This window comes from Lynx rufus, unplaced genomic scaffold, assembly GCF_022079265.1.
Source record: "Lynx rufus isolate CCGP_SWC_20201006 ecotype Redwood Valley unplaced genomic scaffold, mLynRuf1.p SCAF_6, whole genome shotgun sequence".
In the NCBI taxonomy this organism is placed as follows: domain Eukaryota; kingdom Metazoa; phylum Chordata; class Mammalia; order Carnivora; family Felidae; genus Lynx; species Lynx rufus.
In genome coordinates this window covers 2,538,073-2,682,251 of record NW_025814878.1, presented here as the reverse complement: position 1 = coordinate 2,682,251, position 144,179 = coordinate 2,538,073, and the positions used below count along the sequence as shown (strand labels likewise).

At 43.8% G+C, this 144,179-nt stretch overlaps 1 protein-coding gene across 1 annotated transcript; it reads left to right on the top strand.

Moving 5' to 3' along the window:
* The first annotated feature begins 32,336 nt into the window (after positions 1–32,336).
* On the top strand, positions 32,337–112,716 carry FNDC1 (fibronectin type III domain containing 1). The gene is made up of 20 exons (XM_047101970.1): positions 32,337–32,484; positions 51,364–51,570; positions 56,933–57,031; positions 58,585–58,702; positions 61,108–61,295; positions 62,157–62,264; positions 65,188–65,376; positions 66,762–69,350; positions 71,280–71,380; positions 73,810–73,921; positions 75,038–75,433; positions 89,909–89,977; positions 91,787–91,960; positions 94,041–94,271; positions 97,708–97,816; positions 103,370–103,449; positions 106,761–106,790; positions 107,742–107,903; positions 109,240–109,362; positions 111,945–112,716. The coding sequence occupies exons 1-20, from the start codon at positions 32,337–32,339 to the stop codon at positions 112,058–112,060; spliced, it is 5,349 nt and encodes a 1,782-aa protein (XP_046957926.1). The 3' UTR covers positions 112,061–112,716.
* Positions 112,717–144,179: the final 31,463 nt, after the last annotated feature.

Sequence of the window (144,179 nt, the reverse complement as noted above, 5' to 3'; positions counted from 1 at the left end):
TTGCAATTTTTTTGTTTGTTTCTGTCTTACTTCGAGGCAAGCACTGCCTGAGCCTCAGTCACATTTTATGTCCAGATTCTAACACATCACTTGGCAGAGAGACAGATGTTCAACAGAGGCTATAGACAGGAATAGATTAATGAATGATTCCTCTCGATCTAGCCCAAGTCCTGTGCCCATTGACAAATGGTAGGTGATAAACTGGAATATCTAGGTGCTTCCATTTGAGTATGTTTGTCTAATGGCCTGGGCCACTAGGCAGAAGCTTAGAATAAGGTCTGTGGGCTTTTCTCTCGTGACAATCGAAACATTCTCAATGAGAATCTTCAACAGTTCATAGGCTAGGTTGGGTATCTGACATCTTAATCCTTTCTGTTCCACCAATTCCCCATATATTTGCACAAAAGAGAGCTTGCCTTGGCAAGAGGAAACTTGTTTCAGGCAATGATGGATTTACAGAAATGTCACTACCACGTCTCTCCTCCTGCACCTTCCAAACCCTGAGAAGGTAAATGATGTAATATCGAGGTCTTGTGTAAGGATTGCTCGCCATTTAGATGATAAAGAAGTGTGTCTGATAAATCTGTACTGGGCGTGGGACATGTAAAATGTATTTGTCCTCTCTGCTTTGATCCTGATGCTTCTGATGAAAATATAATAGACAAGAGGCATTTGGAGGTACCACGGCATTGTGGAAAAGATGTGCCCCTGTAGTCAGATGGTGTGGGTGGGACTCTCACCCTCAGCAGTCACTAGTGTGGGTAGACAAACCCCACAAACTCTCGGAGACTTGGATTTCTCTCTGTAAAATCAGAGTAGTGGCTCTAAGATTATTGTGGGAATCAGAACAAAATAGATACCACTTAAGAAAAGTTGGGGGAAGGGGCGCCTGGGTGGCGCAGTCGGTTAAGCGTCCGACTTCAGCCAGGTCACGATCTCGCGGTCTGTGAGTTCGAGCCCCATGTCAGGCTCTGGGCTGATGGCTCAGAGCCTGGAGCCTGTTTCTGATTCTGTGTCTCCCTCTCTCTCTGCCCCTCCCCCGTTCATGCTCTGTCTCTCTCTGTCCCAAAAATAAATAAACGTTGAAAAAAAAAAAAAGAAAACTTGGGGGAAGCATTATGTTATTATTTTACTGCTGGTTAGAAGCAATCTCTATCTTTTTTCTCCCATGTCAAGGTGAAGTCTACTTGCTTACCTCTATTTTCTTTTTTCTTTGCCCCTTCGCCTCTGTTTATGGCATCCTAGAGACTGATGCTCTCCGGTTCTGTTGTGCCTGGACCAAGTGATCTCTCAGTCACTGCAAGTGCTGTGAGTACTCCCTTCCTTTCATTCTACGTGATGGAGAGTCTTCTAAAAGCTGTGTGCACATCACCATCATGGAATGGGGATTATACAGTTTCCTGATGCTGTCACAGCATACAGATATATTTAGGTGTGCTGCTTAAAAAGGAAATTAAAGAGCCATGTGAGCCAAACATGGATGAAAGATTGGATGAGACTGGATGTCAGATGATGGTATGAGACATGCGCTTTCTTTTGTTATTTTTTTATTAAAAATTTTTTTAACGTTTATTTATTATTGAGAGACAGAGAGACACAGAGCATGAGTAGGGGAGGGGTAGAGAGAGGGGGAGACACAGAATCCGAAGCAGGCTCCAGGCTCTGAGCTGTCAGCACAGAGCCCGACGCAGAGCTCGAACTCACAAACTGCGAGATCATGACCTGAGCTGAAGTCGGTCGCTTAACCAACTGAGCCACTCAGGTGCCCCTTTTATAATTTGAAAAAACATTAAAAAAAATTTTTTTTAACGTTTATTTATTTTTGAGACAGAGAGAGACAGAGCATGAACAGGGGAGGGGCAGAGAGAGAGGGAGACACAGAACCGGAAACAGGCTCCAGGCTCTGAGCTGTCAGCACAGAGCCCGACGCGGGGCTCGAACTCACGGACCGTGAGATCATGACCCGAGCCGAAGTCGGACGCTTAACCGACCAAGCCACCCAGGCGCCCCAAAACATTTTTTTTAACGTGAGACATGCACTCTCAAAACTATACTGGATGGGCATTGGAACTTGGTTTCCATTTACCCACATGAGAATAGCATTTTAATCTACCCACCACATTGGAACACCATGACAATGTGTATGGAGAGTGTTGAGATCTTTGAATGTATGGTTATTTAAAAAATAAATAGAACCAGACATAGTGATGTGGACACAGACAGATTCATAAATCTGGAAATAAACCATAGAAACAGCCTGGAGGCCGGCTAGGAAAGGGCCACAATTAAGTACTGATAATCTGTCTGGCCCAAGAGTGACATCTACTCTGTTTTTTTTTGTTTTTTGTTGTTTTTGATAAACAAAATAGAAGCAACAACCAGGAGCTTAAGAAATTATGTGAAAAAAATAGAAAAGTCTATCAGGACAATAGTGAAATAAAGTGGAAGAAAACTTCAGGGAGCTTATATTTTTCAGGTGGTCACATTGAGGAAAGGAGACTATGACCCTTAGATCATACTTTTTTGAGATGTTTTAAACCTCAAGTTTGAAGTCTCCTTTTAGGACTTTTTACGATGAAACACACTCTCAAATTTGCAATCAAATCAGAATCCTGACTCATAAATGTTGATAACTGCATTTCATATCTAAGTCCCTGACTGTTCTGATCCAGTGGGAGGCCATTTTGCTCGTACTTGATTGTGAGACGACCCCACAAGGAAGTTGCTCTAATAAGTAACACGCTGGGAGGCAGGCGCATGCGCACAAGCATTTCACATGGAAGGAAGGAAGCTACTGGTCAGGACTCAGTGGTCACATGGGATGGAAATCCCACTCTGATTTAGCAAAAGGGAATTTTTGTCTCCCGGACCTTAGGAAGCACAGGGCTGGAGCCCAGAACTTGACATCTGCCTGACTCTTTTTCCCTGTTCAGTTATTCTCTGTGTGTTGACTTCATTCCGTCTTGGATGGTGCCCGTCAAAGCTGGGGCCAGAGACATAGGCGCCTCTTGGCTGCTGTATCCGTTTCCTGTGGCTGCTGTCACAACTACCAACCCGTGGTTTTAAAACAACTGAAATGTCTGGGCGCCTGGTTGGCTCGGTCAGTTAAGTGTCCGACTTCAGCTCAGGGCCTGATCTTACGGTTCATAAGTTCAAACCCCAGGTCGGGCTCTGTGCTGACAGCTGGGAGCCTGGAGCCTGCTTTGGATTCTCTATCTCCCTCTCTCTCTGCCCCTCTCCCACTCACACTCTGACTCTCTCAAAGATAAACATTAAACAAACAAACAAACAAAACCTGATATGTATTCTCTCCCAGTTCTGGAGGCCAGAAGTCTGAAATTTGTTCCACTGGAGTCAAGGTGAGGGCCTCAAGGTGCGGGCAGGGTTGTGCTCCCTGCAGAGGCCCTCAGGGAGAATCTGTTCTTTGTCTCTTCCAGCTTCTTGTGACTGCCCCCTACCTCGGCTCATGGTGGCATTCCTCCCGTCTCTGCCTCTGTGTGCACACTGCCTTCTCTTCTGTGTGTGTCAACCCCCCCCCCTTGTAACGGTGCATGTGATGGCATTTAGGGCCCACCAGATAACCCAGGATAATCTCTCCATCCCAAAATGCTGAACTTATTCACATATGCAACCCCCACCCCCATAAGGTAACATTCATGGATTCCAGGGAATTAGGGTATGGATATCTTTTAAGGGGCCATATTTCAGCCTTCCACAGCTGCCATCCTTCAACATCCATGAATGACTGGAGAAAGACTTTACCACCAGCTCCAGTTAGAAAATTCTGACTTTGATCCTGCTTGGGCCACTGGGGATCCCGGACCAAATGGGCTGGGGATAGGTCCCACTGCAATCACTTGATTGGAGTGGGGGAAGGGGTTGCTATTCCCAAAAGAGCAGGAGGTGGGGGCTGCTGGGCAGACAAGAGCCACAGCTCCATTACATGGCTTATGGAGGAAACACTGCAATACTGTGGAGTAATGGAAGGAAGTGTGTATTTAAACATTAAAATGCTTGCAAACTCCAAGAGCTCTGGGAGCACACAGAGCTCGCAGGATGAATGAAGAAGGAACCCTCGCTGTGAACCAGGAGAAAGCTTTCCGGAAGGAAGGCCGAAGGAATTACGGATTTCATAGATGATCACTGGGCAAGAGGCACCAGCCAAGGTTAAGGGCATGGATGCATTGTCGCTTCGTTTCAGAAAAGAGATGTTGTATTTCTCTTTTTCATCGGTCTACAATTCATTTTATAATCTTTTCCACTCTGCGGAAGGACACAAATCTGGTCTTGGGTTGTCCCGATGAAGAGCTGACTCGATGTTAGGTTGTGAGCTTTGGCGGCATCAGGTCTGCGACGAAACTGGGGGAGGGGTGACGACAGCACCCTGCGCCCCAACCTGGGCCCGCCTGATGCAGGTGACCCTGTCGCCTCCAGGGGCGCTCCCAGCCCGCTTGCAGGCGCGGCGAGGCTTCCGAAGGGTGAGGGCTGACTACAGACAGGTGGGAGTCTAATAGGCCCAGGGGCACCCTAATAGATACTGGAGGAAGCAAGCCAGCCAAGTCCTCGGGCTGGATGCCCTCCTTTGAGACGAGTTGACGCGCTCCACAGAAACGACAGCCAGGGGCAGCAGTGTCTAGGGACATTAAAGCCCCCTCTCCTGGGCGCGCGGGCTGTGGGAAGGCCCGGGCGAGCCGCAGGCAAGACCGCAATGTGCAGATAGAGGTGAAGGGGCCTGGCTCCAGTCCCCAGCGTTGAAACCAGGGTGTTTGTTTAAGGGATCATCACAGGGCACACACTCTTGGGCTTGGCAAGCGATTGGACGCGATGAGTCATTTCCCGAGCCAGAAAACGAGACAGGTTAGACAATGGGAGGAACGTCCCAGGCCACTTCGCCCCGCACCGAAATCACCGAATTTTCAGAACCGCCAAGCGGGGTTCCGGGGCGCTCCGGCAGCCAGAGCCCAGGCGCGGCACCCAGTGCCCCGCCCGCCTGGCCCCGCCGCCCCGCCGCCCCGCCGCCCGTAGGGGGCGCCCGCTCGCGGCTAAAAGGCACGGCCGGCGGCCGGCGGCCTCAGTACGCGGCGCGGCGGCCGGTGCGCGGGCGGAGCGACCAGCGCCGGGCCAGGGCGCAGCGGACAGGGCGCCGCGGACACGGCGCAGAGCGCGCACTCCCATACGGACGGCGGGGACCCGACGGCTGCGCCCCCGCGCTCCCCGACTCCGGCCCAGCGCCCACCGGCCAGCCCGCCCGCCCAGCCCGCCGCGCACCCCGGGCTCCCGATGGCGCCCGAGGCCGGGGCGGCCCCGCGCGCGCGGTGCCCGCTGCCCTGGGCGGCGCTGCTGCTCCTGGCGGCGCTGCTGCCCGTCGTGTCCCCGGCGGGGGCTCCAGGTACGCGCAGTTCCGGGCTCGGCTGCCGGGCTCTCCGCGCCTCCTCGCCGCTTCTCTGTCCACCCTTCGCGCGTCACCCACTCTGCCTGTCGCTCCGGGGACCGCCGTCCCGCTCTGTGCTGTGCGTGTCAGTGTCACTAACCTGTGCGTCTTCATCGCTCGCGGATCGGGGAGCGGCGTCTGGGCACTTGGCGCCGCACGCGCGGGAGGTGGGCGCGGGGACACCGTTGGTACCCGGGGACCTCAGCGCTCTCGGTTTTGACTTTGCCGTCGAACGCGCAAAGTTCTGGAGACTCGAGTTCTGGAGGCTCGAGCAGTGTAACTTCCCGGAGAGATTCAGGCAAAGGGAAAAAAACAAAAAAGAAAAAGAGAGAGTGAAAAGCGACCCCTCGGTGGTGATGCTTTCCTTTGCCCAGAATTTCCCCGTGGGCATCTTTCTTTCCCCCAGTTCACCTGCCCCGAGGTAGGATTGCCCGTTGGAAGGTGGCATTCGACAGACCAGGGGGGAGGCAAGGAGAGGGAGGCAGGACTCTTCTAGAAGCGCACTCTTCTAAAAGCTGCGAGCTGTCCCGGGGCGGTCGGGTACCTCGGTGCCCAAGCGGCAGCCGCGCCCTGACGGAGGCCAGTACCTCCCGGTGAGAACTTTGGAGCTGGGAGAAGACATCGGTCTTGAGAGCGGAGAGAGAGGGAGAGTGGGGGAGCCGATTTGGGAGAAGCTCCCCCTTCCCCGAAGACTGAAGTTGGAGATGGGATGGTGATGTGAGCAGCGCTTTTGGGAAAATGCCCGCGGGCCGGTTGTCGGAGTTTCTGAACGTTTCCTGCAGAAAGAGATACGTTTGTGGTGGCGTTTTCACCCTTAAGCCTTTGGCGGCCCTTGTTCCCACCTCCTGTGCAGGCATTTTCACACTTAAAGCGTGTGGCTTTTATTTATGCCATCAGTTTGCAGGAATCCAAGAAGTCCACATTTTTGTTTGAGACTGTTCACTCCTGGCTGGGTTATAAAAATTCAGATGTGACTCCAATGAGGGCTACTTGCTTTATGATGCTATTTAGTGTCCCCATAGCCCTTTTGTACAAGGGGAATGGGAGAATGTTGGGGGAGGGATGTCGTGTTGTCGTCCAATTCTTTTTGGTGGGTCCATCCTGCGTAACGCTCGGGTTTATGTCACATGCTGGGATGCCAGAGGCACGTCTTCATAAAAGGCAGTGCTAGTGGTGGGTTTTGTTTTCCTCTCTGTTAGCAATCTCTAGGAAAGCATTCACGGAATATGTGGTACAGTGGTTCACAAGAATACAACTATTTTAAAGCCTTTCAAATTCCCCACCTACCACCCATGGCTTTTTTTTTTTCCTAAATTAAAATTTCTGAATGTTGAAAGAGTTTTTGTTTCAGAAAATGGGCTGGAGCTGGAAGTGATGCTGAACCGGCTTCGCGACGATTCCACCTTCATTCCTGTTAGATCCCGCTGCCACCTGCCCAATGGGTTACGTTTGAGTGCGTCTGGACTCGGGGTTGTTTGTGATAGCTTCAGAAATGCTTCTGTGTTCCGTGCTCTTCCTTCTCTCGCTTCTGCTCCGTAAATCCACTGAGCTGTGGAATGTGCAGCCTGGAATGCTTGCTGGCACTCTCTCTACTGTGTTGACGTGGGATTTGCAGTACAGTGATGATCAGACTAGAAGTGGACAAGCACATTTCGAAACGAATATTTACTGCATTGTAGGGAAATAGGAGAAGGAAAGAAACAGACATCATCTGCAGATAGCTCCCCAATGCTGTGAAAGAAATCATGGGGCACATAATTTATTTCATCTGCTCCTCCGGAAGGCTTCCTGTCTGTCCTGCTGGACATAGCTCCAGTCACTTGCAGACTTGTATTCTGGGTCTGACAGCAAGGCCACGGGCGCACTGCTCCTGCTCTGGCTGAATCAGTGCATGGGCCCAGCAAGCTGCTTGAGTCAAGCCTCCCCCTACTCTCCAACCTTTGGGGGCCAGAATCCCTGTAATGAAATCACCCAGAGCCACTTAAAAAAAATTTTTTTTTCAACGTTTATTTTATTTTTGGGACAGAGAGAGACAGAGCATGAACGGGGGAGGGGCAGAGAGAGAGGGAGACACAGAATCGGAAACAGGCTCCAGGCTCTGAGCCATCAGCCCAGAGCCAGACGCGGGGCTCGAACTCACGGACCGCGAGATCGTGACCTGGCTGAAGTCGGACGCTTAACCGACTGCGCCACCCAGGCGCCCCCAGAGCCACTTTAAACGGCAAAGCATCACAGCTCAGAGGGGGCTCTCCTTAAAACAGAGGTGATTTGCGGGGCATGCTGAGGATCTATATAAACTCTTTAAGTTGGTGGCCCATTAATGTAAAACAAAATAAGCAGGCAATGCCTCTACCATCCATCCCATCAATAAACTAACATGCAACCCTTAAAATTATGATGGCACTTGCCAGTCTGATAGGATGCATTTCTCTAAAAATGTGGGGACACACACACTCACATACATTTACAGCAGTTCCCTCAGGGTGGTTAAAACTTCTTTAAAACTTAAATATCCTTTCAGGGACTCTGCCAGGTCAAAACTATTTTCAAAGTAATACGAAGATACTCTTTGCCTTTTCTTTTCTTTTTTTTTTTTTTTTTTTTTTTTTTTTTTTTTTTTTTTTTTTTTTTACCGTGTTGACATTGACAGCAAGGGTGAGAAGCTTGGTGAATAAAACCGCTAGTGCTTTAGTGTGAATCAAGGCAGTGGCACCAAATTGTACTCGTAGTCACTGAATTTTTTTAGGCCTTTGAAGTGCAGTAAAGCTATGCCGGTTCCAATGAAGCATGTCCTGTGGCAGCAGTAAAAATGATTCATTTTGCCAACTCTCTACCCTTGAATGCATGTCTTTTTAATATTGTGTGTGGAGGGGACGGGAAAGGGACATAAAGCAGTTCTGCTAACTACCCAAGTTCAGTGGTAATCCTGAAGAAAAGTTCTTGTGCGGTAGCTTGAGTTGGGAACTGAACTAGATTCTTTTTTCATGGCACGCCATATTTACCAGAAAGAATGACCACAGACAAACTTGGGTATTTGGCAGACATCTTCTCAAAAATGAACAAAGGGGCCTGCCACTTCTAATAGGATAACTGATTGTATGTCTTGCTGGTGATAAAATTTCAACTTTCTAATGAAAGAATTTTGCCAAGTCATCTCTAACATTGATCGAAAGCTTCCTAATACTTAAAAGCTTTTCTAATAATATTGATGGTGATATACATGAGTGTGATGTTTTAAATATTATCTTATAAAAATGTCTCAGCATACTGGGTGCCTGGGTGGCTCAGTTGGTTAAGTGTCTGACTCTTGATTTTTGGCTCAGGTCATGATCTCATGATCTCACGATCATGGTGTGTGGGTTCGAGCCCTGCGTTGGGCTCTGCGCTGACAGTGCGAAGCCTGCTTGGGATTCTCTCTCTCTGCCCCTCCCCTGCTCTGTCTTTCTCTCTCTCTTTCTGTCAAAATAAATAAATAAACTTAAAAAAAAGTCTCAGGATATGACCTGCATAACCAGGTGAACCAGTAAATCTAAGTGACCAATGCCGAGTGTTACAAAATCTTGCCTGGCGAAAAGATCCATCCAAAGTGCAAGATAGCCCAATGGATTTTTCATGTAACAAAATGTGAAAAATTCTTGAGATGGTTTCAGATTCTGTATCACAACTAACCTTTAAGAAACTGCTACTTGATGAGTTTTGGTGTAGTATCAAAGATTTTCCAAACTTACTCATAAGGCTTTTAAAATACTTTTCCAACTATAGATCTGTGTGAGGCTGGGTTTTTTTCAGGTTCTCCATCCAAAACAACATATTTCCATAGACTGAAGGCATAAGCAGATAAAAGATCCTGCTGTTTTCTATTAAAGAGATATGCTGAAGTGCAAAACAATGCCATTCGTCAATTACTTTTTGTATTGGAAAATGGTGATTTTTCATAAAATCCAGTTTTTTAATGCCAATATGAAATGGTTTACTGCTGCTATTTTAAAATGATTTAATACATGCATAGTAACTTGTGCCTAGTTTTAATTTCTGGTCAGTAGATAGCATCAGATAAAACCCACATAAATATAAATCTCTGTGAGAACCTCATTAATTTAAGAGTAGAAAGGAATCCAGAGAACAGGAAGTTTGGCAACTGCTGGTGTAGACAAGGGGAGTAATTCCAAAATCAGGATGCTTGGGTCTGAGTCTCATGGTGTCATTCACATGCTGTGTGGCCTTGGGCCAGTTAGTCAGTCTCCACTAGTCCAACTGAATGGAAAGATACCTTCCATCTCCAGAAGCCCTCAGTGACTTTCTTGTGGCCCAACCTACACCCAGCTCTGTAGGGTTTCACTCCTTACTTCTGTCCTCTTTGAGAGGAGGAGGTGAAATACCCTTTCCTTTTATCTTGTGCATTGGAGCGCACCCAGATGAACTGTTTAATTCATCAACTGAACATGCAATTTGTTACTGTTGAATCAGAGGTTGTAAAAGAATTGCAGGGTGACAATTCCTGTCATTGGAAAATTATCCCTGGACAATTCCAGAGCATTGTCAATATGTCTAACCAAGGCTGTTCATATCTCTAGCTAAGTCATAAAGGCCCATTCCCTGAAAACAGGCAGGGGAGGGGGTGAGGAGTGTGTGTGTGTGGGGGGGGGGTAATTAGTTTCTTATTTGCTGTTGTAACAAAGTACCAGAAATTTAGTGGCATAAAAAAACACAAATTCATTATCTTCTAGTTCTAGAAGTCAGAAGTCCAAAGTGGGTTTCATTGGGGTAAGATGAAGGGCCATGTTCCTTCTGTAGGCTCTTGGGGAGAATCTGATCCTTGTCTTTACAGCTTCTAGAAGTGCCCACATTCTTCTAGGGGCCCCTCCCAGCAGTCCCGTGACTCTGCCCCCACCCACACATTGCAGTTTCTGACTCTGACCTTCCTGTCTCCTTCTTTCACTTATGAGGACCCTTGTGGTTATATTGGGCCCACCAGGATCATCCAGGATAATCTTGCCAGCACCAGGTCCTGTCCTTCATCACATCTGCAAGGCCCATTTTGCCACATGAGGTCACATATTCTCAGGCTCTGGGGGATTAGGACATACACATCTTTGGGGGCTGTTACTCTGCTACTGCAGGGGTAGGTGGGGTAGTGGGGGGGGAGGGGGGAGTCTGGAAGCAAACATTCCAGGAAAGACCCCATCAGCCTTCAGATAATTAGGGAGCAAACCTCTTTCCGTTGTTCCCTGTGGAACTTGGGGATTTCTTAAATTATCATTAAACTTCTTATCAGGGGATTTTATTTCAGTTTGGAAATACAGAGGCAAGTATCTAAAGCTATAAAAATAAAAGAGAGAAAAATATGTATCTATTTACTTGTTAATCCATAGATTGTTTATGTTAGAATACATTGGAACCTGAAACTCTGGGTGCCTTTGAGGAGAGCTGGGTAGCTGGGGCAGGGGCGGATATTGCTTATTTCCTTTACCGGTTTCAGTAAGCACATATTGGAGCATTTGGATCAGGGTATTGATGATACGTATGAGCTAACCTCTTCGCGTCTCTCCTAGAATTTAACCTTGTCTTAGTTACAAAGAATGTGAATTTCATTCTGTTTTTGGGAATTGTGTCCTTGTTGATTTTTCATTAAGGAAATTTCTCCAATATGGGCCAGATGGTTAAAATGTAGACATTTTGAACACAGTTATGTTTGTGCTGCTGAACATTTAGGGGATGTCCTGAGGAAGACAGTTTTCCTGTTCCTTTTCCTCGGCAGCGCTTGCGCTTCGCGGCCCTTAGGGGGCGCTGCTGGCCTGCTGGCGGCGTTTCCACCGCCCGCGGGCCCTTTGCATTGGCGCCCCGGCAGCTGTGGCTTTTTCAGAGTTCAGAAAATTAGGACAAACGTGCTCTGGGTTTCTCTTAGTGTTTGCCCTTGTTAAGTTTTGCTCCTCACTGAAGCTTCCTTCAGGCGTTAAGTCAGGAAGGACAAATCATTAAGAGTGGAATTGAGTGCTTCCTAGTAATTTTCAACTGACCATTGGTGAGGAGGAATTTGAAGCCTAAAGTTAAATCCGGGGGTGGGGGGGAGTGTCAGCAACCCTTTACCCCTGGGGGTCCCTGGTATTTCTGCTCTTCCTCCAGAGCTGCGGCAGCTGGAACACGGGGGACTGGAGGGTCACTGGAGGAGGACGCAGCCTCCTGAGTGCTGCGGGTCCGTTTCGAATGAGTTGATGAATCAGTTTCTCCCCTTTACCCTCCGTGGATTCTCTTTGTATCCGGGGAGTAATGCAAGTTCTAAGGCAGATTTGTAAGTCTAGCAAAATAGCTGGACAGCTGCTAGTGTCATTGCTCACAGTTTTCTGCCTCGGTCTCCTCTATGCGGAGGAAACGATTAACTTGTAATGTCATAATGGTATAACCGACACAATTCCATTTTCACTTTACGTGGCGTTCTTAGGTATGCATTTTAATTTCTTTTGAATAATAACCGGCAGTTAAAAGTGCCACAGAGTCTACCGTTTCTCCGTATGTTATTTCATTTGATTTTCACGGCGACCTCGTGAAGTTGGTAGCACCCTCACCTCACCACGAGGGAACTGCGTTCAGAGGAGTTAACTGATTTTCCCAAAGCCGGTCCTGTAGTCTGTGGCATCCCGGGATTTGGACCCCCGTCTTCTGGGTCCACATCCTCCGTGCTTCCCGCAGACTCTCCCAGCTCCCATTTGGATGTTTGCTTAATTTCCCTTGTTTTCTTTCTTCTTTAAGCCGGTGGTGGGAACTGGCACCAGCATTTCTGATTTGCTCAGAACGCCCTTGTAAGTCTACGCTCTGGTGACACTGCCGTTGGCTATTGGGAAATGACCCTGTCACACCCCAAAGCGTATTGAGCTCCAGTAGGGCTTAATTTCCGATGGGCCTATTCCCTATTACAAAATATATTTGGCATTTGGGTATAAGCATGATCTTCATTGCAGGAAGTGTCTTTTCTCAGTGGCTCCTGTTAAAACGTGCCCTTGAGATGAGTGTTCTGTGTCTGCTTTGTTACAGAAACACTTCGGTGTTTAGTACAGTGCTTCTCTGTGATGCCTGATCCTTATGGTGGAATCTGTCGGCCTTGTGTTGTCACTAGAAGGTTCCCAGAATTCAAGTTTGTTTACAGCAGACCACTTAAACCAGGGAACAGTGCTGACAGACGTTAGGTGTTAATCTCGGGGGTTGATGGATCCTCACCTCTCCTGGAGGTGGTAAGATTGTAACAGCATTATTGTTAAGGTGTTTGGAACTTCTCGGAAAAAAGTGTCCTCTAAATGCTGGGATTTGTGTTTTAGGGATTATTTTGCAGGATCACATCTCTTCACCCGCATCCGCACTCACTTCACCTGACCCACGTGCTGGCTGGTACTGTGTGAACTTGGGCAGGTCATGACCCTGTGCCTATTTCTCACGAAGTGACAGAATGGGACTGTAGACATGGCTAAGGGCTCCTTCTGGCTCTAACTTTGTGTGAGTCTCCATCTGAAGGCCATCCATCCATCCATCCATCCATCCATTCTTCCATTCATTCAGTCAGCAAGGGTCAGTGCCCAAGCGTCAGTGCCCAAGCATCAATGCCTGTCAGACACGGGGATACCAAGTCCAACACAGTCCGTCTGTCCAGAATGCACAGGCAGAGAGGGGGTGGGGAAGAGGGTACACACAGTGTGGTGTGTATGAGGGCAGTCCCTGGGGGGAATCAAACTGGAAGTCTCAGACAGCCGTTTTTGAGCTGGGTTTTGAAGACGGGTGTGGGCATTAGTTAGAGAAGGAGGGCAAGGAAGGACATTTCGGGTGGAGGACCACCATGCGGTGGGTGTGAAGGCTCAGAGGCAAGGGGCATCGTGACATGTGTGAAGAAATGTGAGTTTTCTGGTGGCCCCTGCAAAGTGACCCCTTGAGAGAATGGTGGCATTCAGGGCTGGAAAGGTCAGCAGTAGGCAGCTTAGGAAGGGCCTGGAGTTTGACCGTAGTCCAAAGCAGTCGTGGCCATTGAAAGAGCATCCACAGTGGGAGATTGCGTGGCCGCTGAGTGGAGGACAGTGCAGGAGTCGGGCCAGATGGGGGGGGGGTTCTCTTATATCTGCTTATGTTTTTGAGGCTTGGGGAGTTTCTTCATTACATGCTAGACCAAGCTGACAGCTCCTAACTACTGTCTTTACTTCCAGTCCTATCTGAAATGTTCTAGAACAATCCCATTTTAAAAAAATATTCATTTTTGGGAGAGCACAGCAGGGGAGGGAGAGAGAGGGGTCAGAGGATCTGAAGCGGGCTCTGCGTTGACAGGCTGACAGCAGTGGGCCCAGTGGGGGCTCAAACTCACGACCTCTGAGATCATGACCTGAGCCGAAGTCAGATGCTCAACTGACTGAGCCACCCAGGTGCCCCTAGAACATCCCATCTTGGAATGGGTTCCAGGTTACCATGAGTCTCATGCCTTCACGTGTGGGCAGGTTGGTAGACTTTATAGTTAAGATGGGAGTACTGAATGTCGGGTGTCTTTGGGGTTGAGGGTGGTTCTGTGGACAGAATTCAGTGTGGTTTCCAAGGAAAAAACCGTGGGCAATTTTAGGAGTTCGTGGCCGTGGCGGTGGTAGGTAACTTGGAACTGAAATCGATGGGCATAATCTATGCAGACTCTTGGAGCCTAAGTAGTGATGCTCCGCTCTGAAGGTCACCCAAGCATCCACTCGTTTCAGGGCCTGACAGCTGTCACGTCATGGACAGGTGGTTGGTTACAGCCAGCCGACACAGACTGGGGAGGAGCCCAGCTGTTCCTGGCAGAGGGGTGGACAGTGGGTCCCCTAAGCACGGCGCTGTGGCTGGACCAGCTGGCACCCCAGTGAGCAGTCCCGGCAGGGTGCACAGCGATGGCTAATTGGGGGTGACAGCACGGTTGTCTCCCGGTGACTGACAGTCACTGCAGTCAGAAACAGCAGTGCTGGCCGGGGGAAGAGGCCAGGGACCCTGAGTGTCTCCCCTCCGGAGCAGCGACCTCAGCCAGGCCAGGCGAGGGCGGCCGGGGCAGGCTGTCCTTGTGCGGGGTGGGGGAGTGGCTGCTGTTGGCAGGGCAGTGGCGGGGAGGACTGCCTTCCCAGGGGCACCACAGCCTCCATCGTCGTTTTGTAAAATGGTATAAAATCCCCTACAGAGGGGCGCCTGGGTGGCGCAGTCGGTTAAGCGTCCGACTTCAGCCAGGTCACGATCTCGCGGTCCGGGAGTTCGAGCCCCGCGTCAGGCTCTGGGCTGATGGCTCAGAGCCTGGAGCCTGTTTCCGATTCTGTGTCTCCCTCTCTCTCTGCCCCTCCCCCGTTCATGCTCTGTCTCTCTCTGTCCGAAAAATAAATAAACGTTGAAAAAAAAAATTAAAAAAAAAGATCCCCTACGGAGATTAGGGTCACACTGTGATGGTGCCACCTTGTAAGTCGCCACAGGGACACTTCTGCCTAGAGAACAGAAAGCTTAGGTGAGCCTTCCCCGCAGTGACACCAGTGTGGCCTGTTGCACTCGCTGGGGCTCAGAGTGCTTTACGTGTTCATTTATCACGAGTCTGCTGTGGCCTGCTCTTTCCCCAAGCACAGGGGTCAGGGGTTTGCACTCCACTGTAGGCCTAAAAGACTATTTCTTAACAGCTTTTTATTTTTTATTTCTTAAAAAAAATTTTTTTTAACGTTTGTTTATTTTTGAGAGAGAGAGAGACAGAGGGTGAGTGGGGGAGGGGCAGAGACAGAGAGGGAGACACAGAATCCGAAGCAGGCTCCGGGCTCTGAGCTGTCAGCACCCAGTCTGACTTGGGGCTCGAACCCACGAACTGTGAGATCATGACCTGAGCCGAAGTCGGACGCTTAACCGACTGAGCCACCCAGGTGCCCCTTAAAAATGGCTTTTTAAAATGTTTACTCTGAGGTAGTTGTAGTCATGTGCAGTTGTAAGAAATAATGCAGGGATCTCAGGTGTCCTTCACCCAGTGTCTCCCTAAGGTGACCTCTTGTGTAACTATAACACAGTGTCCAGCAGGAAGGTGACATTGATACAAGCCATTGACTCTTCCCATCTCATGAGTGTTACATGCTTGTGTGTGTGTTTCTACATAATTTCGTCACGTGTGTAGATTGTGTGACCGCCACAGTCATGATGCAGAACATTCCATCCCCGGACTACTCTTTTATAGTTCATCTTCCTTCTTCCCGTCCACCTCAGCCCTTGGCAACCACTAACCTGTTCTCCACTTCTATAATTTTGTCATGTCAAGGATGTCATATGAATGGGACTATACAATGTGTCACCTTTTGTATGGGTAAAGGCCTATTTTTAAGAAGTATGTTTGGGGTGCCTGGGTGGCCCAGTCGGTTAAGCATCTGACTTTGGCTCAGGTCATGATCTCACTGCCTGTGGGTTCAAGCCCCACATCGGGCCCTGTGCTGACAGCTCGGAGCCTGGAGCCTGCTTCAGAGTCCCTCTCCCTCTGCCCCTACCCCGCTTACCCCCCGCCCCCCCCCGCCTCTCTCTCTCTCTCTCTCTCAAAATAAATAAATATTTAAAAAAATAAGGAGTATTTTTGCCCATTCCGCTTGAGATCACTATAATTAGCTTGCAAGTATTTTTGCACACACTGAGATACCATGGTATATAATTTGGCATAGTGGCAAAATACTGCCACCGCCTGGTCCAAGCCACCTTACCTGAATTATTGCAATAACCTCTTTACCGGTGTCCCTGTTTCTGCCCTCTTTCCCTACATCCTATTCTCAAAACAGCAGCCACAGTGATTCTCATGACGTGTGAAGTCACAGAACCTTCTAGTAACTCCCCATCTCTCTTACATAAAAACCAAAATCCTAACAAGTTTTCAAGGCTACACATAATCATCTTCTATCCCATGCCCTCCCTCACTGTCAGGTCCAGCTACTTGGCTTCCTTGCGGGTCCTCTAATGTGCTAGGGACCTTCCAGCCCCAGTGCCTTTCCACTTACTGTTCCCTCTGCCCAAAAAACTTTCCATAAACATCTATGGGTACATTCGTCACTGTCTTCAGATTCTTTATGCAACATCTCACCAGGTCTTATGTGACCACTTCCTCCCCAATTGAACAGTGTAACCCTATCCCTACTCCCCAGTGCTTCTTACTCTGGCTCTATTTTTCTCCCCAGCTTATCCCTACCTGCTAGGTCATGTATTTTGCTTTTGGATTTGATAAGTGCCTGTTGTCCTCCACTGGAGTATAAGCTCCACAAGAGAAGGATATTTTGTTGGTTTTATTCACTGAAGTCTCTTCATTGCCTAGAATGCTGCCTGCACAGAGTGGGTGCTCCATAAATATTTGCTGAATGATTGGATGCGCTTTCTTTGGTATTGATTACATGTGCTATAAATATATTGATGTACACTGACTAACAACAGCAGGATACGTGGGGGCGGGGGGTGTGGGACAGTGTCCTGCCCACCTGTCTCCATAGTCCTGTGAGGTCAACCCTCAAGTTTTGAAGAGTGTTGGCTTGTGTTGGAAAGTCCCTCTGCGGCTGGAGCAGAGAATTACATTTACTAGTTTCCTAGGGCCACAAACTGGGTGGCTTTAAACAACAGAAAATTTATTCTCTCATACTTCTGGAGGCTGGAAGACTGAAATCTGTAGGTCAGGGTCACACCGTCTCTGAAGGCTCTAGAGAAGAATCTTTCCTTGCCTCTTCTTTGTGACATGATTTCCAGTACTCCTTGGTGTCCCTTGGCTTATAGATGTATCACTCCATTCTCTTGTCTCCACTGTCACATGGTCTTCTCCCTGTGTCTTCTTGTAAGGATACTGGTCATATTGGATTAAGACCAGCCCTAATCAAGCATAACATCATCCTAACTTGATTACGTCTGCAACAATCCTATTTCCAAGTCACATTCACAGGTCCTGGGTGTTAGCACTCAACATAGCTTTTGGGGAGACACAGTTAAACCCACAACACATGGTGTGCCTCTCAACACAATTCCTTTTCAGTAGGTGAAAGAATTCCTGCAGCTTCTAACAGTGGGGGCCATAGTTGAGCCATAGGAAGACATGAGGCACTGTGTTGTACCCTGTGTTGAATTGTCAACCCACATTCTGAAGACCTACGCACATTCAGTAGGCCTAATTCATAGGTCAAGCCTGACTCCATCCTTCATTCATAAAGTAAGTAATTAATTAATTAACTTGGATCTTCTATGGCCAGTGACTATGCTAGGCTCTGAGGCATGTGGTACAAAGAAGAAGTCAGGATTGATGTAGCAATAAATAATGGCATTGAGTGTGTGGTATAGCAATATAGGATCATCTAGTACTTTCTAATCAACTTTTACTTGCCAGGTATTGTGTTAAGTTCTGAATGTTTTTACATTAGCATACATAAAATCATAAGATTAGCAACAGAAATTAGCAAATTTGTGTGAGGACCTTGCCTGATGGGAGCAGTTTGATGTTGACTCGATCTACATTTTTTTTCCTATTCGATAAAATTTGGGATGCATCACTGTCTTTCTCTTACCTGGATTGCGGTCTGTTCGTCTCTCATCGAGATTTCTAGGTGATGAGGTGAGGCAGCCTTGCTCTCCTACGAATGTCCAACTTTCTGACATTCCATATGTTACAGAAAGCTGCCGTGTTCTTTTTCTGTTATAACACATGTCTGGGCTCTGCTCTGTTTTTTAACATTTCTCTACCCTACCCAACGATTTCCTTCTATTATTTTCTGATAGACTGGGAGAACTGAATCCTCTTCTTGTGGTTAATAACTCTCAGAATCCACATAGATACCTACAGATATCTGAGCAAACGACAGGCAAGGGGAAGAGAAAAGAGGGGCAGAGGGTACTATGCCCCCTGACCTCCCTGAAACCTGGGTTGATCTTATTTTAAAACTGTGCTATCACCATATTTTTATTCTAAATAGTAGGAAGGAAGAAGTCCTGGAGATGAAACACAGGATATTGTCTGAGCAGATTACATGTCTGTCTTGGGGAACATGAGGGTTTTGACTTAGAGTCTCTGGGATGAGTTTAATGGGGTCCACTGATGCTCTGGAATTGTAATACATTTTGATTACAGGAAGCAATTCAGAGCATTCTCAGAGGTAAAGGGTAGGCTGGGTTGGAGTCACAGATTAAATGTCCTCTTAGAATCAAAAGTACTGACCAGTGCTCACACACATGGGGGAAATCTCTGGCAAAGGCCCTTCTTGAATGCCACCAATGTCATACTTTGTTCTCTTATCATCCTTACTTGAGAAAGACTTCCTTCCCTTGCCCTTCGGAGCCCTGATAATGCGTATTGTTAGTAGCACGCAGGTGATATTAAATGTCTGATACCCTTACTCTTTTACTCATGTGCGAGTAGAGTGCTTCCCTCAGAAGACTGAAGACACTGCCTTTCTTACATACTTGTGAATTTATTCACTGGTATTCCCAGGGCAGCACTTGCATAGTAACTCTGCATCATTGCCCAGCTGAGGAACACATTCATAGAAATTTACCTTTGAAGGTGGGGGAATGTGTTGGGATTTGAGTTAGGTAGATATGACTAGTTACAGAAACTACTCACGACCATTTTAGGCACAGAATGGATAGGCAGATTGAAGAGGGAAGTTGATCAGGTTACCTAAGTTTCCTTTCAACTCTTAAGATTTTAAAATTCATTTCAAAGACTATGTCTTAAGATTGAAGAAAATGAAGACCCAAAGCCCACTCCTGCTAGGAGAGGAGGGAGAATTGGTCGCGAGGTCCCAGGTACTGGGAATCATGCTGGGTCATTTTCTATTAGCCAATAGAAAATTAATTGGTGACACGAGCCCTGCACTGTGCCTCTTCCTCCTCCCATGTGTGTCGAGTGCCTTATAGTTTTCTTTCACATTTTATTCTTACATCCGTGCTTTGAAAGTAGCACTAGAAAAGGAAGTCATTAAGTTTGATATTTTCAGAAAGAAACTTTGGTGGCATATTAGCTTTGTTTTGATGTTTTGAATGGGGTGAACCTGTCCTAATTATAAGTGAAGAAAAATGGGCTCTTCTCACCATTTATTTGACTTGACACTGACAGATATTCCTTACTTTCTGAAAATCTCTCTATTTCTGTCTTCCATGATGCAACTATTTTCCAGTTTCTCCTCTTTATAGCTAATATTTCAAATTAAAGTGTCTTCTTTCCAGTCGTCCTTCACACATCTGTGTTCTTTGGGTTCTACTGGGGATGTCAAGTAGACTGTTGGACACACTGGAACTCAAAGGAAAACCCAGGACTGGAGTTATGAATTTAGGAACCATCATTGTATGGATGGTATTTGCAATCATAGAACTAGATGTGCTAACTAGGGAGAGAAGACAGCGGGGTGGAGTGGGGGTGGTGCATGCAGAGAAGAGGGAGGGCCAGAGGTTGGGCTCTGAAGTACTCTAACATTTGAGTTCTGGCAAAGGAGACAGATGATGTGAAAGATAAACCAGGGAGGATGGTGTCCTCAAAGGCAGATGACTGTGAGGTTAGAGAGGACAGGAGAAGAGGACTTCTAGGAGAAGGACTCAACTGTTGTTGGAAGTAGAATAAATCAAGGACCAAGAGATGAAGGTTTGGCAATATCGACTCTTCTTAATATTTGTAATAGTTCACTCAGCACAATGAGCTCATGTATCGCCATGAATACTGCTGCCACTGATAACTTTCGGTTTTATAGATTTGGTTCTGACTTCTCTCCAGGCTTACATTTATCTCTTTTAGTTATAATGGCAGCTGAGAGGCAACAAAGAATAGTGGAAAAGCATGGTCTTTGGTTTCATGGTCTTTTGGTTTAGCCACTGTAACTTACTAGCTGTGTGCACCTGGGGAGTCACTTAACTCTATGAGACTCAGTTTCCTCATTTATAAAAATGGGGATACCAAAGCACATTTGATAAGGTTTTTATGGAGACTAAAGACCTAATAGTTGTGATAGCATAGAACTCTTTTTAATCACCTCTGGGTCCCCAGGGCCTATCTCAGAATCTGACACATAGTAAGTATTCAACCTATGTCTGTTGCAGAAATAAATGAAATGACTGGCACTTACTACATGGGTATACAACAAGTGTTCATTTTCTTTCTTCTTTACCTCTCTGTCTATTTGTTCTTGATCACAAATGGCTCCATTGCAAAACCTAAAGTCCTTGCTCATTAAGTGTGTTGAACATTTTTTTCCTCTTCATTGATAGATTGTTTGCCTATGCCTATTCATAACCATGAGGTGATATCTGAAATATTAATTTTTAAAATATTAAAGCATAATAAAAAATTATTATCATTAGCAGTCTGGGTTGTCATTGAGTCCAGGTGGTTGTTGGCTTCTGGTCGTGTCTGCCTCATATACTCTGTTTCATACCTGCCTCTGCACAACATTTGCTTGGCTTGTCTTCTGAGGGTATTTTGCAGGGAACTTTCCGAGTAAGATGAGTGGTGATTTCAGTGACAGTAGTGCCCAAGTGTTTAACATAGTTAGACAATGACTTTCACATTTTGGGAAAAGGAATGAATTTTCAGGGAGTTTTTTTTGGCTGGCGTGTCAGGCAGTTTATAGTAGGCTGAGTTTAAGCTGGACCAGCAAACAATGGTAATTCTTTGAGAAACTATTTCTCAGTTGCGAATTGAATTTGAAGAATGTGCAAAAGATCCCACAAAAACCTGGAAAGTACTGGTGTCTAGTAGGATCTCTGATGCTGGTCAACAGCAGGCATGAATCCTGTATTCCTTTCCAATCCATAGGCCTTTTCTCTTTGGGGTACCTTGTTTTCTTGTTGTTATTATAAATAGGCATATCTATGGAATCCCTCCAGTTCCACTTCCCTAAATCATTCTGGAAAGCTGGTGGTTTAGATGGGGAAAAATTCTTGTCTTTTCTTTGAACAGTAGCTTTTGCTTACATTAGTTCCTGAATAAAATGGCCAAGACCTTTAAAACTTTAAATCCTAATGATCAAATCCTGCCAGCTCTGTGGGTTAAGTTTACTCTAACTTTTGGCTGCATCATTTTCTGGACAGATGTACTGACTCAAGTCTGTGGCATACTGACAAATAAAGCACTGACATTGTCAAAATTAAATTTCCAGAGAGGATCCCTTAAAAACAATAGAAATAAGTTAGTTAAAAAAAAAAAAAAAAAAGGCAGCTCTCATTTAGAAATCAAGGGAAAAAGTGACTTGATTTTATGGATCCAGTAATGATGATACCAGGTAGCAATGGATTGGGTTGCTGATAGCACAGTATCTGATTAACAGTGGCTAAACAGGCAAGAAAATTGTTTATCTCACTCATCAATAAACTCAGGAGCAGAGAGGCTCATGAGGGACCCAGGATCTTTACATGTTTTCCAGTTGGCCATCCCAGGCCTTCCCAGTATGTCTAGTTGGACATACTCAGGCTTGTCATTTCATGTTCCAAGATGGCTGCCGCATCTCCAGGTGTCATGTTGACATCTCAGAGTGGGGAAAAAACAGGAAGGTATGAAAGGTCAAAAGCACAGGGAGCAGATCCTGCCCCTGTATAATGCTTTCCCGGAAGTGATAGTAACTTCCTTGTATGTGTCGTTGGCTAGAATCAATCACATGACCACCCTTAGCTACTGGGAAGGCTGAAGGGTCATGAATATTTAACATCCCAGTTTCTATTGTGGAAGAAGGTGAAGGAGGAAAAAGCAGCCAGGAATGATTCTTGGGTACCCAACCCACTGTTGACCATTTCTGAATTCAGTGCAAGTTCTAAACTGTTATAAATTAGTTGGGAAACTGTACATTCTTGAATGAGACTAATAAAAATTCAACTTAAAACATCTCAGGAGATTCTTGAGGGAGAAGGCAGATTCATTTTAAGAGTGTTCTTTGGGCTTGAGCACTTTGTTTTAGTTTTGCCACTTGCTGCTGGTTTTGAAACAGAATTCCTTGCTGCTTCTTTTTGTTGTCCATTTTTGTATTCTTCCATTTTATAGATCTTTCCCAAGGTGGCTGGTGGGGAGGAAGAAAGATAATTGAAAGGGAATAATATGAAGTAAACTATATTAACAAATATTCTGGCTTTCTCTGTTCACCCCTTTTTCTCCCCAAATACAAATAAACAAGGTAGACTCTAGAACATTCTAGGCAAAAATTTCCCATAAGAAGCCATTAACCTTTGAGGCAATGAGATGGTATTTGAATACAGCCTTTGTTTACCAACATCACAGGACTGTGGCCGCATTGGGGATGCAAGTGGCCTTGGGTGGGAGGTTGGGGGCCAGCTCCTAAGGAGAAAGGGACAGGGGAAAGAAAGTGCAGCCCATACAGCATTGGGACTCTTTCCTTGGGAAGTTCCTGTGAGCTGGCAGGAATGCCTGGCAGCCTAGGGCATGACCAGCTTATGTGTGGCCCCTACCCCTGCCCCGGGGTGCAGTTTACTAAAGTCACATATGAGGATCGCCTCTTTCTGTGACATGTGGCCACGGGAAACTCATCCCGGGGAGAATGCTTGCACAGAGGCAGATGAGGGTGGCGGTGGCCCTGACTGTCTGGAAAGGATAGAAATGGTCTCAGACAAACTCTACTGAAGTGTAGCCAGGGGCTCAAATTTTGAGATTTGGATGGCTTCATCATTTGGCTTCTTTGAGCTGATGGAGAAAAAATGTGATTCACAATTGTATTCAGTGACCATCTAGTGCCCTTATAAGCTCATTGGCATGTATGCATGTGAATTTGGCCATTTAGTCTGAATAAAATGATGCTTTGTTGTGATCAAAACACTGGAAAGTGCCCGAGGGTCTGGGGACAAGGGCAGGGAAGTCAGGTTTAGCTGAGGCTCGGGAGAGGTGAGCAGAACACACGCTGAACCTAGTGGCTTCCCTCCTCCCTCTGTTCATTAGGAAACTCTGGGAGTGTGAGTGGCGGGGGTGCTCCTGCCGCACCGAGGGAGGCCTGGGGCATTCTGAGTCTTCTGGTTTCTCACTCCACTTGTATACACCCTCAGCAGGTAAATGGGACAGGACACGTTGGCCACGGGGGCGGAACCCGGTTACATGGGGTTACATCGTGACAAGGGGAGATGGATTGGGTTTTGAGGAATGTGAACCAGGGATAAGGTCTGGAGAACCCTGACTGCCCTCCATCTCCTGAGGGACTCAGGACATCTGCTTGCCTTCGTGTTTCCCTCTGACGTGAGGACAGCGCTGTGTGTCTTCCCTGTGGTGGGGTCAGAGGTTCTGTTTGCAAAGTTCTTTTGGCTCCCTGGGGTGTTTTTCAAGTTTAAAGACTCCAAAGACCTAGACTCCTAGACCTGGGTTTTGTTTTTTAAAGCAGTTATCCGTACAGAATCGTGCCAACTGTGGAAAACACTTTTATTAAACCCCATTCATATTGTGAAATGTCAGAAGAGGAGCCAGGCCATTATTTTAATACTCAGACTGTGTCTACCCAACCCCAGTCTTCCAGGTGGAAAATGCAGTCAACCATATGTAGATTTTACTAGTATCAGTTTTACTTCCCACCATGGCAAATCAACCTGTACTTTCTCTGTTTTTTTATTCTTGATTTTGTTGTTGTTGTTGTTGTTTCGTTTGCTTTTGCTTTTTGTTTTGTTTCTTTTTGAGGGAAGAGCCATAATTATTTGGCAAATATAATTCCAGCCATTTGACAAGTTATTAAAACTCAGTCAGGCATTTCAGTGTTTTGCCCATGTGTTGCCAACCATCTGGATATTTCTACATTTGTGAATATTCCTGTGCTGTCTGGTATCTTATGGACAATAGCTGAATTTTTCCACCTTTTCTTGGAATGATAGTCTCAAAGTTGTAGACCACGTTGATTTCCTACCCCCCCCCCCCAGTTTACATCCTGACCTTTCCTGGCTTATCGATTGGATTTTTGGTCAAACATTCATGGTTGCAGTGAGAGCTGTGTTTTCTTCATTTCAGAGTCTGGGAAGTATTTGGCGGTTTCCAGTGGAAAGTAAAACTTGAATTTCAAACAAAGATGAAATAGGGAGACTTACATAAACACGAAGGTTTTGTTGCATTAAAGAACAATCCTTGGTATACTTATGAAATAATTTTAGAATTTGGGGGGTTTTAAGAGACTCGTTTATTTCGAAAAGTTCTTAACATTCATTTGGAAGTTTCTTTCTTAACCAAGGTTGTCCTCTCCGGCTCCTCAGCATCGACTGCCAGACTGGGTGGGCTGCATGGAGCGCTCAGCTAGGAATGGCAGCTGTCCCTGGCTGGTATTTGCCTTAAAATTTTTTGGGGTGTGTCTGCACCCTGGCAGCCTTTTGTGACTAAATGTACTGGCTTACCGGGGTAGCTTCAGAAAGTTATTTTTGACTTTCATAGAGGATCTTGATTAACCTATCAGGGTTTGACTGCATGTGGCAAAATCCCAACTTGAACGAATTTAAATCCCAGAATTCATTGCTTTGTGGAGCTGTACGTTTGGAAGTGCAGGGATTGAGCTGGCCTTAGGGGCTGAGCCCTAGAACCCAGGTTCTAACAGCCCCCAGACTCTCTCTCCATCTCTTGGTGTCTTCTCTGTGTGACATGAGAGCTGTCACTAGCAATTCTAGGGTGCTCCCTTCAGAGCCTTATGACTGGAAAGCAAAAGCAGTGCCTGGGTTCCAGCTCCAGTTAAAACAATTCCAGTGGAGTCTTCTGAGCCATCTGGACTCACATGAACAGAAGTCTGTTACTAGAATTGGGGGAGGCTTCACTGGATAGACAAAAGTGATATGTATCCTTTACAGAGCACATTTTGGATTTGCTGCCTTACAGAAATTTTAGGGTCTTAGGGCTCCTAAAGAATTTAGGCAAGTGGAAGACTTTGAATTAGAATCCACATCAATCCCAGTAAAAGACGGAAGAAGCTGTAGTTGCCAAGGGAGCCCTGACCTCCTCTGGGCACTTGATGAATGTCCTCTGGCCGAGGCTAGACAGAATAGGAAGAGCAGAAAGAAACTTAGATTTTAATTTCTTCATATTTTAAGCTCTGAGACCAAGAAGGCTTCACTCTTGGACTCTAAATTTTCCTTGAGAATTTTATAACGGGAGGGACTTATATTGAAATCGGGATATTTCATATTGCAGGTATTGTATTATCAGAATACCTATCATTTCATCTCATTGCTTACACTCTGGTGGGCTATTTTGGACAGCATGAGTTGGCAGAATATGGGATTGGGAAAGGACAGGCAGGAGTGGATTTTCAGCTTAGAGGTCAGCATGGCTTTGGAGTTGGCTAAAGAATGAACCCTCCTCCTTTCAGAGCCTTTTGGGGGCTGGGGGAGATCCCTATCTGTAACCCCAGGAGGACACATGGTAGGACAGTGGTTGGCAACGGGGAGGCTCCTGAAGGTGGAGCCGGTGGTCCTGATCCTCACTCTGAAGGAGCAGCCACAAGTTGACCTCAGGGTAATGGTCATGCCCAGTGGGGCCAGGTTAATGGTCATGCCCAGTGGGAATAGTCTTCTGGGGATGTTAAGGGGACTTCCATTTTCCTCTCCTCATGTTTCGCTTCTGGCCTCTCTCCTCATCCTGTACCCCCTTTCCTCCATGAGACTTGCTGTATCTGAGGGGCGAGTGGAAAGAGCCCAGTCTCCGTTGGCCCACTTTCTCTAGTTGGTGACAGTGATGGGTTAGAAGACACAGACATGGGAGTTTCCTCTTCGGGTCTGCCTTGCCACAGGCTCCATTCCTGCTTCCACATGGGAGGGTCCTGGGTTGTGGCTCAGGCCTGTTGCTTTCTCCCCACCTGTGAGGCAGCGGCCCTGAGGGGTTCTGCTCCTAGGCTCAGCTCTCCCCTCTGTATTCACCTGAGGGTCTGGAATTGGAGAAGAGAGGAAGACAGGAAGCATGATGACGGTCACACAGCCGATCCACCCTCTTTAATTTAACCTTATCAATACTAAACCTGTTAGTTTGATTGTTTGCCTATGTAGAGAATATAATGAAGTCACAGTATGACTTTTCAAAAGTGGAACAAAACAAAGAAAAAAGCAAAAACAATATTTTGGATCCAGAAAGGGTTCAGTTACTGTTTTTAATCACAGTCTTCAAATCATGATTTTTTTACATGAATTGTGTCCATTTTGGATTACTTTTTACCATTGAATCTTTTTTTTTAATGTTAATTTATTTTGAGAGACAGAGAGAGAGAGAACAAGCAGGGGAGGGGCAGAGAGAGAGGGAGAGAGAATCCCAAGCATGTTCGGTGGTGTCAGCACAGAGCCCAATTTGGGGCTTGAACTCATGAACCGTGAGATCATGACCTGAGCCAAAATCAAGAGTTGGACACTTAACCACTGAGCCACCCAAGTGCCCCTACCATGGATTCATTTTATCAATTAATTCTGAACTTTCCATCCCTTTATTCTGAGAAATAGCCCTTGACAGAATTCCCTTTCTAGGAATATACGTATTTTCGTTCGTTGTGGCTATGCCTGTACCCTTAAGGATGGATGGTGATGTCTGAACCAAGATAGTGAGAAGTGAGATACCGAGTTCACTTTGAACACGTTACATTTGGAACTCACATGGGACTATCACGTAGGCAGTAGGGACTGTCAGTCTGGGATGGTTAGGCCAGAGCTAGACATCTGGAAGTCATCAGTTTTGCTAGTAGTTGAAGCCTGTGTAGCATCCTACACTCCCCTACCCAAAACCATCCTGGGGTGGACCTTCCTTTCTTCTTTGGAGCCCAGGCCAGGTTTGTTTTTTTTTTTTTTTTTTGCAGAGCCTTTAGGTCTCTCATGGGACAGAGGGTGGTCTGGCAGTGAGATAGGAATCCTTGAACAGATCTGTACCTAAAGTGAGACCAAATTGTGCCTTTAGACTCAGTGGACACTCCTTAATATGTTTTCACTATTTGCATGATCTTCCTGGTCCTTGGAGGTATTTGGGTTGGATATCCTTGGTTGATCTCATGAGTCTAAATCCTGCTAACATCTTTTTCTTCAATCCATCAGCCATTTAAGCGAGAACCAGGCATATGGTCAATTGTGGTGTCAAGAAAGATGCCAGAGTGGCAAGGTGAGCAAGGGGCAGGTGAGGAGTTTTGCCCCTGTCCACTATGAAAAATGGGCCCTGCAGATGTTGGTCAGGCCAGCCTGCCTTGGGAACCTAGCTCTGGCATCCCAAGGGCATTCGTCAGCCCTGGAGAATCCCTTGAGGTCACTCTGCAGAAGCTGAAGACCTTCTAAGGACAGACATTACAGAGCCATTGGAATTTTGGTATCTATCCTTGAGCAGAAAGGGATCCATACTTTGACCCTTGAAGCAAACTGGCCTTCTAGAGCCCTCTTGGATGAGACCTGAGGTTTGGAGCTAGACCAAAGGAGCAACTCTAGGTACTGACTGTGCCCTTATTTTCCATTCCTGAACAAACCAGTAGAGGTCTCATGGGAACCATGGCTCAGACATGTCTAGCCTGGCAGTGGCTGGGAATCTGAAAGATCACCAAAATACCATATGCCACTTGGTACATGGCAAAATATTCTTGAATTTGGGTAATGGTTACTGGCACAAACTCTGGAAGTGGCTTTGCCATGGTATGAAATTGCTTCTGTCACAGCAGACTTTAGTAGCTTCCTTCTTCTGTCTGGAGCATCTTACCATCTTCTCTATTCAAAGACAGCCTTGAATGGGGAGAAAAGGGGAAAGACATGGACAGGAAATTCTTTTTTACTTAACCTAAAATCCCTTAGGCTGCAGCTTAAGCTCATTTCCTCATTTTGCATCCTGTGGAGAAGAAAAAAACAGCTTGTTGTGGCCCTAACCTGTCGTGCACGCTCTGTGAGATTACCTCCCAGTGTTCCCTCTGTTGGGCCATATAATTCCTGTTGTGTTGACTTTGGGTTTTTCCTTTGTCCTTTTTAAAGAGGCAGCTCGTGGGACACATAGCTTTAAAGAATATACCCAGTATCATACGTCCTTATCAGGCAAGAATACTGAGAACTATTACAAAAGGTCACGTGCTGCATTTATCTAACAGAGGGTGGTCTATTATAAGATTCTAAGAACACTTAGAATAAATGAGGAACCACTTTGTCATATTGCATCTTTGTACTCCCAGAATGTTGATCCCACAGCACAGAACCAGAATGCAGTCTGCAGTCCTGGAAACCAATTTCAAAGTCTTTATGCCTTTACTTCACATTTAAGGAAGGAAATCAGGAGACCTACAAAATGATCATCAGGAATAGAACATATTGGCATGTTTCTAGTCCCAAGAAGAAGCTTTCTGCCAGGTAATCCAAGTGTATGCACATTGATTTGTGCTGCCTGGACTGGCTGTTCCTTAGATAGATGCTGATTTGATGAGTTCACCGAGAACTTGGGCTCAGGGAGCTCTGGGTGGGGCTGGAATGACAGACACGATCACTTTTGATCTAGGGTCTCTCTTCTTCTCTTCCTCCAGTTCTTTCTGAGGAGGGTACAGATGGTAGGAAGCATCACAAATGACATCAATTTTAAATATCAAAGTTGATGAGAATCCAGGGGGTGAAAATACCTGCTAATCAAGCCACCGTATAGTTTGTTTAACTGTCCCAGTTTGCCTGTGCTGGGGGGTAGGGTGGGAGGAGGGGTCATGGTAGACTGGCCTCAGGCCTTTGGAAAACCTTACATTCAGGATTGATCTTAAGGAGATTGATCCTCAGGCTGCTTTGAAAGTATGGTTCCAGGTCCCCCAAAGGTCTTTGTGTTTAAAAATGACCTTCATTAGGTGACTCTCTAAGGCCTAAAACGTTGCTATTAGAAAAGTCATTTGGTCTCAGGTTTTGTCCTAAGAGTGCAAATATCCCTGAGAGAGTACCTCGTCCACTTCTTCCATGCCTTCAGAGAGAGGGAGGATGAGGACACCCAGCACAAGGTGCCATGACTGGGGTGGGTCAGGAGTGCCCCCCTGCCCCCGCCCCGTCCCGAGGGAAAAGCAGCATGGTGGAAGAAATGGTAACCACAACTACAACTACGGAGGCCTTATCTTTTTTACAAGGGTGGTTTCACTGGCAGTGATCACAGATCATGTATGGGCCGGAGCAGATTCTGAGGATCTGGGAGCTGTGGGGGAGAGGGAGACCTGGGCTTTAGAATGGGACAAAGCAGGGCTTGCATTTGGCTCCCCCTGGGTGCAGCTGTGTGACTCTGGCTGAACCCTAACCTCCTTGCTCCAAGGCCTTCTTTCCCCCTTCTGCAATATGGAGGGAGTTATGTGTGTTCTCCCAGGTTATGTGTGTTCTGAGCGTCTCCTGCAGCATAAGGTTGGGTGCTCAGAGCGGTGCGTGGTGGACGGTAGACACTCGATAAATCCCCTCTTCCTGGGGCGCCTGGGTGGCTCGGTCGGTTAAGCGGCCGACTTCGGCTCAGGTCATGATCTCGCGGTCCGTGAGTTCGAGCCCCGCGTCGGGCTCTGTGCTGACAGCTCAGAGCCTGGAGCCTGTTTCAGATTCTGTGTCTCCCTCTCTCTGACCCTCCCCCGTTCATGCTCTGTCTCTCTCTGTCTCAAAAATAAATAAACGTTAAAAAAAAATTTTTTTTTTAAAAAAAAATCCCCTCTTCCTATCCACTGAACTCTCCCATTCGTATTTACTTTAGAGCAGTTGCACGCACCATATGGCCTTTTTCTCAGCATACACATGCTGGCTCAGGCAGTTATCAAGTGGAGACACACTGATGGTACTTGATCATTGGCAACAGGAGAACAAACAGACTCATGCATGGACGCAGTTGGAGGCTCTGATTGTGTGAGCACAACGAAATGAGATTCATTAGGTTTTGGCAACCCAGAGGTATTTGCCCCTTGCCCTTCTTTACTTGTGCCCCTTACTGGAGCTCCTTGAAGGTTTTGAGTGTTTCCCCATATGCTGGGCTGATGCAACCATTTGAACATGGATTCTTGCGTGAGTTGGAAATTCATCTATGCCGGGTCCAAGGGTAGATGTGAGGCAGAGCCGGGAAGAACAAGGAGTATGTTTATAAATTGTTCTTCTTTTCAGATACCGGTAATGAAAGTCCAGCATTTTCAGGCCTAGGCGGGTTTGTGCTAATTGAATCACGAGTGCCCAAGAGAAGATGTGACAGTGTTTGGGTTTCACAGGCCTCTTGTTTCAGCTGTGTCTGTCCGGGATCTAACTTTTCTTAGATTTGGAATGGAACCGTAAAGAAAAATGTTATTCACGCACTCATTGATTTGTTTTCGTCCTTGGGAGAACTGCCCAGCCGTGAGCATCCCTTTGCAGGCTTTGGAGACCTCGCTTTACTCTTGCACACCTTTTGGTCACTGTGAAATAGCAGATTCCTGGAACTGATTTCTGCCGTTGGGGGAAACATGGAATGCAACTCGAAAAAGCTCGTTAGTCAGATGGCAGAGGAGGAGGAGAGGTTTGTGGAATGAAGCCTTGGGAAAAATAAAGGGAACCGAGGGAAGGGAGCCCCAGTCCTCTGGCTAAGTCCTGGAAGGTTTCTTGTGGGTGAGGCAGGAGTACGTGAGCATTATTGAAGAGTAGCTGTGATTGCTAGTAAATGCGCAGGAAGTCAACCCCTTGCCGTGTGTACAGTCTCCTGAACTCAAAATTCCACACAGAGTACCAGGTTTCTTTTCTGATTTCTCCCATCCTGACACCCTCATCTCTGGAACTGGGGACGGGTTGCTTCGTGGGTTTCTCTTCGTGCCCGTAGTCGGACAACATGCTTTTGTCTCTTTCTCTTCTGCTTTGAAATCATCATATTCATTCTCTTCTTTTTTACTCCTTGGATTTCTTTGAGTGGGGTCCACGAGTTCTCCCCTTTCCTCATCGTGTTCCTCCTGAGGCAGCGGGGAAGTTTTGGGGTATGTTAGGGTCATCTGTGCTTCCTGTGTTCTGAATTTTCATCCAGTATTAAAATCACATACTAACCAATCCACGTTTCATCATGAAACACTTCCCCTTTCTTTTTCCACGAGGTTCCAAATTCACTTTTCTTAATGTTACTAAGTTAAAAGGTTTCCAGGTTTTTTGACTACTTTTTTCTTTCCTGGGAGTGCCTGGCATCACTGAATAAACAGTTTCAGATCCAAATTTGCCTAAACTTTATTTGTGTGAATGTTTAGCATGTGTTTATATTGTGTTATGTGTTATGTGTTAGGATCCATTACGGTGTGGGCTGAGAGATTTTGTTTGACAAAATGTTATGTCTCATTTGGGTTATTTTTGAAAATCTAGAATACTTTTACGGAACCTCAGAACTGAAGAAACAAATGGAATTGTGCTTCTTAATAACTTGTTTTTCCTCTTCTGGGACAAAATATGGAGACATTTAAATTAGTTATATTCAGATATACCAGAGGCTTATCTCCCTTTTAAGCTGTTGATGATCTTGGTTTGTTTTCTTTGTGGAAATGAACACTTCCATTATCTCACTTTGGCCGCAATGGATAGTCTCCCTTATCATGAAAATTTTATGTTGCTCTCAGAGGTATTTTAAAGATTATCCAACTATACCATACAAAATGCTGAGAAGTTATTTGATATATGGTTGCCTCTGGAGAATATGTCAAATTATGAGTTCATTGTTCCTGTGCTAGCAAAGCAGCATAATCAAGCCAGAGAATGCCTCGAGTTTGTTTTGATTCACTTTTGTTTTAAATTTACCACCCACTGTTTTATCCAAAATACATAAAAGCTTGTGGGTTTGGTATGTTTGTCTTGCTCTCATCCTGTAATGATGTTCAAACATGATTGTACTTAAAGTCTTTAGGACCAGACAAATGAAGAGTCATTTGCTCTTTTGATAACAATATCAGAGAACACTGGAAAAAAAAATTCGTTTTCCCAGTCTGTGTTCCCGTAAGTTCATAGTCATGCTGTTTGCATAGCTGACCACCCACTGAAGCCAAGGCACGTGAAACTGCTGTCCACTAAAATGGGCCTGAAAGTCACATGGGACCCACCCAAAGATGCTACCAGTAGACCCGTGGAGCATTACAACATTGCCTATGGGAAGTCACTGAAAAGTCTTAAATACATCAAGGTGAATGCCGAGACGCACTCCTTCCTTATTGAGGATGTGGGTAAGTGACACTCTGGTCTTGTTCCCAGTCAGAACTAACTGTACACCAACCTTCTCAGTTCCCTTCTTAGGTAGGATGGCTGTTTGTGAGACACAGTGTGGACAGGCTCAAGGGACCTCCTGGTTCTTTGGGAATGGGGAGCCGAGTTCATGAGGCTGTGGCTTAACCTTTATCTTGCCCCTGGGCTTCCTCATTCTGCATTTGAATTCTAGTATTTCTGGATATCTCTCTAAATGGATGTAGGAAACCATTTTTAGTTTCTGAATGTGCTTTTGGAAAATACGTTGGTCCTTTGTTTGTTTCATAGAAACTCAACTACTTTGTAGCTTCATCTTGAGATTTCTAGTTTACAAATCAATCAGAGGTTACTCAAGTAATGAGTCCCTGTGAAGGTACGTATGTGCGATATTCGCTTAGCCACATCTGGTTCAAAGATGTAACATTCTCCCCGTTAAATTTGATTCTGGAAGTTTGTAATGTTTGCAGTTTTTCCTAGATATATTGTTTTATAAGTGCAGGTATAGGCGGTTTTGAACTTAGGTTTTGAGCTGCCACCTCCCAGGGATCTCCTGGCTTCTGCGTTTTTGATCTGACGAGCCTGAAACTCCATTTATTCTACAGTCACGTCACAGCCCAACCTCACGATGGATCGTGAAGAAGTAACAGAAGTCAGCATCCATGACAGCCAGGTCTCCCTGTGCCAGGTCACCATTTTCCTGCCTTCCTCTGGTGGATCAAAATCAACTCATGACTCCTTGGGTTCCTGGCCGTAGTCTACACACTTACTCCTCCACCTCCTGCTCCCTAATGTTAGGTTTTCTGAGTAATGGAGCAGAGAGTGTATAGAAGGGGCATAAGGGGGGCCAGATTTCCTTCTTGGTAGTTCCAGCCACACATACATTTCTCTGAATCCTTTCCATGTCAGTATTACCCTAGAAAGTCCAACTATAAGGTTAAATGGAGATTCTGTTGGACCGAAGGCATGAGCAGGGTCATATCTGCTTGTTCAAACCTTAGGTTGTTAAGATTGCTGCAGAGAAGAAACACATGCAAAAAGAGAGCCCTAGAGCTCACTGAAAAACAAATAATCCCTCCCAAGTAACTCACTGATGAGTTAACAGGAGTCAGAGACATGTGGATTACATTTCTTTGAAAATACGAATAACCTCAGGATGAAGAGAGAAAGTGCCTGGCGAAGCATGATTTTGCGTTCTGTCTGGATCTAGAGCATTTTCCCGTTGGTCTGGCAGGTCGTGCCAAACCCTCAATGCCACCAGGCCCTGCCTCAGTCAGACAGAAGTCACACTGGCCTTGAGCACAGCAGGGATGCTAGATGGCATCACTGTGTCGCTGTTCCTGGACCTCTGGCCCGAGAACTAAAGTTCCGTTGCAGGAATACTCCTCACTTTGAGAAATGTAATAACCGTTATTGTCTTTGATACAACTAACTCTTATCTCTCCAGCCTTTGGCCCCTCACATGCCCGCACACTTTCGTCTCCTCAAGGAGTTCGCACCTTCACTTACCTTTCGCAGTAATTTATTTTGAGGAAAACCAGCACTACTGGAGTTTCGCTTTCTGAAGCTGCACATTTGGGGCGCACTCACTTGGTAATGTGGCGTCTTGGCTTCCCTTCCTGTTCCACTGACTTCAGGAGCTCAGCCAAAGAGAGCATCGCAATTTGACCTTGACCCCTAGATGCAAGTCAAAAAGTGGAGCCCAGTTATTTCAAGATTAGCATTTCCAAGATTCCAACAACTGTTTTCCTAGATATTTGTTGAAATAGTCAAAGACAGCACGCAGATCTAGTAAAGGGAGTGTTTTACTGGGATAAGGGGAAAATTTCACGAAGCTTTATGTGTGTTGCAATGAAGATTTCCCATGTGCTAAATTTTATGAGTTCCACTGACATTTTCTTACTGTTTTTTGGAGATTTCTGTTTGGAGCTTTCATGGAGAGATATTATTGGCAGTTACTGATAGCATAGGTTAAAACATCTAGTTAGCAGACAGTGCATTTCTATTTCCTGCATTAATTTCACATTAAAAAACTCAAAAGCTTTTTCTGCCTACTGCTCACGGATCCAGGCTTATTACACATGCCATGTACTTTGTACTACAAATAAATTTTGTGTTTTTTGGGTCAGGTGTATTTTAGTTACATGAGAGGAATGTTAGCGATAGCGATTAAAACAGTGAGAGAGAAAGCCGTAGTTAGACTTGTCGCTTAATTCAGATTTCTTTATTTGGTTATATATGAGGAAGACGGTTAGTGAATCGAACTGTCATTCTTGGAGATGTGAAATGGTGGCTTGATATAAACCATATGTTTCAGAGCCGGGTGTAGTGTACTTTGTGCTGGTTACTGCAGAAAACCACAATGGAGTGAGCCGTCCAGTTTACAGAGCTGAAAGCCTGCCTGGTAAGTCTTACCTAGAATTGGAGGCTGTCTTTGTTACTTAGATTGGGAGAAGCATCTCTCCTTGCTTTCTCAGGTCTACACAAACATAGAATCTTTAAAGAGTTCCCAAACAGGAATTTTCTTTTTTTTTTTAGACTTGTCTAGCAAGCTGAAAGATTGAAAACTAGGAGAGATTTGCTCCTTCTTTTAAAGTAATTTGAATGTAGGTCATTCGTGTTTTGTCCTATTTTTTTGAGCACTCGTTAGAGTAAACCACGTGCAAAAGACCAAAAAGATGTGTTGTCGATAAAGCGTATGTGCCTTGTTACTGATGTGGCCTGAGCAGATCCTCTGGAAGTGTTGAAAAGACCATTAAATATACGTTAGGGCTGCGCAGAAATGTGGAAAATCCAATCGTTCTTGTTTCTAACTATGAAGTTGCATTTTCCTCATTTAGGAGGTGAATGGATCAAGATTGATGGTTTTCCCATTAAGGGTCCAGGACCATTTAATGAAACCGTCACAGGTACCTCGTGCTCCTTCGGTTCATGTCTTCACTGAGGCACCGTCTCGCAAGAGGGTGGTGTTTCTGTCACACACATGTGCTCACCAACCTTCATTCAGTTCCCATCGCTAAACTAACACACATGCCACACGGTTTTGGTCAACCTGCTGTGCACCTGATGGCCCAGACTGCAGCCATTGTTGCTCATTTCTCACTGTTCTTTCATGTTCTGGAGTGGGGAGGTGTCCGTGTCCACATCTGGGGATACTGTTGCACTGTTAACAGGCAAATATGGTGGTTGAGATGGCAGTCCTGGCCTGATGAGGATTGTTACAGCTTTTTTCCTGTGGATGGCGTAAATGAATGGAACCCACCAAGCAGTGGCTTTTATTGGCTAATATGCTGCATGCATCAAGTCTTTCTCTGTTTTCTTGTAACCATGGGATATTTTGTGATATGTTAGAGAACCTGCCTTCCATCTCTGCTCCATATTTGTATATATGTTTTATCATTTGGATGTTGCTGTTGTCTAGTCATGTTGTTTTACTTGTTGAGAGAAGTGTGTACATTTCTTGTATGTTCTCGTATGAATGTGGTTGTTTTGGAGTGTGGTTGGATGATATCCCAAAGGCGATATGGCAAGGAACTGTATATTATTTTCATGACCCATGTTTTTAAGTACATCAGTCTGGTGTTGTTGTTGAGAGAAAGGTGAGTACTTTGAAACCAATGACCATAATCTGCTTCTCAGGTCAGATTTGATGGGTGTAGGCAGCTTCAAGGTCCCTTTTCCACCAAAAAGGGGTGGAAAAATGAAACAACCAGAAAAGGAAACTGGCTTTCCAGAAAAGGTGATATGTTTTTGTTCCAATATGTTGGACTTGTGTTGACCCCAGGGGTGATGGAAGGGAGACATGTTAGAGGTGATTACATGTGAAGGGATGAAATTTGGAAGAGAGAAGTAAGAGACAGACATGCATTGTGGAGTCATGCTCCAGAGTGAGAGTGCGAGCAGAGAGTGTATGAGGGTGACAGGAGAGACAAGAGCAAAAGGCCAAGGGTCAAAACGGAGAGGATGATGACAGTAAAGTAGCCAAGATGGTAGTACACCTAGGAATATGCAGAATAGACAAGGGTGTTTATTCCTCGATTGTCTACCCCTGAAGAGGGACATGTAAACTCTTTGCTGACAGAGGTTCAGTGCCTTGTATTTGAATCTTGTATTTTAAATGACCATTTTATTTTTTATAATCTTTCTGATAAAGTTTTCTGAATGTCAGTGGTTTTAGAACAAATAGTTTTCTTTTGCTTTTTCTTAAGTAATGAATTTCTTGTGCCTTATTTAATAGAAGTACGTGTATGTATGACCTTTCTGTGTGTGTGTGTGTGTGTGTGTGTGTGTGTGTGTGTGTATGATGTAAGCATGAACTACCAAAATGCTGGGAATTGGGACTCATGGACAATCGTGTTCCAACTCATTATTGGTCTTATGTACAGTAAGATGATTTAACCTCTCTCTGTAGAAGACTTTGTGTGCCCTAGTTGTCAAAGAGCACTCTTCTATAATACATAATAGTATATTTGTTATACATTATGTTACAAAAGATACTGGAAGAAATTAGCTGAAACAATTTACAGCATATGGTGTAAAGCAGAATTTTTTTAATGAATATCCAGAATGCATAGACTTGGTGACAGTGCTCCAGAAAAAAAAAAAATCACATTTCATTGTTATTAAAATAATAAGAATAATTTATGAGACGTGATCAAGAAGTGATCGGCATGCATCTACACCTTTTTTATAAGGCTTGGAAAATACTATGCTGCTGTTCTGAGGAATGGTTAATAAATTATAATCCTGGTAGTTAAACAAAAGAAGTATTCTGAATTCCAAGTGTCTTCATTCAAAGGAAGGGATTTGTCCTGGAGATATTGGCAGACATTGGCATTGACTCCTGGGGTGAGGTCCCAAGCGTTCCCTTTAGTGCTTTGACTGGTGACATCCCACTTTATTCTAGTGTTTTATTTGAAGCCAGAGGGAAATCTATTCTTTTGCTTTGCTGGAAACAGTAGTTTCAGTTCAAATTCCAGAAGGCCTCTTTATGCTGCTGAGACCTATCTTGACCTCGTTATCTTTCCTTAATTATTAGATTCATTCATTTAGCGCCATTGGTTTTGCCAGCATGTCTGGATGCTAAAGATACAATAATGAAGAAGATAGACAAGGGCTTGCCTTAATGGAGACTGTAGTCTAGAGGGAAAGAAAGATAATAAACATATAAGCAAAACATAATGCATATAATCTGTATTAGTTTGCTAGGGTCGCCATAACAAAATACCACAGAGGGTGGCTTAAACAATAGATATTTATTTTCTCGCAGTTCTAGAGCCTGGAAGTCCAAGATCAAGGTGTCAGCAGGTCTGATTTCCCCTGAGGACTCTCTCTTTGGCTTGCCTTTCCTCTAGGAGTGCACATTCTTGGTATCTCTTTGTGTCTCCGAATTTCTTCTCCTTAAAAGGACACCAGTTAGATAGGATTAGGGCCCACCCCAGGGGCCTCACTGTAATTTAACCACCTCTTAAAGGCTCAGTCTCCAAATACATTTACCTCCTGGGATAACTGAGGGTCAGGACTTCAACACGTGAATTTGGGCGGGGGTGGGGGGGTGGGTGGGGACACAATTCAGCCTGTAGCATGATCATAAGTTCTTTGAAAAGTGAACAACATTGAGATCTAGAATAAGCAGGGTGGGGGAGCCCAGGAGGCGCAAAGATGGTGACACCAGGCTGAGATGGTATGGGGACCGCAGGGGTGAGCGTTAGGAGGAAGAACGTGCCAGGGCCGACTTGAGTGATTCTCAGACTGGTCGCTCGTCCAAATCTGAAAACCCAGAGGACTCAGAAAGTAAGAGGACTAAGCAGAACTGCAATTCCCTGGCAGAAGTTTCAGCTTTGGCTTTGGGTAGCTCCTGTTCTATCTTTCAGCTAGAAAGTTCTCTGTGTATTTAAATATAAGATCCCTCTCACTGAGACTTAAACCCATATTCCTCTGTTTAGTCCCCAGGGAAGAGAAGTCCCAAGTTCAGATACTGGAATCTTATTATTTACCTCCCCTGAAGACTTCTTTTCTGAAGCTGTTTTAGCTTTTTATTCCCCCTGTTGACTGGATGTGGGGTCATATGGTCTGTGCAAAGCCAGACACTGGGGTCGGGACAGGACCATGGCCCGACTCTGATTCCAACCAGCCCAGCGACTGGGCGCGCAGGTCAACCTGCCTTCACCAGGCTCTTCATCTGGAAAATTTTAGTTCTCAGTAAGATCATATGTATTTTTTTTAAGTTTATTTCTTTATTTTGAGAGAGAGAGAGAAGAGAGCAGTGGAGGGGCAGAGAGAGAGGGAGAGAGAGAGAATCCCAAGCAGGCTCTGTGCCGACAGTGGGGCATGAACTCAGGAATCTTGAGATCGTGACCTGAGCCAAAGTCAAGAGTCAGATAGATGCTCAACCCACTGAGCCACCCAGGCGCCCCGGATCATGTGTATTTTTAATAAGGTGATGGTTTTCTAAAAATCGTCATGCTGCCCTTAAGCTATGGGGCCCAAACTAGACATAATATGGAGGGAAAAGTCAGATTTGTGCCTCATATTTTGTTATATCATATTTTAGTTCCTGAAGCTTGCTCATTTTGTAGACAATTAACTTATAGCTCAGACTTCTCCATGAGCCCACAGTTCTCCATGGCCATTCTCAACCAACACTGGCTTGGTACCTGACCTCCAGTTTGCTCCCCAAATACAAATAGCATGTTGGCGCTAGGCTCATAATGGCCTGTCTACACTGGCGTCCTTCATGACAGTGGCCCATGTGACAGCTTCACCTCAAGCTTTCCAGCTGCTGCCACCTACCACCTGTGGTAAAGCTGTTCCTCTCCACAGTCATCTCGCCTCCTCAACTGCCTCGCTCTCCTGAGCTCGCTTTCAGACCTACTCAGGCTTTGGGTCCAGAGACACGTCCCATTTCCACGGTCCAGAGCCGTCTCCTGGTTCACTTCTCGTCTTATCCTGGTCCCACTCATGTCAGCACGGCCGGCCCCCTGACAGAGGGACAGCCTCAGTGGCCTGCTAGTCCCCACACCACCCCCTCCCCCGCCCCCCATCCCTCCTGCCTGTGCATTGTTGAGCCTCATGGGAGAAGCAGAGAGTTGAGCTGCTCTGCACCATTGTCACTCCTTACGGCTGGTTAGCCAACTCCACGCGGGTCCTCAGCGCTGCTTGGCTGTTGTTCTATGTGCCCTAAATCCAGCTCCTTCTTTTCTTCCATGGGTTGGGCCAGAATGTTGCCACTTTGCTCAGGCTCCTCCCTCTGCCGGTTCTCCTCTCACTTTTAGCCCTGCTTCCCTCCTCCCTGGGAAATAAAGGCCATCAGCGTGACACCCCTCCTCTTATTTCCTGTGACCTCCAAACTCTTATCTCCCTTCCCTCCTCTCGGCTCTGAGGAAAGCTGCAGTCTCCACGTCTCTTCAAGGCTGACTTCATGCACGTGAAGCTGCTTTGCACGCGTGGTCAAGCCAGAGGGCAGGCCTGGGTTCGCATCCATCATGGCAGCCCCGACGCTCCCCTCAGTGCCTGCCTCAAACAGCTGATACCTGCTGTTGAACAGGTGTCCAATTATTTGACATGGAAATGATGAATCAGGAAGCCATGCGCCCCACAGTTTGGCGTCTTCCTGCCCTGGCATTTCTTTTCATAGGCAATACCTATAGGCATATGAGAAATGGGTATTTCATAATCTAGAAATACGAATTCTGCCCTTTTCTATCAGTAGCTCATCAAAATGAGCACTGACCTTCAGGTGTATTTTCGTGCCAATTTATTTAAATGTGACTGATGTCGAGCGTGGAAACTCTAACCCTGGTGTGCGGCGATGGGCTGTTTCCTGACCTGTTGACTTCAAGCCGCTGTCCCCATCAAGCCGGTGTCTCTGCCCTGTGCACGGCTGCCCGGGCTGCCCAAGACGTTCCCAGATCCAGATTCCTCAGCTGTAACATGCTGCACTCGACAAGAAGTTTTTAGGCTCCTTTCTAAGAACTGTCTCAGGTTCTAGGTTTCATTCTACGGTTCCTTTCAGCTTTGAAATTTCGTGAATTTTGGACACTAAGTGGATTGATTCACCACTTTTCATGGATGATTTTAAGCTTAGCAGGCGATTGGGAACCATTTTTATTACTGAGAAATGGCTCCGAGCCTTTCTCTCCACCCTACTTTGGCTGTTTTAGGTCAACAAAGTGAAAAATCCTATTGGCAAAGGGAGAAACACTGACTTGGAGTGTCTGGTGTTGAATGTGTGCCCGAGGACACACAAGTGCACAGAAGAAAGAATTGTCTCCAGGGATCCAGTGAAAGTGCCTCCCCCAACAGCCCCCCCGTCTGTGCTGCCCTCCCCTTCTCTGTGTGTGATGGCAGGAATCCTGCCACGTGGGCCAGAAGACACGCGTCCGTGTCACTCTGGGTAAAAGGTGCCGGCACAACCCACCCGTGGGCAAATCACACACAGTGCTGATTATCTGATTATCCATCAGGTAATGCTGGAGCCAGACCGTGGGCTGCTCTGTGCCAGACTTAGAGTAGACTGCAGTCCAGAAATTTTTAATTAATTATGATCAGTTGGTCTTTTTGCAAGCTAGTTTCCATTAACGTCCCGGCCAACGGGGGTTTAATAATGTCTGTGGCATTATTTCCTCGGGAGCTTTCTCATGCCATCATCAGTTGTTACTAAGTACGGTTTGCAGGGCAAAAATCAATTTCTGGTTCACAGCCCGGGTGGTGAGCTCCTCAAGGGCCGGGTCCTTTGATTTACTCATTTTTTTTTTATGTTTATTTATTTTTGAAAGAGAGAGAGAGAGACACAGAGAGAGACAGAGAGTGAGTGGGGGAGGGGCAGAGGGAGAGGGAGAGGGAGACACAGAATCCAAAGCAGACTCCAGGCTCTGAGCTGTCAGCAGAGTCTGGCGCGGGGCTCGAACTCACAAACCATGAGATCATGACCTGAGCTGAAGTCGGATGCTTTAATCGACTGAGCCACCCAGGCACCCCAATTTACTCATCTGTTTATCTCCAGGGCCTGGGGCAAGCACACAGTAGGTGCTCCATAAATGTTTTTTAAGCAGAAATGCACTTGGAGGCTGCTTCCACTGGGGGGCTGTGCCCTGGTATAGGAGATGAGCAGTGACGAGAGCTTCCGCATCACACAGCGCCCTGTCAGGAGGCCAGGGTCACCTCTGCCTGGTTCAGCCGCGGACTCTGGGGTGGTCCTGGGCCGGCCGGTGTGTCGGCCACAGAGCGGTGTGGTCGTTAATCAGAGATCCTAATTCTTGCCTTCTGTTTCTTGGAATGATATTGACTGTGTCTGTGGATTGGGATTCCTCGAGGCGGCTGGTCTGTGAGATGAGATGGGCGCACAGTCCCTCTGCTGTGGGGTTACCTCTCGGTCCCTCGGAGGCACTGCCCGGAGACAGGTGCCTTCCTCTTGGGGGCTCCCAGCTCTTTATCAGAGTGACTGCTTCCAAGTCGCCTGTCACATTAGGGAGACTTCCCTAACCTTCAGGCCCGTTCTTCAGTAATGAGAAAGTAGGGCGTGGAGGCTTGTGTGCGGAGCTGTGTGACTTCTCACGTGGCCGGATGTGCTTGGGTCAGAGCCAAGCCCTCGGGGGTTCCAGCCCCCACAGGTTTCCCCGGAAGGGAGTCAGGAGCCATCACCGACGGCCTTCTCTGACACCAGGGCTTCAACCAGCCTTCTGTGGCGTTTCCCCTGTCTTGATGAAAAGGATATGTGCTCACAGATTTTCCCTTCCGTGAGTTGCTAGGAAGCCAGTGGCCAGGAGTGAGGCTGTTTGCTCGGGGTGGGCTGGTGCTCCCTTCAGAGCCGATGAGTGGCTGCTCCAAGCAGACAGGGCAGGGCCGAAAGCTGGAGAGATGAGCTGTCCCCACGTGAGTGGCCTTGAGTGAGGGGCTGCTCTCCCTGCCTTCGTGTCCTGCGGACATTACTAAACCCAGTGCTTCTGACGAGGTCAGCGTCCTGGGGGCCAGGTGCCGCCCTCTGACTTCATATCCACCGTGGCCTTTTCTTTTGATGTCTGAGTGGAAGAGAGGGAGGGCGTGGCCCCTGTGAGGTCGCCAAAGAGGGATGTGCTCATAAGGCAGGATCCCTGCAAATGCAGATCTTAGTCCTGAAAGAAAGCCCTTTTCTCTTTTAGCTTTTCAGCCTATTCAAATATCGTAACTGGGTCTTCCATTTGCAAAGGGCATGTTGGGTCACAGTAAGAAGTTGAATTCTTCAGTAGCCACTCAGCAAAAACATGGTCTTCATTTCCAGGGAACGAGTGCATTACTTAGTTGTCTACTCCCGAATGAGAGCGACGTAGACGAGCTTTAAGACTAAAACAACTGAACCAAACAAACCTTTGAACTGGGACATGATTTTCCTCAGAATATTTCCCAGTCCTTCGTCTCGGCCTCCATAGTCTCCGTGTTACACCGCGGGGGTGAAGAAATGCCAGAGGTCTGCATTTCAGCCGCTGAGGAGGTCAGAAAAGGACCGTTCCCCCTTTTGCTTTTCTGTGGCCCTCGTGGGTCCTCAGGAAGTGCCTCTGGAAATGACGATACCCCTAGAGGGATCTAGAGCAGACGCTTTCAGTGACTGCGACTGCCCATCGTGGATGGAGGAGGCCTCCACAGCTGGAGAAGCTCCCTGGATCCCTTCACTCTGTGTCCGTGGGGCTGGGCCAGGGCTGGGCTCCCCCCAGGCTCCTGTCGCAGGTGGCTGAGGACATCGGTGGCTGGTGTTGTTCTTCAAGGCTTATACAGGAGCTACTGCCGTTGAGTAGGAAGCAGACCCTTGCTCTGCCTACACAGTAAGACGGTCAGCTTAGTGTGGGGAGAGATGCCCCTCGAAAGGCTTAGGATCTATAAGAACTGAGGAATGTGTCCATGCGGGTGGTTGCTGAACCTCTTAATTCTTGTGCCGGTGGCCAGGCTTCATGACCAACTTGTGCAGGTGTCACTCATGTAGCACTGGCCGCCATCTCAGGGTGACCTGGCATTTTGTAGCCCTGGTCCTGTGGGGTGAAATCGGTGACATAAAGTACTTTTCACTGATGTTCTTTGCAGCACCGAGGTCAAAGTCAGCCACCGTTTGACACGTTGGATAACACCCTGAAGCTGCTGACGCACTAGTGGTTCTTGGGGCTTCTAAACCTGGGGTTCTTGGAACCTGGAAGTCCGTGAAGGTATAGGATTCACCGGCCGTGTCCACAGGAAGTGCTTTCTTGATGATCAGTCATTCAAAACGTTACTTTCTAGTGTAAAACAAACACCAAAATATTAAAGAGTAGTCTGCAGAATTGACGTGCAATTTTGAGATAAAGACTGCGTAAATTGCCTTACTCCAGGCTTCTGGGATTGTGCCATCTGCTTTTGCTGTTAAGTAAACTCTGGTGAAAAGTTTGAGGAGCTATGCTAAGTGATAACGTGAAACGAACAGCCAAACAAAACAATATGGCCACAGCTGAGTGGTCCCAGGATGGCGGAAAGTATTTGCTTTGTTTCTGGGACCATCCCTACTGGATTCCGAGTGCCCTATTTTAGGGCACCAGTGCTGGCTGCCTCACACAGCCTGTGGGGTTCTGACCACACCGTCCTTTCTCCACGCCATGCCGAGAAGGATGCCCTGAGGCTTGTCATCTGGTGACAGCCTGGACATCGCTGCATCATCCCAGGGAGCAGGAGAGAAGAGTTTGTGAAGACCTGGACAGGTCCAGGGGGCAGGAGAAAGCTTGACGGAAGACACTTAGGTTGGTTGATTTAAGAGTTAGTGTGAGATGTTTTATAAAGGCTCTTTAGGGTTCATGATCCATCACAATGTTAGTAATTGACATTGATTAGCTTGGGGGAGATCAAGGTTGTTTTTCTTTCTTTTTCTCTTTCTTTTTTTGAAGATCTTCTGTCTTCTCCCAAGCCCTGAAAAGGCAGTAAGGGTCCAGTGCCTCCAAGTGTGGGCTTAGGGCCACCGCTCTAGTGTCTCTGAAGGACGGAGAGATGTGTCTAACTTGCAAAAATTCTCTCCTTCATGTTCTGAATGCTTCCCCGGATGAGTCAGGCGGCCAGGCCGTCGGTGGTGCTGCCCAGGTCCTGGGCTCTTCATCAGACGGTCTTCCCTGGAGTGCTGAAATGTATAAATGTCAGGGGAACCGTGTGATGAGCGTATCCTGATGGGACAGATGGACCAACTTCTCTTAAGAGCAGCCGGGTCCTTGGGGTCTATGCTGACATTTTCCGTAAGTGGGTGTCCTCGTGGTGTGGAAGTCACGGGCAGTGATTACTGGAGCTGCAGACCAGATCCTTCACCTGAGGTGTCTGTGAGGCACCAAGGGGACCTTCTCCCAGGGCAGCCGCCATGCTGGCCGCTGGTGACACCGACTCTATAACCACCGGGAACTTCTGAACAAGAACGAAGTGGAGAGAATCAGAGCTACAGATCCCACAGATCAGGGTTCCAGCCCAGCTTAGTGCCCCTGCTGTCTGGCTTTGAATCCCCCCTTACCATTCTGAGCCTCGCTTTCTTTGTAAATGGGCCATTATTGGAGTATTGTGAGGATGTTTGTCAAATGCCTTTTGCCTGGTAGGGATCCAATTATCTTACGAAGGTTGGTGACATGGTGACAGACACTATTCCAAAATAAAGAAATAAGACAGTCTTTCTCTTTCTGGTTAAGTAATTCTTTCTTGTTAAAAATATTTTCTCACTGTCGTTAAGTTGTTAGTAATAAACTGTCAAATAAAAATATTTGGCCTATCACACAAAAGCTTAGTAGTCAAATCACTGAGGGTGTTTACTGGAAACGAAAACATGGCATTAAAAGGACTTCAGAGGAAGAACTGCAAATGTGGGTGTGTGGAAGGAGAGTTTTGTGAAACATGCAGAGGTGTCTCAGGAGATTACGTGTCAGAGCTCGCCCAGGAAGGAGCCCTTGGCAGACAGAGGTGCTTGCAAACCTATCTTGGCAGATGTCAGTCAGTGCTGGCCTGGACCTATGTTAGCGACAGGGAATCCATACTCCGAGTGGGGACAGCAAAGCCCATGTCCTGTCTCTGTTCTGGCTGTCCGTGGTTCATCTTCACACCCCTCTAATGCACATTTTCTCCCCTTTTCCCATCCTGTCTCTTCCTTATCATGTTTATTCATCAAATGTGCACGTAAGCTTTGGACTCTCTGGCCCTGATGGGGGTGGGGGCTGGGGAGTGTTTCCACAAGCCTTCCAGGTGATTCCGCCCCACACTGCCGTGTGGGGGCCACTACTCTAGCCTCACAGGCTGGACCTCTTCTCGCTGGACGGACCGGTGCCCCCGCTGGCCTCGGGGGTCTGATGTTTGGGGATGGTGGGGAAGCTGCCTGGGGCAGAGGACGAGTGAGCACACAGGCCTGCCCTGCGAGGCCGTGGGAATGGGGATAAGGGCCATTTACCTTTATCTTTGTGAGGCCTGGAGGTCAGGGAAGTGGGGTGTCAAGTTGGTCAGTGGAAGAGACCACTTAAACCTGGTCCTCAGAGCTGCGCACCGAGTGATACCTCACACTCTGCGGAAAATGAGAATGTCCTGGTAGCTGAGGCCAGGCTGAGGAAAGTGGTCCCTGGACAGCAGTGGCCACGGACTCTTTTAGGCCAGCGAAGAGGAGGGACTTGATAATTGTTAGATGCTTTCAGTTCATGGTGCAAAAAGGGGTCTGGATTAGACCACCTCGCATTTGAGAAGGTTTTCAACGTAAAGAGTCTTTGGCAATAGGGCATCTTTTGCTTTTGTCTGGTTCTTTGCAACGCATTTTCGTGGCGCCCCCCGTGTGCAAGGCATCATGGTGAGCTGTGTAACGCGAGTGTGGCCCACCCATCCAGTGAGTCTGGTAAACGAGGAATTTCATTTTTATCACAACTGCACACACAGCTAGCAATGAATGTGTGCTTAATATATGCCAGGAACAGTTTTAAATGCCTTTTGTGGATTAATATTACAAAATTCGACATGCTATATACTACTTTACAGAGGAGGAAATGGAGCTTCAGTGAATATTCTCAAAGTCACACAGCCAGTGAGTATCAGACTCAGATTCAAACCCTGACTTTAGAGTCTGTGGAAACCCAATTCAGAAGCAACCATGTTTAACTAGCTTCAAATTGTAGATGGGCAGAGCATCACGTTGGTTTTTAAGAGCACATTCTGAGTCCGTGTAATTTCAGAATATTTGCCAATTGGTGTGGCTGGCAGTACAGGTCAGGAGCGATGTCCTAATCCTGTTTGACTTTCTGAGGTCTGCTATAATCCAGATGGTAATTGTTGTCCCCAGTTGACCTGCCAGGTAGATGGTGTGTAATTGATCGCCACAGGTCTTCTGTTATTGACCAGTTCTGAGTAAGATCTACCTGGTTAGGTTGTACCAGGAGCAAGGGAGAGATTGTGTCCCGCCAAGGTTAAAATACACTCTGCACTGGTCAATGTGAGCGGGATTACCCGTGGCAATTGTGACTTCCTGTTTTCAAGATAAAAGACTTACAGAGATTTATTAGAAAAATTTCACAGGGCTTCTGTGAAGCTATCACATACAGCTTAGAGAAGACACCGAAATAGTTTCATTGCAAGTAAATGTGAACCATACGGATAGTTTTTTGTTTTGTTTTTTTTTAATGTGTGCATCAGCTTAGAAGAGAGTTACCAGATGATCTATAAAAGGTCTATGAAAGATGTTTGATGGTGTGAAGGACCCAGCATATTAAAGAAATTTTCAAAATACCTGAAAAAAAAATTATAGCTGGCGTTTCTAAAACCAAGGTTAGAAAAATGGAGGGCTGTGTTGAGGGGGGTTAGAAAAATGGAGGGCTGTGTTGAGGGGGGTTAGAAAAATGGAGGGCTGTGTTGAGGGGGGCATTTTCACCTTACTCTGTGGTTTTCAGAGTCTGGAACGTCCGTGTGGTGTGGGAACAGTTCTCAGGGCAATCTTTGGTGAGAGGCCTTCTCTTGTTTGTTTGTTACCTGCTGGGTATACTGTCTGGTCCATTGAAACACACGCACGCCCACATACACGCACACACACACGTGCGCGTGCCCACACACACACTCTTAGTGCCCACTGTACGAGGCATTATACTCATACCCTGAAGACGGCCTGTTCAGTTCTGAACCTTGTTTGACATTCATTCATTGGCAGACGAGGTTAGGTGGTTGCCAAGGTGGCATATGGGGTGAGGGGAGAACGTAAAGGGGAGTCGTCTAGTTAGACAAGATTGGAACTCGGCCCGCAGTGGTGGAATTCGGGTCTCCACTGGGCACTCGGTAGCTGTGCGGCCTTGGGTCAGTGACTTCATCTCTTTGAACATCAGTTTTCTCTCAGGGATTATGATGTCTGTCCTACTTACTTGGAAGCTCTTGTAAGGACAATTAAAATAAACCATGTGAGGGCTTGGGATAAACTGTGAAGGCCTGTATACAGTAGGCAGTGTGGTTGGTGGTTGGGGCTGGCCTCAGCCCTGTGGTTGGTGGTTGGGGCTAGCCTCAGCCCCGTTCCCTGTTTTCCCCCGAGTTCCTTGTACAGCAGGCTCAGCCTCCTTCCCCAGCCCTGGTGCGGAGAGGTTGGACAGCAGGTCGGAGCCGGGGGTGAAAGCCCATACGATATGCGATCTGAGGGGGCAGCCACTGTCTTTGCCACTGGGCAGTGTGGTGGATAGTTAGTGGGCCTCGCGTGGGTCAAGACAGAGCCACAGGCACGTCAGGCAACAAACTTGTGCCGTCTGAGACTGAACTCCTTGTCCTTGGAACCTTACCCCTTCCTCCTCCTCAGGGACTCTGTCACTTTTCCTTGTTACTGTTTTGTCAGTATTTTACTGTTGAGTGTCGGAGGTTATTTGTCTGGAGCAGAGACCCGCCACGTTCCCCAAGGCCCAGCAGTGACAGTGCACCCTCCGGGAACACTTTCCACTGTAGCACGCGGGACATGGCTGGAAGCGTCCCAGGCCTGGAGGAGAGCTCCAGGGCAGGGAACAACCATCTCTGTCCAATAATTTATTTTTTAGCTGACTCCTGTAAGACCCATGTGTGTGTTTTCAGTACATTTGCCCATTTTGCTGGACGTCGTCCCAGAACTCCCGTGCTGACGTGTTGCTTTCTGCAGTGGTAGGAGCATCACTGTAGGCCGCAGAGGGCTTTAGACCAAGAGCTCGGGGTGGGTGAGTAACAGTGAGAACAGTCAAATTGATAACAGCACCATGGACATCTGTCCTGTTTACTGCCGCTCCTCGAGAAACAGACTGTGGCAGCCATGGTTGGGTGGTGACCCTGTCATTTCCACCCAAAAAACAAGCGGTGCAAATGGCCTGTGGCAGCTTGAGCAAGAGTCATTTTCAACCCCACATCACTGAGAGGCGCCCTTGAAGAGGTATGAACTTTTTATAAAAGTCAAATAAACATCATATGTTGTTGGCAGAGATCATTTTCACTTTTTACACTTTTTAAAAATGTAGTACCAACCCCTGCCCAATGCTGGGCATCCTGTGAAATCAAACCCCAACCTCAGGTGGTTCACCCTCAGAGAGTCTGTGTCATTAACTCATGAGAGGATCTTCTGTTAAAATGGAATTTCGTGTGTGTGGTGACAGTTTGCATTAGAGGCCCACGGGTAAAAATGACTTAGAAGATGTAAAGACAGAATGAAGCAAAGGTTTTGCTTCCTGTAAAATTTTCTTTCTTGACTTCTATGCCCATGCTTATGGCTCCTGTAAAGTCTATTTCATCACTTTGCACAAATCTGAAAATGACATGAACACTATTCCTGATAAATTAAGCTTGGTTATGTATTTTGTTCTGATGAATGTCCCCCCAAGATCTGCTAACTTTAAAAAACAAACCAAAACGTCATTGTTGATAAATGAGACTGAACATGCTGTTCCTTATTCAGATTTTACTTTTATATGTGTTGTTTTATAAGACATTTTCCTCAGTATTTAAAAAAAAAAAATCTTTTCACTGTAGCCCCACACAGTCTGTTTGTCAGTGACCCATGCTGATGAAGAAATTCATGTCCACCTCTGTGACACCGTCATCTGTGGATAACTCAAACACTTAATAAGTTTTGGCAACCTGGATCTTTCTAGAAACATGGGACATCGCATTGTTATGGGTATGAAGTAAGAGATCCCCACTGGGAACTCTTAAGAATAACAAATCATAGGATTAATATAGGAACTCATATAGTTAATCAATGCTGTGCCATTAATGAGTATTAGTACTGAACAATTTTGGCAAATTATTTTCTTTTGAGCTACTTAAATGAATATATTTGTCTTTCCATATCATTTGGTGGTCCTTAATTTTTATAGAGGCTAGTCCTTGAAATTGAGAGCCTACCTCTTAACTTGGAACAAAACGGAGATCAGTTTGGTATAACCCCAGGAAAAGTTACTCTATACCAGGCTGCAAGTTCCATAAAGTTAGTCCCTTGACTACACTATTGGGCTAAAAACAAAAAATCTTAATAGTTACTATTTTGAGGGGCACCTGGGTGGTTCAGGTGGTTGAGCATCCAACTCTTGATTTTGGCTCAGGTCGTGATCTCAGGGATCGAGCCCTGCGTCAGCCTCCATGCTGAACATGGAACCTGTTTGAGATTCTCTCTCTCTCTCTCTCTCTCTCTCTCTCTGTCTCTGTCTCTCTCCCTCTTCACCCCCCCCCGCCCCTCCCCTGCTTGCATGCATGCTCTCTCTCTCAAATTTAAAAGAAAAAAATTACTACTTTGCATATTGGGCAAAATATTTATTTTACCATAACATGATATTCTCTAAGTAGTCTTTAGGAATGCAGGTGCCCAGTAACTGAGTAGGTAACTCCAGCTAGTGTACAAAAGAATATCCCTTTTGATTACATTTAAGACATTGGAGCCATGTGTCTGGCTTTTTAGAATAACCATCTCTAGTGTCTATTTGTGTTATTGAAACTCACACTAACTCGTGTGACATTAGATTCTGTTTCTATGTCTTTGCTTAGCTAAGAATGTCTAAAACACTAGTCAGAATTACTAATGGGCTGATGTAGGTTGAAGAACAATACCTGGGAAGACCTGGCCTCTATAACCAGAGAGACACGTATTAGCCTAACCGTATCCTGATGCAGGGCTAGAATGTGGCCCACTGTCAGAAACAGGCGGTGCGGTCTCCCCAGGGCCCCTCACCCTTGTTCCCAAACTTGTTGGCTCTTAACTGATGTAAAAACAAGACTCAAAACACTAAGTACTGGCGACCAGAATGCATTGCTTTGAAAAAAGTGAACAGTCAGAGTGTTTCTGGAGATCGGCATTTAGCAAGAGGATTTCTAGGCATTGATGTCACGAGAAGGAAAGAGCGGAGACTGGGGTGAGCAGCAGGGTTTACCTGGCGGGGCAAGGCAGCCATGAAAGAGAAATTACAATAAAAAGCAGAAGCCAGTTAGTATTTAGCTCTTAGGGGTTTAACCGTAAAGACAAGGAGAGGCTGTCTTTTCAGCCTTAGAGAGGAGAGCTTCCTGGAGGACAGTTAGAAATAGTACCGAATTGCATTTCCTATGTTTTTACACTGACCTTTAGCTCTCACCGGAGAATATATAGTTTTGGCCTTAAGAACTCAAAATAGGTGAAAAAGGACGTTGTAAAACATCCAAGATTTCTGGCTGGCAGCCCCACAGTGGTATGTTTCCACTTGAAGTTCTCGAGAACTCTCGGTCCGAAATGCGGGGAGGAACATGTGAGTGGAGTGTCGATACCCGTGGGGGAAATACGTTCCTCCTCGAATGCGTTAGCGAACATGGAGGTTTCGAGCACAGCTGCCAGACTTTGGACTGACTTGACATACTCAATGGTTAAGTCTGAGGGGTGTACTGTTTAATAATTTCTGTGTCATGTCCTCTTTAAGAAAAGGAAGTGCCAAACAAGCCCTTGCGCGTGCGTGTCCGATCCTCAGACGACCGGCTCTCCGTTGCGTGGAAGGCACCACGCCTGTCGGGAGCCAAGAGTCCACGCAGATCACGGGGTTTTCTTCTGGGCTACGGGGAAAGTGGCCGGAAGATGAATTATGTTCCACTGACAAGAGATGAGCGAACACACGAAATTAAAAAGCTGGGTGAGTTTAATGGTAACTGATGTTTTTTTGTTTTTTTTTTTTAATTTTTTTTTAATGTTTTTATTTATTTTTGAAGGAGAGAGAGAGACAGACAGAGCATGAGCAGGGGACTGATGTTTTGATGATCGATGCAATCTTGTCAATGTTTAGAAGCTCGTTCATGACAGAAAGGTACATGGTAGGCGTAGCGTTCATTTTCCAGGTATTGCGATTCTTCCGAACTGAACTCTGCAAGGTCTGCCCTCCGTGCCTCTGCCCTTTCAGCCTTCCGTTAAGGGCAGGACAAGGCCTCCCCTCCAGGTGCCCATCAGTTCCTTGAGTTGGGCCATTTTTCTGGACATGAGAGGGAAGCTAAGGTTTTCTCATCTTGTCTCTGTTTCCACCATTTTGTCCTTTTTTTTTTGTAATGTTTTATTTATTTTTGAAAGACAGTGCAGGTGGGGGAGGAGCAGCAAGAGGGGGACAAAGGATCCCAAGTGGGCTCTGCACTGTCACCCAGAGCCCGATGCACAGCTCAAACTCATGGTCTGCGGGATTATGACCTGAGTTGGACGCTGAACTGACTGAGCCACCCAGGTGCCCCACCGTTTTGTTCTTTTAAGCTTTGTCCTAGATCCCAGGACACTGGAACTTGGGTCCTTTCAAGATGAAATGTGGTGACTGCTGATGGAAGCTGCATATCAGGCCTGCCTTCCTCCTTCTCTGCAAACCTTTATTGTGGGAAGGAAGCCTTGGCCACGGAACGTGGATGGGAGGGAACGTCTGCTGTAACGTGGAGAGATTATGTGCATTGTTCTTGCTTGGGTGGAGGCCTGACCTTTGCTGCCTTTCTCCCCCTTTCCTCACACCCCCTTATTTACCTGATGAGTTTGGTGGTCGGCGTTGGGTAAGCGTGGGTTGCCCTTTGTGTGTCCTCCACTTGGGGGGAAGCCAGGCTCTAGAGAACACATGGTCTGCTCAGTTCCTCTAGGCCTAAGTCATGTAGAGCCCAGGGCTGCTGGGCAGGACGGCCCGCGTGATTCTAGGGCTCATTCCAGAATACTTACCCCATGTTCTCCAACATTCGCACCAACAATAAGTATATTGGCCCCCCACTGCTTATTGTCAGTCGTTTCCTAATTGGGTCAGTACTCGGGCCAGAAAGGGGGTGTGATTTATTGGGCCCTCCCACAAGACTCCTGTGGGACCTGGTGGTCTCTTCACTTGCATGCCAGGCTTCGCTCAGCTTCCAGCACCCGCGAGATGGGCTGGAGGTGGGACGGAGGGTGGGCTCCAGGCAAAGGAGCCCACGAGGACACGGAGCCGTGTGCCGTAAGCAGTGTCCCTGGTGAGAAGGCAGTGGTGCCCGTGGCTCCTACTCAAGTCTTCTGTCAGACACGACAAGGGACAGGCAAGTAGTGGGAAGTGAGTCTGGCGAGACAAGACGGAGGAGTGGAAGAAGGAAGGGAGAAGAGAGCCCAGAGGGAGGGTGCCAGGCTCATAGGAGCGATGGACAGCGGTCAGGGGCTCAGTGGCGGTGGAGGAAACAAGTCAGCCTCCTGCTGGCCCCAGGCGCCTCAGGTGCTCCGAGAAGACAATCCACTCTGCTCGGTGACCACATATTGTGGAGTCTGGACAGGCAGCTCTGAGTTCCTCAAGGCTCTCAAAGCCTGGCCCCCTGGGCTGCACGGTGGGCACTGATCGGGGCAGATTTGATCCGTGTGGAGACACCGGTGGAAGGCCAGGCTGGATTCCCCTTCTGCAATAGCCCTGAAGTCACCGTCCTGCTCACTGCTCTCTGTTCAGCCACGTGCTGAAGACTCTTGGAAGAGCCTGGTGGGTGTTCTGTCAGGCATAGCATCCAAACCATCTCGAAATACAGACTCCAGACCTCCCCAACAAAAATGACCAGCCACCCCTCTGCTCCCGTGCCACTGGCCACCACACGGGGTCACAGAAGGAGATGGACAAGTCTGAGCCGTGGGTGCTTTGTGAGGCTTCAGTATGAGCAGCGAGGCCTGGAGCTAGAGGCCCAATCACTCTTTGGTCGTCCATTCTTGAAGAGCCTACCTCTTGCCATCTCTTGTAAAATGGCTCTGTTTTGGTGACACGGGCCAAATTCTACCCAGAGTATCAGCAGAAGAGTGGAGTCTCTGTTTTTACGTCCTGAGACTGCAGGGGGCCTTTTTTAAGCGGGCACTTTTCACTGTGCTGAGCCTCTCACAGACACCACGCAGTAAGGCGTCGGTCAGTGTGAACAAGCGTCTCATCTGAGTGGTTCTGCTGCCTCTTGATTTGCTCGGTCATGACCCCTGGCTCACCTGAGGGCAGAAGAAGGATTTGTTTGCTGCTTCAGCTTGAACAAATGTGGGACCTGAGGTCAAGGATGGCTCCGGCCTCAGCCTGATGAGCAGTGTGGACCTCCTGTGCCTCAGCTACACCGTGTTAGCTTTTGAATTTTCACCAAACAAAAATGGGTTGGACTTGCCGTCGTGAATGATCCCAGAGGCTGCCGTGAGGAAGAAGAGGTCTCCCTGGACGCTGGCTCCAGCACTGTTGGGAGGATGCCGTGAATTCCCGGGGAGATGTCGCAGCGGGCCTGTTGTGTTAGGAGATGCCTGTGTTCTCATTTTTACCAGAATTAGGGTTCTAATTCTGTTCATAAGCCAGATGCCATGAAAAGCGTGGTGCCTGCAGAGCATGGCCACACATGAAGGAAACTTGCGGAAAGGTGGGCCTGAGGTCCCGTCAGCAAAAATCCTGCCTTCTGAGTCATTTACGAAACACCTTACTGGGCATCTTCTGTGTCAGGACCTGTAGGGTTCTGGGGCCCCAACAGTCCCTGGCAGGGACAGACAACGGACAGAGTGCAAGTGGAGGCAGAGGTGCGGGCACAGGAGGTGGGAAGTGCTGTGGTGGGCACCCAGGGCTCAGGGGCCAAGTCCCCTCCAGGGAGGCACAGTGGCCCTGGGCTAAGGAGGCGAGAGAACAGAGCAAGCACCAGAGCTCACGTGCGAGTGGGGCAGCAATGAAGGAGCGTGTGAGTTTGGGCTCCCTCAGGAAGTGAGGACAGACAAGTCTGAAGTCCAGACACCTGCGTTTCTGGTGAGTCACATGCCTGAGGTCAGGCTCTGTGGCTCTGAGGAGGGGCGGGGGTGCCTGGGGTCCCAGGGGGCACTGGGCTGGTGATGGTGGGATCAGTTTGGAAATTTTATTTCCAGACTATCAATAATCGGGCACAGAATGGAGTGTGTTGTGATACCAGTGAGGCTTCATTGCTTCTGTGAAGAACGAGTTGGTTGCTCCGTAGCCGGTGCTTGGCTCTGGGCCCTGCTCCCTCCTCACCCAGAGGAGTAAAACTTGGGTGTTGGACTGACCACCTAGTCCATGACCTTGGGTGGGTCACCTTGTCCCCCTGATCCTGGTTGTTCATCTGTGAAAAGGAGACTGTGAGAGTAGCTTCCTCATGGAACTTTTGTCGGGACTAAATGAGTAACTGATGGGACATGCCCAGCATGGCAGAGACAGACCCAGACACGTGAGCTGTCCCGGTTTACTCTTCCTTCATGATAATCTTGGGCCAAGTTTAGTGTGGAGAGCTTGCAAATCAAGAATCTGGGCATTAAAAACAGTCTCGGAACTTTAAGAAGTACATCGCAAATATGTAAAAACGTCAATTGTGGGAAGTTACTCATTTCTTGGTGGCTCTTGATAAATGATGGGTCACATTTTTTATGTTTATTTATACGTGTTCCCGGGTTGTGAGGTTGGATGGCACAATTTTTCTTTGTTGACCTTGGGCTGCTTCCTTTGTCAATAGCACCAAGAAATTGATCCCCTGAAGGGACTTCTCTCTGGAAGCTTAGTTTGATGCTCTATGAATGCGAGGGTTACAAACTTGATTCTTCCCTTTTATAAAACATATATTTCAAAATTCTGTGGTAGAGTAAGATGTCAGAGCCTTAGCCTCAATAATAATTTATCATCCCAGCATGAGTTTTACCTGCTCTATCTCTCTCTCTGTAAGTATGTATGTATATGTATATATGTGTGTATATATACATATATATATTTGTATATACATATATATGTGTACATATATGTGTGTGTGTATATATATACATATATATATATATATATAGAGAGAGAGAGAGAGAGAGAGAGAGAAGAAGAGGGAGAGTGGAGGTGCTCAAAGATTGTCAAACATTGTCCGCTTTCCCTGAAACGTGATTAGTCTACAGCAGTTTAGTTTACATAAGTAGGTTTCTCCACGTGAGGTTTTTGAACACTGGTCTCCTTTTATGTTTAACTGCCATATTGTTTGTAAAAACAAAACGTTTGTTCTTCCCTTGCTATGAAACTTTGCAATCCCTGAAAGCAGACCTCTAGTGTTACAGGTTTCTGTTAGGACCTCAGTGTCCCTTCTGCTAATTTGCTTAGGTATTACCTGATAAGATTGTTGTCTGCACTAGAAATATATCAAATTGCCTCATTTTTACTCTTGAGCTGATCAAGGCTGCTACAGGAAGCTTGGTCGGAAGAGCCTGGAGTTAGGCATTAGCAACTCTGGATTTGGAGACAACTTTGAGTTCTTCTTAGGGGCGTGGCTTTGGGCAAGTCAACCAATTTTTTTCATGGCTTTATGTCCTTATTTATAAAACAAGAAGGTCACATTGGAAGATAATGAATGAAGACTTCATCTGGGTCCCAGACTCTATGGTTCCAAGGTGCTTGAGAGTTACAAGTTTTATTTCATCATTGTATTTTTTCACAAATAAAGTTTTCAAGTTTAGATTCAGTTGGATGCTAGTGGGCCCAATGTCCAATTAGGGGAGTGGGGTGGCGGGACCTAACTTAAAGAACAATCCAGAAATAAAGGGTATGTTTAAACTCTTACATTTGCTCTTAATAAATCTTTGGAGACTCAATTCTGAGGATGTTGGTTTCTAAGGGCCCAGCATGCTCTCTGGACTGCTAATCAGATACACTCACTGTTTTTTTCTTGCTTCCTTCTTTTCGATGACAGAAACAGAGTGACCCCTCTTTCTATTCTGGAGGTAAAAAAGAAATTGAGGGATTTCTGTGGGTAAAATATACTATTCTTTTCTTTTTTAAACATTGCTCATCTTTCTTCAATTTTGGTGAGATAGAAACCTACTTCTCAAGAATTATAGGTAACCGTCACTCCCACATTTTCTAACATAATAGTGTTCTTCTTGAGCCTAGTTCTTACAGTTCTTGGTCTCATCTTTAATTGTCTAGAAGAAATTGGAATGCCCCCAGAAAGCCAAGATTGGTGGTAGGGGTGGGAGACGCAGACAATGAGGGTGTGCATTCCGGAAAGCCAAGTGCAGAGCCTCATCCCTTGCCGGTTGGTCCACAGCCTCGGAGTCGGTGTATGTGGTCTCCCTGCAGTCCATGAACTCACAGGGGCAGAGTCAGCCTGTCTACAGGGCTGCCCTAACGAAACGGAAGATTTCAGGTATGTTTCCAAGGACGCACCTGCTCAAGTCATGGTCTGTGTGAATGAGGTCTTGTTTCCAAATGATGCTGGCTAAGTGACAAATTAACTGGGTGTCATTCAGTGTGAAGGTAACAACAGGGCTGGCTCGGCCACATTTCAGACAGAAGTGTGTTTCTTTTATACTCAGAGCCCACAGAGTTCTTCCAATGAAGCATATTTCTTTGTGTATTTTGAATGGCTTCTCTGTGCGGCAAATTTGCCGTGATAGAAGCAGCCAATCGTTTGTTCCATTTAAGGATCCAGTGTGATCCAACATCGGTGGCCCTTGGGGTCAGACTGTGAACAGAGAGGAGTAGGAGTAGGTGTGGAGGGGGCGGCATGCAAGATCTGTACTCATGCTTCATTTCAGCTAAAATCACCGAAACACAGCATTGAGAAGAGGAAGAAAAGGTAGTAGAGGCTTTCTCATAGCCTGATCATTGGTCATTTACCAACAGAGGCTTTTTTCCTACGTCCATTCACAGGTGGTTTTTAATATTACTCACATACTAAGAAATTACACATACCTATTCTGGATTCTGTGCCTTAACCTAAAGAGGCAAACCTGTAGCATGATTATTTTCATGAATTCACAATTTATTTGTGATTACAATAGTATATCGTGGAATAGACATTCTATTACTATGTATAATACAGTAATAGAATATACTATGTATAATATATGTATTATAATTTTATATCTGTGATGATTATGATTGCTTACACTGTGTAACAGAAGTCTCAAATACACGATGTGGCACTTTTATTTTTCATTATTTGTTGCTATAGAAGAAGTGTCTCCATCGCTTTTCTAACACGCTAATTATTTCCACCTTCCCCTATTTGTAGCATAAGCCGCATCCTTTTGAAATACCATCCCTTAAAGGTGAAAAGAAAAAACAAAATAAAACCCCCAAGAGACTAAAAAGCAAAATTGAAACCTCTTAATCTTCATTTATGGTACAGATTGAACAGAACTTCACGAAGAACAGGCTTCGTGACTATAATGTATTCCACTGGAAATCTGCAAACTGAAATCTATTTTATGTCTGAGTGTAACTCTTAATCTGTCTTGAAACCACATTTTCTAAAATGTGAAGACATGGAACCCAGTGTGATTTGTGCAGTTGTTTGAGCCAGAATTTTGTTTCATGCCATGATCGCCAAGGAAATGCTCTGGCTTGACCTTTTCTCCCCCAAAACTTTTGCTTCCTGTAAAGATTGTGTGATTTCCCAGAAACTTACAGTATGTGTTAAGAAAACACTGAGTTGCTTGGAGAATCGTGGACCAGGGCAAAGCATCCCTTTTGTACTGTGCTATATGTCAGCTGGATTGGGCAGCTTTTCAAGTGAACTGCCCATTTCTTAGACTGTGTGTGAGAAGGACAAGAGTGGAGATTTTAGTTTATCTACATTAAGCATAAGCAATTTAAAAATTGTACAGCGTGATTAATGAACCCTGGGGGGCCAGAGGAACTCGGGGCAGAGCCTGTTGTAGAGACAGCCTCTAAGGTGTCCCGTTGTCATTCCAGAAGAGGATGACCTGGATGTGCCTGAAGATATCAACGTCCGGGTCATGTCATCCCAATCTGTGCTTGTAGCCTGGGTGGATCCTGTTTTGGAAAAACAGAAGAAAGTTGTTGCATCAAGGTACTTTTCCTTATTTCTTTGCCTTTGGGTATGAGAGATGTGGTTTTTCTGGTGCTCAAAAGACCTGTGTTTATTTGAATGACTGTATCTTCTGACATACATGGATGATGGCCTCTTCCCATAGCTGAATGGTCAACTATTCTCTGGCAGTCCAGCTAGTCTCGAGTGTGGTCACACACTTCCCACAGCTCAGATGCTATCATGGCCTCGTGTGTAATGCACACAGGAGGACCTCGCCTCTCACTTGCTCAGAGTTTTATCTTGTGTCTGGAAATTCCCTCAATTCCATCTCTTCCTTTGCCCCATTTGTGTTTTGCTTTGTCTCCTTACGATCTAGTTGTGCAGAGGGTGTGGGCCCATCTTAGAAGGAGTCTTCCCATCCCTCCCATTATCCAGGAAAGGTTGGCAGGAGCAAGGATTTTTACACAGAGAGGTGGACATTTGTCAAATGCCTTGCACACTGTAGTTCTTCTTTAGACATTCTTCAGACACTGAATTTCTTTATGTCCAGCTCATTTGTGTACAGCAAAAGACAACTGTCTTGTCTCTTAAGCCACGATGTTATGCTCTTCAGATTTTTATACTGATTTGCAATAGCAGTAGAAGAAAAACCAATCATAAGGTTAAAATAATTTCTATGTTAAAAAAAGCCACTGGTGAACAGCATTTCATGTTACTGGTAGGTTAATATAGCCATCAAAATTTTATGTGTTAAATGACTGAATAATTAATATTACCAAGAGAAAGCCAAAGATTTGGTAGCCACCAGGGCACTATGTATTAACTTTTGAACCTATCTACGACCAGGAAGAGTGAATGTCCTTTAAAAAAAATGAATGGAATCGAATGCTGAGATTATATACATATAATATGTGTGTGTGTATGTGTATATATGTATATATATATACATATATACACACACCATTATTTGTATTAGATATAGTTTCTGTCACTGTCTGTTAGTGAAAGAAAGAAAGAAAGAGGAAGAAAGAAAGAAAGAAAGAAAGAAAGAAAGAAAGAAAGAAGAAAGAAAGAAGAGGAAGGAAGGAAGGAAGGAAGGAAGGAAGGAAGGAAGGGAGAAAGAAAGAAAGAAAGAGACAGAAAGAAAGAGAAAGAAAGAAAGAAAGAGTAGAAGAAAGAAAGAAGAGGAAGGAAGGAAGGAAAAGAGAAAGAAAGAAAGAAAGAAAGAAAGAAAGAAAGAAAGAAAGAAAGAAATCTGCTTCTTTTGAAGGACCTCAGAAGGGTCTAGTGATTCTCTCCCTAGCCATTTGGCCTCTCCCAACACAAAGCGTTCCTGATTACCACTGGACTGTGATTTCTAACATCTTGATGAAAACAAAAGAGGGCTTCAGTTTTCTTAGCAGGACTCTTATATTAATTGGTGAGCTGTGTCTGAAACTGAAGTCTTCATTATTAAATACAATGAATGGCCCCTTTTTAATGTTTCACATGCTTTCTACTGCAAAGTGGCTGCAAAGAAAATTTCTTGGAAAAGGAAGACACTAAGTGGCATTTGCAACTCTCAGAATGTTGAGGATGCCTTCTGCCTGACATTGTTACACCCTGTTTGCCCACACCATTTCTCTCTGTGATAATCACACAGTAGAGCTCCTTTTATAAGCTCCTCTATCCTGCTGTGTTTATTACACAGTTTTGCTCCTTCTCATAATGATAAGTCTACTCAAAACCACACGTTGTCTTTCCTCCTGATAACTGCTTTGGCATGAATTGGATCTTCTTGTCTTTCTTTTCTGGAGAACCAAGATACCTTGGGCTGTTCCAGTTTTTAAAAAAAAATTTTTTTTAACGTTTATTTATTTTTGAGACAGAGACAGAGCATGAATGGGGGAGGGGTAGAGAGAGAGGGAGACACAGAATCCGAAGCAGGCTCCAGGCTCTGAGCTGTCAGCACAGAGCCCAACCCCGAGGCTCGAACTCGGGAACTATACGATCATGACCTGAGCCGAAGTCGGATGCTTAACTGACTGAGCCACCCAGGTGCCCCTGTTCCAGTTCCTAATATTGGCCTTTCCACACCACACACACACACACACACACACACACACACACACACACTCACACTCACACATCTCTCATAAGGCACTTACCTGGTCAAAGCTGTCCCCCTTCTGTCTCTTCCCTTCTGAATCTCTGCTCGATCTTTTGATCTGTAAGACACTAATCTCCGTCTTTCCTGGCCTACTTTAGACACCTTTCCCTGGAACTTAAGAGTAAATTCTCTGACTTAATAACATAGCCAAAACTTTAGATTTTTCTCCTCTTTGATTTCTCTGCTTACCTCCAGAAGTCATTACTTATGGGGAAGGAAAAATAGCAATGAATCTAGCGTTCAGTTGCAGGGAATTGGTCAGCTGGGCGTGTGGCTGCCTTGTGTTTTCTTACAGACAGTACACCGTGCGCTATCGAGAAAAGGGGGAATCAGCAAGGTGGGATCACAAGCAGACCTCGAACAGACGCGTGTTGGTTGAGAACCTGATTCCAGACACCATGTATGAATTCGCAGTCCGTATTTCACAGGGTGAAAGAGATGGCAAATGGAGTACATCTGTCTTCCAGAGAACACCAGAATCTGGTCTGTATTTAAAACAGAGAGAGAGAGAGAGAGAGAGAGAGAGAGCAAGAGAGCGCACAAACGGGGGAGGGGCAGAGAGAGAGGGAGACACAGAGTCCAACACAGGCTCTAGGCTCTAAGCTGTCAGCACAGAGCCCGACGCAGGGCTGGAACCCACGAGCCATGAAATCATGACCTGAGCCAAATTTGGATGCTTAGCCGACTGAGCCACCCAGACGCCCCAGCAGAGGCAGTTTTTAAAGTAACATTACTCCGAAATCTTGGAAGTGTTTCTATGTATGAATGCAAAGAAGTTCAGGAACCGTTCCCTTGGATCTGTGTTTTATCCTTCACTGGCCATTTTCATTAGCATGTTAGTCTGACATGTGGAGCACATTACATCCTAGGATAGAGAATAATTAGGAATCACTACTTCTTCGTGAATGCCCCTGGGTAATGCCTGGCTGTGGAGGGTAGGAGAGACTCTTCCTTCCTAAGGCTGAGGTTGTGTTTGATCCTGGGGGAAAATTCTGCTCTGTATCAATTATTTTTTAAAACTATGTCTTTAAAAGCTTTATGAGAAAGAAGTTTGAACTGGATTTTAGTCTTCTTTATATATTTCAATATTCAGCAATGAGAGGAATTCTGAAATTCTAAAAGCATTTCCCTAGATAAGTCTAAACTCACTACATAAGTTGGTAGCACTGACATAAATCACTATATTACACTAAGAGTAATGAGAGTGTAGATTTTTCTCTCGTGTATAATAAAAATTAACACAGTATTGCTTCAGTGAAAAATCTGTATGTAGGACCACATGTCATACACTTGTTGAATATCCATAAGGGCATTTTTAAACCTTGGGTCCTTGTTCTTTTGTAGCTCCTACAACAGCTCCTGAAAACTTGAACGTCTGGCCAGTCAATGGCAAATCTACAGCTGTCACTGTTGCTTGGGATGCACTGCCTGAGACCGAAGGGAAAGTGAAAGGTAGGAACCTCATTATTTAAGGTATAAGGTGCCCACCGCAGCAAAGTACTCCAAACAGAGATGTGTCCGTTGACTCTGATGAACACCAGTTCTAATAATAGCAGGATCGGTGACTGGAAAAGCAATAGGGAACAGCGTATGCTTGTGGGGCGCTAACCCAATGGACAAGGGTATTTCATGCAGGGTTTTCATTGTCAGGAAGGTCCAGGTAGTCGTGAAGATGACTTTCCATCTTCCCTATCCACAGGGAATTTGGTGCTGCTATCAGGAGGGATGTTTTTGATTGTGTGGGTGTGACAGCCTAACCTTTATCCATATAAGCCACACCTTGTGTTTCATGCTAGGGGTCTCTTCATTGTACCAGGAAGATCATGGAACGTAGAAGTGAGTTGGAACCCTGTGGGACCACAAATGTCTTGAATGAGACCATAAATACTTAATGGGTTTGAAAATCAAGTAATGAAATAAAATTAAAAAATGGATTTTTTCCCATTTTTCAGCCTTTTTAATTATTATTATTATTTTTTTGGCTGAGGAAAAATAAACTATGACCTTAGAAAAAAACACAGAAGATGAAAAGAAAATAGAATAAAATATTCACAACTAGTTAAATTTAAAAATTGTTGACAATGTTAAAGAAAGCACAAATCATTTTTTTTCTTTCTTTCTTTTTTTTTTTTTTTAAATTTATTTGGAGAGAGAGAGCACGAGCGGGATAGGGACAGAGAGAGAGGGAGAGAGAGAGAAGCCGAGGCAGGTTCCACACTGTCAGTGCAGAGCCCAATGTAGGGCTCAAACTCACAAACCTAGAGATCATGACCTGAGCTGGAATCAAGAGTCCAAGGCTTAACAGACTGAGCCACCCAGGCATCCCACAAATCACTTCTTTTTAATGTAAAAATATTTAAGAACCTTTCGGAAGTCTGTTGGAGATATTTTAAAAGGCTATATGGAGATTCCCCCCTGACAGTGCCTATATAAATGCACCCTAAGGGTACGTTTTATTGTTATTTGATTTTAGAAGACAACTTAAGTCTGTCCAGAATACTCTGATAAGTTTGTGTAAGCTTAAAGAAATAGAGACAGTTATTGCTAATCTCCTTTGAGGATTTCTTAATTAAAAAACTGAAAAGTTCTCTTGTATACAACTGTAAGTTGTCTTTGCGGACCTGTAAGGTTGTCCGTGGGACAAATAGAAGTTAAGGAAGGTAGATGTGGGGCAGTCGTTTCTAAACTTACTGCTTTCTCACTTCACAGTTTTTAAAGAATATATTATACTGTTCTTGCTCATTTTTTTTTTCCAGTGGAATAAATCAGAAGCAAATGAAGAGAAGAAAGTTGGCCCTTTTAATCATCCTTTTTATGACAGTTTGAGCTTTGGCTGTATTATTATTGTGATGCTGAAAAGGATTGTGAAAATTGTGTAAATACGTTTTTTGGCTGACTACTTTTGTTAGTTATGAAAAAAAAGTCAATTGTTCCTCTTTTCATGACTTTATTACCATGCTACTTATTTGTTTTCTTTCCCTCTCCCACATCTTAGTTTATATTTATAACTCTTTGGCAAATGAAGCTCCCTCGTAGTCAATGAAATATTTTCAGAGATAATAATAGCTACTGAGTTTTTGTGTCCAAAAGAACTCATGTATCTTAACCCTGTTAGGTGGTTTTAATAAAGGTGTGGTGGTGGGACTGAAAATTCATAATTACACTGGGGAATTTATATGTATGAGAAATAGAAGACATAATAGAAGAATATACTTCGACATGGTTACATTTTTTCCAGATGAATTCATAAAAAAAATCTGTATGACAATATTTTATAGCAGTGGGTTCTTTTAGTTCTTACTTGTGACCACCACAAATGACTAGTTTGCTCATTTTCAAAGAGAAAAGAATGTTTGGGTGTTTTGTTTTGTTTTGTTTTGTTTCTGGACAAATGCTACAAAAGCATTTTCAGTTGAAGTTTTTTAATTAACATACTTTTTAAAGATTAGATATCAGGGAAAAGAAAAGGTCTTCTGTGCTCCTCTATGTAGGATGTAGATAGTATGACAGTCGCTTAGCTTTTCTGTGATCCCAATTATTTTTTGTGGTTAGTGCATCCTCCCATTAATGTGATGAGTTCACTGGGAGGAAAACAGACCTGACAGTTTTTAGTTGAGGGTGGAAATTCTGCTTTAAAACATGGCTTCTTTACGTTATAGTATTTCCACATAAGCATAGAGATATATTAGTTCCTTGGACTGAATTTGCTCTGATTTTCAAAGTTTAAGGACATTACATGTTTGTACGTGTCTATAAATATCACTGATTCAAGATGGAAACATTAGACATCACATAAATCTATGAACTAGCAACTTTTCCCCATAGTATTAAATACTGTGAAATGCCCTTATATTAAGACTGTAATTCCTACAAAGGTGAAATTCTGCTCCAAGTATAGAATTTATCTGGCCTAAGACGCATATAAAAATAGCTCAAACGAACACACTGAGGCTGTTAAAGGTGGCAGCAATTGAGATTCAGTTCCTACAGTTGTCATTTCTCCCATGGCTGCTTCTACTCAGGGTATATTAATGTGACATAGTAAGTTAGCAAAAAGCACGATGAAGAAAAAGTCCCAACGCAGCGTAAATAGTTTGGGTAAGTTGTATGAAGACTGGCCTCCTGGGTTCCATGTGTTGAATTTGCTAAAAATGGAAAATTGCCTGCTAAACCCTCCATGACCCTGTCTGGTAGCCCGAATGAACGCTAGTTCACCTTCCACTGTCTTTATGCTCCAGCTGCTGACTCGGCATGCATTGCTGGAGTATTAATTTTAGTAATGCACGTTCTAATTCATCCTGCCCATACAGTCTGTCTGCTGGACACAGGACTGTTTTCAGTTTCCTCCTTCCAACCGTCTGCCAAATCATTTCAGAATACATTCTTTCATACGCCCCGGCTCTCAAACCATTTGGAGCAAAGTCCCTCACCTATCCTGGAGAGACTACTTCTGCCCTAGTGGATGGTCTGCAGCCTGGGGAACGCTATCTTTTCAAAATCCGGGCCGCAAACAGGAGAGGACTGGGGCCTCACTCCAAAGCCTTCATTGTCGCTATGCCAACAAGTAAGCACTGTGTGTTTGTGCCTCTCTCTCTCTTCATTACTGCTAACTGTGGTGTGTTACTTTGAATCATGCCCTTGGGTTTAGTGCTGCTCTGTTGATGATTTGGGGGGCTAAATTTGCCTATTGATTTCTAAAATATCTTTGTTGTTCCTTTAGAAATTAGTCTCCCCGGAGACTAAAATATTATTGATTGCTAGTAACATGAATTGCTATTACAATATTACAATAACACAAACGTATTAATTATGTGATTAACCTCATATCACTGTATAATTTAGGGCTTGTGATGACACGGGAAGAACATTTTTGCAGGTGTGATGTGACATTTTTATGTGTTAGCTCTCCTCAATTTCTAAATAGCACTGAAAATTTTTAGTTTGTGTTCCATTGTTTTGGAGTGCAGCTTTAGTGGGAAGAATTTTAAGTACCTTGTGTGTCTGACCACTCTGAAAATTAATAAAACCCAAAATTGGAGTGAGGCTTTTGGACTGGATTTTCTTTTCTGTTTCCCCGTATTGACACCCGATATCGGTAGCTGTCTCCTTCACTGTGATGTGAGGATGGCTCCAGAGTGTATACTATAATATTCAACCATTCTGTGCTGGAAAAAGTGAAATGGATGAGGTTTGCTCCCTCCGGGTCCTCCATTGCCATATACATTCTCCTTCTCTTCCTGCATCCCTTCCTACATTCAACCCTGCTCTCAAGAAAGGGTAAATTGTAGGGTACGTGTCATATATGTTTGCCTACACGAGGAGCCTTTTTAGCTTAGACCTTATTTTGAGATTGCAAACGTATCTATTATTAAAGGGATTTTAAGTAAGAAGGAGGAAGCAAGTACCCGCATGTTAGGGGCGGGGAATAGGGAACACTTTGTAATGTCTCAAAAATTACAAATTTGTTGCTCACCCTTCACCTGCACATCACACACAGCACATCCCCATTTGGTCTTGAGTGTAGATCATTCAACATTTTGTACCAAGCTTATGTGTATTTCTTGCCTACATCGCTAAGAGTGGCTGTAATACATCTGTAATATCCTGACAGTTATGTTAAGAAAATCCTACATAAGATCTTGCATTGCCAAAATCAAGGATTACTTACAAGTACTCCTTTCAAAATGCCTGAAGTAATAAGCTATGACATAACTTGATTCAACTTCTAGAAATGTAATACAATTTGCTAGGACTACTATATCTTTACTTGAAACAAAAGAGGTGTTTAGGAGAGATTGCCATAATGTGGAAAATGTGTCCAATGTCTAAAGAATGAGAAATTACAATGACTAATTATAAATGCCTTCACACGGTCATGTTAAATGCTCACTGCATGTGGCACAGCTTTCAAATCTTTTTTGACGGCAAAATCTTTGAAATCTATTATAGCTGGTTCTGGCGTGTCCGATGTGCAGAAAACCCACGCAGAGGATAACTGGAAGCCTGAAAAGCCGGAGATGTCTCCCAAAGCTCCCACTTCCTCAAAACACACTCATTTGCCTGTTTCTCCCCGAGGCAGAAATGTCAAGAATCCTCTTCTTGACTTGAAGAACAAAATATTGGCTAACGGTGGGGTGCCCAGGAAACCCCAGGTTCACTCCAAGAAGACTGCAGTTTTAGATCTTCAGTCGACAGAAATCACCGGCGAGGAGGAGCTGGATTCTCGGGGAGACCCACCAACCACGTCCTCGGAGACTCAAGACCAGAAGCCAGAGCAGAGGCCACCAAGTAGATCTGTCCCCCCAGCCCTTGCTCCTGGAAGGACTCCAGCCAGAGCTCACACACTAGCGCTGCCCCGAAAGGAAAGTGTAGACAGGGCTCCCTACCCTCGTCCAGGGGCCTCCCCTTCCGCGCCAGCCTCGTCTGCACCCCACACGCCCACTGAGGGCAGCCCTCACCGCCCTTCAGGGGGGCCCTTCCCCAACCTGCCCTCCAGCTCTGCTGACAATGACTCGGTGGGCCTAGAGGAGGAAGAGCCAGCCGCAGGCTCCCCGGCCCCCAAGGACACCGCTTCCCAGCGGCCGCCTCCCAAGAGCCCCACCCATGCTCGGCCAGCCGTGTGGCCCAGCCGCCAGGCCCCCTCTAGCGCCCTGCGGGACAGGAGCCCTGCGCACCACGGCACAAAACCAGCCTTGCCCGCTCGGAGGGCACCCCATTTGGGGGATAGGGAGGAAAATTCAGACGCTTCAGTCCCACCCTCCAAACTTTCTCCTCCCCAGGGAGGGTCATCTCAGGTTTTGCCCCCTGAACCACACCCCGGAGCTCCACTGTCCAGGGGCTGGAAGGCTGGGCACGACACCCCAGCTACCAAGTCCAGTGCGCCATCACAGTCCAAGTCGTCCTCGTCTTCTGGTGTCTCCTCAAGGACACAGGCCTCTGAAGGAGGAGATGCCTCTGATGGTGCTGGTGACAATGATACAGAAGATAAAGGCAGGCAGGCTGAGGCCACGGCTCCCACGTCCCGGGCCCGGCTGCCAGCGGGTCCGCCTGTCTCTGGGCATTTCAGTTTGTTCAGAAACAAGCCCTTTGCTGCCCACACGAGATATCCGAGCCGGTTTGGCAGCGGCCGAGGACTCCGGCTGCATCCCTCCAGCTCCCCACCGTCCACCGTGTCCCCCCGAGTTCACTCGAGGGTGAATTCTCAGTCAGCTGCTGACCATACGCACGGCTCGAGTATCCACAGAGAGGGCGCAGAGAGTGAAGCAGAGGACGAGAAGCCGCTTCCCGCCACCGTGGTACACGACCACGTGTCCTCCTCCTCCTCCTCCAGGCAGCCTTCCTCCCTGGGTGTGGATCACCTCAGAAGAAGCCCGCAGAGAGGGGTGAGCGCTCAGCGGAAGGAGCCCCTGGCAGAGAACCCCAGGTCCGCGGGCACTGTGGCAGGTGCCCATCCTCAGGGCAAAGCCCTGCCCCCCAAGGCGCAGGATGTTCAGCAGAGCACAGACGTGGCTGTGGAGCGCGGCTACCCCAAAGCGCAACTGGCCCCCGCTCGGCGGTCACAGCACCACCCCGGGGCCAGCGTGCCTTCCTCCGAGGTCTCCGTGGCGCAGCCACAGCCCCGTGGTCCCCAGAACAAGGAGATGGGGCGTCTGCCGGCCAACCCCCAGCCCGAGCGTCCCCACCCCGCGGCGCAGGAAAGCGCCTCTTTCTCGGACCCCTACGCGGCCAGAGGCAGTCAGTCCCCTCACACGGCCAACTCCCGAGGGGTGCTCCCCACGTCTCCCCACAATCGCAACGAGGATTCCGAGGGCCGATCTGGCGGAACCCCCCACGACGGCGCAGAAGCAGCGGCCCGGGCCAGGGAGGCCACCGCATCCCTTCCCAAGCACAGCCAGCTGGAGGCTCAGGCAGGAGGTGCGGGCGACAGTCACCTCCGCAGACCCCCGGTCTCCCCGCCGAGGCCCGGCAGCCCCCGCCCCCACCCCCTCGCCCGCCCCAGGGGCCCGGGCCGGTTGGGGCCCCAGGCTGTGGGGAAGAAGGACCCAGCCTCCCCGTCCAAACGCCAGCCCCTGCCGTCTAAATCTCAGCAGTCCGTCTCGGCAGAGGAGGACGACGAAGACGCGATGTTTTTTAAAGGAGCAAAGGACAAGGACCCTCTGTCTTCCTCTGTTCTAAAGTGGCCCTCCTCCTCCAGCCCCAGGGGCGGCAAATACGCAGATGGGAACAGCGCTAAGGACAAGACTGAGCCCCTCGTTGTGCCCGCGCCTCCCAGGGTGAGCTCCCCCCAGGACGAGAACGACACTCCAGTGCAGCGTCCTCCCCCTCCAGGCAGCCCCCCGAGAGCCCCACACCTCCCGCCCCGACCCCCCCACCGCAGCCCGGCCACCGCAGGCCCCGCCGCCCGGGTGCGGTTCACCACCCGCGCCCCTCCGGCCTATACTGCCACCACCCCCATGCTCTCCTTGCGCCAGCGTATGATGAACTCCAGGTTCCGGAACCCTCTGGCCCGCCAGCCTGTGAGGCCCCCTACCAGGCCAGGTAATGTGCTTTTAACTTAACATTCTCATTGTGGCTCTCAGTAGCGTTCCTAGCAATTTTGAGAGGCTTTCATTTTACCTTATGGAGTGTCCACTGTGTCCCCGCACTGTGCTAAGGGCTTTGCAGACAGAAGGTGATTTCATCCTCTTAACCTTGCTTCTTGCCTTGTTTCTCCTGGTTTTCGGATGAGGAAGCTAGGGCTCCGGGATCTGAGTGGTTTGCCCGAGGTCAGACAGCTTCCCATCCCAGACGTGGATTCCCCACCCCCCCCAACCCCGCCCCTGCCGTTCCTCTGTCACATGCTGCCTCTTTGAATTCCTGAACATATGCTCTTAATCCGTGAAAATGTGTCACGGTTGTGATGCCAGACTCGGGTTCCTGTGTTGTAGGTTATTTTTAGTCCTTCACCTGCCAGGGTAGATTTAAAGAATCCACAGTAAGGAATTGGGTACCTGTGTAGGCTTGACCTCGTTCTTGTTGATTCTCAACTTAACACACCCTGGGACAGACTCCGATGTGTCGCTTCGACTTTGCAGTCAGTGAATGTTGTTTAAAACTTCAGGAAAAAAAAAATGCATGTTAAGGATGATTGTCACACAGAGGAGTAACAGGCAGATGTGTGACTTACATTGAGAACAGAATGCAGACAGCTATGAATTAGAGTCTGCGTGGACCCCAGGGCAGAATCCTTGCTTGGAATTTGGGCATGATGGACGATTCTTGAAAGAATGTATTAGTGTTTGTTAGTCTGTACTATGTATTGTTAGTTTGGCCCACTGTAAAGACATAGAACAATGCACCATGGAGAGGTCAGTTTTCTATTAAAATGGACTATTTTAAGCAATTCTAAGACCTTGATAATAGATGTGAAATCCACATTCCCTGGTGGATAGCAGAATTTCCATAAATATTTAATTTTCATTAACTATTTGAGCAAGAAAAATAAGTCTCTGACCTGCAAATAGTTGTCAGAAAGCCCAAGCACTTGGTGCTGTGGGTGGGGCTGGGCCAGAGCGCTCCCAGCGCGGACCTTGCACTAACTGTAGCTGATCAGAAATGCCCAGAGATGAAGAGGAAGGGCAGGTGCTAGGAGCAGACAAGAGAGCAATGGAAGGGGTCCCTAACTGAACCTTCTGTTTTCTCTCTGCGCTAACACTTCTCAAGCAGCGCCAAAGACGTGAGCAAGCTTCGAGTCAGCCCCGAGCGTTCACACTTGGCGACTGATGAGTGGACCTGATTCAGCTAGAAATAGTTGTTGGGTTTAGTATAATCTGAGAAGAGCAGGACAGCATCTAGTCTATTTTAGAGGTAGTGTTCTCCATCCTTCCAACTCTCCCTCTGTCCTCCAACTGGCTAAAATAATGCTATAGCCATTACTGTCTTAAGCTTTATCTAGAAAATTTACTTACTCTGGACTGTCACCTTTCCCCAATATTGTCAGAAAACTGTGACTTTACTGTACTTTTTTTTTTTTTTAATTTTTTTTTCAACGTTTATTTATTTTTGGGACAGAGAGAGACAGAGCATGAACGGGGGAGGGGCAGAGAGAGAGGGAGACACAGAATCGGAAACAGGCTCCAGGCTCTGAGCCGTCAGCACAGAGCCCGACGCGGGGCTCGAACTCACGGACCGCGAGATCGTGACCTGGCTGAAGTCGGACGCTTAACCGACTGCGCCACCCAGGCGCCCCTTTACTGTACTTTTAATAGACATTCATACTGGGTATTTGGAAGTCACAATTTAAGACTGGCATCTAATATGTATAAGCTATTGGTTTAAAATCCTGTTTAGTATTTCTTTTAGAAATGATATGTTACTACTTAGAGTTTGGTATGAAACCAACTTGACAGGAGTGTTGAATTTACCATATTTTTTTTTTGTTTTTGCTGTATTTTTTCTTTCTTTGTTTCTTTCTTCCGTGCCATGTAGGTTATAATGGCAGACCAAATGTAGAAGCAAAAGTACTTCCTGGTAGTAATGGAAAGCCAAGTGGACAAAGAATTATCAATGGCCCTCAAGGAACAAAGTGGGTAGGGTAAACTTCTTTACACATACCGGTTATTTTCATGCTGTTGGGAGGAGAAAATGGTGGGCATTTTGCAACAATAAACGAAATGGTCTTTCGTTTTTCTTCTCTAGTTGTAACCACCCATATGTCAGTATACATGCGTGTTGTTTCTTCCAGTGCTCAGAAAGATCTTCATTCCCCTGAATCACTAGCGTGCTTTCTTCGCATTGCCAATAAAATAAAAGGGGCCTTTATTTCCTGTTTGCTTTGATGGGTTAGGAAAATCACACAGACGTATGTTCCAACTGCACGCTAGTGCTTAGCCTCTCAAATGGGCTTCTTCTCCACCTCTGATAGCTTTATATTTATTGTTTTTCTTATTACTTGATTAACTAGTATACACGTTTTCCCTGTAAATTGTCTCAAATCCTTTGCAAACGAAAGCAGGGTAGAAACAAATGAGCAAATCAAAACATACTGAATCAAACAGGCAATTTTTAACAGATCACCTTTTGAATTTTCCAATAATTGTTGTTTGACTGAAATAAAAAATAATTATTAGTATTTTATATATGCTTAAGCTTTAATGACTTTCACTTCCTGAGGTTAAGATAAATGCTAGGGATTTCTTGGCAGATTAGAGGGTAATGGGGAGAACACTTTACAAAGTCCCAGGATTTAAAATATTTTTCATTTTTCATTATTCATTATGCAGTTATTCATAGTTTGGGAATTCCCGGTCAAAACTTCCCCTTCATGACAGTAAGGTGTAAGAAAACATATTGAGAGACTCATAAAAGTTTTAGTCACAGGTAAAAGATACATTTAATCATTTCTCAAAGGAACAGGAATTTATAAAGGAAGAATGTATATTAAAGCAAAATGTCATCGTAAATGATTTTTGTAAGACTTTTTTTTTAAGTTTATTTATTTATTTTGAGAGAGAGAGAGAGAGGGAAGGAGGGAGGGAGAGAATGAACAGGGGAGAGGCAGAGAGAGAGAGACAGACAGACAGAGAGAGACAGAGAATCCCAAGCAGGCTCCATACTGTCAGCGCAGAGCCTGACGTGGGACTCAGACTCACAAACGTTGAGATCATGACCTGAGCTGAAATCAAGAGCTGGATGCTTAACTGACTGAGCACCCTTCATTGTAAACAATTTTGCATAGAAACGGTATGGAGTCGAGTTCAAAAGTAGGGTTTATACAAATGAGTTTTTTTTTTTTAATTTTTTTTTTTTTCAACGTTTATTTATTTTTGGGACAGAGAGAGACAGAGCATGAACGGGGGAGGGGCAGAGAGAGAGGGAGACACAGAACCGGAAACAGGCTCCAGGCTCTGAGCCATCAGCCCAGAGCCCGACGCGGGGCTCGAACTCACGGACCGCGAGATCGTGACCTGGCTGAAGTCGGACGCTTAACCGACTGCGCCACCCAGGCGCCCCTATACAAATGAGTTTTAATTACCAAGACAGCACCCAACAAAGTGGCTTCCTCCCGTGGCCTGCTGTGCAGTCATGGTTCTCAGACACCATGAGACTTGTCAGTTAAGGTCTGGGGTAGGGCTAGGTAATTAGCATATTGGACAGTTTCCCAGCTGACGCTGAGGCTGCCGGTCCAGGCCGCACTTGGAGAACCACCAGTGTATATAGCATGAGCTTGTTTCTTAACAGGGATGGTAATAGCTTCCCCTCGCCCCAATTTTATGATTCCTTAGAATATGAAGTTTTTGCATGCATTCTATATTAGGCAATTTAATTACAAATTAATTTGTTATAGCAACTTCGATGTTTAACACTAACAGACTGATGGAAACATTTCCTATTTTTAATACACTAGCAATACATGGTCATGGCTGGAAGTTAAAACAATTCAGAAATCTATGAAATAGATATATTTTAGGCTAATAAATACCCCAAACTATGCCTCTGAGAAAACCATTACTAACAGTTTGGGGTATGTCCGTCCAGAGTATTTTTCCCTGCAGTTTTAAGCTTATATATACACATGGATATATTTTTATTTCTGCAAAATAGGCAGTCCTGTAATCTGAGTCTGTAGCAGTTGATGTCAATATATGTAGAATTGCCAAATCTGTATCATGGGCTGCTAGCATTCCACTGTATGGATGGGCCATAATGTATTTAACCCCTTCCTTCCACTGATGAACACTTAAGTTGTTTCCTGCTTTTCAGCATTACACACAGCATACTAAATGGTAGCAGCATTTTGCACATGTTTTGCGTATTTGAGAAACTTAAAACAATTTACATATTCTATGGGTAAACAATAATGTGACATTTACACTTCATTCTTAAACCTTGCAAATGATGTGGACAAAAATAATGTTTCCTACTCACATTATGGTCTCCTTCTGTGGAGGCTTCATGCATATGTTTGTGTAGTTGGATTAATGCTCAGTATATTCTTTAATCTGTGTCATGGGTTTAGGTCGTGGATCTCGACCGTGGGTTAGTATTAAATGAAGAGGGAAGGTACCTCCAAGATTCACAAGGAACTCCTCTTCGGATTAAACTGGGAGGAGATGGTCGCACCATTGTGGGTAAGTGACAGTGGTTTTTCGGCCACAAAAATGTTCTGAATTAGCTGTAGAATAACAACCCCCTCCCCATTTGTGATGGGGGCCCTTGGTCCAGTTACGTTTAGCCATGTGGAAAGGAGTGCCCCACAGGGGCAGAACGTAGCTTTTCCCCTGATACAAGTGTAGTTATACCCTTGCTTCAGATCCCAGCCTCCAGAAAAGGTGGTGCTCGACTTTGTTCTTGAAATAGGGCAGCCTAGAGCCACAGGAGGCAGCAAACCATGGCACGAAGACCAAGCCCTGCCTGCTGCCTGCTTTTGTAATGCCTGTGAGGTCAAACGCGTTTTTGCGCTTTTAAATGATTGGAAAAAAAATCAAAGAATAATATTTGTGAAGTGAAAATTATTCGAAATTTACAGAAACACCCCTTTGTGTACTCTCTGTGCTTTTTTTTTTAAAGTTTATTTATTTTGAGAGAGAGAGAGAGAGAGCGAGTGCTCACAAGTGGAGGAGGGACAGAGAGAGAGAGACAGAGAGAGAGAGAGAGAGAGAGAGAGAGAGAGAGAGAGAGAGAAAGAATCCCAAGTAGGGATTCACAAAGCCTGATGCGGGGCTCAAACTCACGGACCTTGAGATCATGACCTGAGCCGAGATCAAGAGTCAGATGCTTAACCAACTGAACCACCCAGGCGCCCCAAAGTTTCATGGCAGAGTTGAGTAGCTGCAACATAAAGCTTAAAATATCTGGCCCTCCTTCTTCTCTGGCCCTTTGAAGAGTGAGTTTGCCACCCCTGGTACAATGTAACACTTTTCCTCCTGAGGCTTAGGAATCGGGAGGAGGAAAGAATTACTTTCCTTACCAGAGACTAAGAGTTGTTTCAAGGTAATCGGACATATCGATGAAGTATTTACATATTTAATAAGGTAATACAGAGTAATGGGCAATATAATAAGCCCAGAAATCTCTGGATAACGGCAGACATTGCTACCTCTGTTAATATTCTTTTATTCCTTCCTTTGCTTTTTACTGTTTAAAATACACAAATACATAAGTTTGAGAAGACACTCTGCGTTTATTTTTTACTTCCTCTGGATTATTTCATCTTGTTGCACGGCTTTGGTTCGGTTTTGTTTCAGATCTGGGAGGGACGCCTGTGGTGAGCCCTGATGGCCTTCCCCTCTTCGGGCAGGGGCGGCATGGCAAACCTCTGGCCAGTGCCCAGGATAAACCCATTCTGAGTCTTGGAGGGAAGCCCCTGGTGGGCTTGGAGGTTGTGAAAACAACCACCCGTGCCCCCGCCACAACCACACCACCCACCACGACAACCCCAAGACCCACGACCACCACCACCCGCCGCACGACCACCACCACACGTCCAACGACCACGATTCGAACCACTACGCAGACAACCACCACCCCTGAACCCACCACCCCTGTTCCCACCTGTCCCCCTGGGACCCTGGAGCGGCACGATGAAGATGGCAACCTCATAATGGGCTCCAGCGGGGTCCCAGAGTGCCACCCCGAAGAAGGTAACGGCCTTCGTTGTAACGGTGGCCCACGTAACTAGCATGCTGCGTTTGAGAGTAGAGTCACAGAGGCTGCAGGGAGGGGTAAGTAGGTCACCGTGGAATGGTGAGTAGAGGCATCTCTAGTCCCACGGGGTTTGCTCAGGACACCGTGTCTCAACTGGGGCTGCCAGATTTAGCAAAGAAACGTACGGCATGGGACATACTTAATATGAATAATGATTTGCCTGGCAACCCTATCACAACCCAAGTCAAAAATGTAGCTAAAACATGGAACATGACGAGTGTGGACTAGCGTTTCCCCAAGTGGCTATTACCGGATCGTCGTAGATCCGCACCTGCTGTATTTTTGTAATGAAAAGGTTCTGTGATTAGCTATGTGATTTAAACTAGGTTAATGATCTCTTATGGTTGGATTGTTCAGATCACTGAATAGCCTCATTGTGAGTTTCCAAGAAGAGTAGTGTCCTGAGCACATTTGCCAGCTGAACACTTTCTTGATCAGCGCTCCCTTTGGAAAATGCTGATCCTTGAGTAGCTGGGCTCTGGTGGCTGCAGGGTAGGACTGCTGTCCGCTGGGTAGGGCTGTGTCATTTCCGCGGCTGGGGGACACCCAGTCAGGACTGTCCTCTGCCCCTGGAGTGTCTGCCTGCTGAGAGGGGCCCATTCCCCCTGAAGCAAGGACTCTTCGGTCTGGTCTCAGGGGAGCTGCAGAGTCATCATCTTTTCCGCTCAGTCCCTGCTCAGGCTGCTTCGCGAGAGGTCATCCTGCATTTGTGTCAGGCTCGGAGGAAGCAAACTCATCCTCTTTCCCTTAGGTTGAGATGAATCGCAATGTAGGCTGTAAAACATGTCTTTTTAAGCTGATGCAGAGTGAAGGCGCTTCATTTCAGGAATCATTTTGCATGCCCGGTCTTTTGCACAGCCTTGTTGACCATGATAAGCCCAATCAACTTGAACTTGAACGCTGTATTCAAAATGGGAATTCTGTTTGAAGTCGGTCTTCGCACAGAAACGCTCCAAATACACAGCAACATTGGACACATCTAAAAATTCACACCAAAGAACAAGGAAACATGCTGAGGAAGAGGGCTGTTGGGAAGATTTGCACACTATCATTTAACCCAGTGACCACGAATTGGAATTTACCTTTGGATTTCTGGTATGAAAATATTACGTACTTCCCTTGAGCTTTTACTTCTGCATACATTGGTGCATTCATTTTTGTATTTTTTATTTAAAAACATTTTTTTAGTGTTTATTTAATTTTGAGAGACAGAGTGTGAGTAGGGGAGGGGCAGGGAGAGAAGGAGACACAGAATCTGAAGCCGGTTCCAGGCTCTGAGCCATCAGCACAGAGCCTGATGCGGGGCTCGAACTCACAAACTGTGAGATCATGACCTGAGCCGAAGTCAAAGGCTTAACCAACTGAGCCACCCAGGCGCCTCAGACATGTTTATTTAATTGAGGTATAATTGGAACAGATATTTACTTAATAATTGTTTGCAACCAGAAGAGTGACTATTTTGGATTTGAATTACTACCATTTTAATGAATATTTGCATTTTCTTTTGTCTACTTTTACAGAGGGCTTGTAGCATATTCATTTCATTTACTTTGGATTTTTGGACTTTTATTTGGCTTGAAGTCAGTTTTTCATGGTATTTTTGTTCCTCCTCCTCCTCCTCCTCCTCCTCCTCTTCCTCCTCTTCTTCCTCTTCCTCCTTCCCCTCCTCCCCCTCCTCCCCTTCCTTCCCCTCATCTCCCCTCCTTCCCCTCCTTCCCCTCCTTCCCCTTCTTCTTTTGCAAATAATGATGTATGTGTATGTTTTTTACTTCATTTATGTCATCCTTCTGTGTCCCTAGCCCAGGCCGAATTAGTATCCAAGTGTTAATTATAATTGGCCTTTAGACAGCATTTTCAAAATAAGTACAAATCAATACAAGGTCTTTGAAAAAACTAAATTTAGGGAAAGCAACATGTAATCTTTATATAATGTTAAAATGTACTATAATTATTATTTAAAAATTTTTCCTGTATGGTTGACCTTCCTTTTTTATTTAGACTGCTCCACTGACAGCTTTATTTTCTTCCTCGTATTAATTCTAATCATAGTTATTTTCATTTAAAAATTTTAAAATTATAGCTTTCTTGAGATATAACTCACATACCATAAAGTTTACCCTTCTAAACTGTATAGTTTAGTGGTTTTTAGTATACAGGGTTGTGCAACCATCACCACTATCAAATTCTAGAACATTTCCATCACCCCAAAAGAAATTCCATACCCATTAGCCATCACTCCTCGCTCCCCCCTCCTTCTAACCCCTGGGAAACCACGAATCCACTTTCGGTCTCTATGGGTTTGTCTATTCTGGACATTTCATAGAAATGGAATCCAATATGTGGCCGTTGTGTCTAGCTTCTCTCACTTAGCATGATTTGTATTCAAGTTTCATCCATGTTGCAGAATATATCTGTACTTTATTTCTTTGACTGCTGATCAGTATTCCATTGTGTGGATAAACCACATTTTATCCATTTACTGGTCAATGGACATCTGGGTTGTTTTCACCTTTTGGCTATTATGAATAATGCTGCCATGAACATCGTGTACAATTTTTTTTTTAACACCTGTGTTCAGTTCTCTGGGGTATAGGTAAGAGACTTGCTGTGTCCAATGGGAACTCTGTATTTATGTTTTTGAGGAACTGCTAAACTGTTTTCCATAGTGGCTGCATCATTTTACATTCCCAGCAGCAGGGTATGAGGCTTCTGATTTCTCCACACCTTCACCAACACTTGTTATTGTCTGTCCTTTTCATTCTCACCATCCTAATGGGCGCAAAGTGGTACCTCCTGGTGGTTTTGATTTACAGTCCCTAATAACTAATGATACCGACATGGTGGGGTTTTTATACTTTCCAATGATAGGTTCTGAAAGTGAAGGCCAGCATGATTAACTTTTGGGTCTAGATCAGCCCTGATTTAGAATTGAGTACATTCATTTGATAGATGTTTTGTCTTTATCATTTTGGCAGGTGACATCATTTTGAGAAAACCCTTGCGGTAAACTAAAAAGCGATAGAGTAGCTCTTGTTTTGTTATTCTGGTTTCATTCATAATTTTATCAAATAAAATAAAATTAGCAGATGATCACTAATCATCTGCATGTGGATCAGGTGTCTTGGGAGATAACAGAAAAGTAGGTGACATGCCTCTGCCTCTGAAAAGCTCACAATATAATGGAAATGACAGCAGGTAGAAACAACTCACTCTCTTGTCAGAAAACCAAGTTGTGGGGCGCCTGGGTGGCTCAGTTGGTTAAGCAGCCGACTTTAGCTCAGGTCATGATCTCATAGTTTGTGAGTTCGAGCCCCGCGTCGGGCTCTGGGCTGACAGCTCAGCTTCGGATCCTGTGTCTCCCTCTTTCTGCCCCTCCCCCACTCACATGGTCTCTCTCTTTCTCCCTTTCTCTCTCTCTCTCTCAAAAATAAATAAACATAAAAGAAATAAAGAAAGAAAACCAAATTGTTCATTTACAAAATAAACCAGGACAAGCTAAAGATTGTTTGGCAGTAACCCAGAGAGCTCTCCAGGCCTAAGCCTTGGTGTCTCCTCTGACTTATTTTGCCCTTTGATCTCCACTGCCAGGTCTCACTGCCCACTCATTATTCCTCCATCACACTTCCTTTTCCTTTAAAGTTTTTATTTTAATCACCCGGTGCTCAACACAGCAAGTGCACTCCTTAATCCCCATAGCCGATTTCCTCCTTCCCCTGCACCCACCTCCCGTCTGGTTGCCATCAGTTTGTTTTCTATAGACAAGAGTCTGTCTCTTGGTTTGTCTCTCTCTTTCTCTGTCTCTCTCCCCCCACCCCGCTTTGCTTGTTTGTTTTGTTTCTTAAATTGCTCATATGAGTGAAATCATGTGGTATTTGTCATTCTCTGAATGACTTATTTCACTTAGCGTTATACTCTCTGGTTCCATCCATGTCATCGCAAATGGCAAGATTTCATTCTTTTTTATGGCTGAATAGTATTCCATTGTATATCTATACCACATCTTCTTTATCCATTCATCAGTCAGTGGATAACCCGGCTGCTTCCATATCTTGCCTGTTGTAAATAATGCTGCTATAGACATAAGGGGTGCATGTATCCCTTTGAATTAGTGTTTTTGTGTTCTCGGGGTAAATACCCAGTAGTGTACTTGCAGGATCATAGGCTAGTTCTCTTTTTAACTTTTTGAGGAGCCTCCATACTGTTTCCACAGTGGCTGTGCTAATTTGCATTTCCAACAACAGTGCACGAGGGTTTCTTTTTCTCCACATCCTCACCACACCTGTTGTCTCTTGTGTTTTTGATTTTAGTCGTTCTGACAGCTGTGAGATGATACCTCATGTGGATTCAATTTGCATTTCCCTGATGATAAGTGATGATGAGCATCTTTTTATGTGTCTGTTGGCCATCTGGATGTCTTCTTTGGGAAAATGTCTGTTCATGTCCTCTGCCCATTTTTAATTGGACTATTTGTTTTTATGTGTGTCAAATTGTATAAATTCTTTATATATTTTGGATACTAACCCTATAAAGGGATATGTCATTTGCAGATATCCTCTCCTACTCAGTAGGTTATCTTGTAGTTTTGTTGATTGTTTCCTTTGCTGTGCAGAAGCTTTTTATTTTGATGTAGTCCCAATAATTTATTTTTGCTCTTGTTTCCCTTGACTCAGGAGACCTCTCTAGAAAAAGTTGTTATGGCCGATGTCAGAAAAATTACTGCCTGTGCTCTTTTCTAGGATATTTATGCTTTCAGGTCTCACATTTAGGTCCTTAACCCCTAATGAATTTACTTTTATGTACAGTGTAAGAAAATGATCCAGTTTCATTCTTTTTCATATTGCTGTTCAGTTTTTCCAACCCATTTGTTGAAGAGACTGCCTTTTTCTCATTGGATATTCTTTCCTGCTTTGTCAAAGATTAACTGACCATATAATGGTGGGTTTCTTTCTGAATTTTCTATTCTGCTCTATTGGTCTATGTGTCTATTTTTGTGCCAGTACCATACTGTCTTGATTACAACAGCTGTGAAGTCCAGAATTGTGATGCCTCTAGCTTTGTTTTTCTTTTTCAAGAGTGCTTTGGTTATTCAGGATATTTTGTGGTTCCATACAAATTTTAGGTTTGTCTAGTTCTGTGAAAAATTCTGTTGTTATTTTGGTAGGGATTGTATTAAATCTGTAGATTGCTTTGGATAGTGTAGACATTTTAACAATACTTGTTCTTCCAACCCATGAGCATGGATGGAATGTCTTTCCATTTTTTGGGTCATCTTCAATTTCTTTCATCAGTGTTTTATACTTTTCAGGGTACAGGTCTTTCACCTCTTTGGTTAGGCTTATTCCTAGGTATCTTATATTTTTGTTGCAATTGTAAATGGGATTGATTCCTTAATTTCTCATTCTGCTGCTTCATTATTGGTGTATAGAAATACAGCAGATTTCTATATGTTGATTTTGTACCCTTTGACTTCACTGAGTTCACTTATCAGTTCTAGCAATTTTGGGGCAGAGCCTTTTGGGTTTTCTATATAGAGTATCATGTCATCTGCAAATAGTGAAAGTTTTACTTCTTCCTTACCAGTTTGGATGCCTGCTATTTCTTTTTCTTGTCTGTTTGCTGTGGCTAGGACTTCCAGTACTATGTTGAATAAAGGTGAGCGGCGCCTGGGTGGCTCAGTCAGTTAAGTGTACATCTCTTGATCTCACCTCAGGTCATGATCTCGCAGATTGTGAGATCGAACCCTGGATTGAGCCCTGCACTGACAGTGCAGAGCCTGCTTGGGACTCTCTCTCCCTGTCTCCCTGCCCCTCTCCAACTTGACACACTCTCTCTCTCTCAAAGTAAATAAATATTTGAAATGAAATGAAATGAAATGAAATGAAATGAAATGAAATGAAATGAAATGAAATAAAGTGGTGAGAGTGGACATCCTTGTCTTGTTCCTGATTTTAGGGGGAAAGCTGTCATTTTTTCCCCCATCAAAGATGATATTAACTGTGGGTTTTTCATATATGGCCTTTATCATGTTGAAGTATGTTCCCTCTAAACTGACTTTGTTGAGGGTTTTTATCATGAATGGATGTACTTTGTCAATGCTTTTTCTGCATCTATTGAAGTGATCATATGGTTTTTATCCTTTCTCTTCTTGATGTGATGTATCATGCTGATGAATATGCAAATGTTGAACCACCCTTGCATTCCAGGAATAAATCTCATTTAATCATGGTGCCTGATTTTTTTTAATGTATTATTGGATTTGGTTTGCTAATATTTTGATGAGGATTTTCGCATCTATGTTCATCAGAGATATTGGCCTGTAGTTTTCTTTTGTATATGTGTGTGCGGTGTCTTTATCTCTTTTTGGTATAAGGGTAAAGCTGGCCTCATAGCATGAATTTGGAGTTTTCTTTCATCTTCTATTTTTTTGGAATAGTTTGAGAAGAATAGGTATTAAGTCTTCTGTAAATGTTTGGTAGAATTCTCTTGTGAAGCAATCTGGTCCCAGACTTTTGTTTGTTGGGAGTTTTTTGATTACTGATTCAATGTCCTTGCTGGTAATTAGTCTGTTCAAATTTTCTCTTTCTTCCTGATTCAGTTTTGGGAAGTTATGTTTCAGGAATTTATCCATTTGTCCTAGGTTGTCCAATTTGTTGGCATATAATTTTTCATAATATTCTCTTATAATCCTTTTTTATATTTCTGTATTTCTGTGACATCAATTGTTATTTCTCCTCTTTCATTTTTGATTTTGTTTCAGTCCTCTCTCTTTTTTCTTTTCTTTTTTTTTCTTTTTTTTTTTATTAGTCTAACTAAAAGTTTATCAATTGTGTTGATCTTTTCAAAGAGCCAGTCTCTGGTTTCATTGATCTGTTCTGCTGTTTTTTTACTTTCTATTTCATTATTTCTGTGTAACCTGTATTATTTCCTTCCTTCTATTATTTTGGGTTTTGTTTGTTCTTCTTTTTCTAGCTCCTTTAAGTGTAAGGTTAGGTTGTTTATTTGAGATTTTTTTTCCTGCTTTTTGATATAGGCCTGTATTGCTATAAACTTCACTCTTAGAACAGGTTTTGCTGCATTCCAAAGGTTTTGAACCATTGTGGGATGTGTGTGTGTGTGTTTTCGTTTCTTTCCATGTACTTTTAAAATTTCTTCTTTTATTTCCTGGTTGACTCCTTCATTGTTTAGTAACATGTTATTTAACCTCCATGTATTTGTGGTTTGTGGTCTTTCTAGAATTTTTTTCTTTGTGGTTGACTTCTAGGTTCACAGTGTTGTGGTCAGAAAAAAATGCATAGTATGACTTCAATCTTCTTGAATTTGTTGAGACTTGTGACCCAGTATGTCATCTATTCTGGAGAGTATTACATGTGCACTTGAAAATAATATGTATTCTGCTATTTTAGGATGAGGTGTTCTGAATATACCTGTTAAATCCATCTGATCCAGTGTATCATTCCAAGCCATTTGTTTCCTTGTTGATTTTCTGTTTAGATGATCTGTCCAATGATGTCAGTGAGGTGTTAAAGGCCTCTACTATTATTTTATTTTTACCAGTTCTGGTATGAACTGCTTTATGTATTTGGGTTCTTCCAAGTTGGTTGCATAACTGTTTCTAATTATTTTATCTTCTTGTTGGATTGTTGCTTTTATTATTATGTAGTCTCCTTCTTTTTTTCTTGTCACAGTCTTTGTTTTAAAGTCCATTTTGTCTGGGGTGCCTGGGTGGCTCAGTTGGTTAAGCATCTGACTCCTGATTTTGGCTCAGATCGTGATCTCATGGTTTGTGAGATCGAGCTCCACATCGGACTCTATGCTGACAGCACAAAGCCTGCTTGGAATTGTCTCTCTCCCTTTCTCTCCCTGCATCTTTCTCTTTCTCTAAAAATAAATAAAGAAACTTTAAAAAAAGTTTATATTGTCTGATACAAGTTTTATTTCTCTGACTTTCTTTTGATATCCATTTGCATGATAAATATTTCTCCATCTCCTCACTTTCAATGTGCAGGTATCTTTAGGTCTAAAAATGAATCTCTTGTAGGCAGAATACAGGTAGGTCTTGTTCTTTATCCATTCTGTCACCCTATGTCGTTTGATTGCAGCATTTAGTCCCTTTCCATTCAAAGTAATTATTGATAGATATGTACTTATTGCCATTTTATTACTTGCTTTGTGATTGTTTTTGAAGATTTTCTCTGATCCTTTCTTTTCTTTCTCTCTTTCATGGTTTGCTGGCTTTCTTTAGTGATATATTTGGATTTCTTTCTCTTTATTCTTTGCATATTTATTAGTGGCTTTTGACTTGTGGTTACCATTAGGTTTGTATAGAACATCTTCTGGATAGAGCAGTTTATATTTAGTGGATAGTCATTTAAGTTCAAATCCATTCTTTACTCCTCTCCTCCCTACATTTTAGGTATATGGTGTAATATTTTACATCTTTTTATTTTGTAAGTTCCTTGACTTATGTTTTTATAGAAATATTCATTTTTACTGCATTTGCATTTCCTACCTTCATACTGTCATTTTTGGTCTTTCCTTTCCACTCAAAGAGTCCCCTTTAATATTTCATGAAGGGCTGATTTAGTGGTCATGAGCTCCTTTAGTTTTTGTTTTTCTGGGAAAATTATTTTATTTCATTTTATTTATTTTAGAGAATGCAAGCAGGGGAGAGGGACAGAGAGATAGAGAGAGAGAGAATCTCAAGCAGACTCTAGACTTGAGCTCTGACGTGGGGCTTGATCCCAGACTCTGGGATTATGACGTGAGCCAAAATCAAGAGTTGGACATTCAACCGACTGAGCCGCCCAGGCACCCCAGTCTGGGAAACCCTTTATCTCTCCTCTATTCCGAATGATAGCCTTGCTGGATCGAGCATTCTTGGCTGCAGGCTTTCCCTACTCAGCACTTTGAATATATCATGCTACCTGTTTCTGGCTTGGAAAGTTTCTGCTGAAAAGTCTTCTGATAACCTTATGGGGTTTCCTTTGTATGTAACTGTCTTCTTTTCTATTGCCGATTTTAATATTTTTTTGTTATCACCATGTTTTGCCAGTTTAAATACAAGATGTCTAGGTGTGGATCTGTTTTGTGGATTTTGTTGGGGGTGGTGGTTTCTCTGTGTCTCCTGGATCTGAATTACTGTTTCCTTCCCCAGATTAGGGAAGTTTTCAACTATTATTTCTTCAAATAAATTCTCTGTCCCCTTTTTTCTCTTTTTTCTTCTGGGACTCCTGTAATACAAATGTTATTACATTTGATGGAGTCACTGAGTTATCTAAATCTTTTCTCATTTTGCGTAATTATTTTTTTCATCTTTTGTTCAGCTTGATTGTTTTCCATTACTCTGTTTTCTAGGTTATTAATTCATTTCTCTGCTTCTTCCAGTCTGCTGTTCATTCCATGGAGCATGTCTGTCATTTCATTTAACAAGCTCTTTATTTCTGTGATCCTTATCTCTGTATTAATGGTCTCACTCGTGTCTTCCACTCTTTCTCAAGTCCAATGAATATCCTTTTGATCACTGCTTTAAATATTCCATCAGGCATGTTACTTATATCTGTTTTGCTTAAATCTCCAACTGTAGCCTTGTTCTGTTCTTTCATTTGGGACTAATTACTCTGCCTTCTCATTTTGTCTTAGTCTCTCTGCCTATTTCTCTGTGTTAGGAAAGTCAGCTACATTTCCTGTTCTTAAGGGTAATGGCTTTATGAAGAAGAGTTCCTGTAGTGCCTTTAGTGCAGTGTTCCCTATTCCCCAGGGTCTGGCACTTCTGGGAGTATCTCCAATGTGGGCTGCATGTTCTCTGTTGTTGCTTCCTGGCCACTTTATCCATCAGGCCAGCCATCTGCAGTGGCTCTCTCCACCTGTTGTGGGCAGTGTTTGGTCCCTGGCCTGAATGTGGTGAGTTTTGACTAGGTGTGCTCTGGTCTGCTTGTGAAATGAGACCTGTCACCACTGCTGTAGAATTAAGTCCCTGCAAAACTCCTGGGTCAGGAGATGTGATGTTGGCAGGGGTTTGGGTTGGTCTTCTGGTGGAGGGGGCCACCATGCTAGGACTGAGGCAGTTGTGACTGGGAAGGGCAGTTCTTCCAGAGTGTGGGTGGCAGGGCTTGGCATAAGCAAGTTAAGTAGCCAGTGTCTACACTGTGCTGCTTCCTACAGGTGGGCCTGTGCTTATGCTGAGGGTTGGGGAAGGAAAATGGCACCTGCCAGTTCCTTTGTTCCTGGAGGGGTCTCTTTGTGAATGCTGTCTTTCTGGGATGTGCTCTGAGATGAGTGAATAACCTCCTCATTGTGTGCTTCAGGTGCTTTTCAGATCACTGTTTTCATGCTGTATGTCCATGGACTGTTTGTCTAGCCTTCTCTACAGGAACAGTTTCAGTGTCCTCCGAGGTATCTCAGAGTCAAGCCTACTGACCTCTAAAACTCCAGGCTTTAAGGGGCACCTGGGTGGCTCAGTCAGTTAAGCATCTACCTTTGGCTCAGGTCATGATATCATGGTTCATGAGTTCGAGCTCCACATCAGACTCTCTACTGTCAGTGCAGAGCCTGCTTCAGATCCTCCATACCCCCCCCTCTCTGCCCCTTCCCCATTCTCTCTCTCAAAAATAAATAAACTTAAAAAAAATACCTCCAGGCTTTAAGCCATGCTGGTTTCCAGAAGTCATGAAATTTTGCTGCTCTCTTTCTTTGCAAGGCAATTGCCATGAAGATTCATTTTTCCATGCACTCCCCTGTGTGCTAGTCTGTCTCTTATCCTTCTCCACAACCACGGTTCCCTCTCCACCATAGTAGCCATTATCTGTTTCTCTCCCAAGCTGCATCTCTGCACTTTCTACCTTCTTCAATGTGGCCTCTTCTCTCTCTTTAGCTGTGGAGTTGGTTCTGCCAGTCTTCAGGTCGATTTCTGGGGTTTTTAGAATGATTTGATAGTTATCTAGTTGTAGTCATGAGATAAGCCTAGGGCCCTCCTTCTCTGCCATCATCTGCCTCTTCCCTTCATCACACGTCTTATATTTGCTTCATTCTGTCCATCTATAGGCTGGCCCTGTTGGCCCATATTCAAATTGTTATTCTTTATTGGGCTTCCTTCCACCAGCCTCCACTTGCCTGGGGATACCAAGCATAGTCCCTGCTTCATTCATCATTGGAATGAAACTTGTCAGGGCCAATGCTGGAGAGAGGCATAGGAGCAAGCATCTTGGGTGGGGATTAGCTTCTAAAGATGGCTTGTAATTTGAAAGATGGTCACAATCACTCTGGAAAATTCTATGCATTATAGATGAAATGCAATGAAGTTTGTCATTTTTTGGTGTAACACCTTGTAGTAGCCTTGATATTTGTTCTGTAAATGTTGTAAAGACACTGAGAGCAGAGAGATGCTTTCAGTAAGAGACTCTGATGTCAGCTGAGGGACAGTCCCAGGGCTCCCCTTCACAAATGAACTGCAGAACCACCTGTATCCTGTCTCCCTGCCTCTTATTTGGCTCTCAAGTTTCTGTTTTTCTCATGCATCTTCTCTTTTGTGGTATTTAGTGCCGTCCATAATGAACATTCATAAGCACTGGGGCTTCATGTGCACACATCCAGTATTTAGCAAACAATATTTTGGTCATGGCATTTTGCAGCCTGGTAGCCTGAAATGCTCACTCTTGTAGTGCTTATGATCACCTGCGTTAGTGATCACTGAATGAATACCTTCCTTCAAGACCCCCACTTCATACCCTCCACCCAGTGACCATTTGTTATCACATTCTGCTGGAAAAGTCCAAAAATTTTGTTTTTAGCCCTTTAATTTTCAAATCATCTTTTCCGGGGGCCCCTGGGTGGCTCAGTCGGTTAAGCCAAATTCGGCTCAGGTCATGATCTCGCCCCGCGTCGGGCTCTGTGCTGACAGCTCAGAGCCTGGAGCCTGTTTCAGATTCTATATCTCCCTCTCTCTCTGCCCCTCGCCCACTCTGGCTCTGTTTCTCTCTCTCAAAAATAAACATTAAAAAAATTTTTTTTAAATCATCTTTTCCAATCCCAAAGTCTTGACTGCCCTAGTTAAATCATGCACCCTTTTCCTTTAAAATACTGCTTAAAAATAGTAGGAATAACCTGGTGTCATTCAATCATTCCAATAACTGAAGCAGTGTTTAAGTACTTCCTTATTTGTTATGGATGCCATATGTGTGTGTATGTATATTCGTGGAAGCACAAATGCATGTTATATGTTCATTTGCAGTGTTTTGTTGCTATTACTCTTCTCTCTCTCTCCATACTTGCATGCGCACACACCCCCACACAGACACACACACAGACACACAGACACACACACAGACACTTTTTTTTTTGCTTGATATGACTCTCCCATTAGAGAATAAACTCCTTGCAGTGCAGGCAATGTCTTCTGCCTCATCTCACATTCTTCATGGTGTCTAATTATTCATGTTTGGTCGGTCTGTCTAAACAATATCTTAAGCTATAGGCATTCTCTGTTTTACTAACTGAGAAGTAAAAGCCAGTGATCTTTGTTTTTCAGGTTCCATTTCTACAGTGGATCAGATGATATCATGCGTGTATGGAAATGTTGAGCCAACTGAACATCTTCAGTCACTTGTAACATGATCTTGGGGCATGTTTCAGAAAAACATCAGTCATTATGGAAAGCTGTTCCACCCTCCCACACCTCACTCTCAGGACAGAAAACATAAGGAGAATAGTTGGAAATTCACTTGATCTGGACCAACTGTGCAATTTACAAATATTGTTGGTTTTCAAATAGCTTTTACCTTTTCTCGAAATTTCTACTCAGAATTTTTTAATAGTTTTGTTAAATATCTTTGGAGCTGAGGCCCTAATTCTTTGGTGACATCTTGCACTCGTGTTTTCTTCATGACCATTTGGATGAACTACTCAAGAGAATGAACCATACCACCGTGCTGGCGGCTGGCAGTTGTAGCTCTTTTATGTGAAGAGGTGGAAGCTTTTGATATTGATGCCGAGTTGACTTACAAAGCATCTAGTTTTATGTAGTTCCAAATGCTTCCAAATGGCAATCAGGTGGGACAAATCCTGATGGTCAGTTTTGTTTTTTTTTTAAATACACTGACATCTGGAAGTTTCCATTACTTGGAACCAAGATGGTGCTATTTTAGGAAAATTATGCCTGGCTTTATTTGATCTTAAGGGGGAAAAAAAAGAGCACTGAATCACTCAGTAGGATGTTTACTCTTGCCAGAAGACTGAATTGACACTCATTCAAGAAGTGATCCCAGTTTGCAGGTAAAAGGCATCATTTCTGTGGCCTGCGGCACATAATGCAATATTTTAGCGCCTCGAGAATTCCACTTAACAGTGAGAATCCAGCAAGGAAATGCTGTACTTTCCCCTTTTCTTCTTTACTCTGGGATGCAAAAATTATACAGTTTATTCATTTTTGATCTGGCTAAAGATTAAAATGGAAGAAACACAACTGAACCAATAATGAGGAGAAACAAGACTATGTTCTTAAAAGTTAAATTGACACAGAAAAGAAAAGTGGTACCAAAAGAAACAATGGCAAGATGGGCCCAAACTGGGTGATGTGAACTTGAAAACTGTCTGATTTGAACCAACCCAGAAGTAATTCCTCTTGGATCCAAGAATATTGACATTGGAATGACCTAAGGAAAAATTAGGTCTTAATAGTTGTTCTTGAAATGACAGTCCTGACCCCTGAAGGGTGGATGGTAATTTACAATTTCTGTCCTGCTGACATTCATTGGCCCCATCAGAACACACCAAGGGTCACCACCTCAATGGTAAAGCAGGTACCGGGGAATCTCACAGGCCCTGGATTGTGGGCTCCCCACCAGAGACTGGGGGGAGGTTAGAAGGGAAGCAGTGAAACATAGGGAACTCACATTGGTGTGGTTTGCCAAGGTAGAATGGAGGAGAGGCAGGAAATCACCCTGCTTCCGAAACATGTGAGCGTGGCAAAATCGGGTTGGAGAGAATGAAGGCGTGATGAACGAGGGAGTTCGCAGATGGGGTGATTTTTGTTGCCATCCTGAGCACCAATCTCCCACTCTTCCGCTTTCTGAGAACGCCTGTTCTCAGGCCTGTGACCTGCTGGGCCAGGGCCCTACCCGCAGCCTCCTGAGAGCTGCCTGGGCAGGCTGGAGAGTGGGCACTGTGTGCGGAAGCAAGGTCAGAAAGCGCTTTGTGTTGGAGAGCCAGCGTGCTGGAGCAGGCGGCTTTCCTCTGACCCCTAGGGGGCGTTCTGAGCACCCCTGTCCGAGTGTGAAGGAGAGGATTTCTGGGTGTCAGCATTCTAATGCTCTCCCGTCTGAGAAAGCTGAGCGGCCCTGGCCTGGTGACTGACCCCCTGGGCCCTGGACATGATTCCAAGCTGCAGAGAGGAAACCTTTCTCCTCTTTCTTCACTAGATGATTTCTCAGGATTGGAGACTGACACAGCGATACCCACAGAAGAGGCGTATGTTATCTATGACGAAGGTACTAACTGGTTTTAGATAGATTGGATTTGGATAATTTCTCTCCTTTTAATTACTGAGTGGATGATCTCAATTTTGAGTTTCCTTCAGACTCTGAGCTGCATGGCAGTGCTCGGGAAGGTGGTTTTACCCCAGCTTCCAAGTGAGCCCCCCATTCGTATTTGATCCAAAGAAGAACAGTGTGCTTCATATGTGAATACAGCCTCCAGACAAGCCCCTGTGCCCCCCATTGTCTCCCACCCCCCAGGAATTCTGGAGCTGCTTGTCTGGGCCTCTCCTTCGGCCACAATTTGTGAACCCACTTGGTTTAACCCACAACTCTGCTTCCTCTCTTAGCTCCTCTCATTTCCCCCTTTTCTCTTCTTTTCTAATTATGTAAAAGATGCAGTGCTATAGAGGTGTTGATTTTTTATCACAGAACCCTTTCAAGTAAGGGTAATCTCATAAGAAGAAGAATGCAAAATACCTTGGATAGAGTCTGGAACAGTCGTTCCATAAAAGTAACGAGGGCTCTTATTCCTTTATGACCCTGTGACGGTTCTGTGTATTTTATAAGTTGCCACAGCAGTGCAAAAACTTCTTGTGGGCATCTTGTTCCCATCCTAGTGCTGGCCTTTGACACTCAGGATGTTCTCGCTTTTGTGCTCCTTTGCCTGCTGTTATCTGTAGCTCCAGTGGCCTTAAACCACCAATGAGACAATAATGTCACCTTTGATGCAGTCATAATAAAGTTTGATATAGTGGTTTCATCCCACAGTTTTTTTTAAATTTTTTTTTTCAGCGTTTATTTATTTTTGGGACAGAGAGAGACAGAGCATGAATGGGGGAGGGGCAGAGAGAGAGGGAGACACAGAATCGGAAACAGGCTCCAGGCTCTGAGCCATCAGCCCAGAGCCCGACGCGGGGCTCGAACTCACGGACCGCGAGATCGTGACCTGGCTGAAGTCGGACGCTTAACCGACTGCGCCACCCAGGTGCCCCTCATCCCACAGTTTAAAAAACAAAAAGAAAGAAAAAAAAAAACAAATGTCAGAGAAAAAAGAAAAGTTTCTTAGCACCTTTGAAAACACTAAACTCCTTTCTTATTTGAGCGGTGGAAAGGAAGCAGCGTTTTCTTTTTTAAGTTAAAGGATCAGGGGTGCCTGCGTGGCTCAGTTGGTTAAGTGTCCAACTCTTTCTTTGGCTCAGGTCAGGGTCTCACAGTTCATGAGTTTGAGTCCCTCACTGGGCTCTGTGTTGACAGTGAGGAGCCTGCTTGGGATTCTCTCTTTCTCTTTGCCCCTCCCCCACTTGCGTGGTCTTTCTCTCAAATACACAACAACAACAACAACAACAAATGAATGTTAAAGGATTAATCCCACCTCCTCCCCAGAAAAAAAAAGTCCATTCACAGAAGGACTAAATTTCTAAATTTCTAAAAAGTCAAGTTTATTGTCTAATGTGAATCTTCTATGACTCTAAAAGAGAAAATTACTTAGGCAGAGAATGGCCAGGGACAGTTACAGGAGCATGCTAAACCAGATGAATTCTAAGGTTCTGTCCAGCTCTGATCCTAAAATCTCATTTTTCTGCTCATATATATTTCCTTTTCCTCTTCCTTTCTTTCATCTGCAGCTGCTTTTCCAAGGGGACTGAAATGGGAGGAATAACTGTTTCATTGGGAACAAATTATGTTCAGGCATAGCATTTATTTTTGGGTGTGTGCATGAGTGTTTTAGTCTCAAGTTGAATGTTAAGAAGGTGTCCCTTGGCCACTCATGGTGCCCCTTTTCTGGAAGTTCCCAACTGCAAAGCCTTCATATCATTTCAGATTATGAAGTTGAGACCTCGAGCCCACCGACCACCAGCAGGCCTCCCACCAGCAGGCCTCCCACCACCAGGCCTCCCACCACGGCTGCGGCCCCTGAGGTCATCCCGACAGAAGGCTCCATTAGCTCCTTTCCTGGAGAAGAGTTTGATCTGGCTGGAAAGAAACGATTTGTTGGTAAATAGAACCTCCTTAATCAGAGAAACATGGGGTTTTAACTTTTTTTTTTTTTTTTACTTTGAGGAAGAGCATAACTAATTTCTTGGCCTGGTCAAGGCAGCCCATTTGGAGCAGAAACTTTCCCAGAGGGAAGTTTCCATTTGGGGGTGATTCAGTGAGTCAGTCCTGCTTGGATACACGTTAACTTGGTTTCTGCAGAAGTCAGGAGAGGGAAGTGTGCAGGAGAAAGTTCAGTATCCAATAGAGTAGAGCTTAGAGAGGCTGCCTCGTGTAGACCAAGAGGAAGGAACACTTTTAAACATCTTCAGGACCAGAGAACATGACTAGTTTTGTTCTAGCAACATTTCCAAGCCGGGGCTTCCACTAGGCCTCGCCTATGTGTTGCTTGTTAAGTTCTTCGTAAAAGACGAGCATCTTACTGAATTGAGCTACTGGTTCTTCTTACAATACCACAGAGCCAAAGTTCCTTCTCTTCCATTGTATCCTGTGATTTTCATTAGCCTCAGGGACTTGGGCTCTAGACGCTTACTTTATTCTTCTTTCTCAGCTATTAAACAATTTCAAGAGGAAATACTATTTCACTAAACTGTGCCTCAGTCCCTGTGGGAGTCTTCTTTTCCCATGCCCTTAATGAACTTCACTAACGAGACAGTTAGATTAATACGTTACTAAGTGGAAAAAAATATTACCAAGTGGAGACAGGCAACAGCTTAAACTAATATCACACTTTTCTGTTTCCAAAACAAATGTTCCGCCATAAGCAGAGAACGGCTCTCACCAGCCAAGATGTAGTACTGAGTGTCTAAACTTCATGTGCTTGAAGAGCAAGAATATTAATTTGAGGTAGCATTCCTGAGGCAAGTGCTAATGCTGGATCATGGCGTCAAGCAGCCTGGCTGAGTTCACCAAGTGTTCCGATCTTCCTCTCTGTGCTTCTACGACAGAAACGAAAATGCTTTCAGCACTGTTGTTTGCTGTTCCAGAGAACTTTTCTGAAGACTGAGAGGCTTGCTATTGTCTGGCTATTTTCATATGTCTGTAACTCTACAAAGCATAGTAGATTACTCCCCCAAATTTCCTGGTTAGATCCATCGACAAGCTCTCAAGGCCTAATTTTATCCAAATTATTGGAAAATGGAGGACCTAAAAATTGCTTTTAGTCCCAATGGCCACTAAGAAGGAGGGCCTGTACCAAAAGATGCAGTGGAACATTTAGAAAGTACTAGAAATTGTCGTCTGAAAGCACTTGAGAGTCTTGCATGTATAAAGCCCTACCTCCAGCTCCAATTCCTTGACATTTCTGTCTTCTTGCAGAGCATGTATGATAAAGAGGTGTGGCTAGAGGTAGAGTCTCCTGTCTGGCCCTTGTTTTGTGGGCCCTCTTGGCATTAGTGGCTCAGATGAAACATGAGATATCAGTCTATGCCCTGCTTTATTCCCGGGCCCTTGTAGCCACTGAGATACGTGTGTAGAAAAACCTTGAACCTGTCCATAAATGAGAGTTACTGTTACTGTACTTAGCAGTAATGTTGTAAAGACTGTTCAGGCCTGACCTTGTATAGATATTCCAGGTGGTCATGGGTATCCCTGAAGCTCTACAGAAGGCCACACAAGGACTGAAGGCTAGAAACGGTACATCTTGATCAGTGTATTTTTTTTTTTTTTCTGGTTCCAAGTCAGTCCAGGGAATGAATTGTGCTGAGAGAGTTCTAGAGCTCCAGTTAAGTGTCAGCTGGGCCCGATTCTGACCTTTCCAAATGTCTGGGCATACACATGGCGGAATGCTGCAGACGTATACTATGTTGAATTACAGTTTGGGGATCTTTCAAAATTACTTTGAAGACATCGTCATTGACGTTCATAGAGTAACAGGATCTTTTGAAACCACTAGATTGGAAGATAAAAATGCACGGATCCATTAAAGAGAGCTAAGCATGTGTTTCTGAGTTTAGCAGGTCTGGAGCCTCTGTCTCACCGAGAAAGACTGAATCGTGATGGCTCCATAGAGCAGACATTACGTTTCTGCCTCTAGGGGAAGCTTTCAACAATACAATTGGGTGTCTCTTTTCTTTTCCAGCTCCTTATGTGACATACCTAAGTAAAGACCCATCAGCCCCATGCTCTCTGACTGATGCTCTGGATCACTTTCAAGTGGATAGCCTGGATGAACTCATTCCAAGTGACATGAGGAAGAGTGATCTGCCCCCTCAACATGCCCCCCGCAACATCACCGTGGTCGCTATGGAAGGCTGCCACTCATTTGTCATTGTGGACTGGGATAAAGCCACCCCAGGAGATGTGATAACAGGTGTGTCCAAGGAAGATGCTCAGTGTTCCCATTGATCTGTAGGTGGAAAATACAGACTATAAAGGATGAATAAGTGATGGATAAGTGGATGGATGGATGGAGGAACATATGGATGATGGATGGGTGGATTGGATGGATGGATGCAAATGCCTCCTTTTAAAAAGATGAAATAGGGGCGCCTGGGTGGCTCAGTCGGTTAAATGGCCGACTTCGGCTCAGGTCATGATCTCGCGGTCCGTGAGTTCGAGCCCCACATCAGGCTCTGTGCTGATAGCTCAGAGCCTGGAGCCTGCTTCTGTTTTTGTGTCTCCCTCTCTCTCTGCCCCTCCCCCATTCGCACTCTGTCTCTCTCCGCCTTTCAAATATGAATAAATGTTAAAAAAAATTAAAAAAAAAGAAGGATGAAATATAGGCAAGAAGGAAAACTTTGTTGAGTAGTATGAAAAGCACTGGGTGGAAGTCTAGAGTCCTGAATCTTAGTCCCAGAATGGATTACAAGACCTTGAAATAGCTACTTAATCTCTTTGGACTTTAGTTTCTTCATATGCAAAATATGGTTATGTCTCTAAATTCTATAACCCTGCAAATGGCCAAGGAGTCCACATAGCCATTTGTAAGATCAGATCTTGCAGCACAAGTGATGAAAAACCTCCTAATGTGCACTGCCCCATATGAGAGTCAACCTTGGGATCAAGACTCTGTCTCTGGACTTAATTCAGACACGATGCCTGTAGAATTGTAGAGGGCATGTTTCTGGACCACATACTCTTGTTAATATGAATCCCAAAGCTCCCTGGAGAATTCGGTGTCATCACATCATCATATACCCTCCACCTAACCTGAAACCAAACCTCAGTGCCCTAATCCCAGGTACTCATGCCCCTAGCATAAATAATGTAGGTGAGGTATTTATAGGGGCTTGGGCATTTCCAATATAAGGCTGTGCCAATTGCTGCTATATTCATAACCATGGAACATTTTGGTGCATGACAGCCCTGCAATGTGCAGGAAAAGCAACAGACCTCAAAAGGCTAAAGGAAAAAATAGTTGGAGCTCTTTATCAGTAAATGAATCAAGCACCGGCCATCGTTACGTACAACGTCACTGTGAGCACACATGGCTTGCCGTCACTGTCATCAGAGGAGGAGGAACTCCTGTGGAGAGAGCAGCAGCCTTTCACAAGTTCTCCCACTATATTTGTTGAAGAAAGCAAAGAATGCATTCCTCCAGGGAACAGTGTGGAAAGGGCTTTGGAGCCCAGCACACCTGCTTCTGGTTCTGGTGTGCCCCTTGGTGAGCTGTGTGACTCTAATCCACTCTATTTATGCCACCAAAATAGCTCTGGTGAAAATAATCAGTCACAGGTAGCTTGCCTCTTAGATGCAGTCGATGCTGTTGCCCTTCTCCACCTCCTTGACTTGTGACCTGATTTTCTTAACTTCTGAGTCTCTCTCACAGGCTTGTCTGCTTTGCCCCAACAGTAAATATTGGAACTTCTCGAGATTTGGCCCCAAGTCCCCTTTCTTTTTTCCTCTAACTTCTCTCCCTCCAGAATCTCACCCAGGAATGTGGTTTTAATTCATCTTGGAGATGAATCATTCATTGATAGCTCAAGGCTAGGCCTGCCTGTCCTCAAGCTTCAAACAGTAAAATCAAATAGGCACTTGATGTCATAACCAGGATGTTTCCAAAGCATCTCTGACTCAGCATATCCAAAATCAAACTCATGATCCTTCTGATACCCAGCTTGCTCATCTGTGTCTCCTATGTCAGAGAATGACCCCACTCCCCACCCCATTTCTGCAAACATGAAGCTTTGGGATTGTCTTCGAATCTTCTACAATTTCTCCACCATATTCAGTTCATCACTCAATCCTATCAGTTTTACCTTCCAGGCTTCTCTTGAACTCATCCATTTCTCTCCATTAACTACCACATGAACCTGAGTAATCTGAGCGTTACCACCTCTCACCTGGATATGACAGTCGCTGGCTGGCTAGACCACCCGATCCACACCCCATACCTGATTCATTTTACTCTGCACCAGAGAGAGGCATCAAAGACAGTCTGGTTGTGTCTCCCTTTTGAATGAAAAGCAAAAACCTGTGTGACCTAAGGACACTGAGTATTTTCTCTCTTCTGTGCTTCTTCAGCTTCATCTTATGCTGTCCCCACCCCCATCACTCTGAGACTCCATCTCCTGCTGGTTCCTCGGTCTTCAACATCTTTCCTGGTCTTCCCTCTATCTGAGCCCCTCCCCCCACCTCCTACCCTGCACCTTGACTGCATCCCATCCTTCAGTGTTCAGCCCCATTTTCATGACCCCAGGGAGACTCTGCCTGCACACACCTCCAAATGCATGGACTGCCCCTTTGTGACTCTCATCACAACCATATAATTCTGCCTGTGTGTCTGGCTTGCTCCTCCTTCAGGTTGAAATAAAACGAGTCACTGTTTTATCTCCAGCACGTAATATAGTATATGACAAATAGTAAGCACATAGTAAATATCTATTAAATGAATTAATGAATGTGAACTTGGACAAAATATTTAACCTCCCTCTAAGACTCTCTTTCTCTGGGGATAGCAATGCCTACATACTAGAATCAAGAGAATTAATCAAAAGAAAACTTGATTGAACGTGTTTAGAATAGTGTTTGGAACATAGGTGGTACCTGACAAATATTTTCTTCCTTTGTGTATGGCATAAGAGACTCATGTAGAGGATGCACTGCGCTGTGGCATGAACTTCACTTGGCCTTCTGAGGCAGCCTTGGCAGATGTCATGGGCCCACTGGGATCCATTCATAGCACATAAGGCAGAAAGAACCACCTGACAGCTGTCACTAAACATCGAGGTCAAGGGCAGGCACAGATATTCAACAACTAGAAATCAAAGGAGATCCTTCACCAAATGGGTGAGGAGACCGCTGTGAGTCTGGGGTCTTTCAGTCCCCCACACATACATGTGAACACGCACGTGTGTACACACACACGCAGAATTCACCATCAACAGTTTCTTTGTTTCACATGAAGGACAACTGCGTATATCTCTGCCAGGAAATTCTCAAATACTCATGTAGGTCACTGATTTTTCTTCTGCTGCCTTTTTCTCTGTGCAGTCAAGGTTAGTCAAGGTGATTAGTCCTGACAAAATGAAGAAGGCCAGGAAATGTGGGAGATAAAGAGAAGGAAGGGAACCAGCAGTTGTGAAGAAGTATGTTTAATTTTGTTATCCATATCTGAATTCACCAGAAGGTACCAACATTATACCCCATCCAGATGCAGCATGCAGCTCTCTCTCATTCTTGAACTTTTCCCACAGAAGGGAATGCCGCTGTGCTGTTGCCTCTTCCTTGTCCTCTTCCAGGGGCATACCTCATGGGTGATGTGGTTCATTGATGCTCAGTGGGTTCTTCCTTATCTCCACTTGCAGGTTACTTGGTTTACAGTGCATCCTATGAAGACTTCATTAGGAACAAGTGGTCTACTCAAGCTTCTTCGGTAACTCATTTGCCCATTGAGAACTTGAAGCCAAATACAAGGTATGATGTGTTCATCATTAAAAAGAAACAGAGAGAGGGGTGCCTGAGTGGCTCAGTCAGTTAAGTGTCTGATTCTTGATTTTGGCTCAGGTCATGATCTCATGGTCATGAGATGGAGCCCCTCATTGAGCTCTGCACTGAGCATGGAGCCTACTTAAGATTCTCTCTTTCTCTCCCCCTCTTCCCTTCCTTAGCTTGCATAGGCTCTCTCTCTCTCAAAAAAAATTTTTTTAAAGAGAGAGAGAGACCTGTATGTGTGGTCACAGATATCCTCAGGTTGAAAATGAAAAGATCGATGAATAGGTTTTATGATTTCTGTTGCAGTCTCTATTTACTTCTCATAGAGTTTCCAGGGATGCCCACTGTATGTCATGTATTTTATTAGAAGAAATTATTCTATTGTGATTGTTAGTCTATCATGTTTCTGTTTTATTACCAGTTTTCCAGAGACTAGACACTACTTACCCTTGGGGAAAGAAAGGGGCTCTGTGTGTTGAAGGGGAATGGATCCATATGCAGTCAATCATGCGGTGGCTTTAGGCAGCACAGCCTTCATATGTGACATCAATGGGGCAGCAATTACTAAACATATTAGTTAACTGGTACTCAGACTCTGTGATGTAGAAGATCGGACCATTTAGAAAGATGCATTTTACACATTAATAAAGGTTACAAGTGCATCTTCTGAAACTGGACAGTGACTGGTTGGCCAGAGGGCCATCCGGGAACCAGTTTCTGGCTCTCAGTATGAGAGCTACAAAACTTATTCCCAAGGCAACAAGAGGGTGAGTGTGCATTTCCTCTTTTATACTATCTGGTTTTGATAGTAATGATCATCAGAAAAGCTTTTCTGGTGGATGAAAATGGACAAAGCACCAAGAACATGATGGTCAAGTATGGTGTGTATGTAAACCAGCTCTCTGGGGAGAAAAATCCCTGATTAATGGTGTTTACCAATTTCTGTAGTGTGAATACTCCTGCCATGGCCAATTCCAGGCTACCAGTGGGCCTGCATGATTCTTGAATATTTAATGATTGGCTTTCTCAAGCCCATACAAATGACTCCAGCACATCAGTGTCACATCAAGCCCTATATTTATGGAGCAAAGAGCTCTAAATGACATGTCTGTGGACCTGAGGTCTCTCATTTTCTGTACAATCAGAGGAACACAGAGAAGGTTGAAACAAAATACTTTTCTTAAACAGAAATGTGCCAAAGGGCTAGAAACTAGGCAATAGCCATGGGTACTGAGACTTGTGAACTAGCTGAGAACCTTCTTCGGGGGCTTGGAACTGCCATGTGGACTTACCTGAGTTAAGTGTTCACAAACTATTATGGGCTTCAGGATTTGAATAAAAAGCAAGGAGCAAAGCAGGAACCAGAGAAAAGCACTTTTCTTTATTTTTCCCCAGTAATTATGAAAAACTGATTAATTAAAGCAAACAAAAACAACAAATTTAAGACAATGGAGTCGATATCCAATTTTTGTGTTTGTGTGAGTGACAGTGCTTTTCCAGAACAGTCTCAGTGTCACAAGGCTGAAAGAGGTGTGAGAGAGGTTCTTCCTCATAGCTTCTGTGGTAGAACTTGAATCCCAGTCTCCTGAATCCCCACCCCATGGCCAATGTTCTTTCTACAACTTTTGCTGCTAGGCTGATCTTGAGTTTTGGATAATGTCAGGAGATGGTTATGCAGGAGGAAGGTATATTCATTCTTCCAACAGGTCTGCATGAGGGCTCATGATTCCTTAAATATGTATTTAGTATTTTCTCTGTGCCAGGCACCAGACTACGCACTGAGAAAGGGGGTGGGATCGGTTGGGGGTCGAGGGGGTGGATTAGGGTGGGGGAGGCAGACTGTAAGCTACACCGTGGCCTTGTCTTCATGGAGCTCACAGTTCTTCAGCAATAATATAAATAATAAAATTTCACGAGTCAGTGTCCTGAGGCAGAGTATAATAGGGGACTTTTTTCCTGAACTTGTCAGGGGGGCAGTCAAGTGGGCTTCCTTGGGGTAGTAGTAAGCAGCAGTTAATCTGGAGAATGTGGATGGGGCGAGGCCAGGCAGAAAGGACATCCAAAAGCATGGTATGTTCTAGAAAGGAAAGGAGGCCAGTGTGGTGGCAGAGGAGGAAGAGAGGAGGCTGGACAGGCTGGTCCCAGAGGGTCTTGGGAGTCCCTTGAGGCTCCTGTTTTACCCTCCACCCACAGTCAGTGCCCTGATGGACAAGCTGGAAATAGCAGCTGCTACTGTAGCCTTCTCTCTAGGATGCCTGCTCAATTCTTCCTTCCTTCCTTCCTTCCTTCCTTCCTTCCTTCCTTCCTTCCTTCCTCCTCCTCCTCTTCCTCTTCCTCCTCCTCTTCTTCCTCTTCCTCCTCCTCCTCCTCCCTTCTCCTCCTCCTCCTTTTCTTCTTCTCCTTCCTCCCCTCCTCTCCCTCCTCCTCCTTTTCTTCTTCTTCTTCTTCTTCTTCTTCTTCTTCTTCTTCTTCTTCTAAGTTTATGTATTTATTTATAGAGAGAGCACACAAGCAGGGGAGAGGCAGGGTAGGGGAGAGAATCTCAAGCAGGATCCACAGTGTCAACACAGAGCCCAACATGGGGCTTGAACCTACAAATCGTGAGGTCATGACCTGAGCTGAGACCAAGAGTTGGCCATTTAACCAACTGAGCCACCCAGGCACCCCTGTTCCTTCTTCTGATGGAGAGTGCTGGCCAAGGCACAGAGCACACATGGCTCCTCTACGCAGATTTCCTCAAAACCCCCGTGAACAGCCTGATGTAGGGATGCCCATCTTCTCCCTGTGTTACGCTGATACAAAATGTCTCTGGTGGATCCACATTAGTGGTCCTCGTCTTTATTCCATGGAGGCTGCATGTCCCTGTTGTCAGCACTATCCTCAGGGCTTCTCCAGATCCCACCTGAGTCCCTGTGGGAGACATAGGAAATCCCCTCTAGACGAGCCACTGTGTAAAGAACTAAGCTTTGGCTGTTTATAACTGAATCTTGTACTTGAATTTACATGGACATTGCACACCTTGTTCACCCATCTTGGTCCCAGATCACTTTCTAGAGTCTGCATGTTTCATTTATACTTAAAGCACAAAGACTTAGGCTGGGGAGCTATTCAAGAGAAGGTGCCAAGAACTTATATAAGAAGGCAAAGTTGGATTGCTCTTGTTACTTGGGTGAGTCAGAGACTATTCAGTGTTTGAAATATATATATTTTAGTTTCTAGAAGAAGTTTAATGTGGTTTTGAAAGTAGGAACCTTACTCTTTTTTTCATAATTTCATGTTTTTCAGCTTAGTGTATTTAAATTTGCTTTGACACATTAGGTGAGGTTCAAATGGAAATATGTCCTTGGAATTGGGCCGTGAGGGCTTTGTTGGAGGACAGAGTAACTGCGTGGACAGAGAAGGTGGATGGGGGAACACTTAGGTTTCAGTGGTGAGACAGAATTGATACAGTGACGCAATCTTACGAGTCTGGCGTCCTGTGCCATCTCCACAATTGTAGAGCTGTGCTTCCCTCGGTGGACCCTGGGGACTGGTATCAGGACCACTGCAGCGATGGCTTAAGAAATATTCAGCAGAAATGTCTCATGGAGCCTCTGAGTATGTGTCATTCCTTAGGTTTTGATTTCCCTTTTTAAGGAAAGAAAGTATCTGTAAGTTTGACCAGTATCATTGACGTATGCCAAACCCACTGCCTGCAGAATTTTGCCTTAAATAACTCCATAACCACTGAATAAAAGTATGCATAATTGGGAAAACACAGACTGCTGAGTGAATTGAGATTTGGAAACTCATATGTTCTTAATTGTGCATATCTTTTTTTAAAATGAAATTTAAAAAGGATTCTCTTCTAAATGAGATGTGAGTGACTTTCTTGAAAGGCTTAAAAGAAGACCAGATTTCCCAAATGAGCTTTTCTTTGCTGTTTAATCAAGCCCAATGTCAAATATCTCTGTGTAACTGTGAGGCCCAAGACTCCCTTGGTGATCTCAGAAGGTCCGAGGGCTTGGCACTGGGACAGTGATGTAACAGAAGTATGAATTTGCAATCTGAATAAATAATTCACCTCTTGAAAATTTAGCACACTTTAATTAATGCATATAACCTGTGTGCCACGACTGACCATAGGCAAAGGCTTGTTATGAACTCTTGGAAATGGCAGAACCACCACTTACAGGGGTCTGTTACTTCCTTCTTCACCTGTAAGTAGCTGAGGACCACAGGAGCACAGGTAGTGTCTGGTGTTCCAGAGGTAGAGAAGCCACGAAGATTAACAGTAGATTTAGTGGGTCACAGTTGTGGCGTTGGACTCTGGTAGTTTGTAACCACCACTTCTTGTCCTGCAGCTCCTAAGAGCACAAACCAAGATGTCTAGGGACTCCCAACCTGCTTGGCCTATCAGTCTCCCGCTAGATGAACAAGCCCATTCTCTGTTCCAAGACAAAGATTAATCCACAGCAGAACCTCTCCAGGCCTCTTCCCCTTCTTGGACTTGCTTCTCTTTCCTTGAGGCACAGAAGCTTGAAACTCAGTGACTTTTAAAGCTCCAGAGCCAACCATAGTACTTGTCCATGCCCAAAACATCATTGTCAGGTTAGTTCCACTGAGGAGGCCAACGTCGGGACTGGCTGACTTCTCCCTGCCCACAGTGAGTTGCATCGTTACTGGGTCAAACATCCTGCTTTTCCACAGAGTCCAGTGATAAGAATTAGGTTACATTTGAATTCTGCTCTGTAAGTGTCTTGCTGCTCTAGCTTCTCCTTCTCAAGCTGTGGAACTCAAGTGGGGCAAGAGCAGGGCAAGAGGGGTGTCCATCCAGGGATGAGCCTGTGTGGGGCCATGTAGCCTTGATGCCTTAAGGAACACACACTCTCTAAGTGGCTTATTTGCCCGATTTGCTCCTTCTGCTGCCATCAGCTACATTAGTCTATGCTGTTAATTGTATTATTTTGAAAAGTTACTAGAAAATGAGAAAGTTCAGGAAAAATATGAATATCAGTGATGTATTAAGTAACACTCCAGGGCGCTAGGTGGCTTGGTTGGTTAAGCGTCTGACTCTTGGTTTCGGCTTAGGCCACGATTTCACAGTTTGTGAATTTGAGCCCCATGTCAGGCTCTGTGCTGACAGTGTGGAGCCTGCTTGGAATTCTGTCTCCCTCTCTCTCTCTCTCTCTCTCTCTGCCCCTCTCTTACTTGCTCTCTCTCTCTCTCTCTCAAAATAAATAAATAAACTTAAAAAAAAATACTCAGGACATCTGGGTGGCTCAGTTGGTTAAGCGTCCAACTCTTGATTTTGGCTCAGATCATGATCTCATGGTTGTGGGATTGAACCCCACATAGGTCTCCACGCTGAGCTGTCTCTCTCCCTCTCTCTGTACCTCCCCCTGCTCTCTCTCTCTCTCTCTCTTTCTCAAAAAGAAAAAAAAAATTACAGTCAAGCCCTTCCACAGAGCAAATGCTTAATAGTTGGGGAATCTGTCTTATTACACAGAAATTAAAGAAGCTTCTCTTTCAAAAAATGTTTTCTTCCAATTTCAGGTACTATTTTAAAGTTCAAGCCAAAAATCCGCATGGCTACGGACCCATCAGCCCTTCGGTCTCATTTGTTACAGAATCAGGTATCCGCAACTTCATATTCTCATTCTTCTCCTTTTCTCAAAGACAAATCACTTGGAATCATGACTACAATGGAATAAAAACTGAAGAAGTACAATCTTTTCTATTTAATGAGTTCATATTGGATATCACTTCATAAAATAAACATCGTTTTCTTTCTGCTGTGCTAAAATCTGGATAATAAAATTAAGAGTAATCGTCATTGGGAACTGCCTGGAAAGTGGAAAGGTCAAATTCCAATGAAAGGGAAAAATCTAGTTTTCAACCATGTGGGAAAGATAAGTTTGAATCTCTCTGTAGAAGATTTAGTTACAGAGCTAATTTTTTTATTACAAACAGCTGAAGAGCATCGATGTCATGTGGCCAGAGAGGCGGTTGCTTCTTCCAATTAGTTAGGTCTTCAAGATGCTTCTTTTGCCAGGAGACAAAGATGTCTTTACTTCATACGGAGAGTTTAATTAGAATAGCAGCCAGTCTTACAAGCAGTGTCACTCAGAGGATGTCGGTGCACTGGGGCATGCTGGTGTACAGAGCTCTCTGGCCCTCCCATAAGGTGCTCTTGTGGTCATGGTCCACAGCAGTGTGCACAAACTGGCCACGGCCACAGTCCTGGGTTAGCAGCCTTTCCACATGGGAAACTATGCTGGGAGCTGTTACCTATGACTCCGAACGAACCAGGTCACCTTCAGAAGCCCATGTGAACCGGCTGTGCGCTAAAATTGCTCTGGCCTCTCTTTGGTTAGATTATTTCCCACACGTAGTTCGATCCCAGGACATTTGTCATTGGAAGCTATTTTTAAGCATGATGATTTGAAATCTGCATCACAGTAAGTAGAAAAGATAAAATCTTTCATGGGAATACGCTTCATACTAGAAATGCTGGCAAAGGACCTCAAAAGCGTTTTTACTCGTTTCATTTAAGAAGTGTGTTCCTCATTAATAATTAAGAAAGAGAGAAAATCATTTCCAAGGGTTAATTTGGTAAAGAAGGGAACGTGTCTAGTTCATGGCTACATTTCCTAAAAAGAGTGTGGACCTTTGGTGACGATCAGAATTAACATGATAAAAGTGTATAGAAAAAAAATAATTCAAATCTAGAAAGCTATCAAGAAATTCTGGCCCCAAGTCTGAGAACAGAAATGTAATTTCTGAGACTGCCATACAGTTTGAAAGAGATAGCTCTCTGCTACTCCCCCTCCTAAGAAAAGTCCTGCCGTGCCCCCACCCTAACCGTTGTGGCTTCCAAAGAGTGAGCGTTGGCCCCCCCACACCTCTGAAGAAGACTGTCTTTTACAGTCAGCTCCGAGGAGATCCTTACGTATGCCATTTGACAATTTGATAATTACTTGCAATTTGACAATTATTTGCCCTGGGCATCTTTGCTTGTTCAGTGAGTTTGTTCAAGCTTCTCCTTCCCTTTGCACAGCCCCGCTGAAAGTGGTTACTTGACAACAGGAACATTGTCAAGTAATTGAATTCTGGCACTTGCCGAACATAAAAATCCGTGAAGCAAATGTGTACGTGTAACGTAGGCTGCACCACAGGGGCAAGCTTTGGTTGTTGTTTGTGCTGTGCTGTTGTTCCGTATGTTCCCCTCCACCCTGCCCTGGAGTATTTGACATTTTTTTCAGCAGACTGTTGAAACTTAAGAGCAGGAGAGCAAAACAGGCATTCACACTTACAGCTAATGGTAGGTCCCTGTTCTGTGAGAGTGAATGAAAGATCTGTACAAAGGGGTAGCTCAAGGGAGATTTGGGTAATGGAAATATTCTGTATCCTGCTTGTGGGGGTTCCAAGAACAAATGCATGTGTTGAAACTCACAGGATATTTACCCTGAAAGGGCAATTTTTCTTTATGATCATTAAAAAAAAAAAATGAATGGCCCATGTTTACCTAGCCCATGGCATGTTATAAAAATGAACTATTTCTTTTTAAGTAACTCTTTTTTAAGGTTTATTTGTGTTTATTTGAGAGAGAGAGAGCACGTGCATGCATGCTCGCACAAGTGGGGAGGGGCAGAGAGAGGGGGAGACACAGAATCTGAACCAGGCTCCAGACTCTGAGCTGTAAGAGCAGAGCCCAACACGGGGCTCGAACTTGCGAACTGGGAGAGCATGACCTGAGCCAAAGTCGGACCCTTAACCGACTGAACCACCCAGGCACCACAAAAATGAATTTTTTCTAAAGCAGCATTCCTTAAAAAGCTAGTTCCGTATTTTCTTAAGTGGCATTTTTTGGGCTAAGATACAGAGATTGTAAGTACCACTTTGTTGAGGTGCAAGTGGCATACAGTAAGCCGCACACACACACGGTGTACAACTCAGTAGCTTTTAAAGTGTTTACCCCCTTGAAGCCATCACCACAATCACGCTAGTGAGTATCACTGTCACCCCAACGTGCTCACTGCTGCTGTGCAACCCAGCTCCCCTGTCCCCGCCATGCGCCCATCTTCTCCCGTTTCCAGGCAACCACTCCTCTGCTTTCCGTCTCTCTAGATTATTTACACTTTCTAGAATTGTATACAAATGAAATCATACAGTGTGAACTCTTTTGTCTGGCTTCTTTCACTCAGCAAAATCATTTTGAGATCCATCCATCCATATTGTATATATCAATAGTTCATTCTCTTTTATTACTTAGCAATATTCCATCATATGGCTGTGCCATAACTTACCCATTCACCTGTTCATAGACATTTGAGTTGGCTTCTACTTTCTGGCTATTACAAACACAACTGCTATGAACATTCATGTACAAGTGTTTGCATGGACAAGTGCAAAGTGTTTGCATGGACAAGTATTTGCATGGACATGTCTCTTGGATAAATACTAAAGAATGGGGTGGATAGATCAGATAGTGGGTATATGTTTACCTTTTTAAGAAACCAAACTTTTTTGTCAAGATAGACACATCTTTTAAAAATGACAAATATTGAATTCTTTTGTAGTACCCGAATCAAAATCTTAACTATATTGTCCCACAACTTCTATGTAAATAATAAGGCAATTTAATTAGAAAAGAATATAGGTGGTGGGCAGGGAGGAAGGGACTTGTTGGGATGAGCACTGGGTTTTGTATGGAAACCAATTTGACAATAAATCATATTTAATATATAAAAAAAGAAAATATTTCTCAGAAGGAAATGCTTAGAAAATAAAAACTAAGGAAAACATTGGCGTCTCTCAAATAAAATATATTGTATCTATTCCAGGGAGTTCTTCAGTTAGCACTCTCAGTTACAGTAAACATTTCAACAATTGCATGGTTGTGAAATATGATAGTGAAGTCAATTATTTTTTTTTCACTCTACAGACAATCCTCTGCTTGTTGTGAGGCCACCCGGTAAGTTTCTCTTCTTGACGTAAATAATGAACCTGACATTCTAGTAATCATGTTGAATACTGAATATGAGATTGCTATGATTACTCACCAGTAGAAATGCTAGACCATTTTTGCATTTTTTTAATGTATTTTTGAGAGAGAGGGTGTGAGTGGAAGAGGGGCAGTCTCCAAGCTGTCAGCACAGAGCTGGACGTAGTGCTCGAACCCAGGAACCATGAGATCATGACCTGAGCTGAAGTCGGAAGCTTAATCCCCTGAGCCACCCAGGCTCCCTGACCATTTTTGCATTTTTATGATTTTTGACAACTTCTGTGGTTTCCTTGTACTCTTCATCCTGATCTAGGGAAAAGAATGAACTGAGAATTTTTTTTTTATAGGACCCTAGCAGCTAATATCTATAAAAGAAAACCATTATGGAGGGGCCAATATCAATGAAATAGATAACTATATTTATATTCCCTTTCAATATTTTAAATTGCTGAAAAGAAAGAAAAATGGATTAAGTGTACAACGCATCTTTTACTTGGTGTTTCAAACCAGCTGTGAAAGCCCTATTGCTCAAGTTCAAGACAGGTCTTATGAGTGACAGGAACAGTAGGAGCCTATGCTGAGAGACTTTCGGAGTGGAGAGGTAGCATGGCATGTCCAAAAAGATCAAATATGCCATTATATCTTATTTGCCTTGAGGCTTAAAGGCCTTTTCTTACTTCAAGAATCCCTTATAGAAATGCAAATACAGTACTTGAAATATGTTCAGGTAAGAGGAACTCCTCAATTGTACTTCAGTGCCAAGAAAGAAGGGGAATGAGGAAAAGGGTGCCCACTGAGGAGGTGAGAAAAGCCCTGAGAGGAGGGGAAAGGCCAGTGAACAAGCCAGATTTTCTGATACTTTGTGTGACAATAAATGTTGTGGAGTGCCATGACTTAGAGATTATGTTTTGTATTATCAAGGTGGTGAGCCCATCTGGATCCCATTTGCTTTCAAACATGACCCCAGCTACACGGACTGCCACGGCCGGCAGTATGTGAAGCGGACGTGGTATAGAAAATTTGTGGGAGTTGTTCTTTGTAATTCACTGCGGTATAAGATCTACCTCAGTGACAACCTGAAAGGTAGGTCTTTGAGAATGGTGTGGTGTGGGAAGGTATGGAAATGGAAATTTTTTATTTTACCAGGTACTAAATTGACATAGCAGGTGCATCAGAATGTATTTGAAGTGTGGACCCATTATATCTCACTCTGGCTCAACACAATTTGGATATTTAGGCTCTATTTTGGAGTTACTCGTTTTTGTTTTCTGTATTTTTTAAATCCACTGCATTTTAGAAATGAGGTCCAAAATTCTGGTAGATATATGAAGTCCAATTTTCTTTGCCATTAATTCAATAATAATAGGTATGAGCGTAAGCCAGAAGTATTGAAGAACAGTTCTGCCCACTCTAGTCCTTGCCATTGCCACACCGTTGTGAAGAAAAACTGTAGACGGTGAAGCATACATCAGAAGTATTATTTTTTTCTGTGTCTGAATAAAAATTGCACTGTTTTCATTATGGTAAGGCATTAAAACAAAGAATTTCATGAGTATCTTGAGCTACTATTTCAAAATGCCATTTCTACCCAGCTGGCTTTGACCCATCCACCTATACAAATTTGGGTTTTTTTATTTTAAAACTTGCACACCTTTAAGATTTTACTACATACATTTTTAAAACCTTTATTCAGCTGCTATAGATTTTTTTCATAGGTCATTTTGTTTTTGTTTTTGTTTTTCATGCTAGTGGTGATCATTTAAAGACAATGTCAAAACAAAGTCTCCCCTACCATTCTCCACTCTGGCAGTTTCTCAGTGTGTGTACCTCTCCTAACAGCCACTGTCTATTTGTTTATCTGTGCTCTTTCTTTTCTCACCCACCATTGTGCTTTCCGTGCCCTGCATCAGAATTCCTGGGAGAGATTACACAGCCACTCCAGTATCCCAGGGTTGACTGAAACAACTGCCCTACTGTGCAGCTGTGGTTCAGTACCACGGACAGCAGCTTATGACTCAGACACACACCCTACTTCTAGTTATGTATGAAAATAGGTTCTATTTTTTACAGATCTTCATGCCTTTTGTAATTATCTCATAATATATTCTCTATCACAGTTTCATCTATTCCTTTTTTTAAAGAACCAAGGAGTAAAAAGCCCTACCAGTTAAAAGCTGAAACTGCCTATTATATTAATAGTTTCCATTCAGTGAAGACTTGATAAGTATTTAGCATACACAAGCTTGCTGAATCCTTACAACACTTATGAGGTTGGTGCCATTATAATTTTTCCAATGTGGAAAGTATGACACACAGAATTTAAGTACCCAGTTCAAATGGTCTCCAAAGCTTGTGCGAACTCTCAAACCAGCTGTACATTTTTTGACCAGTCACTGACCCATTGTATTCCCTCATGCAGATACATTCTACAACATTGGGGACAGCTGGGGAAGAGGTGAAGACCACTGCCAGTTTGTGGATTCACACCTTGATGGAAGAACAGGGCCTCAGTCCTACGTAGAAGCTCTCCCCACCATTCAAGGTAATTAGAACAAAGGCCTGATTATACCACCCTGGGGGCTGGGAGAGGAAGGCTAATGTAAGGAGAAAATCACCAGAACTCTCCCTTTTGTTTGCCATTTAAAGACAGGTGTTGGTAACATTTTTGGATCATAAAAATAAGGAATCAACAAAATACTCCAACCATGTGCTAGAATTGGGGTGAACTTAGGAAAGGCAGGGATACCAAGGAATATAAGACCTTGTCCCTACTCTCAGAAAAATCACTTCCCTGCTCTGTAACTGGGAAAGGTAAACAAATAGTGAAAGGTAACTAATTTAAGGAACAACTTAAAATACAGATAATGACAAGAGTTACATCACATAATTGTCCTATTGTCAGGTAATTGTGCAGATTATAGTCTGCACAATAGGGAGGCAGGCCACTTGAAGCTATCAGGGAAGAAGAGCCGGAGTCTGAGCTGGGTCATAAGAAGACCTAGACATGCAGAGATTGGAGAGTCTTCCAGGCAGAGGATGGCACAAACAAGGGTACAAAGGAGGAAAGAGTCAATGAACATGCAAACCAACCATAGCTTATCATACACTTCAGAAGATAGTGTATCAACTATTTCATTAGGCATTATAGAGTGAGAACAAAGTATATCACTCTTAAAGGTTAACAACTTGCAATACACTACCAACTCCCTCAACTGCCAAAAAAGTAAACAGAACAACTGAATGAGGTACAGCACTGTTTCCATTATGCCCTTAACTCTTAGTGATCTAGCATTTTCAAGACATGACATGTTCCAGCAACATGTTTTAGTTTACAAAAAAAGATACAATACGCTGGGATGCAAATTGCCCATTTTTAAAGAGTTAAGATAGAGTAAAATACACACAACAGTAAAATAAGTGATTAGAGTTCTCCTAAGAAACAGAACCAGAAAGAAAGAGAGAAACAGAAAGAGAGACAGAGAGAGATTGAGGGAGAGGTGTCTTAAGGAGTTGGCTCATATGATTGTACAGGCTGGCAAGTCCAAAATCTGCAGACTAGGCTGGAGACCCAAGGAAGAGTACGTGTGGCAGTTTGAGTCTGAAGGCAGTCTGCTGGCAGAATACCCACCTTTTCAGGGGAGGTTAATCTTTTCCTAGTAGGGCCTTCAATTGATTGGATGAGGCCCACCCACATTCTAGAATAACCTGCTTTACTCAAAGTCTGATGATTTGAATGTTAATCTCATCTAAAAATGTTTTTACAGAAACATCTAAAATATTTGACCAAATATCTGGGTACCATGGCCTTGCCCAACTGACATAAAATTAACCATCACAGTCAGTTTATAAAATATATCACATTTCTTTATTTTTTCAGACTCTTGCATTGCCCCAGGGTTACTATGCATTATTTATAGTTCACTGTGTTTCTGCAACTGTGGCCATGGTTTTGGTTCTGAATAGAGGTGCTGCTTACTTAGTATGCTCACTGGTGGAATGGCGGGTAACCTTTCAGCTGGCAAGAATGAATAGGGCCAAAGGGGAGTTGTCACAAACGCTTTTGAGCAGGTTGGGGCCTCACTTTAACTTTATGGGAGAACTGCTCAGAAATGCTATAGTATTCTTTCCTTGGAGAGATTCACTGGAAAGATCTAAAAGCCTACCCCAGATTCCAAGAATTAAACCTGGAAGCTTGAGGTTCCAGGCAAGTCAGGAGGCCCTAAATTCTGTGAGGACAGGTGGGAATCTTGCTGAGAGTTGCAAGACTCAGAGAAACATTCTCTCTCTCTCTCTCAAAATAAATAAATAAACTTAAAAAAAAATAGGGGTGCCTGGGTGGCTCAGTCAGTTAAATGTCCAACTCTTGGTTTTGGCTCAGGTCATGATCTCACGGTTTGTGGGATCGAGCCACATGTCAGGCTCTGCGCTGACACTGTGGAGCCTACTTGAGATTCTCTGTCTCTCTCGTTCTCTGCCCCTCCCCCACTCATGAATGTCTCTCAAAATAAATAAATACACTTAATAAAAAAGACTCAGAGAAGCATTTTACTTACTAGGGTACCGACCAGCTTATTATAAAAGTGTACAGTGGGTGGGAGCAGACAGGTGGAAGAGACACATAAGGCACAGTGTGGGGAAAGGACATAGAGTGTAAACACCCTCTCTGGGAGTGCCCTCCTCCCAGCATCTGAACCTGTTCACCAACCCAGAGCTTTCAGAACATCGTGCTTTTGTGTTTTTGTGGAGGCTTCCTTACATAGGCATGATTTAAGAAATCACTGGCCCTTCATGATTGAACTCAATGTCCAGCCCCTGTCCCCTCCGCAGAGGCCAGGAGGTGGGACCAAAAGTCACACCCTCTAATCACATGGTTGTCCTCTCTGGTGACTAGCCCCGCCCATAGATGCTTTCTGAAAGTAATCTCATTAGCATAATCTCAGGAGTGGTCCAAGGCATTTGTTATGAATGTCCAGATACCTTAACCACTCTTATCACTTAGGGAATCCAAGAGTTTTAGGAGCTGTGTGCCAGGAACAGGGATAAAGACCAAGTATATAATTCTTATTATAAATCACAATATCACAGATGCACTTTCTTTCCCTCTCTTTCCTTTTGCCCTTTTAGGCTACTATCGCCAGTATCGCCAGGAGCCAGTCAGCTTCGGCAACATTGGTTTTGGAACCCCCTACTACTATGTGGGCTGGTATGAGTGTGGGGTGTCCATTCCAGGGAAGTGGTAACCATGGGATGATCGTGCTGAAACTTGCCCCGTCCGGCCCCCCTGGGCTAACTTGCACTAGGGGCTGAGAGCAGGAACAGACAGAGAGCGTTCCAAGCCCCACCGACCCTGGGTGCCAGCAAGGCCACATGGTGGACACCGGACATTTCAGGCGTCTTCAGTCTGGAACTCAGTCCTCCTCTTTGGCCTGGACTACACACAGTTCAATGTTGCTGTTAACTTTGCTTCTCCACGTGGTTTCCTTGTAATAGCACATCCCAGAGAAACACGCAACTACAGTAGGGGATGCCCACTGATTGAGTACAGTTTTCACACTTTTTAGGCACAAAATTCAGACATGTCGTCTCCAGGGAACAGCATAAGTAAACATGCGCTTGCTTCAGGGACTGCTACATGCTTTCTTTTCTCTCATTGGACTCTTCCAAAATTAGTCAAATTTAAGTTTCAGATCACTCTCTATGCAGTAGAACTGAATTACTAAAAACACCACCAAAAGAAATCTATCCTACTTCAGATTTATTCCATGGACTTACCCACTACTAGATCAAATGTACCAAATCATATTTGTAAATTCTCAATTTTGGTATATATATATATGTATATATGCATATACCTATCCTCACTTGTCTGCAAGAACACCGATTAAAGTTGCTAAATTTGTACTTGTTCACTAGATAAATGTGTGTGGGACTTTTTGGAGCAAAGGTACTGTTTATTAACATCTTTTGGAAGTATCCACAGAATCCACAGAATCTGTATACTACGTAACGAGAACAATGGAAGTGCATGCCGCTAGACTGTGGGAGTGACGGGGATACTGCAGTGTTAGCAGTGACCTAGTCACAGACCGAGTGCTTTCTACCTAAGGAGACAGACAATCTTTCCAGACCCTGGTGAAAACTACTAGTTGCCTCTCTGGGGACATATCCCGTATGTTTTCAGAATAACTGGGGACACCTGGGTGGCTCAGTCAGTTAAGCGTCCAATTCTTGGTTTGGGCTCAGGTCATGATCTCATGGTTGGTGAGTTCAACCCCTGCATTGGGCTCCCCAGTGAGTATGGAGCCTGCTTGGGATTCTCTCTCTGCCTCTCTCTCCCTCTCAAAATAAAGAAAACATTACAAAAAAAGGAATAACTAAGATTTTACATCCCAAATGATTTAAAAATCCCGTTTAAAAAAATCCTTTCCCCTTTCCTGCCTGAGTATTTCCTCCTCTACATTTGAGCATCTTATCCCTTTTGACTACCACACAGGAGCATTTATTTAAAAACACGTTATTCTAATTCTTTTTAAAATATGGTGTCCTTTCCACAAGCTTGGCTCCCCTGTGTCCTCAGGCAGCTCCGTGGGATGAAGATTTTGCCTTCTTTCATAAAGATTTCAGCATAGGGGAAGCAATGGTCGGAAGGAGCTGGAGGCGTGCCCTTTTCTGGAGCCCCCAGGCTGTACCACCGTGTACTGATTTAATGGCAGAATTCAGTCCAGCCTCCTGGAGTCAATTATTTTCAGTACCAGTACTGTGTGAGATGAAACCTGATGTATCTGGTGGGTTTGAAGGTAAAACTTACATGGAAACAGGTAACTTTGCAGGGTCCTTTCGATGGGGCTGTGAAAGCTGATATTCTCCTCAGATTCCACAATCCCCTTCCCACGATAAAGAACAGTAAAGAAAATACAAGCATTCTGACAACCTGGGAAGATACTAGAATTCCTGAGGGGGCAGATTAGATACCCAGTTCGTATGTTACTCACGGTTTAATGTGCAAAATAGGATGGGCTCCTCTGAGGAGTTTTTGGGGCTTTTGCCCATGAAAGGAGGATTATTTAAAAAAGGATGTCTGAAAACCTTATTCTGTACCCAAATGAATGTTCAAACACACTTCACAGTTCTAAGTGAAAGATCTGATCTTTAAATATAAGTGAATTTTCCCAATAAACACACAACTTGCTTCCTCCATTTCTCCCGCCCACCCCTCCAAACTTCTGTCTGGTTTTAGCCTCCACTAGCATGCTATTGGAGAGCAGAGAAAGATGCCAAAATGAGGCCCTGGGGAGGGGAGAGAGCACCAGCAGATTGCACATTTCCTGAAAGTGTTTCCTTGGGTATAAATAATTCATTAGCATGGACAAGAAGAGAGCCATTTGGTCTGTTCCACAAGCCTGTTGTGGTTACGGGGCCTCCTTTGGAAGATACAGAGCTCTGGATCGTCCTGGAGACACAGGCAAGCCCTCCTCTGTGATTCACACACTAAAGGGTGCATTCCCGGCTTCACCCCCAAAGGACCGTCTGCTCATTTCACATACTAAAGGACATGTGTCCCTCAGAAGGAATTTACACTCACCTCACAGAAATAAAAAGAGTTTACTTGCATTCACGCATGCAATGATTTTCAAGCCCTGCCTAGATCCTTAGACCGTATTTCGTTATAGAAATCTAAACTTCTAGTGAAAGTAAACGCTTGCAGTTTTTGATGGAAATTCCTACAAACCCCAGATGACAGAGCAGCCAAAACAAAAACAAAAACCAGTGAATCTCAGTATAGGTAGGTGGTATATTACTGATACTCTGTCCATACTAGGTTATGTAATGGTCCAAACACATGCATGGTGGCCACATCAAGTTCCTGGTTCTGTGTCAGTTCTGGACGCCACATTCTCGGAACACCACAGGTCTCAAAACCGCTTCGTGCCAAGTTTGGAGGAAATTAATGGACTATTTCCCCAAAGAAGACTTGCTCTATTTCAGAGGCTCTGAGGAAGAAGAACTTGCCAACTCTAGAAGTCAGAAGTAGGCACACGTGTGAATTAAAGGGAAAGAACATTTGGCTCCGTGGGATGCAGTTTTAGAAGAGTCCAATCATCAGAGGAGCCTCATCGGAAGGTAGTGAGATGTCCATCACCGAAAAGCCTCAAGTATACCTGGAAGTGTAAACTTACAGTTGGAGGCCCACACCTGTTTTTCTATGGGCTGTGAGCTCAGAATGGTATCTATGCATTTAAAGCATTATAAACATAAGAGCTGAACAAAAAACCAGTAATATATTACAGAGACCATATGTGGTTTGCAAGGTGTAAAATACCATCTCACCCTATTAGAAACAGTTTGGGTACATACGGATCAGTTTTCTTGAGGTTGAAAGAAGGTTTAAGCATTTAAAAACTAGCACATAGTACTTAACAGATGTCCATTCAGTTTTCTCTTACTTGAGTTCTATTTATTTCTGACCATCTCTACAGCCTAATAATGCTTGAACGCTCCAAGTGGTTGGATCCTGGGTTCCCAGTTTTCCCATTTGGCAAACCCTTTGTTTGTGCTGTGGTCTCAGGAGGTAACTCGCTCTTTGGGAGGCTTCATGCATATTTATTACCGTCTGGTTAGAACATAACTTGCAGCTTTTACAAGATGAGTTTTGACTTATTTTCTCCCCTTTGACCTACTCGAGCCACGTGTCTTGGTCAGTTCAATGGGGCTGGGGAATTTGGAAATGTGGTGATAAATGGGGTTACACTGGGGTTCCTCTCTCTGCATGGAAATCAGCTCTTAGTCACTAGTACAGTTATGTGATGATTCTGCTGATAGAATCAATCAGCCGATGCTTGTGTAGCATCTTACATGTTGTAGATGCCTTAAAATCATCTCCTTGAGGTGTAACTATTTTGTAGTTACAGGTTAGAAGTGAGTTTAAAAAAAAATATCTTCCCAACTGTCCATTTCCAACCATTCTCAGATCAGGTTGAGCTCAGTAAAATTGTATGAAACCACAGAGTGTACCTGTTATGAATGGAGGTGTGGTTTTAAATCTTAGTTGTGAGATTATTAATGTACAGAGTTTAGCAATCAAATGAGAGCTAAGCACGCAAAGGTTTATGACAAAAGTGAAATGAAATTGATATGAAATTGCAAGTCAACAGGGGCTCCTGGGTGGCTCACTTTGGTTAAGCATCTGACTCTTGGCTCAGGTCATAATCTTAGGGTCATGAGATTGAGCTCCGCGTTGGGCTCTGTGCTGAGCATGGAGCCTACTTAGGATTCTCTCTCTCCCTATCTCTTTCTGCCTCTATCCCCTGCTTGCACTCTCTCTCTCTCTCTGAAATAAAAAAATTTCAAAGCAATGAGAAAATGAAGCCGACAAATTTAACACACGCACAAAAATGTTTGATCTAGATTGGGAAAGCAATATTCTCTCAGGCAGTGGTTATTTGATGGCCAAGAATAGAAATACCTCGAGAGTTAAGTAAAGGGTTTGTGTAAGGTTGGACTGCACAGTCTCAGGACAGAAAATAATATGTGGGAGGCACTGCTGAGTCACAGGGATTGTCAGGTTGGGAAGTAATTGTTTTTTTCTCTTTTCCTCTCTGGTATGTTGTCTCTCCTGCTCTCCGTGCACAGCCCCATTCCCTTCCCTGCAGATGGCTTTCTCTGGATGCAAGTGGCCCAAAGGGCTGCCGTATACAACTGCAGTGTCTGGCTACCACACTGTATGCAGCGATCTGTCTACAAGACCTTGTAACTTTGCTTCTCCAACTCTCCAAGTCTCTTAGTTTCCAGTTCCAAATATCCCCACTACACTCTGATTGGATATGTTGGGCAAGGGTCCACATGCTGATCAAATCAGCTCTTCCCATGTGGTGGGGTCAACTGGTAGAAACCAGACTGCCTATGCCTGCCCCATGCACAGGGGCTGTTTGATATGGAGAAAGGTAATGACTGATGTCTTGGGACAGATACACATAGGTGAATAAGAAATCAAATAAGAAAAGTGAATCATTTTAAAATCTGGCCATTTTTAAATCTCAGGATGTATCATGTTTGTTCACTACGAGGCTTTATGTTTTCTATGCTCTTGTCTTTCTACCATTGGGGTAATCTCCTGATAGAATCCAGGCATCCACATCAGGCAAGATGCTACCCAAGCATGGGTTGATCAGTTCTATCAGCAGAATCAAATCAAAGAAGTTCGAGGATAATTCCAAATGTTTCTGATTAAATTATGGGCTGGATGCACTCTACCACATGTTTCTAAAGAAAAAATTAATGTATTCCTTTTACTGAGGTGCTCCCGGAAATTCTTATATTTTGCTATTTTTTTTTTAAAGTAGGCTCCATGCCCAATGTAGGGCTTGAACTCACAACCCTGAAGACCAAGAGTCAAATGCTCTATCTACTGAGCTATCCACGTGCCCCAGTTTTTAAATTTTGGACAGAAATAAGAAAATATTCAAATACACAGTCTTTTGGAAGCTTTCTGTTACCAGGTCAATGATGAAATAAATGGCTGATACTAGCATAGTCTTCCTGAATGAGATACAATGAATTAGCCAGAAATGGAAACTTCTTGATAGCCCTGGAAGTAAATGGCCCTGAATACTCACAGGGGTGGGTGGTGGTTGTGGAGGGTCTCTGGAGTGATGAGAGGTACACTTTGCTGGGTGCTTTGAGATACCCACCTTCCTCAGGGTAAAATCCTAGGTCCTTCCCACAGCCTCCAAGGTGCTCCACAATCTGGTCACCCCCCACCCATGCCCCCAACATACCCATTGACACCAACAACCCGGCCACCACTCTGCCCTCCTGCTGCCCCCTCCAGCTGCTCCTGCCTGTCACAGAGCCCACACAGAATGGGCTCACAGTAAATATTCGTTAACAGGGTAAACATATGGCAAAGATACAGATAGGAATTGAAAAGACAAAGCTTTTCCATCCAAGATTATCAATGAGCAAAACGTGCTCCTTCAGCCTGCCAGTCTGTCTAGGGTTCCCTCAGATCCCTGCAGCTTTCTGCAAAGCTGTCCCCAGGGTGCTGACATCTGCTCCCCATCGCCACTCACCTGCAGCCTCCACTACCCCTCATTCAGGAGACTCTTCACCTCTCAAGGCAGATGGAGCCAGCAGGTGAAGCCACCAGTCTCCCATGAGCCTGCAGTGTGCTCACTCTATGCCCCGGCCTTCCACCTCATCCCACACATTTGTCACACCACCGCCACACCCAGGCCTCTGTGACCCACCTCACACCCAGCTCCCCTGGCCCCAGTCTCCCTAGTGGCTCAATCCAGTGGACACCGGTCAGTCTTTTCCAATTATTGAGGTTTGGCAGCACTTGAATACTTACCAGCTTGTCCTTGAGCCATTTGCCACATGGTTCTTCCTTTCCTGGCTCCAAAATGGCAGCCAAGTCCTCTTGTTTTTTAAGGGACTTTGGATAATACCTGAAGGCAACTTTCTCCTCTGCCTTTCTTTCCAAAGCCTAATAACATTAAAGGGATTTATGCAAGGGCAGGGGATGAATGCTTTGGGAGTTACTGTGGGGAGGAGACATTTCCCCCAAGATGGTGGGTAGTTGCTAGATAGGCCCTGCAGGCCATTCCTTCCCATCTCTCCAGGGATGTGGTGGAACGAGGATGAATGTAGTGAGCCAGTAGGGCTGGAGCTGAGCTCACAGAGGTTTCTAGCTGACTCCATCCGGAGCCTTCTCCCACTGACACACTGCAAGGAGCAGGAGGGTGTTTCCTTCAGCTGTGCAGGCCTGAGAGTGAACACACAGTGACAAGCCACCCCTTCTTTCATGCACCCTGCTAATGCCAATTGAATTAAAAATATGTGCCAGACATTCCTCTAGGTACTGTGGCTATGCACCCAATCCCTGCCCTCATAGAGATTGTATATCATGGAGCAGATGGAAAACATGCAAACAAGTATACCATATGTCAGTTGGTGAACGTGAATGAACATCAATAGAGTGGATGATTGCATCACGGGCAACTGGAGGCTAGAAGCAGGAAAGGCCACTCAAATGCTCAGTTCTGGGAAAGACCTAGGATTTGGTGAGAGAGAAGGAAAGTGGGGCATAGGAGGGAGCACCAGTAATGACTGAACCTAAGGAGTTTCTACCTGGGCATATGGGATCTCAGACTTGACATGTAAAAGCAGTAGTAAAATAATGCTCATTTCCTGGTCTTTTAACTCAGTAGGAATACCCTAGTTGATTATGTTGCTACAAGTTTAACACCATAGCAAGAGAGTCTAGATCTTGCCTACCCAAAGGACTCCTACCCACGTCCAAACCTACCCACCCAACTAGTGACCCATCTTCAAGCCCAGACATCACCAGTGAAGAGAGGAGGGACAGCAAGGCTTTTTCATCCAAAGATCAAAGAGTTAAGACTCATTTCTCCTTTTACACAGTAACTGGATACTTACTTTATGTTTGGGAGACTAAAGGGCTCTTTTGCAATTTTCCCCAAACAAAGGGTATCTCCCCTCCAACAGACAGATAATTGATGTCCATATTTTTTTTGGAACCTTGCCAAACCAACCTCCAATGCACACTGAATTATAAGTGTCATGAAGGCAGAGGCCATGTCTGCTGGGTTTTTTACTGTCATATCCTGGCATCATATACAGAGCCTGGCCCATAGTAGGTGTTCAGTAAGTAAGTCTTCAACAACAAAATGAATGAGCAAATGAATAAGTGAATGCATTCTCTGTTGCTCTCCTCTGATTGCATTTCTTCTAGGTATGCTACTTCTTTCAATCTACTGGCTCTGTTCAGTTTGTTTCAAAGGACAGAGAATTTGAGGCTAGGATCATTATCTCAAGAAAGTCCCACTAGCCTGGAGAAATTCTTCCAGTGTCTCCAGTTAGTATCTCCTCCAGGTCTTCAGTTAGCTTATTTCCAGTTCTGTGACAATGTTTTTCATTTATGCAAATTTTTTTTTGCATTTGGAAATTGGAAACCTGATACCTGAGATATATTATATACCATTGTCACATAGAACTTAGAATATGAAAGTTTGGTAACTCAAGACTATCATGCTTCCTTTATTTTTGCCAGGAAGCAGGGGAACTTGCAGTTAAGGATAAGAAAAATTGAGCGGGGGAGGAACCCCCATGCAAATACCAGTCCCCTCAAATCTCCTCCTTGCCCTAGTCTTCCAGAAGGCTTTTGACACTAGGTAGTGAGAGGGTCTGGCTGGGAGCTGGGTCTCAGACTAGGGAAGGAGTGGCTATAAAGGATTTTAAAGATGGGTCTCTATGACGACTGCTTGCTTTCACACTCCTACCCTGGTCTGTTTTTATGCCTTTACAGTCCACTTGTACTGGAAAAGTCAGGACTCCTCAAAGCACCTGCAAGTTACAATTCCACCTGCTGTCCCTTTCTGAGAAAAGAAGCGTTATGAAAGAGCTGTCCCACCCAAGTCTCACTGGACAAGAATGATACTAGAGCTAGAGGGTGATTGTAGGGACCCTCAAATGCATCCATCAGATTATCCCTTTAGGGAGATGATAGAGATAGATAGATAGATAGATAGATAGATAGAAAGAAAACAGACAGACAGATATACAGAGAGTAAAACCCACCATGATTTCAATAGTGACAGCAAGAAAGAGGCTTAGACAGCAAGAGACACATGGGAAGAGCCAAGCTGCTTGGTCCAGGATGTTTGTTCACAATTCTCTATCCTTGCTCTCCACAACTAATCAGACCTTTCCAAAGATGATACAGCCATCCAAGCAGACATAGACCTTATACATATTTCATCAATTAACCAAACATTTATTATTTACTGATTGTATAAGGCACAGTAATGGTGCATTAGCATCCCAACAGTAAACAGATGTCACATTCAAATGAGAATCATTCAAAGAGGTTGAAGAAAGGGAATGGTTATGTAGGTTCGAGTGGGGACCCCAGGGAATACTGCATCAGTGGCCTGTGGCTGCTCTTGAGTCTGAAGGGCCAGAGGAAGGGGAGCTTAGCAGAATCCAGAGGGAGGTCCTCATACAGCAGTCCAGTTTTAGAAAAGCGATGACCTCACTCAAGGGACCACGCCAAGTTCCCTTATTTTCCCTTCCCCATCTCCCTAGTTCCTGCCAGGTCCCCATCACCCAAAACCATCTGGAAGCCAGGTGGCAAGGAGGCCAGCTGATGAGGTTGAAACAGGTTGGCTCTGCAGCAGAAAGCAGGGTGAAGGATGGAACTGAGCATACCTGGAGAGACCAAATTAGAAGCATGCACCACATCTGGGAATTGATAACTCATTTTTCACTATCATTACTTCCTCTTAGCACATTATGATATCATTAGCAAAAATGAGTTGAGGACAAGTTTTAGAGCATTCATTCAAATAGAAATGGACTTCAAACTCTGTTCTCTTCCTGGAGCTGGTAGAGACTTCACAGGGTATTTCACCTAAATCATTATAGAGTTAAGGAAAATGAGACTGAAAGCTGAAATAAGCAGCTAACGCCACATACTGAGTCACAGGTCCTGCTCTTCTCCCTGGCAGGAGTGACAATATGGGCATAGGGGTCACCACTCGGCTTTCCCTGACCATGATAGACTGCTAATCAGTCAAGGTGGTTTTCTCCATCAACCTGCATTTGACTAGAGCGTCACCATCAACATCTATCTTGGGCAGTTGTCTCACTGAACAGTGCCAGCAGTCAAGGTCAAACCTACTTGCCATCTCATACTGTAAATGTCTCTTCATTTTGATTCCTGGCAAGAACTAACCTTCTACTCTCAGCACTCCCCCCCCCATATGTGGTCAGAATTGGGGGGAAATGATAGTTTGAATCAAATCAGTGTTTTCTACCGAACAGCATCCAGTTTTTGGTTTAACTGACAAATCGGGTTTCCTTCAGCAGCACCAAGTCTTCATTTAATTCAATTTATCAAAGATTTGTTTATAAGCCTTTGCTACATAGTCAGCACCATGCTAGCTGCTGCTGAGGCCAAAGGGAGAGAAGGTGTGCTTGTCGCCCTCAAAGGTTTAGTCAAATTTAAGGAAAAACATCCATCCCACTTTTCCTGTGTCCAGGCTGACCCTGGCATTACTTCTGGTTACTTTTCCAGCTACCTCCTGTGATGTCATATTCAGAGGAGCGTCGCATCCCCTCTGTCCCTGCCTCAGCGTGGAGCCAGCCATATTGTTTTCACTGCTCTCCCACTTGGCTCTATCCAGGCATGGCATACAGACCATCCGCCCACCCTACAAGACCCTAATAAACCCCATCCCCCTACCACCTGCTTGGAAGAGTTGGAAATTCATGAATTTACCTTGAAAAAGTAGGGGAATTTGATGGTGAATTGAAAGATGGACCTTGAAAGCTCTCTATGGGAGGTAGTCCTGCTCTAGTGGAAGTCTGAGCTTCATTCAGAAATGAACGTGTGCAGTGCAGAGTCCCTAGCATTATACTTCATTCTGAAGCAAGACTTCATGGGCTTCAACTTCAGACTTAGGGAAATACTGGGAGAGTGGGTGCAATCTGACTTGTGCCCTCAACACGTGATGTTTAGGAGCAACGTGTTGATCCTCCCTTTTTGATTCAACAAACTTTCAACGGCATGATGTGCCAGGGGGTATGAATGAATGACAAATACACATAGCCCATGCCCATCTCAGAGTTCACAGTCTACACTAAAACAATACTTGAAAAGCTGGGCTTCTTTAAAAGATTGGGAAAATTGTACCTCAATGATGGATAGTGTGTATTTATTTGTATCTCTGTGCTGTCATCTTGATTGTTCTGTTCCATGTGAAGCACAGCTGCTTTGAGTCTCTAAATTCCATTGACAGCATTTTTGGGTTGCCTCGTTTTATAGGAAATATTTATTTGGTGACCAGGGTTCTGTTCTGTTTTTGATATTGAATTGGAGAATGCTGTTTCCCCACTGGGAATGCTCTAGTTAATGAGAAACAAATGGTGGTCTGAGAGGTACAAAACTTGTTGACCAGTCCCAATTTTCTTGGTATTAATTTAGGGTTATATCTATAGTCAGCATATTTATGAGTTAATTGGTAATTATTGAGTTGTAAAATAGATTGTATCCGATTTTACACAGGATGTAAAATGTTCAAATGCAGGGTAAATATTATTAATGCATCCATACATGTATCCATAACAGCCAATTTCAGTAAGTCCTTACCAAGTGCCAAGGGCCCTTCCAAATACAGATCCATTCCTGGTTTGTTTTTACTATTATATATATTTTTTTGGTCTTTAAATCATTTTGAGGTATGATTGACATACAAAAAAACCTGCATATAATTAGTGTATAGAACTTGGTGAGTTTGGAGATAGTATATATTCGAGAAACCATCACCACAATTTGTGCCTTAAACATATCCGTTACCTTCAGAAGTTCCCTCTACCCTCTTTATTTATTATTATTTTGTGTGTGTGATAAGAACACTAACATAAGATCTACTCTCTCAGCAACATTTTAAGTATACAATAAGTAGTAGTAGCTGCAGGCACTATTCTGGACAGTAGATCTCTAGGGCTTATTCATTTTCATAATTGAAACTTTGTAGCCTTTGACAAATCCCTCTCCATTTCCCCCTCTCCTAGCCTCTGGAAACCGCCATTCTACTCTCTGCTTCCATGAGTTTGACTCTTAGATTCCTCATATAAGTGGTGTCATGTAATATTCTATGCCTGGTTTATTTCACTTGGCCTAATGGCCTCCTGGTTCATCCATATTGTCACAAAAAGCAGGATTTCCTTCTTTTGTGAGGCCAAATAACATTCCATTGTGTGTCGGTACCATATGGTTTTATTCACTTCTTTTTTTAAACTATAGCCACCATGCTTTACATTACATCTCCAGGACTTATCTTATAACTGGGAAGTTTGTACCTTTTGACACTTGACTGATTTTACCTATTCCCAAATACCACCTCTGGTAATCACCAGCAATCTGTTCTGTATATCCATGAATTCAGTTTTTTTGGGCTTTGTTTTGTTTTATTTAGATTCCACATATAAGTGAACTGTTATGGTATTTGTCTTTCGCTGTCTGACTTACTTCACTTAGCATAATGCCCTCAAGGTCCATCTATGTTGTCACAAATGGCAGGAGTTTATTCTTTATTATGGCTGAGTAATATCCCAGTGTATATGCACATCACACCTTTTTTATCCATTCATCTATGGATGGATACTTAGATTGCTTTCAAAACTTGACTATTGTAAATCATGCTGCAATAAACACAAGGGTGCATATATCTTTTCGAATTAGTGTTTTCATTTTCTTCAGATAAATACCCAGAAGTGGAAGTCCTAATACATATGGCATTTCTATTTTTAACTCTTTGAGGAACTTCCATACTGTTTTCCATAGTGGATGCACTAATTTACATTCCTTCCAACAGTGCACGAGGGTTCCCTTTTCTCCACATCCTCACCAACACTTGTTATTTCTTGTCGTTTTTATACTAGCCATTCTACCCGGTATGAGGTTGTACCCCATTGTGCTTTGATTTGCATTTCTCTAATGATCAGTGATGTTGAACACATTTTCATGTACCTTTTGGCCATTTGTGTGTCTTATTTAGAGAAATGTTTATTCAGATACTTTGTCCATTTGCTAATTATTGGATTGGAGGGTTTTTTTTTTCTTTGAGTTGTATGAGTTATTTTTTTTTTAATGTTTATTTATTTATTTTTTTAATTTTTTTTTCAACGTTTATTTATTTTGGGGACAGAGAGAGACAGAGCATGAACGGGGGAGGGGCAGAGAGAGAGGGAGACACAGAATCGGAAACAGGCTCCAGGCTCCGAGCCATCAGCCCAGAGCCCGACGCGGGGCTCGAACTCCCGGACAGCGAGATCGTGACCTGGCTGAAGTCGGACGCTTAACCGACTGCGCCACCCAGGCGCCCCGAATGTTTATTTATTTTTGATAGAGCATGAGCAGGGGAGATGCGAGGGTGGGCAGAACAGAGGATCCAAAGTAGGCTCCTTGCTGACAGCAGAGAGCCCTATGCGGGGCTTGAACTCGTGAGCCACGAGATCATGACCTGAGCTGAAGTCAGATGCCACCCAGGCACCCCTATGAGTTTCTTTATATATTTTACTAACCCCTTATAAGATATATGATTTACAAATATTTTCTCTGATTTGGTAGGTTGCTGTTCCACTATATAAAAGTGTCACTGTTTGGTTATGCATTTACCAGGTGATGGACATGTGAGTATTTTCTAATTTGGGGGTGATTATGAAAAAAAACCAATATAAACGTTCATATACACGATTTTGTGTGAACATAAGTTTTTATTTCTGTAGGAGAAGATTCCTTAGTAATGTGGTAATTATGTGCATGTTTAACTTTGTAAGAAATTGTCAAACTGTTTCCCAAAGTGGCAGTACCGTCTACATTCTTACCAGCAATGTATGAGAGTTTCAGTTTCTCCACATCCTTGTCAGCACTTGGATTTGTCAATTTAGTTTTAAATTTTTAGCTATTCTAACAGGTGTGGAGGAATATCTCATTGTGGTTTTCATTTGCATTTCTTAATGTCTAATGATGTCGAGCATCTTTGCATGTGCTCATTTACCATCCTCATATCTTTGGTGAAATGTCTTTTAAAATATTTTGCCCATTTGTTTTAGTTGGTTTGTTTGTTTTCTTATCATTGAGTTACAAAAGTGTTTTATATAGTCTGAAAACAGACTTTTGTCTTTTGTCAAACATATGATTAGCATATATTTTCTTCCAGTGTGTGGTTTCACTTTTTAATTCTCTTAATTGTGTCTTCTATAAAGCAGAAGTTTTTAATCTTGCTGAAGCCTAATGCAACAGTTTTTTTCTTTCATGGATTATGGCTTCAGGAAAATATATAAGAAATTATAAATATTTTTCCTCGAAGTTTTATAATTTCTTCTAGGAGCTTTATAATTTTAGCTCTAACTCTCAGGTCTATGATAATCCATTTTGGGTTCATTTTTATGTAAGATACAAGATATATAAGTTGAGGTTCTTTTTTCTGTATCACATTCAGTGATACTCCAGCACTATTTGTTGAAAGACTAGAATTTCTTTATTCAATTGCTTTTGTGCCTTTGTTGAAAATCAAATGACCCATAAAGTGTGGGTCTATTTATGGACTCTATGTTCTTCTATGTCACTGATATTTTGGTCTATCTTTATGCCAATACCATGGTCTCTTAAAAAAAATTTGTAGCTTTAGAAAAAGTCTTGAAATAAGATAATATGAGTTATACAACTTTGTTCTTTTGCAAAATTATTTTGGCTAACTTGCCTTTCCATATACTTTTTGGAATCAGCTTGCCAATTTCTACAAAAAAAAAAAAATCCTTGTGAGATTTTGGTTGACATTGCACTGAGTCTAAGATAGTTTTGAAAAGAGTGTACAACCTGACAGTAATGAGTCTCCCAATCCATGAATTTGGTATTTCTTTTGATTTATTTAGACCTTGTTTGTTGTTTTCATCAACGTTTTTAGTTTCCAGGATATAAATCCTGCATATATTTTGTTGGACTTATCCTTATGTATTTCGCATTTTGTTTGGATTTTATTTTTTGCTTTACTTTAAAACTTTTTAAATTTCCAATTGTTTATTGCTAATATTAGAATTACAACTCACTTTGTATGTTGATCTTGTGTCTTCAACCTTGCTAAACTCACTTATTAGTTTATGAGATTTTTTGTTGGCATAATAAGACTTTCTACATAAACAACCATATTTTCTGTGAATAGAGACAGGTTTATTTCTTCCTTTTCAATCTGTATGCATTTTATTTCTTTTTCTTGCCTATCACTCTGGCTAGGACATCCAGTATGATGCTGAATAGGAATGGTGAAAAAAAAAATCTTTGCCTTCTTCCTGATTTTATGAGGAAAGTGTTTAGTCTTTCACCACTATGATGCTAGCTGTAAGCTAACATTGTAGACTCCCTTTCTCTTACAGATACTCCCTTCTATTCCTAGTATCCTTTGCGTTATTATCATGAATTAATATTGATTTTTTCAAAAGCTTTTCTGCATCTCAGATAGCTCAACAGTTTCTACTATTTGGTCTTTTGATATGGTGAAATATATTATTATATTTTCAAATACATAACCAGTATTGCATTATTATTATTATTATTACTATTACATAGTATTAATTTCAGTATGATAGTATTTTTGTTAAAGTTTCTTGCATCTATGTTTGTGAGGGATAATGAACTCTAGTTTTCTTTTGGTGTCAGGGTAATTCTGGCCTCACAAAATAAGTTCAAAATGTTGTATCCTTTTCTAATTGCTTTAAGGACTTACACAAAATTGTTATTATTTCTTCCTTAAATGTTTAGTAAAATTCTCCAGTGAAGCCATTTGGATCTGGAGTTTTCTTTGTTGGAAGGTTTTTAACTACATATTCAATTTCTTTAATAGGTATGGAACTATTAAGTTCAATCTGTTTCTTTTTTTAATTTACTTTGAGAGAGAGAGAGAGAGAGAGAGAGAGAGAGAGAGAGAGGAGGGGCGAGGAAGAGAGAGGGAGAGAGAGAATCCCAACCAGGCTCCATGTTGTCATCACAGAGCCTGATGCATGACTCGATCCCATGAACCTCAAGATCATGACCGGAACCAAAATCAAAAGCTGGACACTTAACCAACTGAGCCACTCAGGAACCCCTAAGCTGTTTCTTTTTTACATAAAATTTTATAGTTTGTGTCTTGCAAAAACTTTATTCATTTTATCTAAGTTGTGAAACTTATGGCATAAAGTTTTCATGGCATTCTCTTAGTATTGCTTTAATATCTATATGGTCTGTAGTGATGCCCTCTCCTTCATTTCTTTTTTTTTTTTAATTACTTTTAATTTTTTTTATAGAGACAGAGAGAGAGCAAGCAGGGGAGAGAGACAGGGAGAGAGAAAAAGAGAGAGAGAGAGAGAGAGAGAGAGAGAGAGAGAGAATCTTAAGCAGACTCTGTGTTCAGTGGAGAGCCCAATGCTGGGCTCAATACCATGACCCTGGGATCATGACCAGAGCTGAAACCATGAGTCGGATACTCAACAGACTGAGCCATCCAGGTGCCCCCTCTAACATGAGTAATTTTCTCTTCTCTTTCTCTTGGTTAGTCTGTTTAGATCTTTATCAATTTGATTGATCTTTTAAAAGGAACAGCTTTTGGAGATTTCCAGGGAAAACGGTAGAATAGGAAAATCCAAGGCTCACTAATCCCAAGGATACACCTATAAAATACCCACATCTGTGTAAATAACCAAGAAAATGACCAGAAGACTGGCAGAACACACTCTCCAGCTAATGTAGGAAGGTCAGAGACACAGTGGAGAGCTAAAAGGACCCACAGGACTGTTTGTGGGAGGGAGGGAGAGATGCCACCAGTATGGAGAGGGGAGAGGAGCAGACCCCACACCAGGCACCCTAAACACAACAGACCTGAATTGGAAAGATGTCTCCCCATAACAATTGGCTTTGGAAACCAGAGGGACCTAACTTCACAAGTTCTTATAATTATTGGGGCTTAACACCTAGAACTTTAAAAATCAGCAGGCTCAGCTCTAGGAGAGGCTGAGGAAGATAGGAAACTGAGTTCCCTTCCTTAAAGAAACAGCACAACAAACAGCCTGCGGAGATGCAGCATATAAACAGCAGAAAAACCCCTGGGGTAAACAGGAGGGAGATTTCTTTACCAATCTCAGAGTATGTGCTGGAGGGGCATGGATATTTGGGAGACTTCTCCAAGAACAAAAGAGCTGGAAAGCACCATTTTCCTCCCCCACCCCCCAGCCTAGGACACCTGCAGAAAACAGCACAGTGCCAACAGTGTTGTGCTGTTCTGTGGTCCTGCCTCCTCCAACATGCCCTTGACAGGAGTCTATCCAAATTGGTCCCACAGCATGGCAGTGTGGCAGCAGCTCCAACAGGAGTCAGCACCACCCCCAAAGTACTCCTGCCAAGGGGAAAAGGAAAGAAAATCATACACATCAGTTTGACTGTGGCCCCGGTAGTGGGCTGCTGGGAGACATCTGGTCTGAGTGCAAGCTATACCTACCAACAAAAGCTTCTCAGGGGACAACATAGGAAGAGCACCCTACAGTTTGGTGCTACCACAGTTCTGACAAATGCCTGGTCTGACTCAACTCAAGTCCAAGTTGGCCCCAGACCGGCCAGCTACCAACACAGAGACCAAACCTTGGTCACAAGCAAAGAAAGCTATTGCAGATGACTGGTCTAAAGACAAAAGACTTTCAGCCACAACAATAGGGCACATGCAACATACTTAAGAGACACCCCTCAAGCACTAAGTTCTGGTAAGCAGGAGACATTGCACTGCATGGCACTACAGGACCTCTTCTTCATAAGGTCACTAGTTTCTAGAACAAGAGATATGGCTGACTTTCCTAACACTTAGAAACAGACACAGAGAGTTACACAAAATGAGGAGAGAGGAATATGCCCCAAATGAAAGAACAGGACAAAATCACAGCAAGAGACATAAATGAAACATAGATAAGTAATATGCCTGATAGATAATTTAAAGTAATGGTCATAAAGATACTCACTGGACTGGAGAAAAGAATGGAGGACCCCAATAAGACCCTCAATAAAGAGAGAGAAAACATAAAAAAGAACCAATCAGAGATGAGGAACTCAATAACTGAAATTAAAAATACACAAGATGTAATAAATAGTAGACTAGGGGAAACAGAGGAACACATCAGCCACCTGTAGGAAAGAGTAATGGAAAGCAATCAAGCTGAACAGGGGAGAGCAAAAAGAAAAATAAAAAATTAAAATAGTAAGGGAACTCAGAGGCTTCATCAAGCATAATAACATTCACATTATAGGGATCCCAGAAGGAAAAGAGAGAGAAAAGGGGGTAGAAAATGTATTTGAAGAAATAATAGCTGTAAACTTCCCTAACCTTGGGAAGGAAACAGAAATCCAAATCAAGGGGGCACAGAGAACCCCCCACCAACAAAATCAACCCAAGAGGTCCACACCAAGACACATAGTAATTAAAATGGTAAAATGTGGTTAGAAAGAGAATTTTAAAAGCAACAATAGAAAAGAAAACAGTTACCTGCAAGGGAAACCCCATAAGGCTATCAGCTGATTTTTAGCAGAAACTTTCTAGGCCAGAAGAGAGTAGCATGATATATTCCAAGTGCTGAAAGCAAAAAGTCTGCAAGCAAGAATACTCTATCCAGCAAGGCTATCATTCAGAATAGAAGGGGAGATGAAAAGTTTCTTAGACAAATAAAAGGTAAAGGAACTCATCACCACTAGAACAGCTCTACAAGACATATTAAAGGTGACTTTTTGAGTGGAAGAGACTAGCATTTGGTTGGGTACACTGAGTGAAGCAGATGACCCTCACAATGCAAGTGGGTATCATCCCAATCCGTCGAGGGCCTGAATACAACAAAAGGGTAAAGGAAGAGCAAACTTGCTCTTTACTTGAGCCACTCCTGTCCTCAGACATCAACACTCCTGGTTCTTGGGCATTTGGACTCTGGCTTTCTTGGTTTTCCAGCCATCAGATGACAGATCATGGAACTAATTGGCCTCCATAATCTTATGAGCCAATTTTTATAATAAATCTAATATCCGTCCGTCCATCCATCCATCCATCTATCATCCACCCATTTCCTACTGGTTCTGTTTCCCTGGAAAACCCTGAATAAACACTCTTCCGGTGGGTACAGACTGAAAGTAAATAATAAACATAGTGTGTTACAAGATGGTAGGTGTGGTGAACAAAAAGAAAAAGAGCAAGATAAGGGGCATATGAAGTACCTGGGTGAATGTAGAGGTGGAGATGATAATTTTAGATAGGGTAGTAGAGATAAGCCTCACTGAGAAGAGCCATCTGAGCAAGGCCTCAAAAGAGCTTTGCAGATATCTGGAAGATTGTTCCAGAAAAAGGATCAGCCAGTGAAGGCAGGACTGACCTGCCAAGGCCCATGCTTTAGAAGGCCCCACTCAGCACAAACATCCACACGAAATAAATCTATTGAAACCATGCACAGGTGCCTGAGTCATTGAGAATCTGGTGCACAGAGCTGGCACAGTGCTACCCATAGCCCCAAACATCTGCTGTTAGAGCCAGCACTGTTCAGACCCCAGGGCAATGCCTCTCCAAAGCTCTTGCTGTATGTTTTTGAAACATTAGGCAACTGGTTTCCAAAGCTCCACTGTTGGTGGACTGAACTTTGGCCACCATCAAGTGCAGAGAGGGCTGGGCAGCAGAAGCATGTTGGTAAGGGGTATGACAAAGTGATTAAAATGATCAAATCCTTAGTGCGAATGCACTAGATTCTTGCAGAACAGATGTCTTTCTTTTCCCAGTGGTATCAAATATCTATTTTTCTTTCTTCTCTTCATGTTCTAATTCTTGATCTGGGGTTCTCATAGATGAGTAAGGTGTTTCCAACAGTTACACATGGAGGTTGAAGGGTATTCTGCAATAGTAAACGATTCATCTGACTCTTCAGTGTGCATGTGTACACAAAACATGCCTGAAGCACTGTACCAATTCTTTCCAGTGACAAGATGTTCAGTCTTCAGTTACAAAATCATAAATTTCTATTAAAATATTTAAGATGAATATTTGAATTAAAATCTCCAGACATTTTGGCTATACTCAATTGATATTTATTTAAAATCGTGATATTAATAATCATGTTGTATATTTTGCCTTATAATTTCAATAGATAATAGAATAATTGAAAAGAAAAATTACTGCTTAAAATACAAAGACAATTTCAATTTTTAATTATTTACATTTAATTTATTATATTTGATGAAAATATCTTAAATTTTTGAATACTTTGATTACAACTAAATTTTAGTTTTTAAAGTTGATTTTTTTTTTGAGAGACAGAGAGTGAGAGTGAATGGGGTGGGGCAGAGAGAGAGGGAGAGAGAATCCCAAGCAGGCCCTGAGCTGTCAGCATAGAGCCCGACCTGGGGCTCAAACTCATGAACCGCAAGACCATGACCTGAGCAGAAATCAAGAGTTGTCCCCCTAATCAACTGAGCTACCCAGGTGACCCCTAAATTTTAATTTTTAATGCTTAAATAATTATTGTCAATATAACATAAATAACGTAAAATTTGTCATAATAATTTTACTGAAATAGAGACAAAGAAAATAAACATTATGGATACATATGAAATAATTTGTGAAAGTCTTTATTTCATCTCCAGCCCGACAACACTGAAACATCCCAATAATAATGAAATACAGTCTTCTTTGGTATTTTTCAGATTTTCAGTCACATAAAAACCGTAACTTATGCATTGTTTCTATTTATGTATGTTGATGTTTTATGTTTATCTTATTAATTTTTATATGTTATTTTTAAGTATGACGGTATATCTGTCAAGGTAGGAGAATAGAACAGATTTTGTTTAGAATTGGTTGTTGTGATTTGTAGCTTCAAATTTAGACACATGGTATGCGCCCATCTGTTCTTGCCCCTGGGTGTTAGGGGAGGACCTGGTCTGAGACACAGATTGGAGAAGGTGCATTCAGGCAGGACCACAAGCAATTGCAAAGTCTTTACCTGGCAGGCCTGGGGAAAAGCTGCCCTTCCCACACCAGGCTTGTGCAAAGCCAATGCATCACAGCCTCGGAGGAGACCTGCAGTCAAGGACTCAGGCCATGCTCTTATGCATATCTGCATTCCTAGCCCGGGCATCTCCATTCAGAGGTCTCTTTATCCAGATCTTCCTCAAGCACCTCTGCCAAGACCACTTTATCAGGGGAGAGAGGAGCCTTGGAGATACTTCCTTCACTCTGAGTCAGTACTCAGTACTTTTCCACTCCCAGGCCTCCCCTTAGCTCCCAGGTCCATAAAAAGGCAGGAACTTTTTGTTTTAGGCTCCTGGGGCAGTGAGGAGATCCCACGTCTTTGCTGATCCATGCCATTCCATGAGGAAAAACGGAACAGGAGGGAGCCAGCACTTCCTCCTGGTTAGAGCATTATTTATACCATTGCAGAAAGTGATTAAGGTCTTGCCTGTTGCTTTAGTTTCGGTTTGTCCTCTTAATCAGCTATTTGAGCACCTCTCAGCTCAGCTCCCTCCACTCAGCTCAGCTCCCGACGTGCCCTGGAGGACTTGTAGGCTACTGAGTAATTATTGCCACTCCTGAGTGAAATGGGAAGCCAAGGAGCAAAGATGTGACAGCATCTGGCTAATGTTATAAAGGGATTATTCTTGGTGCTATGTGGAGAAGACACAGAACACAGGAAACATGGGTGAAGGGAAGCGGGGAGACAGGCTCACCCATTCTCCATAGTGTGAGGCTTGTATAGCATAGTGTAATTACACTTTTCAAGGAAATATTCAGAATTTAAACCACATACTCCTAAATAACCCCTACATCAAAAAGAAAGTCAGAAAGTAAAATTGAAAAATATTATGAATTAAAAATGAAAACACAACATAACAAAATTTTCAGATGCAGGTAAAGCATCTTAGGGAGAAATTTATAGCATAAAAATATCCATATTAAGAAGGAGAGACTTCTCAAGTCATTGAATTAAGCCTTTATTTTAAGATGTTAGAACTAGAAGAATAAATTAAATCTGAAGCAAGAAGAAGAAATAAAATAATAAAAATAAGAGCAGGACAGTGAAGTTGAAAACAACAGATAGCATGGAAAATTAAAACAAAAGCTGCTCTTTATTTATTTTTTTTTTACTTCCACTTTAATTAACATACCGTGTTATATTAATTTCAGGTACACAATATAGCATTTCAACAAATCTATACATTATTCAGTGCACATCAGCATAAGTGTACTCTTGACCTCCTTCACCTATTTCCCTTACCCTACCCACCTCCCCTCAGTGTGTTCTCTAGAGTTAAGAGTCTGTTTTTTGGTTTGTCTCTTTTTTTCCCCTTCATTTGTTTTGTTTCTTAAACTCCACAGTTGAGTGAAATCATATGGTATTTGTCTTTCTCTGACTGACTTATTCACTTAGGATAATGCCTCTAGATCCATCTATGTTGTTGTAAATGGCATGATTTCATTCTTTTTTATGGATGAGTAATATCCCATTATATATATACACACATATATATATACTATTGTTTTATATGCCATTTCTTCTTTATCCATTCATCTATTGATGGACACTTGGGCTGTTTCCATGATTTGGCTACTGTAAATAATGTTTCAGTAAAAGATAGGGATGCATATATCTTTTCAAATTAGTGTTTTGTATTCTTCAGGTAAAAACTCAGCAGTAGAATTACTAGATCATAGGGTAAGTCTACCTTTAATTTTTTTAGTGGCCACACCAGTTTGTATTCCCACCAACAGTGCACGAAGGATTCTTTTTTGCGACATCTTTGCCAACACTTGTTTCTTGTGGTTTTGATTTTAGCCATTCTGACAGATGTGAGGTTTTGGTTTTGATTTGTGTTTCCCTGATGATGAATGTTATTGAGCATCTTTTCATGTGTCTGTTAGCCATCTGTATGTCTTCTTTGGAAAATGTCTGTTCATGTCTTCTACCCATTTTTTATTTGGATTATTTTCTGGTGTTGAGTTGTAGAAATTCTTTATATATTTTGGATACTACCCTTTATTGGATATGTCATTTGCCAATATCTTCTCCCATTCAGTAGGTTGTCTTTTGGTTTTGTTGATTGTTTCTTTTGTTGTGCAGAAGCTTTTTTATTTTGATGTAATCCCAATAGTTTGCTTTTCCTTTTATTTCCCCTGCCTCAGGAGACATATCTAGAAAGATGTTGCTATGACCAATGTTAGACACTGCCTATACCCTCTTCTGAGATTCTTACAGTTTCAGATCTCACATTTAGGTCCTTAATCCATTTTTAGTTCATTTTTGTGTATGGTATAAGAAAATGGTCCAGTTTCATTCTTTTGCATGTAGCTGTCCAGTTTTCCTAAAACCATTTTTGAAGAGATTGTTTTTTTTTCCTATTGCACATTCTTGCTTCCTTTGTTGAAATTAATTTACCATATAATCATGGATTTATTTCTGGACTCTATATTCTGTTCTATTGATCCATGTTTCTATTTTTGTTCCAGTACTACATCTTTTTTTTTTTTTTTTTAATTTTTTTTTTTCAACGTTTATTTATTTTTGGGACAGAGAGAGACAGAGCATGAACGGGGGAGGGGCAGAGAGAGGGAGACACAGAATTGGAAACAGGCTCCAGGCTCTGAGCCATCAGCCCAGAGCCTGACGCGGGGCTCGAACTCACGGACCGCGAGATCGTGACCTGGCTGAAGTCGGACGCTTAACCGACTGCGCCACCCAGGCGCCCCCCAGTACTACATCTTTTGCTACTACAGGTTTCTAATATATCTTGAAATCTGGAATTGTGATACCTTCAGTTTTATTCTTTTTCAAGACGATTTTGGCAATTCGGGGTCTTTTATGATTCCATATAAATTTTAGGATTGTTTGTTCTAGTTCTGTGATAAATACTGTTGGTATTTTGGTAGGGATTCCATTAAATGTGTAAATTGCTTTGGGTAGTATAGATGTTTTAACAATATTTATTCTCCCAATCCATGAGCATGGAATATCTTTCCATTTGTTTGTGTCATCTTCAATTTCTTTGACCAATGTTTTATGGTTTTCAGAGTACAGGTCTTTCACCTCCTTGGTTACATTTATTCCTAGATATTTTGTTGGTTTTGGTGCAGTTATAAATGAGACTGTTTTCTTTTCTTTTTTTAAGTTTACACATTAATTTTGAGAGAGATAGAGCACACAAGCTGGGGAGTGGCAGAGAGAGAGGGAGACAGAGAATCCCAAACAGGCTCCGTGCTATCAGCACAGAGCCTGATGTGGGGCTCCACCTCATGAACTGTGAAATCATGACCTGAACTAAAATCAACAATTGGGGGCTTAACCGACTGAACCATCAGGCACCCCAGCTGTGGTTTTTTCACATACGGCCTTTATTACATTGAGATATGTTCCTCTACACAAACTTTGTTGAGGGTTTTTATCATGAATGGATGTTATACTTTGTCAAATGCTTTTTCTGCATCTATTGAAATGATCTTTTTTTTTTTATCCTTTCTCTTGTTGATGTGATGTATCACATGGAAGGATTTGCAAATACTGCATCACCCTTGCATCTCAGGAATAAATCACACTTAATCATGGTGACTGCTTTTTTAAATGTATTATTGGATTCAGTTTGCTAATATTTGTTGCTAATATTTTGCTAATATATTTGCATCTATGTTCATATTGGCCTATAGTCTCTCTCTCTCTCTCTCTCTCTCTCTCAATCTCTCTCTCTAAGTGTCTGGTTTTGGTATCAGGGGAACACTAGCCTCATACAATGAATTTGGAAGTTTTTCTTCCTCTTCTATTTTTTGGAATAATTTGAGAGGAATAGGTATTAACTCTTCTGGAAATGTTTGGTAGAATTCACCTGTGAGGACAGCTGGTCCTAGACTTTTGTTTGTTGAGAGTTTTTTGATTACTAATTCAATGTCCTTGCTGGTAATTGGTCTGTTCAAATTTCTGATTTCTTCCTGATTTATTTTTGGGAATTTATATGTCTCTGGGAATTTATCCGTTTCTTCTACGTTGTCCAATTTGTGGGCACATAATTTTTCATAATATTCTCTTATAATCCTTTGTATTTCTGTGGCATTGATTGTTATTTCTCCTCTTCCGTTTCTGTTTTGTTTTTGTTTTTGTTTTTGTTTTAATTTCAGTGCTCTCTCCTTCTCTGTCTTTTTGACGAGTCTGGCTAAAAGTTTATCAATTTTGTTGATCTTTTCAAAGCACCGGTTCCTGGTTTCATTGATCTGTCTTGTTGTTTTTTAGTTTCTATTTCATTTATTTCTGTCTAATGTTAATTATTTCCTTCCTCCTACTGGTTTTAGGTTTTGTTTGTTCCTTTTTTTCTAGCCACTTTAGGCTAAGGTTAGGTAGTTTATTTAACATTTTTCTTGCCTCTTGAGGTAGACCTGTATTGCTATAAACTTTCTTCTTAGAACAGCTTTTGCTGCATCCCTAAATTTTGGGGCCATTGTGTTTTCATTTTCATTTGTCTACATGTAATTTTGGATTTCCTCTTCAATTTAGTGGTTTATGCATTCATTGTCTATTAGCATGTTATTTAACCTCTATGTATTTATGTTCTTTCTAGATTTCTTCTTGTGATCGATTTATATTTTCATAACATTGTGGTCTGAAAAGATACACGTTTGACTTCAATGTTTTTCAATTTGTTGAGGCTTGTTTTGCATCCTAATTTGTGATCTATTCTGAGAATGTTCCATATGCAATTGAAAATAATGTGTATTTTGCTGTTTTAGGATGGAATTCTCTGAAAATATCTGTTAGATCCATCTGGTCCAATGTGTCATTCAAAACCACTATTTCCTTGTTGATTTTCTATTTGGATGATGTATCTATTATTTTAAGTGAGGTGTTAAAGTCCCCTACTATTATGACATTACTATTGATTGCTTCCTTTATGTTTGTTATTATCTACTTTATGTATTTGAGTGCTTCCATGTTGAATCTGTAAATATTTACAATTGTTATATCTTCTTGATGGATTTTTCCCTTTTTCATTACATAGTATATTTCTTTGTCTCTTATTACAGTCTTTGTTTTCAAGTCTATTTTGTCTGACATAAATATTGTTTCTCTGGCTTTGTTTTCACTTCCATTTGCATGATAAATGCTTTTCCATCCCTTCACTTTCAATCTGCATGTGTCTTTGTCTGAAATGAATCTCTGGTAGGCAGTATATAGATGGGTCTGGTTTTTTATCCATTCTGTTACCGTATGTCTTTTTTTTTTTTTTTTTTTACATTTATTTATTTTTGAGAGACAGAGACAGAGCACAAGCGGGGAAGGGGCAGAGAGAGAATGAGACACAGAATCCGAAGCAGGCTCCAGGCTCTGAGCTGTCAGCACAGAGCCCGACGTGGGGCCCGAACTCACCAACTGCAAGATCGTGACCTGAGTCGGAGTAGGATGCTTAGCTGACTGAGCTACCCAGGCGCCCCACCCTATGTCTTTTTATTGGAGTGTTTAGTCTGTTTACGTTCAAAGTAATTTTTGATAGGTGTGCACTTACTGCTATTCTGTTGTTTTATGGTTGTTTTTGTAGTTGTCTGTTCTTCTCTTGCTCTCTTCTCTCATGGTTTGCTGGCTTTCTTTAGTGATATATTTGGATTCTTTTCTCTTTATTTTTTGCATATCTATAACTGGTTTTTGTTTTGTGATTACATTAGGTTTGTAGATAACATCTTCTGCATATTAGTTATGCAGTTTGAGTCCACTCTTTACTTCTCTCCTCCCCACGTTTTAGGTACATGATGTCATACTTTACTTCCCTTTATTTTGTGAATCCCTTGATTGATTTTTATAGATGTCTTAATTTGACTGCTTTTGTGCTTCCAACTTTTCTTACTTGTACTTATAATCTTTCTTTTCCAGAAACACCCTCACAGACACTTCGAAATAATGTTTTACTAGATATCTGGGCCTCCCTTAGCTTGATCAGTCTGGCATGTAAAATGAGCCATCACAAATGGGAACTCAAAAGAAGATAGGGATCTGCGGGATCCTGGGTGCCTGGAACATTGTCTGGCACACAGGTAAGTGAATCAACGTCTGACTCTGTTCTAGGCCATTTGTATGCACAAAAACTAAGGCAGACGTGGTGAAGTAACTCTCCCAGTGACACAGTAGGAAGGGGTGACACTGGGGTAATTCCTCAGAAAACATGGTGAGGGCTCCATGGTATAACTCTGTCTTAAGTACTTAGGCAGCACCTTTCATGCCGTAACTAGTCAATAAATTGCAACATTCTTATCTAATGAACAGTCTCCCATCAGGTCCGTGGTCTGTGAGAGCCTGCGACATGTTCACAAATGCACACCATTTCCTGTCTTTTGTCATGTTACAGCAGATGAGATCCTGACATTGTTATGGACTCATTAGTCACTCAGAACATTATCATACGCTGTGGGTTTGATTAAAACCCCAAATGCATTTTTGCAGCCCCTTTCTGTGCCTCTGCCTGCCATCCACCTGTTAACAGAAACTGGACCCCTAACGTTGATGATCCACTTATATCTCATTAAGTAAAATTCTGTCCAGTTGGAGCCAAGAAGATTGTCTTTTCCTTGTGAAGAAAGCAAAAGTTACATATTTGCATTGGGAGAATAACAAAAATCTTAATTCAGTCTGAAACAGTGGCCTCACTAATTTTTAGTAGTTTCTGACCTGGGCCAATATGGGCAGCTCTCGGTTTATGAAAGATTCATACTTAGCATCCATCTTCATTGTTTTCTGCTCTGATGACTAGTGCAAAACAGACATTTCTAGCTCCATTCGTCTTCCAAAAAGCCACCAAGATCCTGGAAGACTTTTCCATATGGCTTATCAAATATTGCTGACAGATCCTTCCTAAAGAAAAACACCTGAATTTTGCCACCATCATAAAAGAGTTTCTTAAAATTTTTAAATATGGAAATAAAATATTGTATGTAGATATCGTATAAGATAGGAATTATGAGGCTACACAAGTCTGTTTCTATAGAAAAATCAAATTAGTTGTACAGTGTCCTATGGATGACAACCCTCCCGGAGTGAATCCTGCTTGTATAACTTTTTTCAGCTTGTAAACCTAGCACGCAGCCAGTCCTGAGCACTGGGAGAATTTTCTAGGCACTAATAATGATGCCTGCTTAAGGGTGTCTGTAAAAACGGCTGCAGAGTAGGTGGTTATGCATGTAACAGTGTATAGGCTGCACACTAAGCAAGAACGTGGAAGGACATATTTAAAAAGAGGATTTTTAAGAACTTAGTCTCCTCTTTACATTAGTTTTCTCATATTTCAAGTAATCAAAACCTATTGCCAAATTTGAAATAAAATTGAAGTGGTAACTTTCACTTAGACTAGAATATACAAAGTACTTTTCTCATTAAACGTACCAAGTTACTCAAATGCCCCGGAACCACTGACTTTCATCTTTGCTGCTGACCAGATGCCAAAGCTAATAGAGCTAAGTGGGACCCAGGGCCCTTCCAAATGGAGGCATTGCAAGTAAAATCTTAAACCCCATCAGTCTCCAAAGTTTCTTTTCTCTTTTGGAATGAGGAGAAAATTCAGATATGACAAAGCATTAAGAATCCTCATAAGGACACAGGAGCCTGCAGATTCAAGGGGGGAAAGGATGAGAATTCTGGCTGCTGAGATGTTTTAATTCCCTCTGAGTTGGGTCTCTGGCTGTAGGGGTTGACTCGGATTTGTCAATAGGATGTAAGGCTTGTATGAACATTGCAGAAAGGTGTCCATAGTGTCCAGAGTCCTTTCCTGTTACGGACATTATTGTTTTATTAATAAGTGGACAGTGGCCATTATTGCAGCTTCTCCTGAATATTCTGGTTCTCCTCTTTCCAAGCACTGGGTTAGATTGCAATTCCTGGTCCTTCCAACAAAAGTGACATGTATCACCTCCAAGAGAAGCATTTCATTGCCCATGTGAGGCACTCCAGCACCCCCTCTTCCTCTTTGGGAGTTGCGAAGGCAAGTGCTGCCATGCATACTTGACCATCCTGGACTCTGGGTGACCATGGTGAGCAGAGCTTCCCACAGATTCGTATTACGTGGTGGCAGGAGAAGGGGTGGGCTTCTGTTGGGTTTCTCCTGTGATTTGGAGATTATTTGTTACTACAGATTAGCCAGGCTAATCTACCATCTGCTGTTTTGACTTCCCCAACATTCTTTTTTTTTTGTTTTTCAGAAAAATGCTCCTCCATTTCCCCCCAAAGAGACCACCAGGATTCCATCCTCTGCCCATCCAATCTGTGTGGAGATGTGCCATCTTCTGGCTCCAGGAATGGGTAGATGAGAAGAGCCAAGTACAGGATAGTATATCATCCTTTAGGAATCAGGGCGTCCACAGTTCAAGTCTGCTAATGAGCATCAGGCCCAGGACTCCTACTGCAACATTTATCAAAGAGATGTATCTCTCCACCAGGGTTGTCAGGCTGATAGGACATGTGTCTAATGCTGCTAGTGGCTATCTTGCTACCAACTGGAAAAAGCTTGACATATATCAAAACTAATACACAAAAAGCCCAAAATCAAGAATTAAAGAGGAATGGATCCTGGAGACATGGTTTGAGCACCTGGATCCAATTATATTTCCAGGAACACACTCTGTAATGTACCAGTTGGACAAGCCAGCGGCTTAGCTTTCTGTGCATACATCAGTTCAAGTTGGGTTTTTGAGACTTGGCATGAAAACAATCACCCAGGAAAAACATAACTGGTGGGACAATTCACAGACTTCTCTGAATCTTGGACTCCCTCTAAGACATTATTAAATAAGAATTAAGAGAGGTTAAGTGGGTTGGCACAGTGAGTGCTGAGTGATATGGAATTAGAGTGAGTGAGTCTTATGGGCCGAGTTTGTGAGTGAAGAAGGGGTACTGGAGAAGCTGAGGACGGGGGTTGGGTGAGGGTGGAGTGTTCTAGTAAATGATTCTAGAGTCGAAAACCATGTATTTAGGTCTTCTTTAATGTTCTTCAGAGATGCTAGAATAATAGAAGTCCTTTTTAATTGCATTTGACCTTTAAACTGAGCTACTTGAACCTTACACTGTGTTTATGGATCCCACAGGACTCTAGGTTGACAATTTTTGTGTAGCACAGTTTGTAAGGCAAAGAATACTTTCTTTCTCCTCAATTTTAATTCCTCTGTTTACAACTTTTGTTTTGACTTGAGAAATCTTCACCAATGTCTACAAACTTCATTGTTTCTAATATTAATATCCATAGAAGAATGATAAAGTACAATTATGAGGGGACTAATATGAAACTATACAAATGTCCAGGTTTTCAGTATGGTTTTATTTAAAAAACAGACTAAGAAAAAAATTTGATTTTATCCAGAGACTCTTTTTTTGAAAATATAAGTGTTGCATTTCATAATGAAGATCTGTTGTTTTTGTTGTCTGAACTGATTTGGATAAATTTCTGGAGGACGAACTTTGGTTAGCAGTACAGACAGATGATGACTTACTCAGCACTGGTTTTCTCAGAAATGTAGCATAGCACATTCTGCTAACCAAGGCAATACCATCATGGTGATGGGACTATGGCTGTATTGCCTTTTCATGTTATTTTGAAGTCCTGAACTGCAAATGCCAGTGTTGAAGATATATATGAGTAAATGAGTGATAATCCAACAGTATAAATGTTACTTGAGATCTAGTACATCATGAAATGCTTATTGCCCAAAGCCGAAGAAGAAAAGGGGCAAAGAAGCCAGTGAAGACTTAATAGTCTTTATTTTTGGTGAGAGACTATTCAAAGTATTGGGCCTTGTTTTGTTCTTGTCCCTGTGAGATTTGGAAAGAATTTGGGAAAGGAAGCAGCGTCTAAAGGAAGGAACACGAAAACCTGTGAAGTTAGCTTTACAGAAGTGCGGGTATCTCTGCAGAAAAGGCAGAGGGGCAACATAGAGAGCGGCCTCGAGAATCTTGTGGGTGGTGATAACAAACCGTGGCCAGGTGTTCTCCATGTCAAGAGGGACAAGAAACAGCAGATGGGTTTATGATGTAACTAGAAAATTTTAGATTACAGCAAAGGAAAAGATTAATGGTGAAAAGTTCTTCTAAGAAATGCTGTATTGTCATCCAAAAACATATTTAAAATACAGCTGATTTTCATCTTCCTTGTAAGGCTTTGAGGAAAAGGAATGTATGAGATGACCATATGAGATGTGCCTTTGGTGGCATCCCGGCTGGATGCTGGACCCCAGTAACTCTTCATGCTCTTAATGGTGCCTATGATTCCAAAAAAAGAGCCCCCTGTGAGAATGTGGAGACCCTAGAATGGGAAACAACAGAAATCACTATGGAATCACAGAACGTTAGAGGTTGGAGGGACCTTGATTTTCATCACAATCCTCTGGACCTCTTCATCACACCTGGCATATATTGTAATTAGGTGTTTGTTTGACAACTGACATCCTCTTTAAGTCAGGAGCCAGTATCTTTGTTCCCGGCCCAGTGCCTGGAACTCTAAGTAGTCAACTAACATTTGTTGAATGAACACAGGAAGGAACTCTCTTACTTACAAATGAGGAATCTGAGCTCAGGGAATTCACACAGCTGGTTAGCAGTAAAGGCCTTTTCACCCAATCTTTGCTACATTCATCACATTTAATACATTTACTGCAGAGAGGACTAGCCCCCAATTCAACTAAATATAAGTCTTAGTCAAGAGGGAACTGTTTTTTGGGTGAGGTCTAATTTATTTTGAAAGTGGAACCTTAAATTGCAGAGATTTGCCTTTGAATTCCTTACAAATTCAGCTCAAAGTACATGTGACAGGCCAATACTTTGGAAATATTAACATCTCCCCTCTTTCCCAAGATTTCCTTCTTCTCATTTCCTCTCCACTGACATGGCTGGTGCTTTTGTGTTCATTGTTTCAGGAGGGTGTGGTGGTGTGGAAAGCAGATATCTACTCATTTATTCAGGTATGAACTCATTCCATAGATGCTCATCCCATGCTGAAGACCAGCAAAGCACATTTAACACATCTGCAAGTAAAAAAATAAGCCAGCAAGTCTCAGCCTGTCCCTGACCAGGCAGATGATGGCACAGAAAGACGACTTAGTGTACTGGCTCCATTGCAAGAAGGGGAAAGACGGGTGCTTCTCCACGGCCTCTGTGAGATGGCCCGTCCCAGATTCCCTCCCACCTCTGTGACCTCTTCTGCCCCTTTGCTGATGTGCCTCTCCAAATGAGTTGGGAAAAGCTAGACAGCCCTGAAGTTTGGCCCTAGACCCTCCTCTTTTCCCACACTGTGCAATGGACTGGATGTTTGTGTGCCTCCAGAATTTGTGTTGAAAGTGTGGTCCAATGTGATGGTGTCAGGAGGTAGGGCCTTTGGGAGGTGATTAGGTCATGAGGGTGGAGCACTTGTAAGAAGAGATGCCAGGGAGCTTGCTCTCTCTTTCCCCTGCCATGTGAGGACACTTCCAGAAAATGGCTGTGTCTAAGCCAGAAAGAGAGATCTCACCCAACCATGCGGGCACCCTGATCTCAGAACTTCCAGCCTCCAGAACTGTGAGAAATAAATGTTTATTGTTCAAGCCACAGTCTGTGGCTGTTATAACAGCCTGAATGGACTCATATACATTCTACTCTCCACTTTGCACTGAGAATAGGAAGGAAGACTTTGAGGAGAGCTGAGGGCAGAGCTCTATGGAAAGGGATAGTTTGCTCAAAAATAACATCCTATCCTCGTGATACTTGCAAATCTCTGTGGAGTTAGCTTCTTTCTGTGATCTAATTCAT

Coding starts and splice junctions, on each gene's coding strand:
- FNDC1 (XM_047101970.1), top strand. CDS start 32,337: ATGGGCCTGAAAGTCACATGGGACCCACCCAAAGATGCTACCAGTAGA. Junction 97,817..103,369: donor AACTTGAAGCCAAATACAAG/GTATGATGTGTT, acceptor TTCCAATTTCAG/GTACTATTTTAAAGTTCAAG. Junction 109,363..111,944: donor AGCTCTCCCCACCATTCAAG/GTAATTAGAACA, acceptor TTGCCCTTTTAG/GCTACTATCGCCAGTATCGC.